This window comes from Furipterus horrens, unplaced genomic scaffold (genome assembly GCF_987537825.1).
Source record: "Furipterus horrens unplaced genomic scaffold, mFurHor1.1.pri manual_scaffold_4, whole genome shotgun sequence".
In the NCBI taxonomy this organism is placed as follows: domain Eukaryota; kingdom Metazoa; phylum Chordata; class Mammalia; order Chiroptera; family Furipteridae; genus Furipterus; species Furipterus horrens.
The window spans coordinates 50,450,263-50,581,119 of NW_028327174.1; the positions used below are offsets into that span (position 1 = coordinate 50,450,263).

The window sequence follows — 130,857 nt, forward strand, 5'->3', positions numbered from 1 at the left end:
AGCAGGAGCTTTTACCTAATTTCTCCATCAATAGGTCCATCAAATTGGTGGTCCAGACGCTCTTGCCCCCTATTCCTTCTCCTATAACTTCAATTCAGAAAATTACAGGGTTTTAGGGATTTTGAAGCTCATCAACTGTCTCTCTTCTTAGCTACGTATGTTTTGTTTTTCTATCTTCTCTTCACCAAACAGATCTTTCTCCATCTTTTACTTTTCCTTGGTTTCAACGGATGGGTGTTTTAAAAATCAAAACCTAACAGACATCAGCAGCACTATCCCACAGCACTTACAGTGTAGTCATCCAATTGCAGACTGCATTGTATGCATGCTTCTCACACGTATTCCTACCCCCATACTGGTGTGTGTCCCCCACCTCCATACTGATGTGCTTTGGTAGAGGATGCTGCTGAATAAGTCTATAATTAACTTATTCACTGGCTTATTTCCTGTTCTAAGCTTGGGTGAAGTTTTTTCTGGAACTGAAACCTTCCTGAATAGAGTGGGTAAAAGCAGAAGTTTCGTATCTACCCCAGATTCACAGGACACTCTCAACCATACAAGTCACTTTTATTAAATATAATTATATAGATTATATACAGTCCCACTTCATTTCATTTATACTAGTTGGATTTTTGGTTCATAATTAAAATATTTTATTTATTGAATTTACTGGGGTGACATTGGTTAATAAAAATTATATAGGTTTCAGGTGTACAATTCTATAATACATCACCTATATAGTGTATTGTTGTGTTTATCACCCAAAGTCAAGTTTCCTTCCATCACCATTTATCCCCCCCCACCTCCTTTACCTCTTCTACCTCACCCCATAATTGAAATCTTTTAAATGTCAGCCAATGCATATTGCCTATCTGTAACTGCTGTGCTGAGCCTGGTCATGTTGGAGACTTGACCTGCTTTGGAAAAATAAGATATTTTTCCTACTAACCCTCTCCTTTAGCCAGGCCAGTGACTTTTTTCACATTGTATAGTGAGGTTTTGCCCCAAGGCCATGATGAGTAAGTCCTGAAGAAGTCAGATCAGATTCAAGGGAACCAGGGAAATTATACATTCTAAGGCTAGCCTGGTCTTTATAAATAACCACCAAAAGCAGCTCCTTTCCTATCCCAGAAACAGGATCACTTTCTCTAGGCCATCTCTATCCAGATAGCCCAGCTCATTGCTCTACAGATGCATTCTCCTCCAGGATCATCTCAAATAATGGGGAAGAGATACTGGTTTTTCAATTGCATTTTGGAAATTTTGCCAAAAGCTTCTGCTAGGTTCTGAAGCAGCCTAACTGTTAAGGAGTTAAGGAGAGTGAACTTAATTCTCAGAATAAAACCCTTTCAGTATCTCTTTCCTGGTCTTCTTCCTTCTCATCTCACTACCTGCAGAATCTTAATCTGTTCCTTTCTTTCCCTTCTAGCAGTGATTCAGGGATCAGAGGAGCCTCTGTGGTTTGCCCTGAAGAGCAGAAGGCTTCGGTCCCAGCTGGTGTTGCCAAAGCTGCATACTAATTCCATGCCGTGGTCCTGGGTCAAGATCTGTACAATCTGACTGGCCATATCACCTCGGATGGCAAGCGAGTGGAAGTGGTCAAAATCATGAAGGCCCAGTTTTCGAAGACGCCTTGCAGCTGCCCGGTAACATTTCCAGGGCTGTGGCTCCACAAGGAGGTAGCGGCAGAGGGAGGAAAGGTGAGCCAGGAACTCCCACAGGCCATGGTCCCCATGGTTCAGATGAATCCACATGGTTATCGACATGCAGAAGCCAATGTCAAAAACTGGGCGTCCAAACTGGCTTAAGAAAGAGCTCAAAAGAATTTTCCGGCTCCTTTGATTCATGAAGTCCAGGGTAATAAAAGTCAAGGCATCAGGAAAAGGGCACTCTTTTTCAGCTCGTTCCACCAGGGCTGGATCTATGTCACAGCAGAGGAGACGGAATTCTCTTGAGGCATCTGAGTAGGTCTCCCCATCACGTAGGGAAAGGAAGTGTTTGTACAGAGCCACACTTAGGTCCTAGAGGAATCCAAAAGAGCTTTGTCATTGCAGCTTTCAACCAGTGAACAGAAGAGAAACCTCTCTCTTATCCTCTTATCTTTCATTGAGACTGCCACCTACTCCTGGCTTTAGAGGGTGTGAGGCTACTAAATTATAGCCTAAAGAGGTTGCCTGGAAAGTTTTCCACAAAGCAGGCCTCAGTGCCCTCCAGGGGTGACAGGCTATAATGAATCATCTCTACGTTTTCCTGACTGATGGCAAACTGGGTAGTATGGTTGAAAGTTACAGCCCAACAGATGCAGGAAAGAAACTAAAGCATTATTTTTCAGCTATTATGATATGCTGGTAAATATCTTAAAAAAATTTTTTTTTAAATCTCAGACTCCAGGAAGGAGGAAAGGGTTCCAGGGGCATAACAGGTGTTCCTTTACCAGGAAGGTGAGGAACAGAGCAACCACCATCTTATAAAACCTGTTTCTCAGACCCATGATTGGGAAAGTGGATTTCTCATTCAGCCTTCATTCTATAGCTTCAATTTTACTACCTGTCCTATGCCTCACCACCTCCTCTGAGACTTATTCTGCTTCTGCATCCATCACTCCCAAAAGTCACTGCTGACCTCTTTCTTCAATGATTTGATTTTCACCATCTTAGCACTTTTTTGACTCTTAAATGAGTGACCATTTCCTTTCTCTAACTTTGACTTCTATTAACCATTATTACTAACGCAAATGTATGTTGTTCTATACATTTTTAAAGGCATTTTCCTATTCACTACCTCATTTGCTCTATGTAACAATCCTGTGAGGAAAATATTTATGTCTTTGGTGCAAGTGAAGAAAGTATGGCTGGAAACAATCCAGATGACCTATAATAGTAGCATGGATAAATAAATGTGATGGAGTCATTAAGAAGGAATACTAAATAGTAGTTAAAAATGAAGGAATTCAGCTAAGTGCAGCAATATGAATTGACTCATAAATATATATAATGCTGAGTAAAAGAGCAAAACATAAAACAAAATACATGATAAACTTCCATTTATAGGAAGTTCAAAAATGTATCATATTAGCCCTGGCTAAGTAACTCAGTTGGTTAGAGCATCGTCCTGATATGCCAAGGTTGCAGGTTCAATCCCTGGTCAGGGCACATACAAGAATCCACCAATGAATGCATAAATAAGTGGGGGAAAAAAAGAATTGGAAAAAAAAGGATAAAATTCAATTTCATTGTTTAGGAATATAAAAGTAGTAAGGTATAAGAAAAAACAATAATAAAAGTCAGACTAGCCCTGACTGGTGTGGCTCAGTGGATTGAGCACCAGCCTGTGAACCAAAGGGTCACTGATTGATTACAAGTCAGGACACATGCCGGGGTTGCGGGCCAGGTCCCCAGTTGGGGGCCTGAGAGACAACCAAACCACATATTGATGTTTCTCTCCCTCTCTTCCTCCCTCCCTTCCCTCTCTCTAAAAATAAATAAATAAATATATTTCAATCAGACTAGTTCTTACCTTTGTTTGTGTGGAGAGGGGGGGTTTATGAACAGGAAGAGGTACATGGGGGACTTGTGGGCTACTGAAAATGTTTTATTCTTGATCTGGACAGTAGTCATAAAGGTATCTGTTTTATAATATTTCAGAAGTGTACATTTGTTTTATGCACTCTTCTCTGTGTGTGGTATAGTTCACCAAAAACAAAACAAAATAAAACAAAAAACCACTGTATTTTAAAAATTAGGGTTCAGAGGCTAGTGACTTCACTCGTCCAATGTCACATGGTTAGTATACAACAACAGTTAGGCTACATCAGATTCTTCTCCACCAGACTTCTCACTCTTCAATGGGCATACACATCACCCAGGGATCTTGTTAAAATAAAGGCTGATTTAGCAAATCTGGGTTGGGGGCTGTGATTTTGTATTTCTAACAAGCTTCCAAGTTATGCTGAAGCTGTAGTTTAAGAACCACACCTTGAGTAGGAAGGTTCTATACTATGCTGCTTAATTTCTTCCACATCTATTTACTTCTTTGCTGTCTCCCTCCTCCTATCTGATCTTGGGTGTGCTCCATGTTTGACCAGTCATTTTGTCTTATCAGTCCCTTCTCCACCACAGTTCTTCACCCTCTCCATCCTTTATTCCCCAAATCTAGAGTCCCCTGGAAGCTTAAAAAAGAAAATGCAGACTCAAGGGTTTAATATCCCAAGATCCAAATTCAGTAGGTCTAGAGTGAGGCTGGGAGTTTTAAAAATTTAAGCAAAGCACCCATAAGTCATGGCATATCTGTACAATAAAATATTATGCAGCTGCTGAAAAAGAATGCAGTGACATGAGTAACCTTCAAATTATTAAATGAAAAGCAAGGTGCAATACAATATACAGATGATGTATTATAGAATTGTACACCTGAGTCCTATATAATGTTATTAATCAGAGTTACCCCAATAAATTCAATAAAAAAGAAAAGGGTGCAAAATAGTGGGCTACCATTTGTAAAACTAAAAGAGGGCAGGTATTTATACATACATAAATGCTTGTATATATATAAGATGCATACCCAAGAAATTATAAATAGTATTTGCTACTGTGCAGGAGAAAAAAAAGATTTATGGTCAGTAGAGACTTACTCCCTAAATGTACAACCAGGTTTGGGAACCACTGCCCTCACTAACTGCAACTATGTTCTTGCCTCTAATGTGTATATATACACCCCTGTCAACTTAAAAAACTCCTGTGGGTTTCCTAATGCCCTTCGTAAAATCCCAAGCCTTAAACCCAGGTTCTCTTTTCTATTGCTTTCCCCCCCTGACTTCCTATATCATCATAGTGGAGAAATGTTTGCAGGGGACACCCAGATACCCACCTATGTGCTCATTTCAGCTCTGAGTCCATCCAAATATCCCTCTTCCCTTTATCATCTGTGTCTCTATAGCCTTCATTCAATCCTTCACCAAAATCTCTTCTGTGGACGATCAGCAACACAACATTCTCCCTACCCTCTCCTGCTCCTGGAGATGGAGTGAGGGCATTAACTTTGGAAGCATTTGGTGTCACAGAGACATTTCCCTATTTTGCACGTGATTTAACTATAACCATTCTACGCCTAAGAATACTTTTCGGTAAGACAACGTGGAAACGCCTTCCTCCAGTAGAATGCTGTATTTTTCCTTTTCGACCCTCTCTACACTGTACTCCGTAACCCCATTGCTTTTTAAATAAGTATCAACTTCATTCCAGGCTATCCTGCACCAAATGGCACATGAATTTTAATTCTAGCCACAATTCAGTCACCTCTGGCTCATTTCTTTCAGTAAACCAATCCCAACCTTATGCTCCCAAACGTCGGTCTCTGGAAGCCTCCCTCTCCCCAGCAACGGGCTTCTGGCCCACGAGCGTCTGGGCAGGAGGCAAGCGCCAGAGGTGGATACGGTGGATATTCCCACCTGGGGTTTAGTCCCGAGGTGGTGAACGCGGAGGCGGGGATGCAGGAATTTCGAATATAGCTGAGAAACATTCCGCCACAAGATTCTGCAGCTAGTAGCAACACGGAGTCGACCAACGCTATACCTTTAAACTCAATTCGGGAAAGGTGTGATGCCACCACGCCCAGGCCAGAACCCTAGTAGACATGCAGGCAGCCAACCGCTGGGCTCCCCGACCTCCGATCCCTCCTCTGTCACTCACCCCGGAGTTACAACCCACATCTAGCCCCAGAATCGGCTTCGTCTCAGGACCCTGAGGGAAGAGCCGGCTAAGCAGCTCCGGAGGCAGGAGGCGGAGTCGTTGCTCTGGAGAGTGGAAGCGGGAATAATGAGGGAAATTTCCAAACGGGGCAGCCCCGGGTTCCAGGACTCGCGGTTTCTCTTCCACCGCGGCCTCCTCTACACCTCCGATATTCTGTTTCGTGGACGCCGCCATTAGCTTTGGTCTGGCCTCCGTTCCTGCGGAACCGGAAGTCGGGAACCTGCGGCTGCAGCGCCAGTGCGCCTGCGCTAAGTGGCAAAGGCCATTGGACGTGAAGACTACATTCACTGAGCGAACGCTGACACCCGGTGTTGGCTTTCTGTTCGAGTCCTCGCCTAAAGTGGGAAGTAATTAGTAATACCCATTTTATAGGTGAAGAAACAAGACCAGAGAGGTTAAATGACTTCCTCAAGCTGACATAGATTCAACTTAGATTATCCAGAACGAGAAGTTTGTTGGGATCTTGGATATCAATTTTGGTCCAACTTCCTTCCTTTATACATGTATAAAGTGAGAGCCAGAGAGTAGAAGTTACTTGTCCAGGGTCACACAGCGAAACTGTGACATAGGAATCTGCACTCGGTTTACCCCATGATTCCAGGAAAGGATAACCAGGAGCTGTGTCACTTGAGGAACCAAAAGACCCAAACGGCCATGCCTGCCAGGTGGGACAGGTAGACAGGTCAGGTGTACACTGTGAGCTTCTTGAGAAGTAGGGACTATGCCTTAGGAGCCAGTGCTTAAGAGCGCTTAGCAGGTATCAGGCACTTTTCTAAGCCCTTTACATGCATTAACTCATCCTTACACCAATTCTATGAGGAAAGAACCATAAATATGATCACTTTTATGTAGATAAGGACATTGGAGCACAAGGAAGTTAGTAACTTGCCCAAGGTCACACAGTTAGAAATGGTTGTACCAGAATTTGATCCCAGGCTGTTTGGCTCCAGAGGGCATGCATGCAACCATTATGTTATTCACAGCCTTGAATCCCCTATGCTAACCATAAGGCTTGGGTCAAAGATCTCAATAAATATTTGTTCAATGAAAACTAAATATCAACAAATGCTGCTGGGAAAAACTGGCTATTCATATGCAAAAGGATGAAAGTAGACCCTTACCTGATACAAAAATTAACTCAAAATGGATTAACAACTGAAACATACGACCTGAAACTTTATTACTGCTAGAAAAAAGAAATAGGGAAAGGTTTCATGACATTGATCTTGGCAATGATTTCATATATATGACAACAAAAGCAAAAATAGATACGTGGGACTACATCAACCTAAAAAGTTTATGCACAGCAAAGGAAATCATTGAGAGTAAAAAGGCAACCTACAGAACAGAGAACATATTTGCAAACCATATATCCTGATAAGGGATTAATTCCCTAAATATATAAGGAACTCCTACAATTCGGTAGCAAAAAAAACAACAACTAATAACCTGATTTTAAAATGGTCAAAGAACTTGAATTGACATTTCTCCAAAGGAAGACATACAAATGGACAACAAGTACATGAAAAGATGCTTAATGTTGCTAATCACCAGGGAAATGCAAATCAAAACCACAATAGAATATCACCTCACATCTGTTAGAATGGCTATTATAAAAACAATGAAAGACAAGTGTTGGTAGGATGTGAGAAATTGGAACCCTTGTATGCTGTTAGTGGGAATGTAAAATGGAGAAGCCTTTATAGAAAATAGTAAAAAGGTTCCTCAAAAAATTAAAAATAGAACAACTATATGATCCAACAATCTCACTCTTGGATATTTGTCCAAAAGAATTTAAATCAGGATCACAAAAAGATATTAGCACTCCCTTGTTTATTGCAACATTATTCACAATTAGCCAATATGTGGAAACAACTTAAATGTCCACCAACAGATGGATAGATTGTTTTAAACGTGGTATATACATATAATGAAATATTACTCATTTCATAAAAGGAGGAAATCCTGACATATATGAAAACATGAATGAACCTTGAGAATATTATCCTGAGTAAAATAATTCAGTCATGGAAGGACAAATACTGCATGATTCTACTTATATAAATGTATTTAATATAGTCAAACTCACAGAATCAAAGAATATAATGGTAGTTTCCAGGTGCTGGAGGAGAGGGAAAGGGGGAGTTGCTAATCAATAGATACAAATTTCAGTTGTGCTAGATGAATAAGTTTTAGAAATCTGTACAACATTATGCCTGTAGAAAACAATACTGTATTGTATACTAAAAAATCTGTTACGAGGGCTATCTTATGTTAAGTGCTCTTACCACACTGAAATGAAATGTAAAAAAATTCAAAAGAGAATGCAAGGGATTAACTTCCTTGGTGACTAAAGCCAGATCTGTTTTGCAAAAACAAAAATGGAAGGGAGAAAGGAACCAAACTAAAACAGACATGGTGGAACCATGCTAGGCAGAATGTGGGCTGAGCCAGAGATAGGAAAAAACAGAGCTGGTAAGGAGCAAAACTCAAGGATCAGCCTAGGTAGCAGGTTAAAGTAAGAAGCCAGGATAACCCAGAATCTCCAACAGGTTCAGCCAAGATCAGCAGAGTTGTGCTGACCTCTCCCTACCTGGCCAGCCACCATAAAGAGGCTTTCTGATTTTTGAGGCCAGTGATTTGCTGAACTTTTAAGGGACTGAAGCACGAACTTTGCAGACAGTGCCATCAGGGTAAAAGTAGACCCTGTCTCTTTTCCTCCCAGTTTTTACTTCATACTGTGATCTCTGCCTGATCTGTTTGGGGACATAAGTTAATGACCAAAAGTCAGAGTTGAATTGAATAAACTACAGTACTCTGTACAACTTCCAGAAAAGGGATGGGGGTGGGCAAACAGCCACACTAGTACCATTTCTGATCCTAGTGTTTGACAGATTGTGATGAGCTGAGTTTACGCCTTTTTGTCACTAGATGATGCCAGCACACACACTTCACAATACTTAATTTTCAAGGAGCTAGAATCATCTTGCTTTAGTAAACACTGTTTTTGTTTACTTGTTTAAACACAATGTATATATATAATTTGCCAATAAAGAGTTTAATTTCATTAAGGATTAAGGACATGGGTATGTTTATGAGTTCTCAAGACACTATTCATCAGGGGGAAAAAAAGGCATCAGGCCTACATGATAAAGAGCAGGCTCCTCTTAATCCTGGGATCCTTGAGAAGCAAAGATAGGGGTGGACCTGGTAATGTTACTGGAGACCTGAAATGCCTCTGAGATTAGCCCATGAAGGAACATTTTGGTTTGACTCACTCTGATGACTTTTTGAACCTGTACCCATTTCTCAGAGCCTGATCAGTCCAGACAACCTGACAATACTCAGCTCCTGGGCCTGGGGCCTGAGTTATCAGTCCCAGCACTTCAAATAGCTGTAGCACCACCTAAGAGCATTCTCTGCAGTGTAGTTGGCCAGGTTTTGTGGAGCCCAATGCTTATACAATTGTGGGGGTGAGGGTATTTTAAAGAAAAAAATTACAAATATAAAAATAGATGTAAAAGTGAATAGTATTTATTTACAATAAGAATATAAATCACAACAAATCACACATTTTTATTTATTGAATTTAGAGAAAGAGGAAGAGGGGATAGTGGGAGAGAGAGAGAGAGAGAGAGAGAGAGAGAGAGAGAGAGAGAGAGAGAGAGAGAGAGAGAGAGAGATGTTCCACTCATTTATGCATTCATTGGTTGATTCTTGTATGTGCCCTAACAAGGATTCAGCCTGCAACCTTGGAGTATCTATTGGGACAATGCTCTAATGAACTGAGCTACCTGGCCAGGGGAACAAATCACACATTTTGAAAAGCTGATGAATACTACAATATCACAAAAAATTCCCATACTTGAATATTACTTTTTTCTTACATTTGTGGCTGTTTACTCTTTGACTGCTTCTTAATATGACAATATTTTGATAGTAGTGCTCCTTTATAGAGAGGACTACAAAGATAATTCAGTCTTTTCTTAGCATGGTGGGTCAGATTTATTTTATTTATTTATTTTTAAATATGCTTTATTGATTATGCTGTTACAGTTGTCCCAATTTCCTTTCCCTTTGTTCCCCTCCACCCAGTGAATCCCTCCCTCCAGTTGTCTCCCCCCTCTTAGTCCATGCGTATTGGTTGTGCATATAGTTCCTCTCAACATCTTCCTATCTACTCCACTCCTTCCTACTGTGCTTCCTAATTCCTGCACCATCTCCCTCCCTTTCCCCCTCCCCCTTCCTGCTGATCTCTCCCCATAATGTTCCCCATACCTATAATTCTTTTCACACTCTCGTTGCCTACTTAGTTTGCATTTCTTTTAGTTCCCTAGCTTCTGTTGTTGGTTGTTGTGATACAGCTTTCACTTTAATGTTCATAGTTTTGATCCTTTCTCCTAAACAAGTCCCTTTAACATCTCATATAACAGTGGCTTGGATCTGATGAACTCCTTCAGTTTTACTTTGTCATGGAAGCACTTTCTCTGCCCTTCTATTCTGAATGACAGCTTCACTGGATAGAGTAATTGTGGCTATAGGATTTTGCTTTTCATTACTTTGAATATTTCTTGCCAGTCCCTTCTTGCCTGCAGAGTCTCCTTTGAGAAATCAGCTGATAGTCTAATTGGGACCCCTTTGTACATAATTCTCTTCTCTCTTGCTGCTTTTAAAATTCTCTCTTTATCTTTAATTTTTGACATTTTGATTATAATGTGTCTTGGTGTGGTTCTCCCTGGGTCCAGTTTATTTGGAACTCTCTGTGCTTCCTGGACCTGTAAGTCTATTTCCTTCCCCAAGTTAGGGAAGTTCTGCTTCATTGTTTTTTCACATAATGTTTCCATTTCTAGTTCTTCTTCTTCACCTTCTGGCAACCCTATGATTCGGATGTTGGCCCACTTATAGCTGTTCGATAAGTTTCTGAGCCTCTCCTCATTTTCCTCACTTCTCATTTCCTCTTTCTGCACTGGTTGACTGTTCCTTCCTTATGTTCCAATTTGTTGATTTGATCCCTGTTTTTTTTTTCCCTCACCACTAGTTTCATATGTGTTTTTGTTCATTTCAGCAGGACTAGCCTTCATTTCTTCTTTGTCTTGTTTAAGATCTGCTGTTAGGTCTGTAAATGCTTTTATAAGCAAAGCTCTGAACTGTGCCTCAGAAAGATTTTCTGTCTGCTGCTTCATTAGATTAGAAATCTGCTGTCTGGTCAGCTGCATCACTGGGATCTCTATCATGATCTGTGCCATCCTGAACAGTTTTGTGTTTACCTTTGCTTCCTAGGCAGGGCTCTCACATCTCCTACGTATGGGGGGTGGGGGGGTGGGGAAGCCTTGTGCACGCGTCACGCCGGGCGTTTTCTGTGCGGGTGGGGGGTCCAAGATGAATTCCTGCTGTTCAATCTGCACTGAGAGACTGGGAGCCTCCTCCTCTGTCCCCACCCCCACCGGGCCTCACAGTTCAAGGCAATGGGGATCTGCCTTCCCCGGCTTTGGAATCGCAAGCTGACGGGTCTGGTCTACAGCTGGGGGTGCTCCCCAGGTGCTTCTCGCCTCCCCTTAAATACGGGTGTCTGTGCTTACCGCTCTCCTGCCTCTGTCGCTGCTGCTTCCGCGGACAGCACAGCTTGACCTCTCCTCCCCGGCTTCGCCCCTCCTACCTGTCCGGATGAGCACCACTTTTTAATAACTTCATACATTGGACTTCCATTTATTTTCTGAAACTTCTGGTTATTGCTGGTTTTGCGGTAGTTGTATTCCTTCTTAGTTGTGGAGGGAGATGGGGTGTGTCAGTCTAGGCCTCCATCTTGGCCGGAAGTCTCCTGTGTGTGTTTGCTTTTGTGTCCCAGGAAGAGCTGTCACTCCTACTACATTGTAAGGGGCGGAGCCTTAGGGATTCCTCAGTAACGGGTGACCTGTCTCACCACGTTGTGGCGCTGTATGCAGGGGAGGGGTCTGAGAAGGAACAGCACCACTTGCCCAGCACTCGCCCCTTTTCCAGGCACTTCTCCCACTTCCACACTGGACTGGTGCCCCTCTAGCTGCTGCCCTGGCCATCGTTCCCAGAGTGGGTGGGTCTGTGGACGTTCTAGGTCCGTGGGGGCCCTTTAAACAAGCGGGCTCTGCTGAGACCTGCAGTTTCTGCCTCCATCTCAAACCCCACTGGTTTGCACATTCGGACGCAATGAGGCTTGATTTTCCCTGGAGCTGGGACAGTGAGCTGCTTTGGTGAGGAGCTGGGAATGCTCCCTAGTTGTCCCTCCTGACTTTTTAAAATTGTAACTGCACTTTCTGCTGGCCTGCTGCTGTCGCCACTGCTGCCACCACCACGCTGTGTCCTCTCCATCTGGGTTCCGCCCCTCCTACCTGCCTGGATGAATATCTCTTCTTTATATCCTTGTTTGCTGGACTTCCATGCACTTTGATTTTCTGGAACTTCTGGTTGTTTCTAGTTTTGAGGTAGTTGTACCCCTTCTTAGTTGTGGAGGGAGCTGCAGCATGTCTGTCTACACCTCCATCTTGGCCAGAAGTCTTTCTTTTATTTTTTGATTGTTTAGGAAAGTTTCTTTCAGGTTCACGATCTGTTATTGGCAATATCATGTAAACATTTAGGTTTGTTACCAAACTGGGGAAAAAACTTGTTCAAATTTTCTTTCATCTATGAGCTATAAGATTTCAGAATATTTCAAAATTTCTTGTGCAGAGACTAATCTTAGATGTACTCTTTTTTAAAAAATGTATTTATTTACAAAAGATAGGCTATGTTTATTTAGAGTCACAAGCAGTTGACTCTTCAGTGTGACTCAAACCACGAGAAGCCATTTCCACGTCACTCCCTTCTCAGTTCTGGAGCTGGGCTAGAGTGGAAGGAGAGCTACTGGGGCCCATTCACAGGTTTGTTTACAAATTTCTCACTGAGGGTGGTCTGGGACTGTGTGAGACTGGCCTGGAGGTCACCAGCAGCAGGTCGTTAATGTTGCTGTTGAGCGTGGTCTCGAAGTCATCAGAAACTATCTTGGGAACTTGGTTAACCAGACTCATCAAGAAGCAGCCCAGAGTATTGTCAGCCGACTCCTTTCCAGACCATATGTCTTCCACATACTGCAAGCCCGTGCTGAGGGCGTCCTGGATGCGACCCTGCTACTTGCTGCAAATCACTGGAAAGTCCAATCATCAGGTTGGGGCTAAAACAAGTCTTCATGATCAGGTCAACTCCAATGCATTCAACGTTGTAATATGCATATTTCACCATCAGAGGCATGAACATCGCCCCCATGGTCCTCCCAGGGACACCCATTAAAGTGCTGACATAGCCTTCATTTCCCTGCGACCATTCTGGAGGCTCCTGTACACAGTGAATGGAGTCAGGGCCTTCCAAGCTGTAGTACTCATGGGTCAGCACGGAGTGCTCTGTGACATCATGGCCTGTAGTGTACCAGCCGAGGATGAGCTCATTTGGAGAGACTTTCTTATTCAATTCATACTCCTTCTTAGCAAATTCCACGTCAACAGCCACCTCGTCTTCTGACTCATTGTGTGGCACTGAAAAGCCATTTGGTGACATCCGCTGAGTGCTTGTCAATTGTTCCCAGTAGAGTCCCAATAATTCGAGCAGCACCCCGGTTGCGTCGCTCGTACCTGTCCACATAGAGGCCAAAGTGACTGGGTGTGGCCGGACCACACGGCTGCCAGGGAAGGGACCTGGTAGAGGGTGACCAGCTAGCAACTTCACTGGGGTCTGCGCTGGGGTTGGTGCTTAGGCTGGGTCTGGCCAGGAGCCAATGTATCGCCCCTGCTGCTCTGCCACTGGGACTGGGGATAAGGCTGACACTGGTGTTGGAGCTGGAACTGGAGCCACCGCTGGACCTGACACTGGGCCCAGGTCTGGAGCTGAGGCTGGGGGCATAGCAGGGGCTGGAGTGGCTGGAGAAACGTTCACTGGTACTGCTGGTGTGACCATCTTGTCGAGAGAGTTAGACATACTCTGAATTGACTACATTTACTAGCCAATTTGTCTGTGAAAACCTCATAAGTGATGTAGTATTATGAGTTTTTAATCATCTGTGTAGATAGTAATTTAAGTCAAGACATCAAAAATTGTAAAAAGACTGGAATTCTGATACATTGTATTTTGAACAATTCTCATCAAAAAAGAAAAGAATGAATGATACCTTTATAATGGTATACACTGTTATTGAGTATATTGCCAACAGGACAAAACTTCTTTGTATTGGATGTCAATAAGGACAGAAACCTTTGCTTGTATTTTTGCACAGTTGATGATTGGAAGAATTTTCTTCAAATTGCTTCTGGCTTTATACAGTTTCAAAACTTTATTTTCCTTCAGTCCCTTACACTTCAGGTTCTGTAGGAAATGCCTAAAACTTGACTTGAGCTTTGGCCTTGTAATTACAAGACACAATTCCAGTTGAGTTAGCAAAGTAGGCAGATAAGAGATTCCTGGAGCTATCTCTTCATCAGGGCTGTGGGTCATAGGACAGCTATGCTTGGAAGTAATTGTAAACCATGTGAATAGGTAACAAATGCAATGTATCCCAATAAAATTCCTGTTAGCTGGATTCCAAAAATGCCTGTGGCCATTCCAGTGCCATCTAACACAAAGGGAGATGTGCAGGAGGGGAGGTTGCAGTGGAAATAGACAGCAGTCTTAACCAACTAGTTAAAATATCTTACTTTTTCAAATTTTATAAAAACATTTTGAACATAATTCTAGGGCCTTGGAAGCGGGACCCTGAAGCTTGAGCTTTATTAGTTCCATGGTAAATCCATCTCTGTCTTGCACTAAACATGTACCCAAGCCCTGTTAAAATTAAGAAGTGGAGTTGGAAATATCCAAGATAGGAATGATTCACATGTATGACAGCTCCTATGGCCTCCCAAGGAAGCTCGTGCAATTGACAGCCTGGCCCATGGTCCATCCTATCCTCCCCGCCCCTCCTGTCCCTCTCTAATCATGCTTCAGAGCCTCTGCTCGGTTCCTGACCTCCTGCCTCACTTACTGCCTACAGTTGGGGCTCAGGGGACCTCAAAACTGAGGAGTAAGCACCAATCTGTGCATACTTTAAAATAGTAAATCTAGTTTTTGATAGAAGCAGTGTTCCAACAAGGGACTCAGATCTTGACTTTTGGAACACAACCTATCTATAAATGGAGAATTTACTCTTTATTATAATTGAAAAATTCTGCAATTAGTCCTTGTAGAGTTTAAAACCATTTGGAATAATAACCATACAATTTATAAATGGAGTGTTATAGCTGAAAGACAACCAAGAGAGTACCTATTCTAAACCCGTCATTTTCACTTGAGGAAACTGAGGCCTAGGAGGTATAGGCAGTTTCTTCAAAGATGGAGTCAAATTAGTTAGGGTAAGCTAAGTGCTATAACAGACCACTTCCAAACCTCACTAAAGGTTTATTTCTCCCTTATGTCACAGTCCAATGTGGGTCAGTGGGAAAGGAAGGAAGGACCCTCTGCTTCTCAGAGACTTCATAACTCATCTAGATATTCTGCTTTTCCCAGAGGCCCTGGGGTCCTCAAGTGAATCCTCTTTATCTGGCTGCAGATGAGAGGAGAGAGCCTGGAGAATCTCAAGTGATGATTTGGGGACCAAGTCCAGAAGAGGCATTCCTTATTTTACCACATATTCCATTGGCCAGGACTCAGTCCTGTGGCCCGCCTGGGTAAAAGAGGGGTAAGGAATATAGCTTAACAATATGTCCAGGAAGGAAAAAACATGGATTTTGGAGAAAACTAACTAGTCTCTGGCCAGGAAGAGTGGGAGAGGAGAAAGAGAGTGAATATTTGCAGAATACTGGCCAGAAGATTGGAACTGGACTTTTGTACATTAATTCACTAAATATGATATAGACTTCAGATTCTACTTGTTCAATATTGGTTGTTCTTTTTTTTTTTTTTTTGTCCTTAATCCCAAATGGAAGATAAAATGGAAACAAGGATATTTCTCATTCTCTGTCTCTCTCGCAAGATACATTTTAGAGTCCAAAGGATGCATAAAGCCAACAATGTACCTTCATTAATTACTGATGAGATAAAGAATGTATATGAAGACCTTTTGGAAGACTTTCTCTAGCCTCCCCTCCACAACCTAAACCATTTTCTTGTCCCTTCTGAAATCCCATAGGATCTGCAGATTATTAACAGCTAATTCCTTCACTTATTTTCATAATCTCCTGTTTTCCTCTCTGAAATAAATTGTTTTTATTATATCAGTCAGGGTTCTTGGTTGACAAGACTCCGGTAGACAAACAGAAGCAGAGCAAAAAAGGCAGAGATGGAAAATAGAAGACAAAAATAGAGTCCAACCTAGGAGATCTGATATCCATATAATAGGACTTCCAGAAAGAGAAAGCATGGGGAATTATCAAACTATTTATCAAAGAAGTACCAAAGAAATAATTCATGGAAATTTCACAGAACTGAAAGGCCTATCAGGTGTCAGGTATAATGGATAAAAATAGTTTCACAACAAGACATGGCATGGTAAATTTTCAGCACATTGAGGACAAAGAGAAAGTCTGACATGTTTCCAGATTCAAAACAAAATATTAAATACACAGGATCAAGAGTCATATTAGTACTGAATCACAATAGCCACGCTGGCATCTAGAAGGTGATGAAACAATGCCTTGAAAATTATGAAGGAAAGTTATTTCTGATCTTCCATTCTATACACAAATGATTAAGCGTAAAGACAGAATGATGACATTTTCAGACATGCAAGAAGCTAAAAATATTCTCTTCCATAAACTCTTTCTGGAAAACATTTTCCACCAAAATGAGGCAGAAAATCAAAAAAATAAAGTTCATGGAATCCAGAATTCAGGTTTACATCAGAGGAGAGGGGTGAGAGAATCCCAGGATGGAAATAAAAGAAGATTCCTGGACAATAGCCACCAGCAGACCTTCAGAGTAAACAACACAGGTTAGAGAAGTCAAGAGATTCTGGGAAGATGGCATCAACATGATGAAATTAATAGAGCATCTAATGTGTTTAAATATAGACAACAGTATGGTGATTGCTGAGGGGAGTGGGGTATAAGGCGACTAAATGGTAATGGAAAAAATACAATAAAGATTAAACTTAAAAATATTAATTAATAGGGGGATTAATGGTGATGGAAGGAAACTGGACTTGGGGTGGTGAACACACATACAATATACAGATGATATATTATAGAATTGTACACCTGAAACTTATATAATTCTACCTAATAAATTTAATAAAATAAATAAATAAATAAATATATTGAGAGGATAAATACCCACTTAGAACAGGACTAAGAAAAAGTTATTAGTAAAAACAGAAAATTAAGCAAATGAACAAATGACTAACAATAATGATTAACCTCCAGAAAAGCAAAACATTGTGCAAGAAAAGAAAGACAATCATTGTGTATTACATAGCTTAGTGATCAACAGAGTTTATAGTCTGAATAATGTAAATGTTGGATATTGATCATTCCACAGTTATGGGTTAATTAAATGAGAAAGACCAGGGGTTGGTGGGGAAGAGAAGAATGTCCACATGTGTCGGCATACACTTAATTTCCATCTCCCGATTTTTTAAAAAGATTATATTTAGAGAGAAGGGAAGAGAGGAAGAAGGAAAGGAAGAGAAATTTCAATCCATTGCCTCTTGGACTCTCCCTGACCAGGGACCAAGCTGCAACCCAGGAATGTGCCCTGATCAGAATCAAACCCAGCGACCTTTGTCCTTGCAGGACAACGCCCAGCTAACTGAACCACACTGGTTAGGGCTCTCCCGTTTTGTTTTTAATCCTTTCTGATTTTTTTCTCTGACTGCCCTTTTATTTCCTTCTTCAAACTAATATATTTTTCCAAACTTTCAGTAATGCACATGTATTAGTTTTATGGTAAAAAAAATCCCAATACAGGTTATTACAGAGAAAGGGTTAAGAACCATGTCTGCAAGCATCTTCAGGTTCCCTTCTTAGTTTGCTGTGGATTTAGCAACTGTGAATTTTTCTAAATGTTATTTGTGCTGACTTATGTTTTCAGCATGTACCACAATGATGAGTTCCACAATATCACCTTGCTGCAGTTTTCTTTCATAGAATCATAGAATCTTACATTTTCATTTATCATCTTTCAAAGCCGGGGGACTTCCTGAATTCAAGAATTTTGTGAAGTGTGTTCAGGACACTGTGGCTGAGGCAAGGTCTATTAAGGGAAGCAGTGGGCTGAGCACTGGAGTGCTTTGGGAGGCAGAGTTGCTGCTAATGAAACTGGGAAGGAGTGGACTGGAAAAAAGAGATGAAGAAGTATCTCTTTCTAAGGATGCCAAAGAAGGACGAATCTGTGTCAGGCTCCCTCAAGCCTACAAAATTAAGTCCAAAGTATTTAAATCAGGGCTTCTTAAATGCAAATGAATAATCCAAACCTCTTCTTAAAATGCAGATTCTGATTCAGGAGGTCTGGGATGAGTCAGCATTTCTGGCAAGCGCTCATGTGATGCCAAGGCTTCCTTGGCTCATGGAGCATGCCTTAAGCTCCTAAGGTGACCCACGAGTTTCCTTAAAACTGACCGTTTGTCTGTTTCTTCAGTTTCACTTCCTCTGCCCACTCCCCATCCCATTCCAACATCTCTTTTCCAGCCATGCTGAGCCACTCATAGTCCCCTGAATATGCTGGGGTTGGGGGAGCTCCGTATCCTTGCACATGCCCTTTCCTGTGCCTGGAATCTACCTTCCCTCCCCTCACCCACAACTACTCTCCTGAAACCCAGCTCATGTGTGTCCTCTTTTGTGAAGACATTACCCACTGTCCTTCAAAAAGAGTGAATATTTTTCTCTCTCTACCTAGATGTGCATCTATTACTCCCTTTATCATACAATATTTCCCCCTGGCTGGTTTGGCTCAGTGGATTGAGCGTCGGCCGGCGAGCTAAGTGTCGCTGGTTCGATCTTCCAGTCAGGGCACATCAGAGAAGGAAAACTCTGACTCCAAAAAACCTCCGCTGCCTTGCGGCATACCTCTTCAGGGGAAAGGCTAAGTGAGTAAACCCCGACAGAAAATCCGGAGCCGGAGTCCCTAAGGCGGTTCGACGTTGTAGTCAACACCAGCAACTCCTGCGGCGCACCTGAAGCCAAGCTGTATTGACTCCGTCTTTCCCTTGGACCCTTCAGCTGCGAAGAGAGGGGGGGGTCTGCTGCATGGGCAACAGCAGACCCTCCATATCACCCTGCCCAGGCTCTGTAGCTTCAGCTCCACTGGAGAGGACACTCCAGCGTCATCGCAAGATGTCGATTCAACACGGGAGGAGACAGATACCGTGTCACTCCCGAGTCGGACTGCACAGCCATTCTCGGCAGTGCAGATAGACTCTTAAGAAGCTACACCATCGTCTCTCGAGACGGACGGCTGCCAACGACGACATACAATATTGCAGTTTTTGACTTACTATGAACCTGTCGAAGGACATGACCATGTCTCCTTGTATCACCAGCATCTGGCACGGTGCTGGAAGCTAAATAAATGCCTCCTAAATGAATGAATGCTTGTTTTATAAAGGAATGGGTTCTCAACAATGCATAGTTTTACACAGGGGACAAAGAAATTAAACTAAGATCCAGGAAAGGATACTTGATGTGCTAGGTAGGTGATACTTTCTATTCTCCTTCTCTTTCTCTTTCCTTACTTTTTTCTCTACTTGTTTATTTTTTGAAATTTCATTTACAGTGTATTTTGTTACCCAGGCTATGTATTTTATTCAGTATAGAAAAATTAGTAAATCTAGATATACCACAAGAAAAGACCTAAAATCTTACTCACCACCTGGAGATACCATAATTAACAATTTGAATATCCACATAGATTTTTTCCTATTTATATGTATACATAAAATGCATGTGTGCCCTGGCTGGTGTGGCTCAGTGGTTTAAGCACCAGCCTGCAAACCAAAGGGTTGCAGGCTAGGTCCCCAGCTGGGGGCGTGTGAGAGGCAACCACACATTTGTATTTCTCTCCTTCTTTTTCATTTCCCATCCCCTCTAAAAATAAAATTAAAAAATCTTTTAAAAAATACATATGTGTATATATATATTTAATTATCATTAAACTAGTTAATGTTTTAAATAATATTTATGGAAACCCAACTGTTGGTATAGCCTACATTGGTGATAGTTCCAAAGGCCTACATTTAAGAATATTTTTGAGGAATATGGTCCAGTTAATTTGTAGAATAACCTTCAATTTGCTTTTATCAATTTTTCCTCATGGCAAGACTCAGACTTTGCATTTTTTGGTAGAAATTATATAAGTAGAGTGTGTCCTCAGTACATACCATCAGATTCATATAGTGTCAATTATTTGTGATGTGAACTGATTCGTGATTAAGGTAAAATCTACCAGGTTTCTCTGCTATAAAGTTATATTTCCCTTTGTAATTAAAAAGTTATTGGTGAAAAATTTGTGCATATGAAAAGATACTAAATATTATTAATCATTAGGGAATATAAATCACAACCACATGAGCTACTACTTCACACCCACGAAGACGGCTAAAACACATAAGATAGACAATAACAAGTATTGGTGCCAATGTCGAGAAATTGGATACCTCATACATTGTTGGTGGAACTGTAAAGTGGTGCAGCTCCTTCAGAAAACAGTTCTTTAAAAGATTCACCATGGGTACATATGACCCAGCAATTCTACCTCTAGGTATATATTCAAGAGAAATGAAATCATATGTCCACACAGACCTTGTACACAAATGTTTATAGCCGTGTTACCCATATAACCAAAAGTGAAGACAATCCAAATGCCCATCAGTTGATAAATAGATAAATAAATTGTGGGGTAGTATTCAGCCATAAAAAAGAAGTGAAGTAGTGATACATATTTGTATTATTCTGGTTATATAAAATATCCAGAATAGGCAGTTTTCTAGAGATAGAAAGTAGATTAATCGCTGTCAAGTGGTATGGGAAAGGAAGGAATGAGGACTGACTGCTATTGGAAGGAAGGGAGAAAAATGTTCTATAAACATGGTAGTGGTTGTACAACCTTTTGAATGTAATTAAAAAACACTGAATTGTGTATTTGATGTGGGTAAATTAGATCTTAGTAAAAGTGCTTAAAAGAAAAGAAAGAAGTGCCCTGACTGGTGTGGCTCAGTTTGTTGGGCATCATCCTGCAAAGCAAAACGTCACTGATTCGATTCCGGGTCAGGACACATACCTGGGTTATGGGTTTGGTTCCCAGTCAGAGGTGTGTATGACAGGCAATCAACTGGAGTTTGTCTCTCACATCCATGTTTCTCTCCCTCTCTTTGTCCCTCCCTTCCCCTCTCTCTAAAATATATAAATAAAATCTTTAAAAAAATAAAAATGAAAAGAAAAAAGTACTGTAATGTATATGGTGATAAGGTGGAACTACCTCAATATTCTGTCCTCCTCAAACTTCCACCTAAAAGTTTGGCATCCATTGATTCTTGCCTAAATCAGTTACTACTTTGATTATTGCAAAGTTTTAATTTTCTAATTCTATTATCATTTTTTTACTTATTAGTTGACATTTTACTTAAGGAAGAGTCATAAAATACTTAAAAAATTTCAAAATGTGATCATACTCTACATAATACTTTGTAATTTGTTTTTTGGCTTAATATTATGCAATATTGTGACTCTATGTAAATATTTACTCATATCATAATTTTCAATGACTGCTTAGTATTTCATAGTATAAGCATTATTACAATTTGTTAAACAGTCCCTTACTGTTTAATATTTGTTTATGTTTATAAATATTAATACTTATGTTTCCAAAATTTTACTCCTATGAACAATACTCCAATGAATATCTTTGTATTCTTTTGGCATTTGCCCAATTATTTACTTAGGATAAGTATCTAGTATCTATTCTGGGCCACAGGGTGTCTGCTTCTAAAAGTCACTTGATACTATTGCCAAATTATCTTCCACAGTTGTTTCGCAAACACAGATTTAATCTTGTCGCTCCTCTACTTAATCATCTTCAGTGTTCTCACTGCCTACAGAATCTAGTTCCATCTCCCTGTGCTCCAGCTACACCAGACAACTTGCCATCCCTTAACATATTATAACATCCCATGCCACCAGGCCTTTGTTCAAAATGTTCCCTTTGTCTGAAAGGTCCTCTTCTCCCTTGTCTGTGTGACTAAAATGTGCTTGTCCTTTAAGACCCAGTTCAAAGGCCTCTGAGAAGCCTTTTCTAACTCCCCATCTAACTATACTAGCATGGCACTTATCACATTATAGTTACTTCCCTGTCATCTTCATACCACTATGCTGAGTTCCTTGAGGACAGGATCTCTGTCTTATGGTGGTAGACATGTGTTGTTTTTGCCTGCTTGACATTCAACTTTCTTCTGGGAACCAAACTCTGATTTTCCTCATTCTCTTCAGTGAAGGTGGCTCCAGGGTGAATATATGACCTAGGTCCAGTCAGTCAATGCATCTCACCCCAGTACCAGAGTGACTGGTCCAAAAGAGAGCTTCTGAACAAGAAAGACTCAATCAGGCTCAACCAGGAATTCTGCTGAATTGCTGGGCCAGAGAACTCTTGGAACTCACACAGCAGCACTTTCCTCACAGTCCATTGATCAAAGAACTTGTGGCCATTGTTTTAAACTACTTCATTCTACACACTGGCCACATGCAAAATCTACTCAACCCCTCCCCAAGACCCCCAAAAGTCTCATCCCATTACAACCGCAGGCTCAGGCTTGAGGTCCAAGTCTGTGCATTTAAAGCTCTTAAGGTTTGGTTCCTTGGCTATTCTAAATCTAAAGACTTCAGAGCTAGAAAGAAACTAGGGAGTTATTGACTTCCACCCCCGACACACACACACATGCATGTGGCACACAATGGTGGGACAGGCATAGGATAACAATAGAGGTCTGGTTCAAAAGGGAGGAAATGAGAGGCTCACAGCAGACACTGGGCAGAGCAATTTTGAACTCTTAGGGAAACCTTCCAGGTACAGCAAGGCTTTCCTTCTAAAGAAACAAATTTTGGGTCAAAATAATAATCTTCTAAGGAACTGGGCACAAAGGAGCAGGTTCCCCTGGAAGATACCTGACAAGAGAAGCCTCTAGTAAGGCTGTGACAGATGCCAGCTTTATGGGATTCCTTCCAACTCTGGGATTCCCAGAGCCTCTACAAAGGAGGACCAGTGTCCCTTTTCCACATAAATGTGGAGTTAATTCACACTTAACTACACTGGGAGAAGCATCTCTGGTGTGAATCTTTCACCCTGAATCCAGTTAAACCTCACGCACAGACCCCCTGAGCCATCTGAGGTGACAAGCAAAAGGCAGGCAAAGGAAACAGCTCGGGTGCCATAATTACTTTTATTCTTGTTTCCCCTCAGTCCCAGGCAGGGAAGGTGAGGCCCGGGAAGGAAAACACTTGTGTCTGAGGATGGGTCTCTGTCCTCGGACACTGGGAGGAAGCTCCAGGGTGGGGTGGCACGCAGGTGGTTTATAGCACACAGGTAAACAGGGTCCGAGAGATGCGACAATGGTTGGACTAAAGGGGAAGCTGGAAGTTGATGAGAGGTCTGGGGAGCTCGGCGAAGAGCCAGTAATGGAAGCCTGCCCACAGCCCCTGCCATAGAGCCCGGTGCTTCTCCGCGGCAGCACCAGGCCCTGCTCTTCCTCAGGCAGCCACCAAGAGGCAGCAAAGCGCTGGTGTGAAAACTCAGCTCAGCAGGAGAACTGACGGCCTGGGACTCTTTCCAGGTGGGTCCGGGAGGGAGAGGCGGAGCCTTTCGGAGTAAGGGTATTAGACGGATCCTGACTCCCCTGGGAGGGACAGTAGGCAGACAATGGAAGAACCAAGATTCCTGGGGCTTCCCCAGGCGATACGGAAGGAGGCCAGCAGCAGTTGAGGGACTTGCATGCACCTCTTTGGTCCCCAACCTGCAATCTCCAGGAGAGGATCTCTTGGTCTGTCTTCTTTTCTTCCGGAGCCACCTCACATCACAGACGGTCGGGTTCCTGGCTGCCTCTAGCTTTATGAAATCCAACCTCCCTCTTCCTGGGCCCCGTCCCACCCCTGCCAAAAATGTATGGGGCCAGCAGGTCCCCTCCTCCTCTGCAGCTTGTGACACCTGCCCATTTTAGGTTTCTCAGGTTTCTCATAATCTTGCATTCCTGTTCCCCTGCCCTTCCTCCTTCCAAGACCCATCCAGGTGTTCCTGGGACTCCTCAGGACTTGGGTGCAGGTGGAATGCTGGGGCCTCAGTCCAGGCTCTGTTGCCAGGTCAGCGTGCCCGGGATCCCTCTCAGGACCCAGAGTAGGAGACTCCACAGTGTACTCTGCTTTTTAATGGCCTGGAGTTGCCCCTTCATGCTGTTTATTGCCAAGGGCTTGCCTCCTCCTCCCTGCAATCCCCCACCCCCAAGATTTTGGGTCTCAGCCTCAGATACTCCTCTTAAGTCCCAGTTTCTGCATAAACTCTTCTAAGAAAAGGAGGACTCGAGGGAGTGATTCTGAGAAGCAAGACCAAGGCCTAGGCTGAGAGTGGCAGGGCAAAGCAGGGAAGTTCTGACCCAAAAGATTAGGAGAGGAGCCGAAGGGGCAACTGGATAAGGGAGTTAGTGGAAATAAGTGTCCCGGTGCCGCTCCTGTGTCACCCTGGCCAGGGCCTTCCTTTTTACTGATAGCAAAAGTGAATCACAGATAGCAAGAAACATTCACCTCATACCATGAGGCAGTGAGGCTGGGAATCAGACACCAGAGCCCAGCCTCCCAGCCTGTGTTCAGAAGAGGGAAACCACAGAGTACAAAACTGGTAGTGGGAGGGGAGATGGAAGGGGCCAGCATTGGCACCAAGGACAACAAACCCCTAGTGACGCCAGGGCTTGACCACCATGCAGCCTCATTCCAGCCCCACCCAGACTGTTAGCTATGCTACCTTGGGCTCATTACCAAGCCCCCGGTTATCTCTGCCATGGGGATGTGAGAGCACCACCTTCGTAGGATTGTTGAAATGGACTAAGCTAGGACAACGTACAGCATCTCATGCATGCTTACAACTGCCTTTATTCACACACAAATACTACTATCACTTTTTGGCTCATCTCTTCAAATACCCAAGATGAAACAGAACTTTAAATCCCTCAGTAATATTATTTTATTTCTTAAAATATTTTATTTATTTTTAGAGAAAGAGGAAGGGAGGGAGAAAGAGAGGGAGAGAAACACCAATGTGTGAGAGAAACATCAATTGGCTGGCTCTTACACACCCCCAACTGGGGACCTGGCCTGCAACCCAGGCATGTGCCTTGACCAGGAATCGAACTGGTGACCTTTCAGTTTGTAGGCTGGCACTCAATCCACTGAGCCACACAGCCAGGCCTATTTCTTTCTTTATTTTATTTTATTTATTTGAGCGAGAGAAGAAGGGGGTTGGGGAGAGAGAGAGGCATCGATTTATTGTTCCACTTATGTATGCATTCACTGGGTGATTCTTGTATGTGCCCTGCCTGGGGATCAAATCTGCAATCTTGGCATATCGTGACAACACTAACTCACTGAACTACCAGGCCAGAGCATGTGCAATATTTCTTGAAAGTTGAAAATAGGAAGGTTAGGGAGGGAGGGGTTGGGAACAGACAGCATACCTAGTCACTATCCCCCAGTGTAAACAGGCCCCCCAACATAAGGGTAAGAGAGGTATCTGGACAGAGAGGAATCTACTCTGAACCCCCCTGACCCCACCCAGTAGGTTTCCACTGGCCAGGAGTTGGCTGCTAGCACGTGCTGGCTGCACGCTGCACACTGCCCCCAGGCGTGGCCCCCTGCCTGAGATCTCAGCCGCCTAGAGGCTGATAAGGAGATCTGGCCTCATCACGTGGGGCCAGCTGAAGGTACTAGCTCTGGCTGGATAACTTCCAAATTAGTGAGATGAGGAGATAAGGAATGGAGGGGGCTTAGGGACTCTGTGCTTAGTGGCCAGAGAAGCAGGGAAAGGGACAGAGGCACAGGAACTGAGGCCTTGGGAGAACTGGCTAGGGATAAACTGACAAACAGCATTAGATGGGGGAGAGTTTAAAAAATCAAATGTGCAGGAAGGCCCTGGGGAAGGGTCTGGGCGGGTAGGGTTCCCCTAGGTGGGGCTGGCTCAGTTAGAATAACCCTCGCTCAGTCCCTCAGAACACCCAGTCCTCCAGGGCACAAGCACTCAGCCTCAGGCCTGTGGGAGCATCCCACAGGGCCAGAGGAGAGGGTGAGAGGAATAGGCTCAGCCCTGCCAACCCCACTGACCTTCTGGGTGGATGCAGGTTGGGATGAATTGGTGGTACGGCAGAGCCCAGACCTCCCAGTTGGCTGCCCCATGCTTACTTCCTTGGAGCGCTAGGACAGGCCCCCACATAGGAGCAGGGCCTCCTGCTCCTGTCTCCCTCCTCAACAGTGCCCTGTCATGACCCAGGAGGGTAGCTGGCACTGCCTTTCTGTGTCTCTCTGGGTGCTTTTGGCCCCAGGGCTCCAGCCTCCTAGAACAAGCCATTTGTCCCAGAGCTGAGAGATGGGCAACCTGGGACAGCCACCCTACAGAGCACCCTCACCTCTTCTTTCATCCATCCATCTCCCACCCTCTTCCTTAAAAAGCCTGACCTGGAAGGAAGGAGAGGAGGGTGGACTGGTCACAGAACAGTGTGCCCCAGGGTCACACAACTGTGGCAGCCTCAGGAGGAACCTTGATGGGTGTGCAGGCCTCAGCCAGGCTTCCTGGGGTCTCTTTCCATATCTGAAGTCCCGCTGATATCCTTCCACTTGTCCTGTGGGTCCTCAAGTCCAGAGGAACCTCCAGCAGCCTTGACTGCCCCAGTCTGGGAGATGTAACTGGGGGGAAAGGGTGGTGCAGGGCATGGTGTGACCTCAGTTCTGCAGGGCCCCTGGTAGTACAGATGCAAGCTACAGAGGTAGAGGATGAGGGACAGACCGAGGGAGTGAGCAGGCTGGTCCACAGGCTGGACTGGCAGCTAGTTTATATCTGGGTTTACAGGAGCAAGGGAGGGTCAGAGGGCCAGTAAGGGAGCATTCTGTGAAGGAAGGAGTGGTGGGAAGGACTCCTCATTCCCGGTTGGTGCCAAAAAGCTGCAGGAAGAAGGTGAAGATGTAGATGATGTCTAGGTAAATGCTGAGGGCTCCAAAAATATGCTCCTCGGGGCTCAGCGAGTGGCGTCGGTTTCCCATCAGCAATTGAGTGTCAAATGCCAGGAACTGAGGGAAGGGGAAGAGATGGGAGAAGTCACAAGGTTGAGTCATGGTGACACTGATCAAGGGAGCCCAGTGTCCCCACCCAGGCCCACCACCGATTTTGTTACCATCACCTGCTGCCTGACTGCTCAGTGACCCTTCTGCGACAGCCTGGAATCTGGAACTTTCCCAGCACCTTCTGTCCCTAATTTGACACCTATTAACTGAGCACCTTCTATGTGCAAGACACAGGCATACAGCAAAGAACAAAACAGATAAGATCCCTTACCTCACAGAGCTTCAAGTCTAGTGGGAAGTAATTGTTAGTATGAGTGTAACCAAAGCACAGGGTTCTGATCACAAGAAACCTGACCCCGTGTGAATGTGGCAGGGAGTTAGGGAAGGCTTCCTGGAGGAGGGGACCTTAAGGGATCATCAAGCTGAGTTCTAGTCTTCTCGTCATTCTCTCAGGACCTGCTCCTAGTTAGAAGATAAACAAATGCTTCAAGTAATAGCAATCAGGGAATGGATACTTATTAGATGCTTTACAGACATTAGCCTGCTTAGTCCTAATAATATCCCTACTGAGTAGGGATTCTATTATTCCCAAAGAAGACCACAGCCCAGAGATGTTAAGTATGTACCTAAGGTTACATAACTAGGAAATGGCAAAGCCAGGATTTGAACCAGGGCCTGCTTCAGAGCCCCCCCGCCCCAATCCCCGTTTAACCATCCTGTTCTGCTGCTTACCGACAGCACCTGGGGGTTGCACCTCCTGCCAGGAAACAGGCTCTCCCCAGGGCACCTTCTTGGTTTACTGGTTTATGAACAGGTAGTCCCTTAGAGACAGCTCCTCTCTGCCACCCTGCTACTCCCTACCAGGCCTTCCCACTGTCTACAGTGACTCCTCCACAGAGGTGTACTCTAGGGTCCCAGCATACAGAGCAGAACCCCCCAAGAAGTAGCATATGAAACTTGACAGGCATGGCGTACTTTCCTGGGAGAAAGAAGCCAAAAAGTTCCACCAGTGTCTCAAAGGTTATGAACCACTGATCCACATGGGATTGGAATTCTTTAAATCGATTCACATTCTTGTTAACTGGGCTGTGCCCAGCTCTTCCGTCACTTGTGCATGGACCTGTATTCCCTGGGCCTTCTGAAACGTTCTTCATATGATAAATATGCACGGGGCAAGGGCTGGGCCAGCAACTTGCTGAGAGCTGCAGAAACAATGGTGAACAACAAATGTCTGTCTTTGGGGGCTCCTCGCTTAGTGGGGACTCTGAGAAGATTATAATAAAACCTAGTAAATGCCATAATTAGGGCTGATTGGGTAGGAAGGAGGTGTCCCAGGAGAGGTGACACTAACCTGGGCTTTGAAGGATGAGTAGGAGTTGGTGAGTCTGAGAAGGCATGGTGTGATGAGTGAGGAATTCAGTGTTCCAGAAGCAGTGGGGTGGAGGGAAGGACCTGAAGCCTGTCCATGAAGCTTGCACTTCACCCTGAAAGCTGCTAGGGCCCAGGTCCCTTTCCTTCACCCTGGACACTGACTCCCTGACTCTAGGACCCGGGTTCCTTGGAGTTGCTTTAGGTGTAGCCCCATGGAAGCCTGTGAGGATCCCTGCCTTGTGCCAAAGGCCCCTGTGCACAGGGGGCAGAGACTCCAACAGGGAGTGGCTCCAGCAAGTGGGACACCAAGGCACGTCACCCTCAAAGGTGGGGAGCTGGGGGCTGATTATGAATGCAGGCTTGAAAGTCAGACTGACTGGATTCCGGTTCTAGCTCTGCTACTCACTGGCGATGGGACCCTGGGCAAGGCATCCAGTCTCCGAGCTTGTGAGTCTCCATCGGTACAGGGAGATGAGGGCTTTCCTCCTGAGGTTGTTGTGACAGGGAGATAATGCATGCAAAGTGCCTGGCACAGTGCCTGACACATGGTAAACACTCAATGAATGGTAGCTAGCAATGTGGTTTTACTGTTATTATCTGCAGGAGGAGAGGTGCCCTCTTGAGTACAGGTGTATGCTGCTGCTGCGCCTCCCTCCGCGGCCCATCGAGGAGGCAGAACCATTACTAGGGGAAGCTGTGTGGCCTCAATTGAAGGAAAATGGGGAGCCACAGCCAGGGCTGAGGGGGCCCTGTGCAGGGTATGTCAGCCTCTCTGAGCTCAGTGGCACTGAGAAAGGGCTGGGGCTGGAATCCCCAGGTTTGAGTGCTGGTTGCATCCCTCAGTAGCCATCGCCCACTTGACCTCAGTGTCCTCATCTACAAAATGGGATAGTAGTAATGATCACACCACGGTGTCATTTTGAGGGTGAAAAAATACAGGTGTATGTGGCATCAGCGATTATTATTCTTTAGTATCATGTCACTCCAGTCTATGCTCCTTCTGAAGTTCATTTGGAGTCCCAAATAAATTCTTCTCTGTAGAGAGAACAAGCAAGGGGAGGGGGCAGCTCCAATGCTACAGGCTGCTGAGCAGCCACAGCTGCCAGCAGAAGTTAATAAATTGCTGATCTGGCTTATCAATCAGTAGCTTGCTTGGTTGATCGCTCAGAGCCTGGTCACCCCCAGGTGAGCTAATGAAAATAAATCTCTCAACTTAGAAGGCTGGGACCTGACCAAGTTTGGGGGTGGCCCCTCCAAGGAGCACTCACCCCAGAGACCTCTTAGAGCAGCCAGCTGGCTCTTCTCTTGGAGCAAAGAGAAATGAAATGATTGCTCCTGCCCTTGGCCGATGGCCATGGATGCTTATCTATGTGGTGCTCTCTGGGATAGCCTGCCCCAAATTCAGTCCCACTGCCTGGTACCACGGATCACTGCAGCCTCATGCCTGTGAGTCAGCTGAAGGCCTTTCATTCATTTATTCCCAGCAATACTTATTGAGCATCTACTATGTTCTAGGGAACTTGCCTTCAGAGAACTAACAGCCTAATGAGAACAAAAGACATCATCAGAGATTACATTATGAACAAGCATTCATTATAGGGGAAAGTTACTTACTAATAATCCTCCTGGGTGAGGGTCAGCATTGCTAACTAATGACTTGGTTGAGAGCAGATATCTTGGTTACAGTTAATGTCTTAGTTGCCAGCTAAGATCTCAGCTGACAGCTAAAACTGGGTTAACCACTAACACCTAAAAAGACAGCAGGTACTTGAGTTGGTGGCCAGCTAGAGAGGAGACCCTGCAGGAGGAGGAGCAGGTGGGATAGGGACAGAGGCAGGAGTGGGACTAGGGTGCTATTAACTGATGTCTGAAAAGTCCTTGTAAACACTGTTCTTTTATCTCATCTCACTCACCCAATTTGCCCTTGGGGGGAAGATGTTATTGTCACTATTTTATTTGAGGAAAGGAGTCTCAGAGCAGGTGACTCCCTTGCTGACAGTCTGATGGAGATGGGGTAGAGCGGGCTTGCAGGGAGGCAGAAGAGCCAAAGCAAACTTTCCTGGTTCACCCTACTGGCTTGTGTTGGACCCGGCCAGGGCCCCCTGCCACACACTTGGGCTGACCTTGCTGTGTCTGGGACTTAGGCTTAGGTCTGTTGTTCTCCCAGCAGTCACGCTGGGAGGGGGCCATGCCAGGGAAAGGCCAGCTCAGAGCTGCCAACAAACAGGCACTGAATACAAAAAGCTGGGCTTGCAATGCATTGAATCAGCATAAAAAAATAACACGTGGACCATGTCCATCCTACAGAAACACCAGCAGGAGTGCGCAGAGCGGCATGCCCAAGGCTGTCCACTGCAGCACCGGGTCTAACAGTGGAACACTGAACACAGCCCCAGCTGCTGCCAGTGAGGGCCAGGTGACATAAACTGTGGGTAGCAGTTCTGAGGCAGAAATATCTCTGACATGCTACATGCTATTATAAGAAAAAAGCAAGTTGCAGAAAAATCCCTATCAGATGATCCCCTTTTATGTTAACAGGCAAATCTCATAGGAGCTGATATAACAAGTAACTATAAAACGCATATAGAAGAGTCTGGAAGGATATTGACCACAGGGGGTACCACTGGGGAAGGTAGTGAGGGACATGGTTAAAACAATGTTTCCTTTACCAATATTATTTAAGATTAAAAAAATGAAATATATGAACAAATGTATTCATATATTCTGTAATTAGAAGATTTTTTAAAAAGGTTAGCCCTGGCCAGTGTGACTCAGTTGGAGCATCCTCCTGTAAACCGAAGGGCTGGGGGTTCGATTGCCAGTCAGGGCATATGGCTAGGTTATGGTTCAGTCCCCAGTTGGGGTGCACATGAGAGGCAACCAATCAATGTTCCTTTCTCACATTGATGTTTCTCTCTCTCTCTCTCCCGCCCCCTCTCTCTAAAATCAATAAGCATGTCTTCAGGTGAGAAGTTAAAAAAAAAGAAAGGTTAAAGTTACACAGGAGAGTTTGTGAACTCTCACCACAAGCCTCTGTGACAGGTGTTGCATTATCAGGCCAGTCAGGTAGCTGAGGAGCCTGAGGCACAGCGACTAGATCTGGTTTGCCCACTTCACACAGCCAAGAGGACAGCTTGAGTCTTCTGACCCCACAGCCCACTCTCTTTCCACCATGTGACTCTGCTTCAGGGCACAGAGCATGTGTACGTGGGAGCGTGGGTGTGTGCAAGGATAGAAGAGGTGGGAAGAGATGTGTACAGGGCTCATGGCCAAGAGCACTGCAGGCTTCCTGGGGGATGCAGGCGGCTTGGCCCACCTGACCCTGCCTCCACTTTCTGAGCTAGAGAGTGAGCCTAGGTTTGTGGGATTCTTTAGAAAGAAACAGCCAGGCTTAAGCCTGGTCAGGGTGAGGGAGGAGAGGTGTTAAGTGGAGACCTGGAGTCCATTAGTTGCCTGGGGCCAATGGAACATATTTTTCTTGTCTTCACTGAGCTGGGTGTCAAAAGTTTAAATAACACAAACAACTGCACGTAGGCCTGGGTCCTGGTATGCATCTCCAGATGGGCCAGTGAGGGAATGGGGTATGACAGGCATATGAGCCAGAAAGCCTGGCCCAAGATAAAAGGGGAGCAGTGTACAAAATATATGGGAGAGCTTGTGGGGGGTCCTATGAGGAAGGGCACGAGTATACACAGTGCTCAAGAATACAGAGCGGGGAGTCACACAGACCTGGGTTCAAATCTTGCTTCTGACCTTAGGTAACTGACTACTACTAACAGGTAAGACTTATTCATCACTGATGATGTGCCAGGCACTTTCTAAGTGCTTTGCATATATTAATTCACTTAAAATTTACAACAACCTATGAAGTGGTTACTATTATTATCTGCATTTTATAGATTAAAAAAAAGAAAAGAAAAAACGAAGCACAGAGAGGCTGCATGATTCGATCAGTCCACATAGCTAAAATGTGGCTGAGAGTGGATCTGAGCCCAGGTACCCTGGCTCCAAAATCCGGTGCTGAATTATAAAGTTAACATTTACAGTAAGGGTACAAGCTACCACAGCAACTGAGAAACTACCATGTTCGAGTGCTAGGCTTTCTCCTTTTTTCTTTTTGCTTATTATCTTATGTAATCATTACCACAGCATTGTGAGGGAGTTAGTATCAGGCCCGTTTTAAAGATGAGACAACTGAGGCACAAAGAGGTCAAGTAACTCATCCAAGATCATAGTGGTAAGAAGATGAGGTAGGTCTTGAATGTGGTTTTGGTGGGATGTACACGGCCACCTAGAGAGCTTTCTCCTGCTCTAGGGGTTCCCCTGACCCTTCTAATAGTGCCTTCTCCTGCCTCTGCTCTGGAGAACCCCCACCCCGAATATAGAGCAGTGACTCCTCCCCTCCTTGTCCTGCCCCTGCCAGGGTAGATACTCTGCTCCGTGCTCCCACAGGGCCTCAGAATCCCCTTCTCCCTCAGTCCCCCAGAGAGGGGCTCTGGGTCTGGGTGCTGTAAGGTTGGGGGAGAGGGGGGCTCTGGGTCGGGGTGCTGTAACGTTTGGGCAGCATGTTGATTCCAGAGAATTAGCACTTCAGGAAGTGAGCCTGAGGTGAGGCCTGGGAGGAGGGTGCCTTTGAGCATGCTGTCCCCAAAGGAGCAATTCCCAGTCTAACTGCCCTCCCTGCTGCCCTGGAGGCATCTACTCAACTTCAGAGGGTTGGGCGAGGGGTTAGGGCTGTTTCAGTAACAAGAGGGCAGGTGAGAAAACAGAGAAGGTTCTCACTGGACCTTTTTTAGGCTCACGTAAACCACTGAGGCAAAAGGGCTTCTAAACTCTGAATGAAACAGGCAAGTCTAAAACAAAATCACACCTCTGCCTTGGGTTTGTGTAGCTGTTTTTACTTTTCAAAGTGTTTCTCTAACTTGAAGAAGGTAGGGCCCATATCACAGCCACTACAAGAAAAGCAGGGCAAGGTGCGGGGTGGAATAGGGGTAGGCTGAAGTCTCCTTCCCAAGTCCCTCAAATGCTGTCATGTCTGGGGGACACCGAGTCCCTGTTGGGGCTGCATGGAAGTAACTGCTAAAAGCCTAGCCCTGGGGTGACAGAGGTTGAGAAGGCCTCCCCGAGTCCTCCTGCTGTGGGGACAGTTGATCTGGATGACCCCTCAGGGGCCCTGTTATCCCATCTGTGAAATGGACACAAGGTAAGAGTGGGAAGAATGCTGCACTGAGAGTCAGAACAATGGCGCTTGCATTTGTGTGTGTGTGTGGGGGGGGGTTGTGCGTCTGGGTGGGCTCTCTCTGGGCCTCAGTGCAGGGAGATCCCTGCCAGCTGGGAGGACTCACGATCTTGGCCCTCTTTTTCTTCCAGGGACCGAGGACAGGTGGCTTTGCACATTCCCTAATGATCAGAGTCAATGCCCAGCGTTGGAGGCCCAGCACCTCTACAGACAGATAATTTTCCTGTCCAAGCCTCACTCATCCAAACACCTTCAGGCTCTAAAGCATTTCATACTGACCACACACGTTCTCCCTGCCACACTGTGTCTGACTTTATTTTTAAAAGATTTTATTTGTATTTATTTTTAGAGATAGGGAAGAGAGGAAGAAAGAGAGGGGGAGAAACAGCAATTGATTGCCTCTTGCGCGCCCCCAACCGGGGACCTGGCCTGCAACCCAGGCATGTGCCCTGACTGGGAATTGAACCGGCGACACTTTGATTTGCAGGCCAGTGCTCAATCCACTGAGCCGCACCAACCAAGGCCTGTCCCTGACCTTAGGGCACTGCAGTGGCATCCTAGCTGGTCTCCCCAGCTCTGGTCTATCCATATAACTTCTTATTACTCTTCCTTAAAGCACAGAAGCTGTGGTGTTTCCCAAAGTCCTCAAACTGGCCGACCTGAGCAGGTGGAGAGGGTTGTAGTCCCATCGGGTCCATTATCTAATTTCTCAAGTCCCATGCCTAGTTTTTTCCTTAAGCCTCCAGGCTTGGCTTCCTGACTTAGGTGGCTGGAGCCCTAAAGAGCTTTTGGGAGTCCCCAGAGAACTAACCCTGAGGTAGAACAACCCGTCCAAGGTCACATGGGTGTGGAAGCTCAGCCACAGTGGGAAGCCAAGTGGCCAGACCCTCAGCCCCACCCATTCTCCCTCCCCACCACAGCCCTCCTGCTCTGTCTTAGCCCCTCCACCTCGCCCTGTCATCCTAACACAGTCAGACCCTCAAGATCCCCTGCCTGACTCTCTGTGAGCTTCTACAAAAATGCACTCGAAAGGGCACGGAGGGAGAGGAGGATGGGGCCCCCCTGAGGCCAGTACCTCTTGGCTGACTTGCCCACTTCTACTGGAATCTGGATCTGGCACCGGGTGGGTATGGGGTGGGGTGAGGCAGAGAACCCAAGGCCTCTTGAGAATGCACCAAAGCTAGACAGGGTGAGGCCTAGGAGGGGCCTGTTCCTCAAGGCTGGACCACAACCCTAAAAAGCCTGCGCTCCCCACCCCCAGTCTCAGCCTAGGCCAGCAGGATGGCCCTGCCCTCAGAAATGGCAGCATCTTTCAGAGGAGGCACTTCAATCTCTAGGAGAGGAAATAATTTGATTCTCAAAGCCCTTCCAAGGGTCAGGCTGGTGGGGGTGGGAGGCTGGTTCGCACGGGGGTCTGGACCTCCTCTGACACTTCTCTTCACCCCTTTCTCCCTGAGACAGACAGCAAGGGGGGCAGGCACGTGCTATGTGCTATCCTGCAATTTTTCTGGCTGCAGTGCAGGGAGGGCCCCTCATGGTGCTAGACTTCCCCACGCTAGGGTAGGGGAAGCCAGGATGGGCAGCTGGAGAGAGAAGGGGTGCTGGGGGCTGGTTCTGGGGACAGGCTGGAGCTAGGCAACCACGGACTCCATGGGACAGAACTGAGGCTAGACAGAAGGTCAGACTGAGGTCAAGGACCTTCTGAGTTGGGGGTTCATGGAAAGACCAAGGGACCTTAGATCTTGTGGGGCTGGGCCTCTGAGGGCCCCTGTCCACCTGAAATTGAGAGGAGGGAGGGGAATGAGTCCAGCAACTCTCCACTACCCCGTGGGACCTGCTGTATGTCTTCCCTCCTTTGACCCAAGTAAACTGAGGGCAGGGGGGAGTCACATCAACTGTTCCGGACCATTGTTTACATAACCCGAAAAATGAGCCCAGCCAGGGCCTTTTGGTGTGTCCACGTCCTAAAGAGACATGAATGAGTAATCGGTGCTGTGGTCCTGCCTCCCCCGTGACTCAGGGCAGACGGATGCAGCACTCAAGTCAGCCTCATGGCAGGCCGCTTTCCCTACCCTGCTCTGACCGCACCTCAGCCATGCCCCTCAGCACCCCTCCTGTCCATAGCATCAAGGGTGCCTACAGTGTGCATGCCGGGCACTGTTCTAGGCATTGGGGATGCAGCGATACACAAGCCAGACAAAACTCCCTGCCATCAAGGAACTTAAATGCTGCTGGAAGGAGACAAACAAGGAACAAACGAGTCAGAAAAACGTCTAGTATGTCAGAGAGTAAGAAGTGCTACAAAGAGAAATAAAGCAGGGTGAGGAGTAGGGAGCAGTGTGTGCGTGTGTGTGCATGTGTGAGAGAGTGAGTGAGCCTGTTTTTATGTTGATGGGAATAATCCAGCAGAGAGGACAGGGCTAATGAGGCAAGTGGTGGGGGGCGGTTACTGGAGAGCCCTCCTAGCCTCCCCCAACTCCAAGACAACAGGAGTTGCCTTTTTTGAGGGGGACCATGGGGCACTGGAAACGGCACCTGGGTTCTGGCCTAAGTGTGTCCTGACCGGAAGTGGGAGTCTGTGCCAGCCCTTTACCATCCAGGGCTTTGGATGTGGAAACCAAGTCTTAAAACATCAGCATGGCCTCTCTCCCTGGCTTGAGGTGAAAATCCAGTGAGGTAATAGGTGTGAAAGTACTTTGTTCAAAGGTAAAGGGTGGAACAAATGGTTGAGATTATTTTTATTATTCTAATAACACAAGGGATTATTAAACAAATATAATGGATTACTGTTCATCCAACCCTACTTGTACAGACAGCCTCCCCGTCACTGACACACTCGTGACCTGATCCGCATGGAGCCAAGTGAACTCCCCGACCCGCCATTTGTCATGCTCGCCCCCCTCCCAGTCTGCCCTGCACGGACCCTTCTCCTTCCACTTGTCCCTGGCAAACCCTGGCTACCCTCTGAGCCCCAGCAGGCTCACTTCTTCCAGTGGGACACCCCCCCCCCTTCTTTTCCTCCTTGCAGATTCCCCACCTCATCCTCCCAGTCTAAACTTGTCTTTATCATGTACCGCCTGAAGGGTGCTGGTCCAGGAGCTAAGAGAAGTTAGCGTCAGAGGGTGACCAACCGTTCCGGTTTGCCCAAGATGTATGAGGTCCCCCAAGAAGTCAGAGCTTCAGCACTAAAACTGGGAAAGTTCTGAGTAAACTGGGATTAGTTAGTCGCCCTAGTCTTGACCAAGGCCACCCTTTTTGATATGCCATCATCTTGCCAGGAAACCTGGGACAAATCACTTAACTTCTTTAGGGTTTGTTTTTTCTCATCTGTAAAAGGAGGGGCTTGGAGTGTCACTAGATCCCTTTTGAGTTCCTTCCAACCCTCAGTTCTGAGGCTGGAGGTCATTTGCTCACTCCACAAATATTTACAGAGTGCTGCTTTGTGGCATCCTGGGCACACAGCACAGCACAGCATACATAGTAGGTGCTCAATAAAGACCTTTGGGAATGAATGAATGAATTGACCCATTCCTGGCTTGATCTCAATCCAAAACCTCTTCTCATAGATCTGACCCCCTACTTCCGCCCATTTCTGCTTCCCTGATCGATCACCCACAGCCTCTGGAACCTGTGACTAAACTCAGAACTCTGGCTGGACTGAGTTGAGCTAAACATTCTAAAGAGGATGAGGACAGCCTCGTGGCTGCTCCTGCTGGCAGTGGATGTTTTCCTTGGATGTCCCCCCATCCCCTGAGGTGTCACCAACATGAGTTTGTCTCCCCAGGTGGACCCTGGAGCACCATCACATTCATGCTTGGAGCCCGTCTGAGCAAAGGGTCTGTGTTGGGTTGCTCCAGGTGGATGTCTGCCTCTGGTCAGATTCTGTCCCTTGGGCATCTGCTTCCAGCCACCCACTCCCCTCCCCACCTAGCCAATGGGGCTCTGGGGCCAGACCATCTAGTTCCCAATCTGGCCCTACCACTGCCTTGAATGCTAGATGACCTTGGACAAGTTATTTAACATCTCTGAGTTTCAGGTTCCTCATCTTATTTTTTTTTTTCTTTAATTTTTTTAATCCTCATCTGAGGACATTTTTAAAAATTGCCCTTAGAGAGAGAGGAAGGGAGAGAAAGAAGAGAGAGAGAGAAACCCCAATGTGAGAGAGAATCATCAACTGGTTGCTTTCTTGTACACACCTCGACCGGATATTGAACCTGCTACCATTTGGTTTACAGGACGATGTTCCAACCAACTGACCCACACCAGCCAGGGCCAGGTTCCTCATCTTAATTTGATAACAATAGAACCCATTTTACAGAGTTACAGTGAGAATGAAGTTTGGAGAGCTCTTAGAGGAGGAGAAAACAAGTGCTCAATAAAAATATTAGCTGTTATTGTTATTAGAACCACAATCATCACCATCAACACACTCAGTTTGGTGGGAATAGCCAAGAACAAGCTCAGTCTAAGTGAATCTCTCTCACAGAGTACTTAGGAATATCCTTTGCTCCAAGAAGCCTTCCCAGATTATCCCTAGGAGAGCAACTGCTTAGTCCATGTAGTCGGACACCTTCACTCTCCCATGCCCAGCTCTTCCCAGGAGTGAGAGGTACCTCTTCCCAGCTCTGTCTCAAGTTTCAGTCCTGTTACAACCTTCCTTCCCCCTCTGCCCAGACCAGCTGGTCTGTCTTAGAGACCAGAGAGACCTCCTTGACCTTAGCACTGAGCCCTGCCCTGCCCCACATGCTTCATGAGGGTCCAGGAAGGCAGAGGAAAGCAGAGGTGGTGGAGGGCCTGGGGAGGTGATCAGAGGCTGAGAGGGCCAGGCCCCCAGGGAGCTGCACTTACCAATGTAAACACGCCTGCTCCCAGCACTGCGTACACTGCATCGAGCCAGGGTACCTGTGGGGCACACGACAATGGGCTTAGGGACAGCCGAGGGCAGGGAGAACAGCTCAGTCCAGATAATGGGGGATGTGGGACAGATCTTCCCAGTGGGACCCTCTCTCACCACCCCAACCCTCCTCAGCAGTCCCTAAGAAACTCCAGGACCCCAACAGGGATCCTTGATTCTCTGTGTGCTCAGGGCCGGTGGTGGTGGTGGAGGGGGGGGAAACCCCAGGATAAGAGTGAAGTGGGAGGCCTTGCAGGGGAGCACTTGTTCCCTCCACACACAGCCTCAGGCTCAGGTGGCACAGAGTGGCGCTTCCTGCTGGGGCACTGTCATTCTCCCAGCCTGGATTTGGCCTGAGGCTGCTCCTTCTTCCCTGTCCATAGCGTCTGCCTGTCCCTCTGCTGGGAGTTCCTAGGCTCCACCTGTGCCAGTAAGGGGCTCAGGGGGAAGGGGACAAAGACTTGAACTCGGGGTGGGGGTGTGGGATCTGGACTTCCTGCCAGCGGTGTGTGATGAGGTTGCCTGCAGAGGCTGGAACAGCGCTCCTTCCCAATCTCAGCCGCCCCCAGGCCGCAGGGGCACCTGCTGTGTGTGGAAACCCTATAAGAGGCACCACTCCAGCTGTGCCCTCTGTAGGACCTTTCCCCACAAGATTCCTGGAAACACAGGCATCCCAGCAGACTGACCTAAGTCAATAAAGGGTTCTTTGAAGCTCTGGGGCCCCTCCCCATCCCCTGATCCTAGATACACAGAGGGCCACAGGCCAGCTCCTGCCGCTCCCTTCGTCAACCGGATCCTGGGAAGAGCCAAGGAAATGCCAGAACCAACCCAGCTGTCCCGGGCTGGGAGCAATGCCCTGGGGGCTGGGGCTCAGCAGGGTGGGGTGGGGAATGGAGGATGAGGAATGCTGATCCCAACCTGGTAGAAAAGGGGTTGGGGGACCAAGTACCACGAGGATCAGGGCAGGTATAGGCATATAGGCACTGAGCCTCCAGCAGGGGTCCAATAATTTTTAGCATCATCTCGGGTTCCCAGCATTGGCACCTGAAACCCCTCTTGTGATGCCCTCAATCTGCCCCATTTCCACCTGCAGCAGCCTTAGTACTTAAAATGGGTCACTGACCCCTGGGAAGTCCTAGTTGGATTTCCCAGGGCAAGCTGGACACTTGTGGAAGAGCTGAGGTGTGGCTGGCCCATGGGTGCTCCCGTCGGGTGGGGATAGGTAGGCTCTGGCTGCACTGCCCCAACCCCCACCTGCTGGTTGCCCAGACTCTGCCCCTCTGGACTTGGCTGATCCACCAAGGGCCCCAGGAGGCCCTTCATCAGGGCCCCTCTGGGTCTGGTAGCCCCATGGAACTTCAGAGCTCCCTCGCCTGCAGGCGTTTAAATGCTCCAAGGCACATTTACCTCCAGCCTCACCTCCCCCCTTAGAAGGAGGATGGGAGAGGTGAAGCCGGATGTGGCTTGTGGAGCAGGCAGGTGCCCAGGCCTGCTGAGAAAGGCCTCCTTGTTGCTTTGCTTACACTGCCAACAAGCCCAGGGCAGGTGCCAGGAGGGGCCGGACAGGATGGCAGGCTGTGAGCCTTTGGCTCTGGGCCTTCCCTGGGCCCAGAGGGTGTGGGAGGAAACAGGGCCCTCTGGTTGGTAGACCCCCCTCCCTCCCCATGGGGCCCACTGGGACCCCCCAAGACTCACATATTGAAAGGGCAGGAGGATGGCCAGGATGAGTCCACTGAAGAAGAGAGTCATGAGCAGTACAAAGAGCACACCCTGGCAGGAGGTGAAGTCATACTGCAAGGATGGGGTAGGTGTCAGCTGCTGGCTGAGCCCTCACAGCGGGCCACTGCTAGTGCTCCCCCCAGGACCCAGCATTCCTTCCCTACACCTTCCCCAGGTAGACTCCCCAGATCCAGTTCAACCCTTTACCTCTCTCACCAGCTGGGGAGCTAAGCTTGGAGCCCCCACCCCATTTCCCAGTCCACAGGCCCCAGAGCTGACCTTGGTCTGGAAGCTGAAGACAGTGACAGAGAGGCAGACGAGAGCCGTGATGCCCAGGCACAGCAGCACCGAGGTGGTGTTGTAGTAACTGCAGGACCACAGGCCGGGATCAGTTTCCAGCAGGGCTTCCAGACCTGATCCTGTGACCTCTTGCCCTCACCCTCCCCTCCCCTTTCCCAGGATCCTCCCTCTCCCTGCCTCCCTGGCCTTTCTCCTGGGGCCTGCCCTCTCCAACACCTTAGACTCGAAATCCTCTTAGAAGGATCTTGGAGAGGTGGGGGTAGGGAGGGGTTTGTGCCATTGCCCTGAGGTGGGAACTTCTGTGATCACAAGTCTGAGGTCTTTTAAGGTACAGCCCGACAGGAGTCACCTTGGTCTCCTCCATTTCACTCCCCGCCCTGACCTAGCCAGGTGCTAGGGGCAGGGTCCAGAGAGGGCTGGAGGCCAAAGTTTCCTGCCTGCCTAAATCCGTTCCCACATTCAAATGCTCCCGGGAGGATGGAGTTTGGGGGCAGTGCCCCCCAGCATGTGGCAAGTCCCTGTCTCTAAGCCTGGCCTATCCCCTTTACCTGGACAACATCCCAGTGAGGTAGGCCATGGACAGCGTCTGAAAGGAAATGCAGAGACGCTCTAGGACTCAGACTTTGGGGCCCGGACACCTTCCAGGTCCAGCCTGGGTCTCCACCCGTGCACAAAACCCTCAACTATGAGTCTGCTTCACTCTCACACATTTACTTTTAGGGGTTGGGCCTGGCGAAGCAGGGTCCTGACTGGCCTCATGCCAGCTGCGCCTTTCTTCCATCTGCAGCCCTGCTCTGCTCCCCTTCCCAAGACCTCCCACTCATCATTCTCCAAAGCTCTAGGATCCCCCATGCAAACCTCTTAAAAACAAAATCACAATGAAGAGACAGTGGATGGGTGGAGTGGCAGGGAGGCTAAGCCCATTTAGAAGGAGGGTGGAATGTCTTTGTGGAAGAAGCAGGGTCAAAATACCCCTTTCCCCCAGTGACTTCACATTAGACATCCCCAACCCAGACTTCCTGGCCCTTAGAGCCCACCTTCCTCCCCTCTCCCCTCCTCCCTCTACCCCTACTCAACCACTCCAGATCACTTACAAAGATGGTCAGGAGAATCAGGTTCCAGGGGAAACGCCTCCTGAAAGGCAAGCCACTGAGTTCAGAGGAGGTAGGGGTGTGTGCCAGCAGCTGCAGGCTGGGTTACCCCTGCAGGGAGGATGGGGGTCTCTGCCAAACCCTATCCCCACTTCCTGGAGGCTCTTTCTTCAGCTACATCTTCATGGGGTCCCATCTGTCTGTCCACCCTCCTCCTACCTCAGAGGTATTAAATAAGGGAAGAAGGGGCAGGCCTACATGATGGAGCCCAGAGAGGGATGAGGTCCTCTTAGGGATACACAGCACAGTGGTGGTAGGTAGGACTGGGGCCAGGATGTCCAAGTTCTGGTTCATGTTCCCACAGGTTGCTCCTCAAGCCATCATCATACCTGGGTCCAGAACAGCAGGCCAGAGTCAGGTAGGTTGCAAAGAATACAGCGCTGTAAAAGACAGATGAATGGTGAGCAGGCCAGTCCCCTGCTCATCCCACTCTCAACCCTCACAGGGCACCTGGCAGGGTGGTGGGGACTGGAGTAAGGCTACAGTCATCCTAGAACTTAACAATGGGCAGGGTGGTGGTCCAACTCTAAAAGAGAAGAAGGGGAAAAGGATGAACCTGTTTCTAGACATATGTGGGTGCCATGGGCCAGCTGACTACCCACCCAATCAATCCAAAGTGGCCTCTCTGGACAATGTCTTATTATTTCAAAGGAAAAGCTCATATATACTGTTTTCTATGTGCAAAGCAGAGGGCTAAGCGCTTTATGAATATTAACTACTGTAATCCTCATATCTTCTCTATGAAGCATGCATAGTGAGGTATAGTGAGGTCAGGTGACTTGTCCAATGTCCTGCAGCTACCATGCAGCAAAGGCAGGATTAGAACCCAGGTACTCTGGCTCCAGAGTCCCAGCCCCACACTGCCTCCTTCAGGCCCTTCCCAGCCCTGGCACTGCCTGTAATGCTCTTGTTAGTTACTTCAAAGTTGGTCTACTCTACTAACAGAAGCAAGGGCAGGGGCAGGGCCCTTGGCTGTCCTGCTAGTGTCTGGCACAAACAGGAAGTACCTGTGGCATGGATTTCTGCAACAGGTGGCTATGTTCAGTGGCAGACTGGCGGGGAGCTCAGGCACAACCCAGAGACACGGATTGAGGATTGAGAATTTTCTGGAGACCAGTGGAGGTGGAGGCCAGTCCAGGAGGAAGGAGATGAGGGCTGAGGACCCAAAGGCAGGGCATGCTCACTCCTACTGAGATTGTTGCCACTTCCCACGCATGGTCTCCAGCACCAAGAAGGCTCTCAACGTGGCGTCTGCCATCCTTCCCCATCTCCCAGCTCAGTTCCCTCACTCATCCCCCACAGCAGCAATTCCAATCATCCTTCCCCACCCTTTAATCTCCCAGATTCCCTCACTCTCCTGCATGGTCTGGCCTGATGTGTCCCAGAAAGATGTGAGGTGAGGGAGGGCCCCCCTGGCTCCCTGCCTGCCCCCTATAGCCATCATGCCATACATCTAGGTGCCCTTCCTCCTGCCCCTCCCCCCATCCTAGTGCAATCCTCCAGACCTGGCTCTGGGTTCCCCACCCTCCACTGCCCAGCCCCACCCACAGCTTTTACATTTTCCCACTGCAGGGAGGCCCTCTGTTCCCACTGCCATGGCTCAGAGGGAGCAATCAGACAATAAGGCAGGAGCTCACTGAGGGAGATGACTTGGGCCTCAAGAAAGCTGTGGCTGGGGTGGGGCAGGCAGGAGGCTGCTAGGAGGCTGCCATCCCAGGGGGCAGAAAAATGAGTCATAGCAGAAGAGAGGGAAAGACCGGCTTGTGTGTCGGGCCCAGGGCCCCAGGGCCTGGACTGGAGCCACTGTCTGTTTACAGAGTGTCAGGACAGAGGAGTGAGGCTCAGGTGGGGCCAGCGTCTAAAACCTCCCCTCCCGTGTCCTGCTCTGGGACCAGCCCAGAGGCACAGGAGTGGCAGCAGAGCACTGAGGGGAGGTACATGAGCTTTGCAATCAGAAAAACGTAGTTACACTGCTTCAGAAGCAGTAACTCTTCTCTGAACCTCAATGTCCTTGCGGAAAATAGTACTTTCTGCCTTGGTAGGGTTGGTATAAGGACCAAATGAAGACTAGCACAGCACCTCATACATTAAAAAAAAGAGCTGTTTTACTCTTACTGCTATTAAGGGCTTAATATGTTGGAGGAGGTAAAATTGCTAGGCCTCAGACCGGGCGGCAGATTCAGGGCACAGGGTGAATGGTGTTGAGGAGTGGGGAGGGGGCAGGGCAGGGCAGAGCCACAGGCTCCTTTTCTGGAGAAAAGGGTGGTGGAATTTGTGAGCATCTTGAAGGTTTTGTGACGCTCCATGAAGAGCACATGGTCCATGCCCACTTCCTATTTCTCTCCACTCCTCCCACCCCTGAGCCAGAGACAGCATCTCTGTTTTCTGCCTTGAGGTGCTAAGAAGGAGCATTGATAAAGCTCACCGTTCAGAGGCCAGATTCTGAAGCCCAACCTCAGTGGGGTGGGCTCTGCCACAACTTCTGGGCCTGCTTATGTCTGGGCTGATCCCCTGATGCCATCTGCTCAGGGCACAGTGTCTTGCAGACCCTCCCATAGAAGGTCTGGCAAAAGACCTTGGGAAAGGTCTCCATTCCCAAGTTCTCAGGACACCTGAGGCTGCCGGGCTGTGCTGACGTGCTGGGAGCCATGCCGACCTGCTTCGTGCGCTGGCTGGGTGGCGGTCCCTTGGGCCTCATTAGCTTTACCACACAGGGCCTCCCAGTTCCCCAAGACGCATGCCTCCTGCCTGGTCTGCAGACAGGCCCTCTCTCCTGTGCACTATGAAAGGCTCTGGGTGTGAATGCCTCCTCCTCGGGGACCTTCAACTTGACCGAGACTTCCCTTCACTCCTCCATTCTTCTGAGGCGTCCCAGAGGCCAAGAAGGAGTGTCCCTCCCAAGAGCCTTTGGCCAGCTTGTATAAACTCTGGATTCAGGGTGGCCCGGCAGGCTTTGCGCTGAGCCCACATCCCCACCTGATCTCTTCCCGGGAACAGGCCTGGAAGAGCCCTGCTGTGCAAGCTTCTTGGCCAGGCATTCAGGGCCTCTGCCCATAAGCCCCTACTGTTCCCTAAGAGCATTCTGGCCCTTCGACAGTCTAGTCCCTAAATCACTAAAGCAGTCCCACAGCCTCGCAGTTGCTTAAGCCACTCCAGTCTCCATCCTTTGAGGTGCACCCCTGATGTGGACTGACAACTCGGTGTACCAGGCTCACACCTTCCCTCATCCCCTCCTCTGAGTGCCCCTTTCTCACAGGCTGCCTTGTGCTGCCCGCTACCTTCCCCTGCAGACAACTCCTCCCCAGCAGCCCCAGCACAGAGCTGGGCTCAGTAGGGAGGGGCTGAAGGAGAGTTTGCTGAGAGCAGAACTGTCCAGGATGACCCCTTCATTGCCCAGACAGGAGGGCCAGAATCACCTACACTGTCAAACTTCCTCTTTCAAGTTACCTGCCACATTCCTTAAAGAGTATAGAACAATCAGGAGCTGAGTGGCTCAAGAGGAAGGGTGTCTTCCAGACAGAGGGATTAAGAGCACAAGTCTCAACCTGAATTCTGGGTTTGAATCCCAGCTTCACCACTAACTAGCTGTGTGACCTTTGGCAAATAACTCAACCTTTTTGGGCCTTAGCTTTCTGAGGTCATCATACCCCATAGATTTGAGGAATGAATTCAATACCATATATCAAGCACACAGAACAATGCCCAGCCCTTATTAGGCACTCTATAAGTGGTAGCAATTATAATTAATAATTCTGTTAGTAAGCATTAATAACAACAATGTTAATAAGAGGAGCAACATTATTATTTGTGTGGGCCAAGGTGTCCCTTCCCCCTTCCATTCAGGGCCAAGTTCTGAGCCTCCCTGGCCATGGCCCCAGCCCTACCCTTCCCTCCTTGTGCAGGTACTAGAACCTACGCCCACGTCCTCCCCTCCCCCAAAGGCCTAAACACCCCAGAAGGGCCCTTATGGCCTCGTGCTTGTGAGAACAGTTCCTATGGGAGTGGGGAGAGGCCATGGGCTTGCATTCCACCAACAGAGATCTACCACCACGTGCTTCTGGGAAGGTTTTCTGGAAAGAGGCCTGGGGGCCTGGGGTATACTCACTAGGATGCCCAGTACCAGCCTGGGTTAGCCTGCACATAGTCCTTAACCGGGTCACTGCAGAGAAGGGAGGGAGAAAGAACAAGCATTTATTCTCTGTCTCTATTTCTAGTTCAAATCTGTGCCTGTACCCACCCCCAGCTCACAAGGCTTTAGAGAAAGGAGGCATGCACCCTTGGTAGCCCACTCAGCCACAGTACAAGGCTGGGACACAGAAGTGCCTGATGTGGAGCAAGAGAATCTGAGAGAGACCCAGAAGGCACCAGGACCACCCCATACTGTGTGTGCACTCTAAGGTTCTCCCCTAGCACAAGGTGCTCCAGTGCCCACACCAACCCCTTTAGGCAAACATTCCAAGAGAGGTCTGGCTCTTGGTACCCTGCCCCAGGCCTGGCCACAGCAAAACACGCCCCCTCCAAAGTGCTGGTCTACAATGCCAACTCACCAGAAGGTAAAGAGAGCCACGATACCCAAGGTCACCAGCAGCTGGATCAGCAGGATAGTGTAGACCTAGGGGTGGGAAGGGGCTCTGCTTAGCCTGGGGAACCTTGTTGGAAGCCAAGGAGGATCAAGTCCCCAAAGAAGCTCCAAGAGGCCCCAGCTTTCCTTGTGACTCAGTCTGCTCTCCAGACCTGCATCCTGTGCCCTCCACCCTTGTTCCTGAGGGTCATTGGAAGGGATCCAGGACAAAATTAGAGAGTAAAAATGTTCCAGGGGCCCTCCAGTATCTGGAGGGAAGAGACCATGTGTTTGGGAGTAGCAGGGGCAGTGGGGTGAAACCTCAGGAAGTATGTCCCAACAGGTGCTGTCAACTGGCATCATAAGAGAAGGGGAGACCATGGCCCCTGAGCTAGGGGCAGGGCCATGGGTTTTTCAAAGGGTTCCCCGCACCCAGCCTCCAAGTTCTGGAGAGTTGGGAGAGACAGTTACCTTTCTGATGAAGATTTGGCGAACTTTCTCGTCATCCCAGCTGAAGGTGGTGAAGAGCTCATGGTCTCCAGTGGGGAAACCGCTATCATAGCTGGAGCTGCTGCCTGGGTGGGGGGCGGGAGGGCCATGAGGGTGCCAACACACAGAAATACTGCCCCCAGTGGCCACCTGCTCAGAGCTGCCTTTTGTCAAACTGGATCTCTGCACCAGCCACAGCCTCCCCTCCAGCCCCATTCTCAAACCTCCCACTTCGTCTCCAGATTGCTCTCCCCAGCTGCTATCTCATCTGTCCTGCTCTGAGTCTGGTGAACGAACTTCATTTTCTTTCCCTTTCCCTCAACCCTGGCTGGGGCTCCCTGGGGACTAAACTCTGCCATGCAAATGTGACCCTTCCCTCTAGCGTCCCCACTAAGTTTCGCATCAGCTAACGAGTGCACACGCTGCACGCCAGCTCACAGGGAGCCAGCCCCAGTTAAGGCTGTGGCTTGCTGCACCACCATTCTGCCCCTTCCTGCTAGACGAGCACCTGGTTCCTCTCCCTGCACTTGTCCCCCCTGCGCTAGCATGGCGAACTGAAAAAATCCCCTTATCCCCATCTAAGAGCGCTGACAGCAGACATTGTACATCACCCTGTTTACGGAGTTCTCCTTGACCCACCCTCAGAACAGTCCTCTGAATCCCAAGCTCTGACAATGGAGCCTCATACCGCAGCCATGCAGTGCATCTATTTCTGGGCAGTTTCCTCCTGGCTCATCATTCCCCTTGAGGCTCCAGCCTCCAGGATCCAAGAGACTTACTAGGGTCCACATAGGCCCAGCTGGGGTGGAGAGGTACAGCTGCAGGGGCAGGGGGGAAGGCCCCCGTCTTCAGCCCCTCCCCAGAGGTGGCCTCTTCATAGGAGGGCGGGGCCGAGGGCACTGCTGGAGCCTCCTTAGGCTCACCATTGGCCTGTTGCTGCCCCTCGGTGCTGGGGGCCTTGTTAGCCACGGAGAGCTGTGGAGTAGAGGCAGGGAGACACAGTTAACAGGGAAACGGTGCCTTCCAAGCTCTCTTCACCAAGCTTTCCCTTCAATTTTGGAAGTTTATGGGTACTTTGTGACCTGTACTAGGAAGGGTGGGTGTACAGACAAGAATCTCCCTATTTTTGTGGTATATGTATACAATGAAATATTATTCAGCCCTAAAGCAAGAAGGAAATCCTTCCATATGTGACAACATGGATGGAGCTGGAGAACATTACGCTAAGTGAGATAAGCCAGGCACAGAGTCAAATTCATAGAAGCACAGAGTAGAAAAGTGGTTGCCAGGGATTGAGAGATGCGGGAAATGGGGAGATGTTGGTCAAAGGGTACAAAATTTCAATTGTGCAAGATGAAAAAGTTCTGGGGATCTAATGTGCAGCACGGTGACTATAGTTAACAAATACCGTATCGTGTCCTTAAAATCTGCTGAGAGGGTAGATCTAAGTGTTCTTGCCACCAAAAAGGAGGAAGCTATGTGAAGAGATGGATATGTTAAACAGCTTGATTGTGGTGACCATTTCACAATGGATGTGTATAACAAAACATTGAATTGCCTGCTTTAAATGTATATAATTTCTATTTTTCTCTTGTACCCCAACAAAGTTGGGGGGAATCTCCCTATTTTATAGCTGGGAGAACTGAGCTTCAGGGGAGTCAGGGCTGGCCAGGCACACACTAGAGCTGGGATAAAAACTGAGAAAGGAGAGCATTCTTAGGAGAGGCCCCCATTGTTGGTCACTGTTCCCGGAGCTGGGATTGGGTTGTACAGGTCCACAGCTTCTCTGGGGTCCCGGGGGGGAGGGGGGGCTGGCACATAGTAAGCCCTCAAAAGTGTTATTGAATGAAATGTTCTCTCGTTTAATCTCCCTGCTTGCTACCTTGTGAATTGTATTTTCACCTGTTTTAAAATGAGGGTCCTGAGGATTAGATAGAAGAATGACTCATCCAAGGTCACAAAGCCACGCGGCCTGGTGGGCTCTGCAGCCTATCCTAGGCAGCACATCCCCTGGGACCGGCCTCCTCTGCTGGGACAACCAAGGAGAGTGGGGATGAGAGAGCAGGGCAATAGAAGGCCGGTGTGGAGGTGGGGTGGGGAGGGAGAAAAGAAGAAGAGGAATGGGGACTGCAGGGTGGAGGAAGGACCAGAGGCCCTGACTGAGGGTCCTGTTCTGGCCTTGTTCTATTGGAATCTCAGTCTTTTCCCCTAAATCGGAACAGAATCACAGAATATCACTGCTGGAAGGGATCTCACAAAGCATCTAATTCAGCCCCTTCTTTCACTTTACAGATGAGGAAACTGAGGCCCAGAGGGAACTGTGCCCATGGCAGGTTGAAAATTCAAGTCCATTTACATTGAGAAGTGTCCCCTGCCCCACAATGTACACATGTAGCTTTGGAGAGATGATATGAGCTGTGAGGGCCTGAATGGCGTCACCAGAGAAGGGCAGATTAGGGTAGACGGCTGGTATGAAACGGAAACAGCAACCAAAGGACTGAACCTCAGAAAGTGGGATTTAGCTCTGCCTCCAAGAAGAATGTACTAAACCTGATGGGCTACTGAGAAAGGCTGCAGAGTCCCCTCTTGGCAGAGTGTGCCTAGCTGAGGCAGCCCAGAGTTGGGCAAGCACCGGATCTCTGCTCTCATTCAGCCCTGAGGACCACTGAACTGAAAGGGTCTGTTCCATCATTAGAAAGCCTGTAAGTAAGCTGGGGTGAGTGACAGAAGAGGCAAGGGTAATGCACTCAGCCCAGGACAGGAAGCAGAGTCACCAAAGTGCCTGGTGGATGCGGGAGTGGACAGTGGAGGGGGAGGATCAGGAGAGGGGGGAGCTTTCATTTCCACCACAGTGTATACCCCTCAGGCCTCCTTGGGGAAGGGCCTCCAAGCCTAGGCCCATGGGAATGGAGCCCTGGCTCATTTGCTTTCCTCCCACTCCCCAACCTCCATTATTACCCAGACCAGAAGGAAAATCCATTTCCGCTCCCTAGAACCAAAGTCCTCTGAGCCCAGACCCAGGGCTCATGCCTGGGAAAAGGATGATCACCTCTGACTTCAGCGAAGCTGGTCCTCTTCACCAGCCCCAACCCTAGCACTCCGTCACCTAGAGCCCCCTGGGCCTTGCCCCCCATACACACACACATCCAGCATTCCCAAGTGAGGGCTGCCCAATGGCAGGAGGTGGCATCACCCACTGACATCATTTTGAGGCCTGATGAGCTTATGAACAGGGAGAGGAGGGTCTGAGGGCCCAGGGAAGGTTGCCATTGGCTCTGAGGCTCACCTCAGAAAAGAGAGGGGGAGTGTAAGGGAGGTCCCCGTCTGTTTTCTCAGCTCAGTCTTTAGCACCCCCAAACAGAAGGCCAGAGAACCCTCCTCCCTTGCCTCGGGCCCTGGTTGTATAATTCCACAGGCTGTTGAGTTACATAACCCCACTAGGCCAGCCAAGTCTTTGCCCATGCCCTTCCCCTACATTTTAGGCCTAGAACTGGAAAAAGAGAGAGAGAGAGAGAGAGAGAGAGAGAGAGAGAGAGAGAGAGAGAGAGAGAGAGAGAGAGAGAAGAGAGAGAGATAGAAGCCGTTTTATCTGGTCCCATCTAGTCCCATGTCCTGTCAAGACCAAAACAAAAATTAGAGCATCCTTATGCAAGGTTGTCATAGGAACTTCCGAACCACAGGGGATGTATCCAGATGTGGAATAATGACAGGGAGTTGGGTGGGGGGTGTTTCTGTGGAGGACATGGAAGATGAGCTAATGTCTGGGTTGGGATTGGACCAGAAGGGGATGCTGGATAGGGACTGCCACTCAGGGCTCACCCTGGTGAACCCACACACAGGTACACACACATACACACAAGGACACCCAGGCTGAGTCCTCAAGGAGGGCTGGGTGTCTGTGCAGGGTTCTGTGATGTCAAAGCAGGGGGTGAAAGGGAGACAGGAGAGGAGAGGTGAGCCTGGCGGGCAGGAAGAGGCCCTGACCCATTCCTTGAAATGGGCCTTTTGGTCCTCTGACTTCAGCAAGGACCACAGAGGACCTTTCCATAAGAGCCATGGGGGATGCTTATAGTGGTCCAGAGAGCTTGCTTAGGATGACAGGGAGCCAGGAAGCCCAAGGATGGAGGATGGTGCAGGCGGGGGAGATGCCGGTACCTTTCCCTGGGTCATGGTGCAGTCTCTCGGGGAAGGGGTCTCTGAGGCAGGAGCTGACGCTTGGGTCACCGCAGCCTGCCTGCGTCTCTTCCTTCCTCCGCGTGGGTTCTAGCAACATCCACTGCAGCCGGGCCAGGCGGACCGGAACGTACCATCCGGGCGCGGGGAGAGGAAGGGAGGGGGCGGGGGGCGGACCGGGAGGCCGCAGGGGAGACTTCTGCAGATTCGCGAGCAGAGCCGAGGGGAGGAGGCAGTGCACCGCCCCCTCCTCCAGCCCCCTCTTCCCTCTGCCCTCACCCTGCGGGGGCTGGGGGAGCGCGCCGGAGAGCAGCCCCAGTGGATGGGTCCGCTCAGGGCGGGAGGAGGCGCGGGGACTCCGTGACACCACGTTCCGCTGCTGCTGCCTGCCCCGTAACTGGAGCTGAGTGTCAGGGCCTCACCTCTCCACCGTCTCTGCCACTGACAGGCTCTGTCCGTGCCTCTGCTTCTTTCCCCCACTTCTTTGGATGCAGCCCTGACTTCTGCGTCCGTCTCCATTGCCCCTCTCATCATCCCTATTTCATCACCCACATAGATTGGAAAAGTCTCTGATGACATCTCCTCTACCTTACCTGGCTTCTTTGGGCACCTCTCCTTGCCTCTGTTTTCTCACCTGTGAAATGAGAACAAGAGGCCCCTCACTGCCTTGTCACAGAGACATTGTGTGGGAAGATGTAGCTTCTGTTTTTTATACCCTTGTTGGGACATTTTAACCAGATCTTTCTGGGGACACCTCTAGTCCTGTCTCAAGCCCCTCCAAGCCCCCGCATCCCAGAGCCTGCCCCATCCCCTTTCGCAGGCTTGTCCTTGGGCCTCGGCCATCAACAGGCCCTGTCCTCCACAGCTGCCGCAGTGTTACTATGGGGCTTGCAATCTCAAGAGCTGGGCTGAAGTCCCATTCTAGTCACTCACTGGCCGTGTGACTTTGGCTGAGCTGCAGCATCTCCAACGGAAAGCAGGATGACAGCGGAGCTCTGTCCATCCTAGACTGACTATAGAACACCCTGATTATGCCTCCTACCAGAGTGTTCTGGGCTGCCTCAGCCTGAAGACTTGGAGAGCTGCCTGAAAGAACACAAGCCTCACAGGATGGGCTGAGAAACCAGGACCTGGTGCAGGTGGGGATGGCCCCATACTTTCTGCTTCCCTGTCAGCAACCAACTAGACCACCCATAATTACCGGTGAGAAAGCAGGGCCCTGGGCAGGAGGTAAATTACTGAAGGCTTTATTCCACTTCTAGTCACCCTATGTCCCCTACCCCAAACCACCAGCTTCTCCCACACACACACACTTAAGCCTGGGCCTCCCTGTCCAGAAGCTTTCTTGGCCCCCTGTAAACCTGTCCCCCTCCCAGTCCCCTCTCTCCTCTCACCCCTGCTCCTAGAGCTCTTCATCCCACAAGCTGCCCGTGTTCCCCCCACCCCTGTGCACGGCTACTTGAGCTCTGCCTGGCCATCCCAGGTTCTGGCCTGCCCTTCCCTCTCCCTCTCCACACTTGTGTTTTGGAGGGTTTTCCTTCTCTCATTTCACAGATCAAGTGCCATCTCCTCCCGGAAGCTTCCTTGGACCCTAGTCTGGGTTAGATGCTTCTTTTCTGTAGTTTCATCCTGACACAGCACTGTGGGGTTTCTTTACCTGTCTCCCCATTAGACTCTAAGGAAGCCTGTCTGTAGCAGGGTTTGTGCCAGCAGTACTGAGTACCAGGCATGTGGGACACCCTCAGTAAATTCTAGCTATTACTCTTACCCAGATGTGTGGTATTACACAGAGCCTGACTTTATGGAGCCCTCCGCATTTTCCTGTGTTTGTGTTTCTCACCTGCTCCTGCTCTCCCTATTCATTCTGCTCCTGCCACACAGACCTCTTGGCTGTTCCTTGACTGGGCCAAGCATGCTCTTAGTTCAGGGCCTTTGCTCTGGCTGTTTCCTCTCCCTGGAATATCTTTAGATGGTTGCATGGCTCATTCCCTCACTTACTTCATATCACCTTATTGGGAAGGTTTCCTGATCCTATATAAGTAGTAATGCCTCAACATACCCCCACCAGCTCATTGGACAGTCCTTTTCCCCTAACTCAGCTTAATTTGTTTCTATGGAAATTGTCACCTCTGACATATACTTTTTGTTTAGTTTCCCCCTTCTCTCTCCCCCAACCTCTCTCTCATTAGCCACATGAGAAGAGAAGTCTTGGGGCAGGGGTTTGTCATGGCTCTGTACCCATGTTTTAAAATGGTAATAGGTGTTTGGTAAATATTGGAATGACTAAAGTACATTATACAAAATCCTTCTATTCCTCATTTTGACATTGTCAGTGCTATGATGTTTCTCAGATGTTCGACTCTCTTACCTTGATATAACTGATATGTCCCCATTATGTGGTCTTTCGGCATTACCCAAATATTGGAACGTTTCTCTAACACTCCTCTGACTGCTGGAGGCAGTAAGGTGTGGTCCAAAGCACATTTTGGAGTCAGGCAGCCTTGGTTCTGATCCGAGCCTCTCCACTTTAAAGCTTGATGACTCTGAACAAGTTAGTTCCTCTCTCAGAGCCTGAGTTTCTCGGGTATAAAATGAGAACTATTTACAGAATTGACTTCATAAGACTGTAGAGTGGAATACAAGTAAATGATAATGTATGTAAAGTGTCTCACATAGTGCCCATTGTTAGCTCTTAGTATTGGCTGTAAGAGTTCCTCACATGCTGTTCGGTGAAGTAATTCACTTTCACCCTCATCAGCAGCTCAGCTTCACTATATTCATTCATCATGTGTGTTGTGCCCACCTCTGTGTGACTCACTGTGGCAGACACTCTGGTGTTTCAAAGAGGAATCTGACATTGTAGCCTTTCTTTGAGGAGGAAAGGGCCATTCAGAGCTCACTTTGTGCTGTGCTGGGGTGGGGGTAGATGAGGCAGGATGGCTAGAGGAAGGGGTGCCTGAGAGGAACAGTAAGGGGTTCCCAGGGAAGCTTGTTGGGGTCACACCCTTGAATTCCTACCTTGGGGATGGGCTTTATTCTGTTTGCACAAGGTGGGGCAGTAGGGGGAATCTCAAGGTTTTTTGAGCAAGGAGTAACATGTTCAAAGTCATACTTCAGAAAGATCAAACTACTGTGGTAATTTCTGCCCTCAACGTGTCTTCTTAAACAAGAAGGGAAGAAGGTCCAGCCTGTGAGCAATGCATGGCCACAATTGAAGGTGCAGGGATGAGCATGGGCATTTTGTGATAGTTCTTGTGATGGAGGCTTATAGCCCAGACTTTAGAGCAGGCTGCCTGGCTCCAATCCTGGCCGTGGGACAGATGCTTCATTCTCTGTGCCTCAGTTTCCTTATTTGTAACATGAAGGCTGTGAGTTCATACTGGTAAAGCCCTTAGATGGAGCCAGGCATAACAAGTGTCCTGTACGTGTTTAATAGTTTAAAAATAAGACAGATGATCCAGGGGGCAGACAAGATGGAGAGAGGCAGACAGCTGGGGCAGGACTGATGGGACTTAGGAAGAGGCTGGACATGGGATAAAGGGAGAAGAGGAGTGAGGAGGGACAGAGATTTGGGGGCTGCGTTTCTGAGAGAATGGGGCCGTTATTAAAAGGGAGGAAAGGGCTGACATGCTCGTCAGCTCAATGAGTTCAGGGTGCCTTTGGAGATGTCCTGTAGGCAATCAGTGAGAGGCTCCTGATGTCCAGGAGATGGGTCCCAGCAGGGCCTTCTACAGCTTTGGGGCACCATGCACTGTGTTTTGGGGGAATTCACTTCACACCCCACCCTGCAGCCCAACCCTGTACCTCAAAGCAGTGCACAGTGTGGCTGCGGGGGACTGGACTGGATTTGGGGGTTTGGGACTTCTTGGTCAGTAGTGTGTGAACAGTAGCTGAACCACAAGTAAGTGGGGGACATCCCTGGAGAGTGAGGCCAAGGAGAGGAGCAGGGAAAGTGGACCCAAGGCAGCACCTGGGGGTTGGGGAGACAGAAGAAAGCTCTCTCCTCCCTCCCAGAGTTTTCCTTCAATACCTCCACCAGGCTGTGGTGAGAGTGGAGGGATTCAGTGACTATAAGTCAGTGTTTTGAGGGCTTCATCTAGGGTGTGGGGGAGGCTGTGGCCACAGCGTTTCCTCTCTCCTCCTTTCAGGCCCATACCGTGGCGGCCCATCCCGCTCCGCTGTTCTGCTCTGGTTACCAGCCAGCTCCATGTGGGGCAAGCGCCAGGGAGAGGAGGGGGCCGAAGGCGTGGACAGAGGCAACGCTTCTCATTTTACAGCCACAGAAGCAAAGAGCCAAAGATGATGACTTACCCAAAGTTGCATGACATTTTGGGGGCCAAGCCAAGGTGAGAAGCATGGATGTGACCCCAGCTCGGGGTCCATGAGTGTGTCAGTGACACTTAGAGCATGGGGGAGGGGTGGGGAGGTTCTCAGGTGCCCTAAGAGGGCAGAATCAGAGCTATCTAGGCACCTCTCCCCACGTCCTCACCCATACTCCCTCAGCCACGGACCTGTACACCCAGCCTGCACAGCCTCTGCTCCCTACCCAACCCCGCCCTCAGAGGCAGATTTAATGGCGGGTGCACCAGGAGTGCACCCTGGGCCCTGACTTCTGAAGGGCCCCGCAAAACCCCAACTTTACACTTTTTTCTAATGACACCAAGTTTGGTTTCATTACTACACTGCATAAAATATGTTTAATACATATTTTTATTTTCCCTGTCTCTCTCTCTTTTTTAAGGGGTCCAATATTTTCTTCTGCTCCCGGGGCCTCAACTGACCTTAATCCGCCTCTGCCCACCCCCTGCCTCCCCCCAGGTGAAGGGAAAATCTGTGCATTTGAGGCCAGTTGGGGTAGGGGCAGAGGCAGGCACTAGAGCCCAGGTGGCTCACAGTAGGCAGGTTTCTGCAAGAGGTGGTGGCCCAGATGAGTTCAGGCACCCCGACACACCATGCAGAGTATATCTGTGCCTCAGCCATTGCTGCCTCCACAAATTTCAAAGCCTGTCATTGCTCTGCAGGTCCCTGGCCCCCTGTGACTCTCGCTGCTCTCCATACAGGCTTTTGCTACCTCCCCTTCTCCCCCAGCAGCCCTACAGCAAAGAACCCGACATCCTGTACTGGTCAGCAATGGCCTGGTTGCACAACCTGTCTATCAGGGGTTTCTATTCCTGCTTCCCCACCCCCCTCACGTTATGACACGCTGCCTGCCCAGATAGAGTCTCCAAAGCACAGAGACATGAAGTGTTTGGCAAGCATCAACACCCTTCTTCCCAGCGGCACAATTTCATAAGGTGTGGAACCACATTCCTGTTTCTACCCTTCCCCCACCTCCAGCCCACCATTCCTGGACTCTTGCTAGGAGCTGGGGCAGGGAAGCAAATTTCAGAGCTGATTCCCAGGATCCTTGTGCCCAGCCTCACCTGCTCTGCTGCCCTCCGAGGTATCTTGGCCCTTGGGAAGTCATTTCCTTCCCCTGGGTCCTGGTGGTAGGGTCTACCCTCCCTGATTCCTGAAACAGTCATAGCTTCTGTTACAATCACACAATGTGCTATGTGTATGTGCACTTCTGCTTCTCCACCAGATGGAAAGCTCTATAAAGGTTCGACTGTATGCCTTGATCCTTCCAGCCCCCACCCCATCTCTTCCACCTGGTAGAGTTCAGTGGCGAAGATCACAGGTTTTGGAATCAGGTACACCTGGGGGCAAAGAGGTGAGTTTACCACTTACTAGATGATGACCTCTCTGAGCTTAGTTTCTTATCTGTAAAATGGATATTCATTAATTCACTCATTCAACCAATATTTAGTGAGAGCCTACTACATCTCAAGCTTTGATGTATATACAGCAGCAAACACAGAAGATGCAAATCCCTGCCCTGTGGGGCTTACTTTTCAGTGGCTGTCTCAGAGGGTGATTGTGAGAATCACCAAGCTCAGACACGGTGCCTGGCATGGTAGGCCTGACAATAAGAGCTATTGTTGTGAACACCCAATCAGAACCACTTCTTGAGAACTTACTATGTGCTAGCACTGTGCTAAGTGGTAGATGAAAAAGATGCAGAACACCCATTTGCAGTTTCAAGGAAATAATGGTTTAATGCACCCACTGTGTGTTGAATGGACACCGTCTTCGTTATTGTTCAGAAGCTTGTAACCAGCACCGGTTTGTATTGCAGGCTACAAAGAACCATAAAATTCTAGAATGTCAGGTATAGCAGAGCTATAGCTCTTTGTCCCCCAATACCTCTCAGACAAAGCCATATATGATGTATGGCTTTTGGGAAGTTCAATAAAAGGAGTGGTCCTATTTGGTTGGGAGACCAGAAAGGATTGAACTGCATCTGGAAGAAAAGACTAGGATTCAACAGGGACAGTGTGACAGACAGAGGAAGAGAAGCTCTTCAAGTAACCAGAATGGCCCGCAAATAAGGGCATGGAGAAAGGAAAACACAAGGCATCAGTTTCGTACTTATTCCAAGATGGCGTAACCAGAGAGAGGGTGGAGGCTGATCCCGGCAAGGCAGCTGTATTCACAGGCACAGGAGACTACCCGAGAACTGGGGTTTGAGGGACTCCATTTCCAGCCCTCTACCTTTGGCCAACACCACGCCAGGCTCAGGATTTCACCATTAGAAATTTATGTCCTTGGGTAAAGCAATTAGCCTCCAGAATGTCGTTGGCAGAGGGCAAGCCATCCCCAGAGAAATAACATGGAAGGGTAGTTCTTGACCAAGGAAGGAGGGGTGGGGAAAGAGACCTGGGAACAGTGGAGAACAGGTGAGGTGACTGGGCAATAATAGTAAAAGCTAACATTTACTGAGCACATATATGCTAGGTACTGAGTTAAGTGTGCTGCACGGATTGTTTCATTTAGTCCTGATAGCAGATCTTCATTATACAGATGAAGAAACTGAGACTTAGAGAGGTCTTGTCTGATATCTCCCACAGCTGGCAGTCCACAGCCTGGCCCCAGAGCCCAGCTCTCAGCCACCACGCAGTCCTGCCCCAAACACTCAGTTTTCGAACCAGTGAGATGGGGTTCGTGTTGGCTCCTTTGCTGAGCAGTGAGGCTTCAATGATGAAAGTAAAACTCCCTGAGTGGGGTGATACGTTGTAGGTACTTCACGTGTGCCATGCCCCTTTCCTTTCTCCTGAGTGGAAAGCTCTGTTTCATGAGCCAGGAAACTCGTAAATATTTCAGTGGTGTCTGTGTGGCTGAGGCTGTGAAGTCTGTTCTCTGCAGCACTTGTGTCAGTGAGGTCTATGGGACGTCTCAGGCCTGTTGCAAGTGTTTGATCAGCCTCATTTTTTTAAAAAAGAATCTTTTCCTGAAACAGTTGATAGTCACGGGCATGAGATAGATCTGTAGATTTTTTCTGGACGGAGTCCAGATCATGAGTGTCCCAGGGTCCCATTTCCCAAACAAGTCCACGACCAAGGCCCAGCAATCAACCATGGGCTCTGATACCCCACATATTCACACCCAACCTGCAGAATGTGCCAAGGACTCTGTCACACTGGAGGTCCCTGAAGGGCTGGAGGGAGCCCAGAAAAGAAAACAAGAGAAACCAGCTGCACCTCTGCATCAGGGATTGAAGCTAGAATTGAGAGCAAGTTTACCTGGGTCAGTGCCTTTGGGGAACTTTAAATTCTTAAAAAAAAAAAAGTTTTGTTGTGGTAAGAACATTTAACATAAGACCTACTATCTTAAATATTTAAGTGCACAAGACAGTATTGTTAACTATAGGCACAGTGTTGCACATCAGATCTCTAGAACTTATTCATCTTGCATAAATGAAGCTTTGTACCCATTAAATAACAACTCTTCATTTCCCCTCCCCCCAGCTCCTGGCAACCACCATTTAACACTCTGCTTCTCTGAGTTTGATTGTTTTAGATACCTCACAACAGTGGAATTATGCAGGATTTCTCCTTCTGTGACTGGCTATTTCACTTAACATGATGTCCTCAACATCTATCCAGGTTGTCACATATGGCAGGATTTCTTCTTTTTTAAGGTTGAATAATATTTCACTGTGTGTATACACTGCATTTTCTTTATCCAGTCATCCATCGATAGACATTTAGTCTGTTTCCACATCTTGGCTGCTGTGAATAATGCTTCAATGAACATGGATGTCGAAATATTTCTTTGAGATCCTGACTTCAATTATTTTGCAGCCACTCTTCATCCTGGCAAAGTATCTCAAAGAGAGGGAGCCTCTTTCCTGGGTAATGGAGCTGAGTTTCAGGCTCCAAAATTAAGTAAAGCAGACTAAATCTCAAGATTGGTCATCTAGATGTGTGCTGTCCTCTATGGCAGCCACACGTGGCTGCTGAGCTCTTAGTAATGTGGGTAGTCCACTGAGAGGCACTGGAAGTGTAAAACACACACCAGAGTTTGCAGAAAGTTTGAAAAGTGAATGTAACATATCTTTTTTCATAATTTTTTATATTGATTACATTTGAAGTGATAATATTTTGGGTATACTGGGTTAAATAAAATATATATTTAAAATTATTTCTACTTGTTCTTTTTGCTGTTTTCCCCCTTTCCTTTTACTTTAGTTTTTAGTATATTTTATTGATTATGCTCTTACAGTCATTCCAATTTCTTTCTTTAAAAAAATTTTTAAGTATGTTTTATTGATTATGATGTTACAGTAGTTCCAATTGTTTTTCCCCTTTGCTCCCCTCTGCCCATTACCCCACTTACCTCCAGCAATCCCACCCCCCTTAGTTCATGTCCATGGATCGTCCATATAAGTTCTTTGGCTTCACCCTATCCTGTATTATCCTTAACTCCCCCTGGTCTATTTTGTACCAAACAGTTATGCTTCTTAATCCCTGCACCATTTCCCCATTTCTCCCTTTTCCCCCTCCCAGCTGATAACCCTCCAAACGATCTTCACATCTATGATTCTGTTTCTATTCTGGTTTGCTTAGTTGGATTTTATTTTTTAGATTCAGTTGTTGATAGTTGTGAGTTTGTTGTCATTTTAGTGTTCATAGTTTTCATCTTCTTTTTCCTAAGTAAGTCCCTGTGACATTTCATATAATAATGGCTTGGTGATGATGAACTCTTTTAGCTTTACCTTGTCTGGGAGACACTTCATCTGCCCATCCATTCTAAAAAATAGCTTTGTGGATAGAGTAATCTTGGTTGTAGGTCCTTGCTTTTCATCACATTGAATACTGCTTGCCATTCCCATCTTGCCTGCAAAGTGTCTTTTGAGAAATCAGCTGATAGTCTTATAGGCACCCCTTTGTAGGCAACTCTCCTCTTCTCTCTGCTTTTAGGATTCTCTTTATCTTTCACCTTTGGCATTTTAATCATGATGTGACTTGGTGTGGTCCCCTCTGGGTCCAGCTCACCCAGGACTCTCTGTGCTTCCTGGACTTGTATGTCTATTTCCTTCACCTAATTTGGGAAGTTTTTTTCCCATTATTTTTTCACATAAGCTTTCAATTTCTTGCTCTTCCTCTTCTCCTTCTGGCACCCCTATGATGTGGATGTTGGCATGTTTAAAGTTGTCCCAGAGGTTTCTAAGCCTCTCCTCATTTTTCTCAATTCTTGTTTCCTCATTCTGTACTGGTTGACTGTTTTTTTCTTCCTTATGTTCCAAATCATTGATTTGAACTCCAGTTTCCTTCCCTTCACCATTGGTTTTGTGTGTATTTTCTTTTGTTTCATTTTGCATAGCCTTCACTTCTTCCCTTATGCATTTGCCATACTCAAGCATATCTGTCAAGCTGGTGAGCATCTTTATCACCAGTGTTTTGAACTCTATATGTTAGATTGGCTATCTTCTTATTGCTTAGTTCTCCTACTGGAACCTTGATCTGTTCCCCCTTTTGGGCCATACTTCTCTGTCTCCTCATCTTGACAGGCTCCTATGTTTGCCTCTGTGTCTTAGGTAGAGCTGTCACACCTGTTACATTGTAAGGGGCGGAGCCTTAAGGATTCATCAGTGCTGGCAACCCATTTCACTATGTTGTGGCACTGTGTGGTGGGAAGGGGTCTGAGAGGGAACAATGCCACTTGCGCAGCACTCGCTCCTTTTCCAGGTACTTATCCTGCTTCCTGTATGGGGCTGACACTTCTCTAGCTGTTGCCCTGGTTGTGGTTCCCAGGGTCAGTGGCTTTGCAGACAGTCTAGGACCTTGGGGGTCCTCTAAACAAACACAGTCTGATGAGAGACCAGCAGTTTGTTCCTCTGTCCCAATCCCCACTGGTTTTCACAGTCAGAAGCAATGAGGCTTTATTTTCCCTGGTGCTGGAACCATGACCTCTGTGGTCTGGTCTGGTGCTGGGAGCACTCCCCAGGTGTCCCTCCCTACTTTTTAAAAAATGTGTGACTATGCTTTCTGCCAGCTGGCCACAGCAGCTGCCACCACCACACCACGTCCTCTCTGCCCCAGCTCCACCCCTCCTACCTGTCAGGATGAGTATTTCTTCTTTATATCTGTGTTTGTTGGACTTTCATGCAGCTCAGTTTTCTGGAACTTCTGGTTGTCTCCAGTTTTCAGGTAGTTGTATTCCTTCTTAGTTGTGGGGGGAGATGCAGGGTGTCTACCTATGCCTCCATCTTTGCTGGAAGTCTCTTTTTGCTTTTTTCTTGTGGTTATTACAACAATTCAAATTACACATTCTGTGATTTGTGTCTCACATATTTCCTTCTATTGAACCATGCTGAAGTGGACTGAGCCATTTTCTTCTCCCATCTCTTCTGATGGAAAACCCACAAGCAGACACTATGGCAGAGATTCAGATGGAGGAGGATCTAGACTAAGCAGGAGATGGATGCTTGACAAAGGGCCTGGAAGGAGGGGAATGAGGAACAGGCATTTTCTCTTTCATCTTCTACTTCTCTGTTCTTGTCTGCCTCCCTGGCAGACTGTAAGCTCCCTGAAATAAATAAGACCCTGTTTTATTCATCTGTATATCCTTGGGGCCAAGCACAGTGCCTGCCATAGAGTAAGTGCTTGGAAACATGCACTGAATTAATGAATCAAGTGAGGGGTAGGATGGGGAGAGAGTCTAGGCAGCAGAGAACTGTGCTGAAATGATGTCAGGCCTGCCTGGGGGGCAACAGCACTCAGAATATTTGGAGATTTTAATCTTAAATCCTGTATATTATAACCTCCAGAGAGCAAGGAGGACAAACTCATATATACTTCTTGGTAGCCTTGGGAACAGGCACTGAGGACACCCTCAGGTCACTGTAACCAGCCTCCTGCCTCTTTGAAGGAGCAGATTCTTCCCACTCCAGCAGGCAGCCTGCTAGTGCCAGCCTGCTCCTTCCTCAGATGCACACACATACCTGGGCAAAGGCTCAGCAGGTCTCACTGCACTCAGGCCAGGAGGATAAAGGCAAAGCTAGCACAGCCCGGGAGGGAGGAAACATTTAGCTACATCTGCCTGGCACAGCTGTGCCCCTACTTCAAGTTAGGGCCCCACCCTTGCCTAATTCATGGGTCAGTGACTCTCAAGAGCACCCTTCTCACACACCTCAACTTTCAAGGTGGGGTCCCACTGGCAGGTTCCCACAGTCCGCACCCTCAGCAAGCCTCTTCGCCCAGCAGCAGGCAAGGCAGGGATGCAGCAGGATTCAGGGGGTGGGGGAGGGCTGTGAATACAGAAAGGACCCCAGAGGAGCTCAGATGGATGGAAGGTTAGTGCTGCACATTGAGAAGCAGCCTTTGTAGAACTTAAGCCCCAGGAGGGCTCTGGGGCTGGATCTTGGACAAGTTACTAACCTCTTTAGACTTTAATTTCCTCACTTCTCAAATGCACACAAGACAGGTTCCCTGACCATAAAGTGGTTCACAGATTCAATGGCTGAAAGCAAACCTGTGGTAAATACTCAATGTTAGAAGTAGTCTAGCTCCATCACTTACTGCTGGAGATACATGTTACAAAGACAAAATGATTTCATGTCATTTAGTTTCTCTTTGTAGTGTTTATTATGGAAAATTTCAAATGTGCACAAATGAGAGAATAATGTAATGAACTCCCATGTCCTCATTACCCCACTTCAATGACTATAAATGCATGTCCCACTGAATGTCATCTATGGCACTGCCATACCCTGGGTTCTTTTGAAGCAAATCTAAGATATCATATCATTTCATCTGTAACTATTTCAGTATGTATCTCTAAGAGAAAAGGACTTTAAAAAATAGCCCCACTACCATTAGTGCACCTAAAAAATGAACAATAATATGTTAATATCATCAAATATCCAATCATTGTTTAAATTCTCTGGTTGTCTCATTTCTAAAATATTTTTTTTAATTAGGGTTCAAATAAAGTCTAAGTATTGCAAATTATTGATGTCTGTCTCCCCAAAATTTTTTAAAACTGTAAGTATTCTCTTTTCTCAGCAGCCCCCCTCCCAATATATTTGTTGGGGAAAAAAAGGTCATTTGTCCTGTAGAGTTTCCCACAATCCAAAGTTTGGTTGTGTCCTTATATCCAGAGACTTGATGCAATTTAGCTTCAACATTTGGGAAGATTACTCCCAGAAGCTCATGTGTTCTCCCATCAGGAAACACACAATAAAAGCAGCTATGAATGATCAACCTCTGGGTGCATTATTTCATTAGGGATTGCAAAATAGTGACATTCTATCATTTCCTTCTGCACTTCATAGCTGAAATACTTTTAACTATGTATGGGGTCAGGTGGGTACTAGAATTATTGAGAGGATCACTTTGTAAATTATGTAATTTCTAACCACTATGCTGCACACCAGAAACTAATATAAAATAACATTGACTGTCAACTGTAATTGAAAAATTTAAAAATAGCTGAAATACTTCTACTAAGAGAAACTTTCCTCCCTCAACTATTTGGCTAACCTGAGTTAATTTTTATAAACTATACATTTTTAAAAAGCAATCAGTACTTAATCCTTTCCCCTTTATTTACAGTTTTCAAAATAATGAATTACTTCCTTAGCATCTCCGGAAGCAATCAATGATTCTTTTAAAAATCATGAACTCATGGATCTAAATATATTTGAAGTTTCACAACCCACTGTTATTATAGTTAGGATATTATTTAAAATTGTGTTTCTGGTTTAAATTTAGGAAATGAGGCAACATGGAAAAGCCGAGAGATCTCTGACTTTGGAATCAAACAGCCCAAGGGTGGAATCCTGGTTCCACCAACTTATAAGCTCCATGACCTTGGTCAAGTTATTTAACTTCTCCTTCCTTGTATTTCCTCAGCCCCCAAATAGGGAGATAGTTAGTAATAACTAACATTTATTGAGTGTTTACCATCTTCCAAGCATTGTGCTAAGTGCTTTAAGGACATGATGACATGTAGTCTCATATCAACTCGATGAGGTGGAAGCTATTATTGTCATCCCCACTCTAGAGATGAGGAGGAAAGTGAAGCATAAAGTTCTTGAGCAATTTGTCAAGGTTACACACCTAGAAAGTGGTGAGCAGAGAATTGAACCCCGGACAGTCTGGTGCCAAAGCTCGCTGCCATCTAGTGGTTATTGTGAAGAGTTGATAATGGTGGTGATGGATCATTGTATGCCTACTGTATACCAGGCATCATGCCAGGCACTTGACCTGACTCCAGCTTCCACGCTCTTAGCCAGTACCCTATTTTCACAGAGCTGGCCTATAGTTGGTGCATTGGTGAGAACCATCAGTGGTTGTAGAAGTAGCCACTGTGGGAGCCTTGAATGGAGCACAAAGCTAACCAGGAAAAGGGCAAGCCCTAACAGATGAGAAGATCAGGGCAGGGTCCAGAGGGTGAGCAATGCTGTTCTTAGCTCTTGGCACTTCCCCTCTGACGTGGAGCATAATCATGTCTCGCACATGGTGAGTGGGGCAGGGAAACTCCAGTTGCAGCTGAGGTCTCTTCCTCCCCAGGGACCCCTCCCTCCTGAGATGCAGACTTCTTGCTTAAGAATGCAGCTGTTCCTGGTGGTTTCTCTTCCCACTGCCATCATGGTTCTCATCCTACTTACTTCTTCAGTCAGTAAGGACAGGAGATTCTCTCTGTTTCCCAAAGTCAGCTGGCCTGGGTGGCCCTTAGAGAACAGAGCAGGACCTGCCTGGCTGAGAGGGAGGGCAGAGATCCTGGGTACAGCTCAGAGGAGAAAGTAGGGACAAGAACGCCAAAAGCAGCAACGATAGCTGTCATCTCCTGAGCATCTGCCATGAGCCAGGCAGGGGCCAGGCGCTGTGTTGCCTCAGTTCATCCCAGCAGTGCCCCAAAGAGTTGGATCTTGTTATCTCTCCGTTTTGCATTTGAGCAAACTGAGGCTAAGGGTGGTTAAGCAACTTTGCCTGAGGTCACTCAGCCAGTAGGTGGCAGAGCCAGAGTCTAACCCAGCTGCCCGACTCCACATTGGGTACAGGAAGACCAGGAAGCAGAGTACTGCGGAGATGTGTGATGCTGGAATTCTCCAGGTAGCGAAGGGAGGGGGGCATTTCCAGCAGAAGGAACAGTTTGTACAAAGGTGCAGAGGAGTAAAAGGGTATGTCCTGTTCAGGGTGGCGACTAACTCTATGGCCAGGGTGAAGGGTGTGTAGGGAGGAGCAGCAGCTGATTAAGTGGGGGAAGGTGGTGCTGGGCCCCAGGCACTGGAACTATGTTTTTGGGTGGGTGGGTGGGGTTGTTGAGTGACCCCAGGAGGTGTTAAGCAAGGGGGTTGAGGACAGTGATAAACCTGGGTTTGCATGGTGATTTGTGGTTTACCTGGAGCTCCCAGAGGCAAGGGGAAGTCTCCTGTCGATCCTGGGAGCCAGCTCATTTTACAGATTAGCTAACAAACTCAGAATGGTTATAAGATGTGCTCAGGCCACAAAACAATTAACAATTGGTCCCAGACCCAGGCTCTAGCCCCTATAGGACATTGCTCCAAAACTCAGGACATATGAAATAAAGAGGAAGGCAGAGGCCTGCTTTAGCCCCTGGCTTCTCCAGCCTTGCCCCTGCTCAGCCTTATTGGAATGTGTGAGATAAAGATCAACTGGACCTACTTACTGTATATGATGTGGGCTGAGTACTAGACTTACGGGGTGATCAGTTCTTTAGGTATATAAGTGTCTAATCACTGTGTTGTGTACCTGAAATTAATATAATATTGTATGTCAACTATAAACAGAAAAAAAAAAAAAAAAAAAAAAAAGATCATCTAGGCCAAGGTCCCAGGTATCTCTGCTTACCAAAAATATGATAATAAGTAATAAAACAAACATTCATTAACTCCAACTATGTGTTAGGTTAATTGGGTTAGGAGAAAAGTAGACAGAGAACAATAGCACCAGGCCCTCTGTCTGATAATTGATATTCTGAACTGAGGGTCCCCTATGCTGCCCTGGGAGGTGCCCCAGATCTTCCTGAAGAGCTAGAAAGGGCCCCAGAGGCAGAGAACTACGGGATTGCTGGCTCAGGTGCCCTCACCATGCCCTGACCTCAAGCAAGGCAGACCCTTCGGGGGGCCTTGGTCAACCCTGCTAGGGTAGGGGCTGCACTAGCAAAGGGGTTTTATATATCAGGAACCTTGGGGAGCTTCTCAAGCTAACTCAGGGGATCCAGGGAGGGGGCTCTGGCCAGGGTATGCAGGGAACTTGGACAGCATACCTGGCTAGAAACAACTAGATGATCAAGTTTTCTTTCACATCCAGTTCAACAAGTTCTCTACAACACATGTTCACTGACAGCCCAGTATGCCAGGCACTGTTCTGCAGGTTTGGGATCTTGAACAAAACAAGATAAATATGTAAAAAAAAAAAAAAAAGATAAATATGTAAACTTCTTAGGAAAGAGGAAAGTAGCATCAGACAAGGGCAGTGAGGGGTGCCAGTTCAGGGAGAAATGAGAGCGTTCAATAGTGTGGACAAAGGCCAGCCTCCCTGAGAAGGAGACGTGAAGGAGGTGAGGAAGTAGCTGAGTGGCGTTCCAAACAGTCACCAGCTAGAGCAAAGGCCCTGACATGGAAGTGTACATGTGAGGCGGCCAGTGTGACTTGAGCTGAGTGTGCAAGAGTTGGGGGCAGGGTGGTGGTGGGGGACAGCCACAGATTGCTGCTTCAACATGCTAAGGAATATTTAACACTGTCTAAGGTCCTTGGTCCTGAACTCATCCCTGCCCGGATTCCTCCCCTGCTAAACTTTAATTTTAAGGACCCCCTTCATCATCATAAATGCCAGAACGGCAACTGCCAAAACTGTATTATTTGCATAGCTGTGCATTTTGTGTTTTACCTCCTTAATCCTAAGTGTCTTCAATCTTCCTAGTTTCACGCAGGTATTGGCCCTTCCTTTTTTGCTCCTTCAAGGGACCCCAGGTCTTGGCGGCCTGGAGGAAGGGAAGCAGAGCAGCTAGAGAGCAGGTGGCCAGGGAAGCAGTGGCTTAGAGTACAGCACCCAGGAAAGAGGACCCTCAAGAAGAACTGTCCCTGGAATTCACATTATTGAGCTTCTTGACTAGGACTCCTGAAGTGAGTGAGACTGTCCCTGCTCTCTGGTGACCCCAGCCAGGGATGAAGTGTGAGGAGTGGAGTTGGATAGAGAAGGAGACAAACACATACACAGAAAATTCTAACACATGCTCAACGTTTTGTTTGGGAGTCTCCAGCAGCTGGCATTGTGAGAGGGAAGAGAGGCATGTGACCCTCAGGGATGCAGAGTTCAGCTGGCCACTAGCCACCAGCTGGGGACTCTGTGCAAATCAGTTAATTTGCCCTTTCTGTCTTTGAAAACTGCTGGGATAAATACATATTTTTTAATGAATGCACTTCAGCTTCCTTGCATGTTAAGTGGGAGTAATAATAATATTGTTGACTGAGGGTTCCCAGAAGCCAGCCTCCACCCACTGCTAAGCTCACTCTCCTGTCCTCAGCCACTGACCCCTACCCCCAGCAGCACGTGCACATGCCCCCAGTGCGGTGTCAAGCGTGCCATCAAGTTATGTCTTGAAAGGAGGATTATACCAGCTGGCGGATGTGTCCTTGTCTGCAAAAGACAGCAATAGCTGATGTAATGGTCATTACAGTGTTATACAAATGTGAGTTGTTACTATTATTATGATGGCTGATCAATGGCTAGGGTTGCCAACTTTAGCAAATAAAAATCCAGGACACCCAGTTAAATTTGAATTTCAGATAAACAAAACATTTTTTTTTTTTTTTTTTTTTTTTTGTCTAAGTACATCCTATACAGTATTTGGGACTATAGGGGAGGCAAATTTTTATCCCTCTCCTCTTAGGGCTTTTGGTTGGGCCTGATAATTAAACTGACATAAAACAAATTAACCAGAGAAAAACAGACACATTTACATAAGTTTTATGAGAAACTTGGAAGGGAAATTAATTATAAAGAGACTTATAAGGAAATGAAAACCCAAAGAAATGCCAAAATCTACATGCTTTTATATTGAGTTGAACAAAGAGAGACAATTGTGGAAAAGTAACCAAACTACATGGGGAGGCTAAAGGAAGGTAGGAGTTATTTTAACAAGGTCCATGTACAGAAGTCTCTTGGCTTTAACTAACCTTGGAAGGATGTTTCTTTTTTCCCAGCACAGGGAAAATCATCTTTCACCTGGGAGTTTTTGTCTCCTGTTTTCAGGAAGAAAGTGGGGAGATTAGACTGCCCTTCTTGCACCCGCTGGTTTTCAAGTGCCTTTAGCTCTACAGTGGCATGTTTTTGGGGTAACATATTCTGCCACCCTTCAGGACATACTTGTAAAAATATTATTTGTTGTTTATCTAAAATTCCAAATTTAACTGTGTGTCCTGGATTTATCTGGAAACCTTACTGATGATTTTATTGACTAGCTGGGATGACAGGGATGTGGGACCAGGAAATGGCTCTGCAAAGGCTGTCTAGAACTGATTTGAGTGTGAGGCTGCGTCAAGACTCCTACTGGGGCAGTGGGATTGTTGCTGCACCATTATCTTAGGCCTTTATTTGTTAGTGAATCTTGGGCCTTCTTAGGGTTTCCGTTCTCTCTTTCCTCCCGGTCTGGACAGGACCAGTCTGGGTACCACCCTCAGTGAGCTCCTGGGCTCATTGAGTATGTAGTGAGTGATAATATTAATACCACATTGTGTACCTACTGGGGACTGTGTGCCATGCTGGATGTTCTAGGGATGTGAGCTAACAAAGCCACAAGACTGGTCAGACTCCAAAGCCCAGCTCTCTTCCCATTGTACCATGGAATGACCTGTTCCAAGGATAAAGCATCTGGGATGGTGAGGGAGGGAGCAGCAGTGGGGGTGGGATATCATGAAATGGCTTTTCACCATCTCCTAGGCACTATGCTAAATTCATTGAGGTGTCACAAAAATCTTGTGAAGTTCATTCTCTAGGAGATGCTGAAAGCTGTTTCTTCTTCTTTTCTTTCTTTCTCTTATTTATTGTTTTTTTTTAAGGTTATTTCTTGCCCAAACTTATATCAATTAAGTAGTGGAGCAGTGACTTGACCCCAGGTCTGTCTCGTCTCAAGCCTAAGTAATTTTGCCTCCTTTATGTGTACATATTGTGGGATGACATGTGTGTGTGGGTCTGTATGCGAGCTCACAGTTGCTTCCTAGCTTCAAAGTAGGGCTCCCCAGTTCTCTACAAGTCTTTCTCTCTCAGGGTGGGTCTAGGCCCTTGGAGATGGTCACGCTCTATTGGTGCTGGCTCTGGGCCAACGTTCTCAGCAGCCTATGCTGTCTGCCCCTGACCCTCAATCAGCAGCTTCTCTTGGGCGTTGCCTTCCATAGCCAGAGCCAGAGTCACCAGAGAGGGCAGGCAGATGATCCCCAGGCTTTTGGGCCTTAGGCAGGGGAGGTGGGGGCGTGAACAGTGAGGGCGCAGAATACTGGCACTGAAGGGACTGACAAGCACCATGGAGGCCTTGATCTCCAGTTCTGGCTCACTTGCTCATGTGCAAGCTCACTTTGGAATCTCTGGAATCAAACAGTATTAAAGCTGGAAGGGACCTTAGAAACCCTCTAGTTTTATCTCCTCATTTTACAGAGAGGAACAGAGGCCCAGAAAGCAGAAATGACTTATGAAGATCGCTCATCAAGCTAATGGTACAGAGGTTTAGAATCCAGGTCTCCCATGTCCAGGTTCAGGGCTCTCCATACTCACATCCATGCCATCTCTTGCAGTGTGCTGGCATCCGTCCCGACATATTGGGACCAAAAAGAGCCTTAGGTTAAGGAAAGGGCTGGGAACTCCCATGAAAAGCTCAAGCATTTCCACTGAAATCAACAGGGAAAAGAATGCTCAATGAATGGTGCTGGGGTGACTGCACTATTGCTGGGGGGGATAATAAAGATGGGCCAAAACTACTTCTATTTGGATCGAAGATTTTTTAAAATTGAGGCCTTTTATTATGGGCTATACATAGCACTATTACTGTTTTGTTTTGTTTTTTAATAGTGTGTATTTATTCTTGCATGTTTAAGCTTCAGTCACCTTCAAAATACTTTTTTTTAAAACATATTTTATTTATTTATATTTAGAGAGAGGAGAAGGGAGGGAGAAAGAGAGGGAGAGAAACATCAATGTGTGGTTGTCTCTCACACGCCCCCAACTGGGAACCCGGCCAGCAACCCATGCATGTGCCCTGACTGGGAATCAAACCAGCGACTCTTTGGTTCCCAAGCCCGTGTTCAACCCACTGAGCCACACCAGCCAGGGCACACTATTACTGTTTTTAAGACACTTATAAGTCATGACACTCTTTATTGAAGCTGTACAGTTCTCTACTGTAATCAAGACATTTACACAGAGTGACACTTTGGGATTTGTTTGGCTCTTTAAGCTAGATATCACTGAAGACTGGCATTCACATCATTAGTAAGCATACCGACAACTTCACCCAGTGTTAGGGTCTTCGTTTATTGCCAGACGTCTGTCACATTTTACTTTAGTACCATATTATGGGTGTCAGAGGACTTGTATTTGCCAAGGAATAATCTCCTGAGGTGCAATGTCATGAAATAGAATGTAGTCTAATTCAATGAAGTCATCATCTCTTTGCACTTGCTTGACAGTTTGAATTTTTACCATTTTATACCAGTGTTCTCAGTAGAATTGTGCCATATTATATAACCACATGCAACTCAGGCTAAATGTCAAGCTGGTTTCATTGCTGGAGTTACACTTCCAAAACGTCTGGAATATTTTGTGTTTCATGGACTTGTGTCTTTGGCACAATGTATTATCTTCTTCATATGAGTTCTTTGCAATTTCTCCTTCAAACATGAAGTCAATTTCTGGTGCGATATCTTGCTCGTTGGAAAGTAAGGTACTTCAGCTGTGAAGTTCACTGTCACTTGTTTTTGGATAATTTCTTCCACAGAAAACTTAAGGTGATACTATGTCCTCCTCCTGGAATATCCTTCATGGTGGCTTGTACAACTGTCTACACCAGAAGAAAACATATGGCAAAGGGATATTTCCTTAATTTACAAAGGAACTCATACAAATGAATTTAAAAAGCAGTCTGATCATCAAAATAGTTAATAGTTAATGATCATTTACTATGTGATAGACTTTTTTTTCCAGTTTTCTAAAATTTATTTATTTATTTATAAAAATATGGAACGCTTCACAAATTTGCATGTCATCTGTGCTCAGAACCCATGTTAATCTTCTGTGTATCATTCCAATTTTAGTGTGTGTGCTGCCAAAGTGAGCACTAAACTTTACTTTAAGTACATGTGTTATTTCATTTAAATATCACAGTAAGTATCCCCATGAGATAGGTGATATAATTATCATAGCTGAGGACAAGGAAGCAGTTTGAGAAATAGTCAAGAAATATGAACAAGTAGCCTACAGAAAAATAAATATCAGTAAACCAATAAACATACAGACACATTTATTTAAAATAAATAAAGCTAATAAACATATAGAAAGATGCTTGATAGAGCTCACAATTGAAGAACTACAAAATAAAACTGGAATGCAGACATCCTTCCTCACCTCTCTGCTTGGCCAATACCGAATATGATGGTGTGGGGAAATAACCTGCCTGAAACTGACCCTCTACAGGTTCTGAGTTCTATCTTGGTATCAGTTCATGTCACCAGAACAAGAGACATTTGAATCACATTAGCTTAGCTGCCCTGTGCAAAAGTGCCTTCAGGCCAGTTCCACTTCAAGTTACACTTGACATCTGTTGATGTTTGGCAGAAGAAATGACCACATGAAAACACTACTTTTTCTTTTCTCCTGGAAAAAACTACCACTAAAGGTATTATCTACTATGGTAATCCATGTTACTTATATAAGAAAGGACCCACACAGCAAATTCTCAGTCCATAGTACCAGGCCCACCCTTAACTTTTGTAGGACCCAGGCAAGGTTCTTATACCAAGTGTCTAAATATTAAAATGTTATCAATCAAGCTAACAGAGTGTCAAAGTGTTAAATAAAATGTGTTCTATCAGCTCTTGCTGGTGTGGCTTAGTGGATTGAGTGCTGGCCTACAAACCAAAGGGTTGATTCCTAGTTAGAGCACATGCCTGGGCTGTGAGCCAGGTCTCCAGTTGGGGGCATCACACATTGATGTTTCTCTCTTTCTCCCTCCCTTCCATTCTCTCTAAAAGTAAATCTTTAAAATATATATATGCTCTAGGACTTCTGGCCAAGATGGAGGCCTAGACAGACACGCTGCATCTCCCTCCACAACTAAGAAGGAATACAACTACCTCAGAACTAGAGACAACCAGAAGTTCCAGAAAATCAAGCTGCATGGAAGTCCAACAAACAAAGATATAAAGAAGAAATACTCATCCTGACAGGGTGGGAGGACACAGTGTGGTGGCAGCAGCAGCAGTAGCTGCAGGGGTGGAAAGTGCAATCATATCTTTTAAAAAGTAGAGAGGGACACCTGGGGACCACTCCCAGCACCAGACCAGACCATACAGCACACAGTTCCAGCACTGAGGACAATAAAGCCTCATTGCTTCTGACTGTGCAAACCAATTGGGGGTTGGGGTGGAGGCAGAAACTCCCAGTCTCTCAGCAGAGTCTGCTTGTTTATAGGGCCCCTGTGGCCCTAGAACATCCACAGACCCACCCACTCTATGAACAATGGGCAGGGCAACTGATGGAGGGGCTCTGGTCCCGTATGGAAGAGGGAGAAGTGCCTGGAAAAGGGGTGAGTGCTGAGCAAGCGGCATTGTTCCCTCTCAGACCTCTCCCCCACACAGAACCACGAAGTGGTGAAATGGGTCGCCCTGTACTGATGAATCCCTAAGGCTCCGCCCCTTACAATGTAATAGGTTGCAACAGCTCTACCTAAGACACAGAGGCAAACAAACACAGGAGCCTGTCAAGATGAGGAGACAGAGATGTATGGCCCAAAAGAGGGAATGGATCAAGGTTCCAGTGCGAGAACTAAGCGACAAGGAGATAGCCAACCTAACAAATGAAAAGAGAGCCAATTTCACAGATATAGAGTTCAAAACACTGGTGATGAAGATGCTCACAGACTTGACAGATATCCTCAAGTATGGCAAACACATAAGAGAAGAAGTGAAGGCTATGCTAAATGAAATGAAGGAAAATCTGCATAAAACCAATGGTGAAGAAAAGGAAATCAGGGTTCAAATCAATGATTTGGAATATAAGGGAGAAAGAAAACAGTCAACCTGTACAAAATGAGGAAACAAGAATTGAAAAAAAATGGGGAGATGCTTAGAAACCTCTGGGACAACTTTAAACATGCCAACATCCAAATCATAAGGGTGCCAGAAGGAGAAGAGGAAGAGCAAGAAATTGAAAACTTATGTGAAAAAATAATGAAGGAAAACTCCCCAAATTTGGCAAAGGAAATAGATGTACAAGTCCAGGAAGCACAGAGAGTCCCAAACAAGCTACACCCAAAGAGGACCATACCAAGACACATCATAATTAAAATGCCAAAAGTTCAAGATAAAGAGAGAATCTTAAAAGGAGCAAGAAAAAAGCAGAGAGTTACCTACAAGGAGTGCCTGTAAGACTATCAGCTGATTTCTCAAAAGAAACTTTGCAGGCAAGAAGGGACTGTCAAGAAGTATTCAATGTGATAAAAAGCAAAGACCTACAACCAAGACTACTCTATCCAGCAAAGTTATCATTTAGAATGGAAGGGCAGATAAAGTGCTTCCCAGACAAGATAAAACTAAAGGAGTTCATTATGTTAAAGGGACTTATTTAAGAAAAAGAGGATCAACACTATGAACATTAAAATGACAACAAACTCACAACTATCAACAACTGAATCTAAAAAAAAAAAAAACCCAGAAAACAGAAAAAAAAAAAAAAAAATCTAAGCAAACAACCAGGACAGGAACAGAATCATAGGTTTGGGGATGATTTGCAGGGTTATCACCTGGGAAGGCAAAGGGGAAAAAATGGGGAAATGGTGCAGGGACTAAGAAGCATAATTGGTTGGTACAAAATAGACAAGGGGAAGTTAAGAATAATATAGGAAAGGATGAAGCCAAAGAACTTATATGCATGACCCATAGACATGAACTAAGGGGGGTGGGGTTGCTGGAGGGAAGAGGGATATTGAGAAGAGGGGGACAAAGGGAAAAAAAATTGGGACTACTGTAACAACATAATCAATAAAATATACTTTAAAAAAGAGAAAATATATATGTGCTCTGTCAGCCTACATTGACAATATGCTGTCTTAACAACAAAAAATTTTAATGTGTAAAGCTATGGTTATTATATAGCTGAAAGTTACAAAACATCAAAAGACTAAATTTCATTACTATTGCTCTTGTATGGGTGTACTGTTGATGGACTGTCAATGTTTGGTTGAGTAGTAAATACATACATAATTCATAAATGATTACATGTTTATCCAGTAAAACTTTTTTTCTGCCTTTGTCAAAAGATTCATGATTATAATCAAGATTTTCACATAATTTGTCTTCTGTTGACAATCATGCCAAATTAGATAAGCTTGCTTCAGTCATTGTAGTTCTTTGTTTTTTATTAACTTTAATTTGGAGAAACTTTACTGAGGCTGGAAATTATCAATATAATTCTCAAAGCAATACTTGGATTCAAAATTAAACCACAAATTTCCCGTATCATGTACAAACAAAATAATTAGGTGGCATATGATACATGATTGCTGTCACAAAAAATTACAAAATGTTAATTCATCATATAAACTTACCTCTCATACTGTGAAAATTTCTTAAAGCAATATGTGGATCTATAGAATAGCAGTTCGCAAACGCTTTTATGTCAGAACTCCTTTACACTCTTAAAAATCATTGAAAACCCTAATGACTTTTTGTTTATGTAAATTATAACTACTGATATTTCTCATATTAGAAATTAAAATGGATAACTTTTAAAACAACACACAAACATATATTCCATTAGCCGTCAGAGCAATGTTGACATCACACATCAAGCAGCCTCTGGAAAACTCTAGACACTCATGAGGAAATTAGTGTGAAAAGGGCAAATGACGTTCGAGTGTTATTATGAAAATGGCTTTGACTTCATGGACCCTCTGAAAGGGCTTAGAGATCCTCAGGAATCCTCAGACTACACTTTGAGAACCAGTGCTGTAGATGAATGTAAAGGATTGGCATCGTGTTTCCTACACGTTACGTCTAGACCTATAAATATACAAATATAAGCATTAAAAGAATTAGTCTTACAAACCATTCCTCAATGGCCACATGCAACTTTCTGACTGCTGCGCTAATTTGTAAGTACATCTAGAGTCATGAACTAGAATATGAAGAGAAGCAAGAAAAGGGGCACTTGGCATTTCTGGGAAGTGAGACCTTGTTAGGTAGGAGTGTACTACATCCCTGCTATCGGAGAGGAAGGACTGGATGAGCTCATTAGTCTTTTGTAAGCACTTTTGCTCTCCAATCCTGCCGGCGCTCTTCTGCAAAATCAGTGTCGGTCTCCCGCGTGGGGCACACAACCCATACACCTTCCCAGCATGTGATTCAGCAGGTTTTGCTTCAAGAACACAGTGAGGGATGTGGAGAAGCACTTTCCTAGGGCCTGAAGGGTGCCACTCCCTGGAGTGGATGCTTAGGTTCCAGGCCATGCTCTATCCTCAGTGTAAGAGGAGCCCAAGTGGCCCTTAATAAATTTATTTTGTGTGTATATGCGATATGCTGAGACCTCTCAAGCACTGAGCCAGAGCAGGACCCCTCTCGCCCCTCTTGGGTCTAAGTGCAGGTCTGCTGCATAGACCTTAGGATATAGAATCACACAGTCTTAGTCTCAGAAGAGACCTCAGTGGCCGGCCAGCCCAGCCCACACTCAGGTAGCATATCTTCCACATGTGATCACAGAGGTGAATTTGCCATGGAGCTTCAGGGTCCCTCACTTGCATGAGCCCTTCTACGACCTTGGAAGTGACCCTAGCAATATGTTCACATGGCCATATGTTTCTGTAAATTTTATTCTTTTCCTCAAAGAGCTCCTCCCAAATTGTATTAGCCTCATATCACACGACCTGGATTCCCCTCTAATGTGATGCCCTTCTCTGCTCAGGCACTTCCCTTGAAGGAACTGGATTTTGGACCAGGAGACCCAGATTTGAGCCCCTAGCCTTACTGCAGACTAGCTGTGCAACCTTAGAAATAATCACAGCAGCTAAGGGTACTGAGTTTTGCACTGTTCTATGCCCTTCCCGTGCTTTGTCGCTTGTAAAACTCAAAAATGCCTCTCACCTTCTCAGAGCTTCAGATTTCTCTTTTGTGGAGTGAGGCTTACATCCATCTATATGTCCCACCTCAGTTCTGTATATTGCTTGAGGGTAGGCCCTGCCTTAGTCACCACTGTGTCCCCAGCACCCAATGCAGCGCCTGGCCCAAAGTCAGAGCTCACTGAGTGTCGTGGAGGTAAGCACAGTTCTCCTGGCTGTGCTGACCAAGGCTGCTACATGAACCGTGTGGGCTCACAGGGCTCTTGTCTGGGGGTGGAAGTTTCACCACTTCCACACTGAGAAACCTAGGTAAGGACTCAGTTTCTTCATCTATGAAAAGGAGCCATAACGCTGGCTGGTACCTCACTGGGTTATTGAGAGAAGTAAGTGGGATAATTTGTGTAAAGCACTTAATACATGAATGCTAACTCTTTACTAGGCAGGCAATTTCATAATGGACCAGACAGCTTTATCAGTGGCTCGATGCTGAGAGCAAGGACTGTGTCTCACAAGCAAGTGAGCTCTAGAACCAAGCTCCATGCCTAACACATAGCAGGTGCTCACCAAACAGGTAGCTGAATAACGAATGAACACGTAAGAATGGATAAAAGAAAGGTCTTCCTTATGGCAAGTTAAAGTGTTACATCTTCCTCACACTGGCAGTAGGGAACTACCAGCTTCATTGGGGACTAAGTAATGAGAACTGCATTCTTGTCTTTGTCCTCTGAGCTCCTGTCTCTGCCCTGTTGCTGAAAGTAAAAAAGCAAATCACTTTTGAACTATTAGTTGGCCCACTGACATTGCCTTCTGCCAACCCTGGATTCACTGGATTCTCCCACAAATAATCAGAAAACTGGCAGGATTGTCTCTGCAACATTTAACCTAAATTAACGTTTATATTTATTTTTTAATTGTGCAAGTAATAGACATTCATCATAGAAAACTATTTTAGATAGAAAACACAAAACAAAGAAAATCAAACTAACTCCATGAGCAGAGAACCAGGGGTAAGATGTTAACATACGTTTCCACTTGTCTATAAAGATGGGGAGCCCTGGCTGGGTGGTTCAGTAGTTGGAGCATTGTCCCATGCCCCAAAAGGTTACGGGTGTGATTCTCAGTCAGTCAGGGCACATGCCTGGGTTGTGGGTTAGATCCCCTGTGAGGGCACATATGGGAGGCAATTGATCTATGTTTTACTCTCATCAATGTGTGCATCTCTCTTCTTTCCTCTCTCTCTTAAAAAAAAAAATCAATAAAAAACATGTCCTCAGATATTAAAAAAAAAGGATAGGGGTTATGGATTATTTATTTATTTATTTGTTTGTTTGTTTTTATAAAATCAAGTTCTTTTGTCAATGCTTTTTTTTTTCACTTAATGTATCTTGAACATCTTTCCATGTGATGTTCTCTCCCTATTGTCCAACAATAGAGACCTTATCATCAATACTTGTGTGTTTCCATTTCCTCTCTATTGTAAATGATGCTGCTTTCCCCACTCATTTGCTCTTCATGCACAAGGTGAGCATGTGCCAGTTTACAATAAATCAATAGAGCACATTTTCAGTATTCAGTGGGATGGTGCTAATTATGGGAGCCTACTTTTTGCCAACATTCTTACTTGACCCCCTCACTGGGGCCAACCAGTCACCCAGACAGTGGCTACACTCCCACTCCTCCCACTCCCATCTTCTCTGCTGGTGGTCCTCCCACCCAGGACATCCTCCAGGTGAGAGTGTGGCAGTGCTTTTTATTCTTCTTTAAACATTTGTTTTCAAACTTACTCCAAAAGCATGAATTGTCTTTCTTATTAAGATATTCATATAACAAACTATACAACTCAGTGGACTTTAGTACACTCACAAGGTTGTGCCACCATCACCACTATCAAATTCTAGAACATGGTCATCAACCCCCAAAGAAACCCCATACCTATGAGCAGTCGCTCCCTATTCTGCCTCTGCTTGGCCCCTGGCAACCACTAATCTACTTACTATTTCTGTGGGTTTGGCTCTCAGGATATTTCATATTGATGGAATCATAAAATGTGTGGACTTATCTCACTAAGCAGCATGTCTTCAAGGTTCATCCATATTGTAGCATGTGTCTGAATTTCCATCCTTTTTAAAACTGAATAATAAATATTTCATTGTATAGATGAACCACACTATATCTACCTATTTGTCTACTGATGGATACTTGGATTGTTTCTACCTTTTGGCTATATGAATAATGTTGCTATGAACATTAGCATACAATTATCTGTTTTAGTCCCCATTTTCAATTCTTTTGGGTATGAGATAGAATAGGAGTGGAATTGCTGGATCATATGATAATTCTATGTTTACTTTTTCGAGGAACCACCACACTGTTTTCTACAGCGTGCTGTGGCTGCACCATTTTACATTGCCACGTATGAGAGTTACATTGCCACGTATGAGAGTTACATTGCCACATATGAGGGTTTCAATTTCTTCACTTCCTTGTCGACACTTGTTATTGTTTGTTTTTGATTACAGCCAACCAACCTGGTGGCTAAGAAGTGGTATCCCATTTTGGTTTCGACCTGCATTTTTCGAATGACTAATGATTTTGAACATCTGAGACATGTTTTCTTCTGAGAGTTTTATAGTTTTACACTGCATGTTTAGGTCTTTGATAATTTTGACTTAATTTTAGTATAGAGGGTCAAATTCATTCTGCTGCGTGTAGATGTTCAGTTGTCCCAGCATCACTTATTGAAAAGATTATTATTTCCTCAATGATTTGTCTGGCACCTTTACTGAAAATCAATTACCCATAAATATATGGGTTTATTTCTGGACTCTGAAGTCTATTCCATTGATCTATTATATCCACCCTATGTCAACACCACACAGTCTTGCTACCTGAGACAGAGTGCACTGCAGCTTTGCAGTAAGTGTATCAGGAAGTGTGACTCTTCCAACTTTGTTCTTTTTCAAGATTTGTTTTGGCCATTCTGAAGCATGAATTACTTTTATGGAAGGAAAAAATATATCTTACTATGAACAAAATTCTACATATTCAAATCATTACAACCCAAATGCTACCTCTTCTAGGGGCCTTTCTCAGACTTTCCATTCAGGATCTGCCTTCTTCTTACCGTCTTGTCAATACTTCTCTTATAGCCTCTTGTATCCCCATGGGATTGCTGGGATCACTAAACTCATTGGAAGACAAGCTCTTTGAGGGCAGGGATCCTGTCTTATTCACTTGAAAGTATTTTCTAGAGCTCCTGGAATTGAACTTAGGGCTGAGTATATGCTGAATGAATAAATTAATGAGTAAATGAGTGAGTGGATCAATAAATGAATGCTATTGAATTTATATTCTGATCAGAACCTGGGCAAACATCCACACAAAAAAAAGGGGGCTTAGGAAATGCATTCATGAAATATATGGCTATATCACTATTGACAAGTATAGTCATGTGTTGTTTTACCTGAATTCTCCTTTGTTTATTATAGTCATTATAATGCTTGTCAATAAGGAAAAATTGTGCCTGAATTACTGGAGGAATTATGTGTGAATTGCATACTCAGACATTCCAAGCCAGGGCCCAGCCTCAATCAATACTGTAACACAATAACAGACAGGTCTTATCAAAGCATCAGTGCTTGCTTAAGCAAAAAAGATTAGCCTTTGAATTAACACTCCAAACAGGACTCTTAATTAATCTGCTAATGATTTTCATTGTTTAGAGGGATTAACCCTAATCCTAGAGTTCCATGCACTTATTTGTCCCTTAAACAATCAGGGAGAGCTGAGGTTTGAGTTCCTGCCCTCAGTCCAGGCATGGAGACAGCACATACACCACTCTTCTAAGTCCGGGGCCAAGTGCAAGTTCACACAGTGGGCCCAGAACAGGAAGGCAGAAATAATTCTGCCTGGGAGACAAGGAAGTATCAGGCCACATGAGACTTTTCAACTGAACCTGGAAGCCTGCCTAGGATGTTGCCAGGTAGAGACAAGGACTGGAGGGTTTCAGGTAGGATGGGCAAGATATTCCAGGCAGACGTACCACCAAGAGAAAATGAATATTCCCAGGCACACACTTGTGCCAATACACACTCACACACAGAGATAAATCCTTCTCCCACAAGGGCTAGTCAGAAACTGTCTGAAAGGGAATGTCATTGTGTCTGCCTGAATCAGCCGGCAGCTCAAAGTCCCTCCAGGATCTGGGTTCTAGCTGTCCCTTTCTCAAAAGGGCATTTTATGTCTGCCATTCTTTGTCTTTCTTCCCATCCATACAGGCTCTATCTTTGCCACCAGGTTGAGCATTCCCTTCCTGGTCCTTACTCACTGCAAATTGTGGCACTAATCCCAGGAGGCTGGGTGTGAACTGGACCAGAGGTTATTGATCCTAAAGAAGCTACTACCCCTGCTGGGGCCTTTTACTGACCAGCCAAGTGGTGGGGGCAGGGAGAGCCTCCACAGCACTGCAGACCACTGAGTGGGGTATAGCCTTGTCCAATATTTAAAGCATTTCTTACAAGCAGTTCCAATGTGCTTTCTTTCATCAAGTATTTATTGATCACTTACCTTTAAAATCTTTTAATCGGATATTACAAACATATATTAAGATGCATATGTCATTAGTTATATACAGACTGAGACATTTTCACCAACTGAACACACCTGTGTAGCCCGAACACCGATCAAGAGACAGAATGTGACCAGCACCCTAAAGCTCTTCTCATTTGCTTCCCAGTCACCAGCTCCCTCAAGGATAACTGCTGTCCTAGGTTGTGACAGCATAGATCAATTTTATTTGGTTTTGTACATTATAAAAGTAGAATCATATGTTATGGACTCTCTTGGCATTTACCCTTGAACAAATAGATTGGTCAAAGACTCAAGAGGAAAGAGAGAGGGTGTCTGGCTATCATGAGAAACAGGGACCCACAAATGTAAAATGGAGTAACTCGTGTATATGAGGGGTCTCCGCGGTCCCTGGGAAGGTGAGGAGGACAGGTGGCCTGGTGGAAAGTGCTATGGTCTAGGAGTTGGACACTTATGTTCAAATTTGGTGTCCATTCACAGTATGCTGTGCAACCTAGGAAAATCTCTTTGCCTCCCTGGACCTCAGTTGCATCCTCTGCAGGGTTGGAGTGGTTAATTGTTTCCTACCTTTTCACCAGCAAAGACACCCTCTCTTATCTATTCCCACCCCCACCACCGCCATGGAGGTCATGCTTTGAAAAATGTTGCCGACCGAGCAGACTGCATGTAAGTAATGATTAATTTGTTTCCACACTTCTTGCTAACGGAAGATGAATGAAGCTGACTACGATCTGCGGCAGATAGGGAGCAGTGCCACCCTGAGTTGATAGAATTCCAAGAAAAAGCAGAGGCTCTTTATGGCTGAGTTACTCGATTGCAGCCTCACATGAGGGAAATGTGCAGAGCCTGGGGCACCGGATGAAACAAAACGAATAGCTTGAGAACCCCCATTCCAGACTTCACACAGCCCATAGCCCAGGAACCACTACCAGAGAGGCAATCACTAACTTTCCTTCCAGTTCTGATAAGCCAAGGGTCTGGGGTTTGTCCAGTTCCCCCTGGAATATGGGCCCCCTCCCCTGTCAGCCTGGCCTCAGCCCCCAGCTCCACTCTGTGCCCTTTACCCTGAGGGAAGGGACTCCTGCCTGGCCCACTGTTGGACAAGACCTGGAGGCCCAGGGTTTTCTCCTGTTGCTCCATGAGACTATGTGGAAACTGCCGATGGTACTTGAATTCCTGGAGTCCCCACCATTCTGGAGAGAACGCCAGTGTTCTCTTCAGGAACGGGGCCCACCTCCTCCAGGACTGGCTGCTCAGAACTCAGATCTTGTTCCTCACTTCCATCTTTGCACCCCATGAGCTCTCTCCTTTCAGCCCTGTTCCCATTTCTGTCTATGACCCAGGCAAGGAAGGGATAAGGTCTTCTTGAGGACAGGAATTGTGCTTGCTGGTGGGGAGAGAGCGGGGAAGCTTGGGGATAGGGGGGATGGATTTGGTTAAAGAGAGCTTCTTGGCAAAGGGGACTCATGCATGGATGTGGGAGTGTATGCAGAGCTCTGTAGAACGAGGTGTTTGAGGGGCAGGGGTGCTGCATCTGGGACAGTCTCACGCAGGGCACCCATTCTAGAGGAATGAAGTAACTGGAAATCTCTAGGTGGTGAGTAGAGGAGCGAAGAGGGATGCAACTAGGAGAGGGGTGGGTGCCATGTGCAATGAGCTGAGTCTGCTGAGAACTTGGACCTTGATATTTAGAAGCCGTGGTTGGGCATCTGAACACTGCTGGGGCAGATACCTGGATTGCCAGTGCAGAGCAGCCCATCAGTTCTGCAGACGGCCCATTCCCACTGTCTCCAAGGCAAGCACCCAGGCATTTGGACAGTGAGGTACAGAGGGAATTCAGAGGTAAGGCCTGAGGTGTCATCTTGGGGTAAAAAAAAAATGTTTGTCTGCTAGTTCACCTGGGTAGGCTTCTTGAAAGAGAATTAATTTCTGAAACACCATAATAGATGAGACAGATGGGCTGGTTAGAGGAAACACCATCCAAGCGTGTGCTATGGCTGGTGCAGCTCTAGAAAATAAAGGTGAATTGTGACCCCTGTCCTCAGAGAGCTGACAGTGTAGTGGAGAAGGCAGATCATGGAAAACCATAAAGATATAGAGCTTGAGAAAGGCTGTGATGAAGGGATGGGCAAGTGTCGACAGTCAGGTGTGTCTAAACTGCATTTTGACATATGAAGAGTTCTCCAAGGGATGAAGCAGGCACATACACAGAGGCACAAAGAACCTGTGAGAATCTGAGGAAAGTTATGGGCCCTCTCAGAAACACGCACATGCGCATGTTTCTAAGGTACGCCAATAATCAAGGGCATTGAATTCTGGGGCAAAGATGAATTTCAAGGACAAGGGCCCCAGCCAGGGTACAGCCTGTCCATGGAGAGTGGTTGCAAAAGCGTGACCCTCGTAACACGATTAGACGCTGGTGGGAGGGAGGTGGGTTTCAGCAGGAGCTACTCCCCAAGACCACGCTGTGCTGAGGGTGTGGCTGAGGTGGCTGTGGCATGAGGGACCTGGTGAGGAGGTGATGGTGGTGAACACCAGAGACAGTAGTTAGTGGTGGTTTGGATCATGAAGTTAGGAGTGGCAGCAGTGGTCGTGGTGACAGCAGCACTGTGTGGAGGTCAAATGCGCTGGTTTCAAAGTCTAGCAGACTGGTTTGCGCTCCAGGGTTGGTTGTTATCACCTCAAAGACAGCTTAGAACTCAGCCTTCAACAGTGGCTTCTGAGGGGCTGGGGGCAGGGGAGGGTCAGCACTGCCCAGCAAAGTTTCTCAAAATGAATGTGTCACCCCCTTCCCCACCTCGCCCTGCCTAACTCAGACAATATGGCCTCTGGGGCAGTGGGCAATTGCATTATGAAATTGTCCAGGTAACTCTGATCCATCCTGGGCACTTTGTCTTTCTCTTCCAGGACAACTGCCCAGAAAGGTCATTAAAAAAGGAACAAGGCACTCTTCCTCTGAACTAATTAGACCACCAGCAGCTCGACCCAGCCCAATTCTCCCAATTAGCTCAATTACTCAACACATTTTTAGGGGGCTTCCACATTGAGCCAGGCCCTGGGCCAGGTGTTAGAGACCCCAAACCCAGGTCTTATGCCACCCATGGCAGGGAAGGGAGGCCAGAGCAGAGACGTGACAATGCTGTGTCACCTCTGTGACAAGGAAAGCCCTGAGTACTCTAGGGACACCCAGGAAGGGCAGCCTTGGGTCATCAGGGAAGGCTTCCCAGAGGAAGAGTAGGTCAGGGCCAGGAGCCAGCCAGGAGGGTGGAGAGGCCTTTCAGGAAGAAGAAGCCACCTGTGCACAGCCTGGAAGCACAAGAGAACAGAGATAGTTCAGGAAAGTGCCAGTAACCCCAAGTGTGGCCCATGTGGCAAGAGAGGTGGCTGGAGAGACTAGGGGGTCAGAGTTCATTCTATGGGTGAGAGTGAGGGGGTACCTGAGTCTGAGGGAGTTTTCTGGTGAGCTGCGGTTACTCTGGGGACTAGATGGGAGAGGGGTCCCTGGGGTCAGGGAGTGGGTCAACTGGCTTCTCTGGGGATCTCAGCAAGAGATGCTGAAGTCTGAATGAAGAGAGTGTCCATGGGACTGGATTCCTCAGAAAGACACCCTCAGTATGGCCAATCCCCCATCCCCCAAGACCCCTGCAGGGGGGGATTCTTTGGGAAGCCTTGTGTCCTGCCTTCACCCTCTGAGCTGAGTTCATGTGGCCATCCAGCTCTTCCCCACTTTTCATCCTGTTTCCTCTTCCTTCTTTCCTTCTCCAGTCTTTTCAGTGCCTTCTGACAAGCTTTCTATTTCTTCAGCATCATCCTTAAACCTCCTCTCCTCTTCCTCACTGCCCTGGAAACCCAGCTCTCCTCTTGGGTGGTGACAGTCCACCTCTGTTCATTCATTAACGTTCTCAATTCCAAAGGCCTTGTGTCTCCATTTTAGCCTCCCTCCCACAGCCATGCCCTGGAGCTTTCTCTCCTAAAATACCTGCTCTTCTCGAAGCTTAAACATTCTGCTTAATGGTCATATCCCTCTGTGCTTCTGATCCCTCATCCCCACCTGCTTGCCCCAGGGTGTCACTCACCTAGACCTCCAGTCCCCCTCTCCCCACACCCTCTGGTCTTCACAGCCTTCTTTCCCTGTTTGCCACCCCCTGCCTGCCACCCCCTGCCCAGTTGCCCCTTGTATGTCCCTGCACTGATGGAACTGGCTGCCTTCCTGGTTTCCATCCCTGGGCTGCTGCACCCCGAAGACAGCAGCAAACCACTGTACATCCTGGCCTCTTCCCTCAACAGGCTCTTTCCACCGCTCCCACTGACCCCCTTTCTGTGACCCCTTGCAGCTCTTTCAAATCCTCTCCAGTACCCTCAGCCTCCACTGCTCCCAGTCTCTCTGAGCAGATGATCTTGCTCCTTATTCGCAAAGAAAACAGGAGGCATAAGGTGGAAATTCCCTCAAGTTCCTGCTACTCACCTTCACATTGCCACCTCATCCATACCCCACCTTTCTTCCTTCTGAAACAGGGCTCCCTTCTGAAACCTGACTGGGACCAGCCTGGGGTCTGGACCCAGCTCCCACTTCGTCCTTGGCCATGGAGCACCATCTGTTCTCCCCCCTCCAGGCCCTGTCTCCAACATCCTTTGCCAGCTCCTCCTGTCCTCACCACCCACCCACCGTCTCTGGCTTCTGCAACTCCCCAGAATCTGCTCTTACCCAGCCAGAAGCACATCAACATCAGAACATCAGAAGTCATCTCATCTTTCCCCCGCAACTGCTCCTCCTCCAGTGCTCCCATCTTGGGAAAAAACAGTGGGCCCCAACTAGACACCAGAGTCATTCTGTACACCCCCTACCTCCATTTCCACACCCCACCACCCACCACATCCCCGCAAGGCTTCTCTTTAATATCCCTAGAATCCATCATGATGCTTGTTACGTGCTAGGCACTTACCCTGCACATTCTTGGAATGTTATTCTTTCAGGTACTTGTTTAACAAGCATTCATTGGAAAGTTCATCCTGTGCAACATTGACCTGACTCATGTTCACAATCCTGACTCAGGTTGTTGCCCCACTTGGCATGTGACTTTTCCTATCCCTATCCTAACACCAATAATTGACCTGAACTTCACCCTCATTGTCCAACTCTGTCTCGCCACCTAAGCTGCCTGGGAGTTTGGCTGTTGCTCCTCATGGCCATCTCTGGCTTCCATTGGCTTCATACTGACCTTTTAGTGGCAATTATGATGAGGAGTCACGGCAGCTACAAAGGCTTGATGGTGGCAGTGACAGTGATGGGAAAACTATCTGAGATGGGGCTGGTGGGGGTAGTAAATCTATTAGAATTCCCTTAGGGACATTTATTAATGTATGCACTCAATAACTATTTATTGAGGACCTATGTCAGGCACTGAGGTAGACTTCAGGGATAGACCAGGGAACAAAAAATATACAGGTTCCCCTTTCTCTCCAGGAGCTTATAGTTTAGAAGGAGAGACAGTCATCATATAAATGTTGTATTTATGACCAAGACAAGTGCTCCACTGGAATGGCACATGGTACTTGAGCATGTAATAGGGAGGCTTGGTCCTCTCTGAGAAAGTGATGGTTAAGCTGAGATCCAAAGACTAAAGATGTGTTGGGTAAGAGAAGAGACGAGCATCCCAGCTAGAAGGCCCAGCATGTGCAAAGGCCCAGCATGTGCAGGGCACGGGAAGCAGAGGAAACATATGGGGCAGGAAGTCTACTGTGGGTAGGAACTGTAGTGTGCATCATTTCAACTGTCTCAAAGCATTTTAGTTCAGTCACATTTAGTAAAGTCACAATGCTGTGCAACCACTACCACTACCTAGTTCCAGAACATTTCATCATCCCAAAAGAAAACCCTGTGCCCATTAAGTAGTCACTCCCCATTCCTCTCTTTCTCTAGCCCCTGGGAACCACTCACCTACTTCCTGTCTCTATGGATTTGCTTATTCTACATATTTCATATAAATATGAATCACACAACTTGTGGCTTTTGTGACTGGCTTCTTTTCACTCAACATGTTTTTGAGATGCATCCGTGTGATAGCATATACAAGCACTTCACCCCCTTTTTGATGGCTGAATCATATTCCATTGTATGGACACACTGCATTTTGTTCGCCCAGTTGTTGAGCACTTGGGCTGTCTCCACCTTTTGCCTATTGTGAATAGTGCTGCTATGAACATGTGTATACAAGTTTTTGTTTGAACACCTTATTTCAATTCTTTGGATATACACTTAGGAGTATAACCGCAGAGTCATGTGGTAATTCCATGTTTAACTTTTTGAGGGACAACACACACTTTTCATTGCATTCACTTGATATAACTTTATTTCAAGCTGTGGTGAGAAGATGGGGGTGAAGATGACATCTATGAGGAAACACTATTTTCTAAAATTTACAATTTCTGTCATATCTTTTCATTCAGGTTGTTTAGAGTGAAGGAGAACAGGCTGAGAAGGGGCACCTTATAAACTGCTCCACACTGTCAACCCACCAGGCCAGGGATCTTTATCCAAAGGCCTAGAACAATACTTGGCACACAGCTGGTGCTCAATAACTATTTGTTGCATGAATAAAAAATAGACAATGAACTGCTTCAAGTGCCCTAAAATCCCAAGAAAACAGACATTCAACAGGTAAAAGCAGAGAGAATGGGCCACTATTGCAGCCAGAACGTGGGTGGTAAAATAAGGGAAGGACTTCCCAGAACCACGGGCCCTCCACCTTTGGGGAAGCCTGGACTCATATACATATATATATTTTTGAACTTTCATAAACCTTTTTTAAAGTATATTTTATTGATTATGTTGTTACAGTAGTTCCAATTTTTTCCCCCTTTGCTCCCCTCTGCCCAGCACCCACCTTTCTTCCAGCGATCTTGCCCCCCTTAGTTCATGTCCATGAGCTGTGCATATAAATTCTTGGGCTTCACACTTTCCTATATTATTCTTAACTTCCCTCTGTCTATATTGTACCAACCAATTATGCTTCTTATTCCCCACACCATTTCCCCATTTCTCCCCCTCCCTCCTTCCAGCTGATAACCCTCCAAATGATCCCCATACCTATGATTCTGTTCCTATTCTAGTTTGCTTAGTTGGATTTGTTTTTATTTTTTAGATTCAGTTGTTGATTGTTGTGAGTTTGTTGTCATTTTAGTGTTCATAGTTTTGACCTTCTTTTTCTTAAGTAAGTTCCTTTGACGTTTTATATAATAATAGCTTGGTGATGATGAACTCCTTTAGCTTCACCTTGTCTAGGAAGCACTTCATCTGCCCTTCGATTCCAAATGATCGCGCTGCTGGATAGAGTAATCTTGGTTGTGGGTCCTTGCTTTTCATCACATTGAATACTTCTTGCCAGTCCCTTCTTGCTTGCAAAATTTATTTTGAGAAATCAGCTGAGAATCTTATAGGCACCCCTTTGTCGGTAACTCTCTGCTTTTCTCTTGCTGCTTTTAAGATTCTCTGTTTATCTTGAACTTTGGCGTTTTAATTATGATGTGTCTTGGTGTGGTCCTCTTTGGGTCTAGCATGTTTGGGACCCTATGTGCTTTCTGGACTTCTATGTCTATTTTCTTCACCAAATTTGGGGAGTTTTCCTTCATTATTTTTTCACATAAGTTTTCAATTTCTTGCTCTTCCCCTTCGCCTTCTTGCACCCCTATGGTTCAGATGTTGGCATGTTTAAAGTTGTCCCAGAGGTTTCTAATCCTCTCATTTTTTTCAATTCTTGTTTCCTCATTCTATACCAGTTGACTGTTTTTTTCTTCCTTATATTCAAAATCATTGATTTGAACCCCAGTTTCCTTCCTTTCACCATTGGTTTTGTGTGGATTTTCCTTCTTTTCATTTAGCATAGCCTTCACTTCTTCCCTTATGCATCTGCCATACTTAAGCATATCTGTCAAGCCTGTGAGTATATTTATCACCAGTGTTTTGAATTCTGCATCTATTAGGTTGGCTATCTCCTTGTTTATTAGATTGGCTATCTCCTCATTGCTTAGTTCTCCCATGGGAACCTTGATCCATTCTCTCTTTGGGGCCATACTTCCCTGTCTCCTCATCTTGACAGGCTCCTGTATTTGTTTGCCTCTGTGTCTTGGGTAGAGCTATCACACCTGTCTGGATGAGTATTTCTTCTTTATATCTTTGTTTGTTTGACTTCCATGCAGCTCGATTTTCTGGAACTTATGGTTGTCTCTAGTTTTGAGATAATTGTATTCCTTCTTAGTTGTGGAGGGAGACACAGCATGTCTGTGTACGTCTCCATCTTGGCCGGAAGTCCAAAACTCTGTTTTTTAAAACATCCTGGGCTCAAGCAGAGGGAAGGCAGAGAGGACTGGAGACACTTGGGGAGAGCTTGGCGTGGTGGCTTTGAGGGGAGAACTGGTGGAGCAGCCAACCAGGTCCCAGTGCTGACTCATCCCCAGTACTGCAGGCAGACCATTCCCCTCCAAGTCTGGACTCATATTTTTGAACACTTGCCATGTGCAGGTCCTTTTACATTTGCTCACCCGGAAGCTTGGGGAGCTTGAATGGCTTTGGATTCCATAGCCAGGCAGCCTAACAGATGGCATCAAGATCTTCCCCCAGGCATCTGGACATCTAGGTCTTACTCCCTTGGTGGGCACAGAAGTCCTCCATACAAACACCTGGGTATAAAGTCAGCATGAGGGATTCCCAGGGGCCCTCAGAAGTGCTGTGGAGAGGACTCTGTTTTCCCTTCCCCCAGCATAGGCCGAAGGGAGGGACGGATGGCAGCAGAGCGTGCAAATTGGAGGCTGATATTGAATTGCAGCAAAATGAGCAGAGAGGATCAGGTGCCCCACCTGGACCCACCCCAGAGAATACCAAGGCCTGGGCCGGCTTTCATGAGAAGCTGGTAGGCCCAGCCCCAGACAGAATCATGGTCAGAGCGCAGGGGTCATTAGGCAGGTGGCTGGGCCCAGGGGCAGGAAGACAATGTTGGTTGAACAGAGGCCTTTGCTTCCTGGGCCCTCCGTCCCTGGCTTGGGCATCTCACATGCCACAGAGCTCCTCCTGGGTTCTGGAGACAGAGCTGGTAGGTTTGGAGGGATCAGAACCAGGCTAAGACACTGTCCCAGGACCTGCTTTCAGGGAGAGGTGGGGATAAGAACGCATCCAAACATACAAGATTCTGAGTAAAACAGAGAAAGTTTTTTGAAGGAGGGTGAAGGATGTGGGGCTGGGTTGAGATCCAGGAAGATCTGAGTTTGAATTATGGCTGTTGGAACTTAACAGTTCATTCTACAAACATTTTTTAAAGCATTTACTCCACACCAATCACATGTTAAGTTCTGGGACTACGAAATTGAATTCCATACTGTTCTTGTCCTCAGAACTTAAGCAAATCATCCAGGACAGCATGATCTGTGCTGTCATGGAGGTGAGGCAGGGTGCTGTGGCATAAGGGGCAGAGGAGGTGGTAGCTAGCATCATGTCCTTTAGCCTCCCTTACCCTAATCCGTAGAGTGGGGTTTTGTACCCACTTGACCACAGAGTTGAGATGACTGGAGGAGAAACGGAGCGGGAGCCTGGCTCAGTGCCTCACACAACAGATGTGCAGGGAGAGGCATGAGGCCGACAGGGGCTGAGGGCTGGGAGAAGGGGAGGGGGCTCCAGGGCAAGAGGAAGGTGAGCATGGTTGCATGGGGGGAAGAGAGGGACCCTGCACAGAGTCTGAAAAGAGATCTGCAGACCTCCTGCTGGAGCCCACAGATGCTGCAGGCAGGCACTGGGGAGCCAGGACAGTTCAGCTGCAGCTGTTCTGAGTAGGGAGTCAAACAGGTTTGAGTGACCTTTGCAAGCAAGGTGGTGGGGCGCTGCCCACAGCCCTTCCAGCTTGTTACCACCCCTTCCCTGGTGTGACCCCAGGTTGGCCTGTCCCTGGCATTAACAGCTCTTCTCTCTCCCTATAGGGTGGAGATACCAGCTCTCCTGGGCCAGCTGGCAAATCCTTTCCTCTCGACCCTCCAGCTCTGCTTTTAGGGTAGGTGGAAGCCCAGGAGGCCATGGGGCCACCAAGTCACCCTCAGCTGTTGGGGGCCTCCAGCCTAGTCAACCTCCCCTAGATGTGGTGGGGGAGGAAGCAGGGACTGGGAGGAGCTCAGTTAAGAAAGGAACAGTATGCCCTCCTGCAGCTGGTCTCTCCTGCTAGATTCCACAATGGCTCCCAGTTGCCCTCCTGTAAAGAGGCTTTCTTCATCTGCAGCCTGAGTTTCTCCATGTAGCAGAGCAACATGGGCCCCAATCAGTCAGCATGCCCCACCCGCTCCCTTGTGCCCAAACTCCCTCCACACCACCTCCGGTGTTTGCACAGCCTTTCTGAATTCCTCCAAGCAACTGGGAACTCACTATTCACAAGGCAGGGTTATGAGAAAGGTGTCCTTGCCCACACCCCCTTCTCACACCTAATCCTTTTCAAATGAGGACAGACTTCTTCTTGACCCCTCCTCATTCACCAGTGCACAAATGCAAAGTCCCTCTCTCTGCCCAAGCTCTGAGAATCAACTTCTCTCCTGAATCAGGTCCCTGAGGAATGCTGACATGTGGCTGCAACCTGGAGATTGCAGGTCAGCATGCAGGTAGGCTTGGGGGGGCCCGAGCTACTGGTTTTGCTCATTTATTCACTTGAAAACATTTGTTGAGCACCTATAATGCGCCAGACCCTATGCTAGGCACAGAGTGGGGGGCGGGGGTGCAGTGGTGCGCAAACCCAGATATGATCCCTGCCCTCTGTTCACAGTCTAGAAGAGAGGCAAGACACTGAAGAGATAATTAGCAGACTCCGAGTGATACGAAGGGCAAGGCGCACCATAGTTGATGTTCCTGGCAGGGCATGGTATTTAGGCTACAGGAAGCCCTCGCCAATGAGAAAGCAATTTTTAACCCAGGATTGAAAGTGGCCTTTTTCAAACTCTGAGTGGCAGCCCATTAATGGGTCATGAAATCAATTTAGTCGTCATGACCTGAATAACGTTTTTAGTGAAACAGAATAGAGGAATTTAAAACATCACATTTAGGAAATATGGATTTGAGAAATGTTAGTTTTAGTTATATCTCTGTCTCTGTCTTTCTAACCAGATACTGTTTGTGGATTAAGATATTAAATGTATTTCCTCCTGCAGGTCTTGATCAAAAAGGTTTGAAAGCCACTGGCCTGGAGTTTGAGGAAGAATTAGTCATGAGAAAATGGCAGTGACGCATCTACCAAGCTGAGGGAACAACGCATATCATGGTCTGAAGATGAAGGGGTGGACAGAGGACACGCCAGGTCCAGAGCCTGCCTCATCCTGTGGGCAGTGGGAGCTCTGGGAGGTGAGGTGAGCTCCCATCTTCTTCATCCCCAGGCCCCATCGCAAGGGTAAGAGGGAGACCGCAAGAAGCCATCTTTGTGCCACCCAGGAGCCTGGACCTTCAACCTTCCCTGCCTCCACCTGGGCCTCAATGGTCAGAACTGCCTGTCCTTGAGCTGGGGTTTAGAGGATGAGGTCAGCCAGTCACTGGGAGGACATTTCTGGGTCAGACAGACCTGTATTCATAGCCTATCTCTGCTACTTACCAGCCCTGAGGTGTTGGGACACCCTTATAACCTCTCTGTGCCTCAGTTTCCTCCTGTATAAAGTGGGACTAAGACAACTCCTCCCCGAAAGTCCTTGTGAGGATTTTGTTTGAAACCCTGGTGTTCAGGCCTTCAGTCCCCTGGGTTCCCCCTTTGCTTTCATATAGAATAAGGTTGCCAGATTTAGCAAATAAAAATACAGGACACCCAATTAAACTTCAATTTCAAATAACAAATAATTTTTTGAGTATAAATATGTCCCACATGTTGCTTGGAATTACTTATGCTGAAATTTTTATTTTTTATCTGAAATCCCAATTTACCTGGGCATCCTGTATTTTATCTGGCCACCCTACATAGAAATCCAATGGCTTGCATGCTGTCCCAGAACTGCATGGATCCAACACCTTGAGATGCTTCTCAGGCTTCTGGAGGGGCCTAAGCCCCAGCCTCCTACCTCTCCCCACAGCTGCTGCCTGGGTCTGCTCTCTTCACTCTGTCCCACTTCACCTGACTGTGGATCTGCTCTGTCCCTTCTCCCTCATTCCCCAGTGTTCCAGCCTCCAGGCTGCGGTGTGTGACCCACTTTTACAGACCTTGTGGGGAGAATGAAGAGCATCTGCCGCTCAGCTCAGAGCCAGAAACACACCTCACGTCTGCTGTCAGACAGCACGGGTCTTGAATTCTGTCACTGTGCTCCCACGTTTGGCTTCTTCCCTGGCCCAGCTTCTCTGCCTGCCTCCACTTTCCCAGGGGTTCAGCCCCTCCTGCCAGCCACCAGCAAACATCCCCCAATTCCTTATTTTTTCATTATTACTATTCAGAGTCCTTTAGCATTCTTTCTCACTTCTTTCCCATCTTGATTATTTCAGGAGGTAATATAGGGATCCATTGTCACGGCCCAAAAGTCCTCTCAAAGCCAGACTCCTGGTGTTCTAATTCTGTTTGGAAAGAAACTCTGGAGATGACAGTGGGCAGCGTCATAAGAAATGGTGTCTAACTACACTCCTGGTGACTCAGAGGGTGGGACTGTGTAGGAGAACACTGGGGACTCTGAGTCAAAACAGGACTTCGGGGAGCTGGACTCTGAATGTGAAGAAATTTGAGGACTGCATGAGGATTTAACAACACAAGGATCAGGGGCGCCCACCTCTGTGCAGTCAAAAACCCACACATAACATTTCACTCCCCCAGACTTAGCTACAAATAGGCTAATATTGACCAGATGCCTTACTAATAACATAAACAGTCAATTAACACACATTTTGTATGTCATCTGTATTATATACTGTGTTCTTACAATAAAGTAAACTAAAGAAAATGTTATTCAGAAAATCATAAGAAAGAGAAAATACACTTACAGCATTCATTGAAAAATATCCACACATAAGTGGACCTGCACTGTTCAAACCCCTGTTGTTCAAGGATCAACTGTACTTTAGCCAATTTATTTTGCCCATAATTTCCTTTTTTATGCATGCACAAGAGAAATTTTGACTTAAAAATTAATATCTAAGTAAATCAAAAAGACTTCTTTGAATGAAAACAAAATAAAAGTTGGTTTAAAAAAAGCATTTTCAGGTCATTTTCCTTTACTCCCTTTTTAAAATTATTTTTATCTGTTATAAAGTACCATCCTAACCATTTTCAAGTGCACAGTTCAATGGTATTAAGTACATTCACATTGTTGTGCAAATATCACTACCATCCATCTCTAAAAAAGGACTTTTGTCATACTCTTAATTATTAGCATCATACAATTGATGGTACCTTGGACCTCATAAAGACACCACATAGTGGTCACTGGAGACAAAATGCATTAGAGCATCATCCTTATATGCCAAGGTTGTAGGTTCCGTCATTGGTCAGGGCACATATAAGAATCAACCAAGTGAATACATTAATAAATAGGACAACAGATGGATGGTTCTCTCTCTCTCTCTCTCTCTCTCTCTGTAAAATCAATAAATTAAAATAAATAAATAAATAACATTGCCCTCCCCTTGGGGCACTCCACTACCAGCCAGGAAGCAGGGCTTGAACCCTATGACTTTGACAAGAACACCTTCCTTCTCCCTTGGCTCAAAGGCAAAGGGTTAAGGACTGGATCATGGTGCCCTTCCCTCCTCCCAGACTTGGGCCCAAGAGGCAGGGGTAGAGGGAGGGGTATCTTCATTCAGGATATAGTTGAGCATATTTACCTGTGTGTCAAGCACTTTTTGAGGCACTGGAAACACACCAGAGAACAAACCCCCCAAGAATTCCTGATTTTTTTGAGCCTCCGTCTTGTTTGGGTCATTTTCCTCTTTCTTCCTTACCGTCTTCCTTCTCTTCCTCCGCCTCCTCATTAACAGGATTCACTAGTCCCAGTGTTCTTACAATTTGGATGATGCATTCTCTTCATCCAAATTGCAAAATATTTCCCATTTATTATCTTGCTCCATCCTCAAAACAACTTTGTGGGGTGGGCATAATTACTCCCATTTTCCAAACAAGGAAACCGAGGTTCAGCATGTGACCTGGCAGTGTCGGGTGTGGCAGTGCTCTACAGATCAGGTTCCAGGCCCGGCTCAGCCACTAACTTGCTGGACCACCTTAGACAAGTCACTCGCCACACCCTGGCCTCAATGTGCCCCTGCGACACAACACAAGGGGCCCTACTCTACGGTCTGCAAACCGCCCAGGTTTCTCTTCTTGGGACCGTGACTTGCCTGGGGTCCTGCTGGTCAGGAGGTAGAGCAGGGCCCAAAAGCTAGTCCTCCTGACTGCACTCTGAGCCTGACCCTGTCTTAGCAACCCCAGGAAAGGGAGCAGGCCTGGAGGGATTAGGAAGAGTGGGGTGTCGGGCCTGTGACTCCCAGACCCTGGGCTGGAGCAGCATTAATGGCAGGAGGGGGCGTTGCACAGTGCTGGGCTGAGTGGGCGCCAAGGCTGGAGAGTCGCTTATCGAGCCCTGCAGCCTCCATGAGCCTGCACAGCTCACTGCCTCACAGAAATGTCCTCCCCCAGAGTCCTGTGTGGCTCTGAGCTCCAGGGGGTGCCTAGAATCTCTCACAGCTTCTGGAACCCTAACATGTGAGTTTGGGAATCTTAGCCTTCTTCTCAGAGTATAAATAATACTATTAATAATAGCTGATTCTAACTGAGGACTTACTGTGGGCCAGACACTACTTTAAGTACCTTATGTACATTATTTTATTTAATACAAACCCCAACCCAATAAGGTACATTTATTACCCCCTTTTTACAGAGACACAAGAAGGGGTTCACAAAGATAATGAGGGTGATGCGGAAATAGAAACTCAGAGCTGCCTCATGCAACCCCAGCTTGACCCCATCATACAGGCCAGGGTCTCAAATGCCACTGAAACCACCCCCTGCCTCTAGGCTATGGCAGCTGCTATTTGACTGGGGTTCTAGGGAGGTGGTGAAGCTTAAGGACTTATGGGTGATTGACTGCAAGAAAGCAAGCACAGGAGACACAAAACCTTTATGCCATGGAAGATTCACGTCAGAAACCAACCAGTTGTTTTCCATACCTTTTGAGAAAAAAATGAGTGGCGGTCAGACAGCAGGAAAACTTCTCAGTCACTAGAAGAGTAGCATTGACATCCTCACTCCTGGTCAGTTTTGGATGCAGTGTTGCTTCTGCCTTGGACGACAGTTGAGTCAGAGAGAGGGGCTTTGGCACAATCTCCTACAGAATCCCCATTCACAGAGCCTATGGGGGCTGGAGGAGGCCCTGGGGCAATAGCCCTGGGGTAACCGAGGGAACAAACACGGAAAACCAGGGGACGTCAGTCCTTATCAGGAGCTCATTAATGGGGAACATTAGTCAGCTGTGAAGGCCAAGATGGGGTGATAGGCATGTGGTGGGCAGGTGTGGGGAGTGGGGGCAGGGGGAAGCCACAGGGGAGAGGAGGTATTTGTCTAAACTCCACCTCCGCCCCACGTGTCCAAATGTAGGGTGGAAGGGCACTGTAAATGCCCAGGGCCAAGCTTCCCAGAAACCCAGAGAGAGGGAGAGGGAGAGGGAGAGAGGGAGACCGCGGCAAGCCTCTTGCCCCTGAGACAGCTGGGCCAGCGCACGAAAGGCCCCACAGCATGTGGGAACTCCGGTCCATAGCCTTCTCCAGGGCAGTGTTTGCAGAGTTCCTGGCCACCCTTCTCTTCGTCTTCTTTGGCCTCGGCTCGGCCCTCAACTGGCCACAGGCCCTGCCCTCTGTGCTGCAGATAGCTTTGGCCTTCGGCCTGGCCATCGGCACCCTGGTACAGGCTCTGGGTCACGTCAGCGGGGCCCACATCAACCCTGCCGTGACTGTGGCCTGCCTGGTGGGCTGCCACGTCTCCTTCCTCCGAGCTGCCTTCTACGTGGCTGCCCAGCTGCTGGGGGCCGTGGCAGGAGCTGCTCTGCTCCATGAGATCACACCAGCAGACATCCGAGGGGACCTGGCTATCAACGCAGTGAGTAGCCAGAGCTTTGTCTCTTCCATGGGGCAGATCCTGGGGAATCCCTTGTAAAGAATGAGATGGGAAGGAACAGATTTGGGTGAAGTTCTGCATGGGGAGAGAGAGACAGGGAGGAAGGCTACAGGGTTGGGGCAGGGGGCGAGAGGAAGTAGAGGTATCGGAACTAGGAACACAGCTGCCATAGGAGAAGCAGGGTGAAAGGAACAATAGTGCCAGAGCTGAAGTAGGCACGCATGGATCTGTGGGTACCTTCTGCCCTGAGTCTGGTGGAGGATGACCAGCATCAGGGTTTTTGTCGGACTTAGTGCCTGCATTACAGTGAGGACTGAACTAGAACTCAGCAGACAACAGGGTCCCAAAGTACACCTGCTTTCTGAGCTGAGGGGGAACCTCAGAGTGTGAGTCCTGAGGGTCTCCTAGAGAGAAGAACCCAACTTATCTTCAGCATCCACTGTGTGCAGGCCTCATGGTAAGGTCCTTCAAGAGCCTCGCATTGACATCCCACCACAGCTCTGCAAGGAAGGGGTGGGTATAACCTTCATTAAGAATATGGAAACTGAGGCTCAGAAAGGGGAGGTGCCAGAGCCAGATTTCAAACCCAAGCTTGACTGCAAAACCCACAAGCTTTCGACCTGAGCTGTCATCTAAGCTTCCTTTGCAAACAAGGAAACTGAAGCTCAGAGAAGGGAAGTACAGCCCATAAGTTCTACAATGTATCAATACCAGAGGAAGTACCAGAACTCAGGGGAAAGCAGAAGGGGCAGATGTCTCTCCAGACGCTAGAGTCCGTGAGCTTACTGCTGATTTCATGAACAGCGGCTAACGGGGCGCCTTGGGCGCTGTGCACCCACCTCGTCACTACATATCCCCCACCCTCCCCTCCCTTGGGTCTGTGTGAGGCCTGGTCATATAAGGGCGTAGGTGGGGAGGGATGGTCTGTGTCCCCTCAACAGAACCCTCACTCCAACCCCCATCCTAAGCCCAGATAGCAAGTGCCTCTTTCATGCCTGTTCCCTGTATTTCTCGGCCTGCTCTGTTCCTGGGTCATTAGGTAAGAGCTCTGATGTCTCTGAAGAGTCCTGCATGGTCTCTGCGGCCATCTCCTTCTCTGCATGGGTGGCCCTTTCTTACATGAGGGGCAGAGGTATCCCAACTGAAGAATTTCTCTCTTCTTCCAAATGGAAAATGTGATGAGGCTGGGGACTCAGGGCTGAGAAAAGGCTAGAAAGACCATGACAGGGGTCAGACTAAAGAGTGTGACCATTTCATTGAGAACAAAAATTAGTCCAGTTGGCAGCAAGGAAAGGTTTAGTTAGACTGAAAGAGGAACTTCCTGAGAGCATGGTCAAGAAAGTCTCAGAATGTGCCCTGGCTGGTGTGGCTCAGTGGGTTAATCACCAGCCTGCGAACCAAAGGGTCACTGGTTCGATTCCCAGTCAGGGCACATGCCTGGGTTGCAGGCCAGGTCCCCGGTTGGGGGCGTGCAAGAGGCAATCAACCGCACGTAGATGTTTCTCTACCTCTCTTTCTCCCTCCCTTCCCCTCTCTAAAAATGAATAAATCTTTAAAAAAGAAAGAAAGAAAAGAAAATTTCAGAACATGACTGGGGAATCTCCTCTAATAGCAGGGCCATGGGATTGCTAAGGGGACATCGGGACACTCAGTCCTGCTCTTCCTTCATTTCACAGTTGACTGGAGCCCTTAGAATGGAAGGGTCCCCAAGTTATTGTTCAACACTTGTTATCTTGAGTAACTGAGGAGAACCCTGCCTGGCTAGAAGGGGGCAGCAGCAGGGCTGAATTATCCTGAGGCTAGAGGGAGCCAGGTGACTTTAAAGTTGCCCAGGTGTTCTCTGAGGTCCCTAGGAAGGCCAGCCTGGCCGCTGAAAGTTACTATTGATGTGTACCTGCTCTGTGCCAGATATCATCTCATTCTTGGTATAACGCTATAAGGTCAAGTCTGTGGTCGCTGCACCATGAATGGTAAATTGAGGCTCAGCATTCAGCTGATTCAAATCACAGAACTAATCAGTGTCAGCACCTGGAAATGGACCCAGGGTTCTCTGATCCCAAGCCCATGTCCACACTGTCTCCCTTAGAGCTGCCATTTACCAGTGGTAATGGGGCTGGGGCTCCGCCCTAGTCATTTCCAGGCCTTACACAGTCCTCCAGAATTTTTTTATCCTCATTTCACAGAAGAACAAACTGAGGTTGAAGTAAATAGAGGCCCATGACCAGTCAGAGGCCTCCAATGTGTCTGCCTTCAAAGCTCTTTTCACTGTCCCCCATAGAGGCTCTGACATTGGATCACAGGGCATTGAGGTTAGACCCTCGGGAGACCCAAGGGTGACAGCCCACTGGCTGGGACCCAGGGGTGAGGGTTCAGGGCTTAAAAAGGAGTGTGAGAGGTGAGAGCTGTCACAGCTCCACCCGGTTCAGTGCCCAGCCCCACAGGGCAGGGTGTAGAGTACAGAATGACAAAACCCAAAGAGAAACCCAGTGCTGGGTGCGGTCTAGTTATGAAATTACCTCTTTGCTTAGCCGCAAGTTCTCTCATTACTTAAAGCAGGGTCTGCTGGGACCACGGGCACCCAACATGGGTATGGGGGCATCGCAATGTAGGGGTTCAGCACCCCAGCAACCCCACCTCAACCTCCATGGGATGTGCAAAGAGCAAATCCACAGGGCAAAATTGAGGCCTGAAACACAGTGGGTAGCAAGCAAAGATTAGAGGAAAGAGCCATATGCTGACTTATGGGGGAAGGGGACACCTAGGAGCATCCCCAACCCAAGTCCCTAGACCCTGTCCCTGGGAGCCCTTTGACCACAAGAAGAAAGACAATAGGCCCCTTGTTACACCAGTACCTTATGGCCTAGGGAGAGAGGAAGGTCTTCCTATTACCTGGCCTAAAGCTTCCTGTGTATTCAAAACTTCTTCCCTCTTGCCCCTCAGGAAACAGAAATTCTGGACTCAGCATACTTTTTTGCTCACATTGTAGGTACACAACCCTAGCCCCCAAATCTAATGGGCTATGGAGTCAGTTTTTCTATCTCTGGCTGGGGAACGACAGGTAGTCTTGGGGTCCATCCCTCTGCCTTTGGGCCACGGACACAGGAAGAAGCCATCAGTAGTTTGGACTAAGGTGGCTGGTGAGCCCAGGTGTTCTGGCTTCGAGCCAGCCCAGGAGCCCCTCTGGAGTCTTGACTGCAAGTGGGCAGGAAGATGGAGCCAGTGTAGGGAGCATGTTCACTGTTTTCCCACCCAACCCCCTCTCTGTCCCCAGCTTCACAACAATGCAACAGCTGGCCAGGCCGTGACTGTGGAGCTTTTCCTGACCCTGCAGCTGGTGCTCTGCATCTTTGCCTCTACAGATGAGCGTCGTGGAGACAACCTGGGCACACCTGCCCTATCCATTGGCCTCTCTGTGGCCCTGGGCCACCTCCTTGGGGTAAGTCATGGCTACTGGTTCCAGCCTCCCTGGACACACAGACTTTCCGCCAAAGAATCAGACTTATAGACCACTCTAGAGACAGATACATAGTATCCCCCAAAATGGCAGACACAAAGACCCCTAGAAGGATAGATACAGAGGGACAGACACATTCCAGAGGGTTTGACTGTCAGATACCCCAGAGGGACAGATAGCACACCAGCCTTAAAGGAATACAGAGCCTGTAAATAGAACATGAACTTAATTGTCAGAGGCGCAGACTCCCTTTAGGTTGGGGTGAAGCACTGGAGAGGATCGCAGGACTCCCGGCCTGGTCCTCACCCCCCTTCTCTCCCTGACCCCGACTCCCACTGTAGATCTACTACACTGGCTGCTCCATGAATCCTGCACGCTCCCTGGCTCCAGCTGTTGTCACTGGCAAATTTGATGATCACTGGGTAAGACTGAAGCCTCCCTGCTTGTCCCCACCCCCCTTCCCCTGAAACCCATCTCAGCTAGGGCTGAAATAGAGTGGGGTGCAGCCTCAGCAAACCCTCCACACTCTTCCTCCTGGGTCCCTGAGGAGCCTTGGGTTCCGCCCTACAGGTCTGATGCTGAAAGACTCAGTCTCCACGTCTGTAAGTGAGGACAATGGCAGTTCTGGTATCACTGGGCTTCTGGGAAGGATTGAGATTACTGGTGTAAAACAGATCTTTCAGTGCTTTAGCACACGAGAAACGGTCATATTTACACTAGCTAACACATATTTTTATTTAGCACTTACCTAGTGCTTAGTATGTGCCAGGCCTTATTCTAAGTGCTTTGCAAACATTAACTTATTTAGTCGTCACAACAACCCCAGGCGGTCAGTATTATTGTAATGAAAGGAGACAGGCAGAGAGGATAAGTAATTTGTCTGAGTTCCATCCAGGCCGTAGGCTTGAAAATTCGCACTCTTAACCCGGAACTCACTTGCCTTCCCCAACAGCCTGTGTTGTCGTTTCTAGTTACATGATAGGCATTTCACAAGAGTGTGAGGTCCTGTCCCCACACGAGATGGGCGAGATCCCAGGGCCCGAAGCGCGCAGGGCGCGTGGCACCGCCCACGCTGTCCTCCGGCCGGTTACCCCACCGCCCCCGCCGGTCTGGCCCCGCGCGCCCTGCCATCTGCCCTCCCGCTCCCCGCAGGTCTTCTGGATCGGACCCCTGGTCGGCGCCATCCTGGGCTCCCTTCTCTACAACTACGTCCTGTTCCCTTCCTCCAAGAGCCTGTCGGAGCGCCTGGCCGTGCTGAAGGGGTTGGAGCCGGACACCGACTGGGAGGAGCGGGAGGTGCGGCGGAGGCAGTCGGTGGAGCTGCACTCGCCGCAGAGCCTCCCTCGGGGCAGCAAGGCCTAAACGCCCCCAGCCCAGCCCGACGGCCGGGCCTCAGGTTCAGGGGACCTCGGAGAGGCCCCTGAGGGCCCAGGTCGTGCCCGAGCTCCGGAGGCACCCGACACCCCCTGCCGGCCTCGCTCAGCCTGAGGCATAAGGGCTCGCCCTCCCCTCCTCTCCCGGGTCTGAAGTTGGCCCCCAGTGCAGAGTAGCAGCTTCCAGGATGTCCACGGCCTGGCCAGGGTTCAGGGGCTAGTGGTGAGTCTGGCAGACCCTCGTCCAGGGGCTGCAGGCTGGAGAGTAGTCACCCTCTGGCCTCTTGCTGGGAGCTGGGGAAGGACGGTTGAGCAGCAGAGGAAGATTCTGAAGAGCCTGACCCCAGTAGTGGGTGGAGTTGGGGGTGGGGGCAGTATACAGACTCTGCCTTGGGGGTCCGGGAATGGGTTTTTACAACAGTGAAAATGTGTGTTCATTCCCGAGTGCCTTTCTGTCCCCAAGTGCAGGGTTGTGCATGCTCCTGAGTGTGAACAGGTGCACTTGTGGTGGTGCAAGTGTGCACTGACTGGTGACCTCTCTCTTTCCCCTTGAGCCCTTCCTCCCCTATTGCAATAAATTCACTTCCTCTGCTGCGGAGGAGTCCTTGCCAGCGATCATCCTCAGGAGCTCTAAGACTGTGAGAATGGAAGGGCTTGGAGGCCACTCTGAAAAGGCTGAAGGCAAGGGCCAGATTTCTCTACTCCGCCCCTCCTGGAAAATTCCCCCAAACTGCAGCACTGGGCCAGGCCAACAGACTTGTCAGGACTCAGTGCTAGAGGCAGAGAAGTAGCAACGGTGACGGGCTGCCCCAGAAGTGGCCCTGAGGGAGGAGGATCTCTCCAAAGGAGGAAGCGCGCGCGCTTGTGTGTGTGTGTGTGTGTGTGTGTGTGTGTGTGTGTGTGTGCGCGCGCGCGCGCGCACGCGCCAACTGCTGTGCAGGTGATCCCCATCTCCAGGGGGAGTCCAGACTTAGAGATTAGCCTCCCACTGTGACAGAGAAAACAAAAGCCCTTTGTGAGCCCCCAGCTTTTGTCTTGGAAGAGGGGGAGATTTGCAACTAGACACTTCTTTGAAAGAAGACACTCCATTTCGCAAGTGAGCCCTCTCACCCAACACACACCTATGGCTGGCTGGGCAAGGCACTTAGGCACGCAGCCACAGGCACCAGGCAACACCCCGCCATCACGCATCCCACTGCAGGCCCCCTCCCCAGGCAGCAGCTCTTCCACTCCAGGAGTCTCTCCTTCCCTGCCTCCCTCCCTCCCTCCTCCACAGCCTCAGTGCTCCCCCGCTCCCTGCCCCCACCACAGGACCGTTATTGTGGTGAAAGCCCCTGAGCACTCTCAGGACCAGAGAAGGAAATGACTTGTCCAGGCAGAGGCAGGTCTGTGTCTAGAGCCTGGGCTTCTAAATTTCCAGGCCAGTGCCTTGGTTCTCAAATGAGATTAACTGGGATTAAGTGAGATGATGCATGTAAAGATGCAGTGTGAACTGTAATTCCTCATACTATTATCACTCATGGTTGAAATCATTTCATTATTTCTGCTTCCTGGGGCTAGAATGACGAAGGGGTCTGACCCTCTGCCTCATTTACCTCCTTTAGTTGATAGAGCAAAGGAGAGCCCTGGGAACCCCAAAGTGCAGGCAGAAGTACATGGGCTTAGGGCTAGACCCTTCCTGGCCTCTCCTGGCCTGCGTGCACCCTGGCTGATCTCTCCTTTCTTTCTTCCCAGCACCCAGAACATCCATCCTCTCCTCCATCTCCAGCCCACTGCATAGCTAACCTAGGAATCACACCTTGAGCCCCCTCTGCATGCTCTCTGCTGCCTTCATGCCTTTCAGCTGTATCTGTCCCACACTGCACCAAGCACCCCCTGTGTACTGCATCGACAGCCCCTTCCTGCCCTCCTCTCCCTTCACAGATGGACTGCATATGAGGAACTTTTCTGTATTGTGTCTGCCTCTACAACTGTCTTTTTTGTTTCCCTTTGGGGTCAGGAAAAAAGGCTGTCTTGGGTCTTACGTGCTATGGAGATGATTCTCCCAACCTCACCCCCTTCCTCTCCCCTCCCCCCACCAGGAAAGCTGGTGACAGCCACCTGGCCTCACTACTGGGACCAGGTTAAGCCAGAGACCAGAGCAACCTCCAAGACAGTACTCCTGGTAGCTGAGTGTCCTTGCTCTGGAAGTTCAAAGACAGCAGGGCACTGAGCTGTGAGCCGAGCCTGAATGGGTCTTAGGCACCTCACCCCCACCGCACTGCACCTCAGCAGATCCCTTTAGAAGTTGCTGAGACTTTCTATGTCTGTTCCACTTCCTGGATTTCATCACCCCCAGAACTAAATGTGAGATCCCCATGTTTAGCCCTGATTGCCCAGATTGGGGTCACTAAGATCAGAGGTCAAAGCAGGATTCAAAATGATGGGGGCACCTGTCAAGCATCTCCTGTGTCCCAGCCTCTGTGCGGGGTGCTTTACATGCATTAGTTCGCTTAGTCCTCCTAAAACTTCAGGCAGGTCAAGGAAAGATGACGGCCCCCTTATCCCACCCCTGTGAGGCAGGCAGAGCAAATACAGTCATGTGCCGCATAATTACATTTAGGTTAACAACTCACCACATGTACAATGGCAGTCCCATAATATTATAATAGAGCTGAGAATTCCTATCATCTAGTGACGATCGTAGCCGTTGTAACATCGTAACATCATAACGCCACAGCACAACGCATTACTCACATGTCTGTGGTGATGCTGGTGTAAGCAAACCTACTGTGCTGCCAGTCGTATAAAAGTATTTCACATACAATTACTGGGTTTATACCATCTGGGTTTGTGTCAGTTCACTCTGTGATGTTCACACACAGGCAAAATTGCCTGATGACGCATTTCTCAGAATGTATCCCCATTGCGAGGTGGCACATGACTGTACTGCTCTTCCCCTTTTATAAATGAAAACACTGAAGCTAAGACACTGGTCTGAAGTCACACAGCTCTATGTAGTGTAGACAAGACTTGAACAGAGACCCTTTTATGATCTTTCCACTCAGAAGTCAGAGGAGACCAGGTCTGGTCTGAGGCAAGTTGTAAGCCCCTCTAGGAAGCCCTTGGCAGAAACCACAGCACACAGCTGGGCCTCTTCAGCCCAGTCCCCTGACTCGTGGTGGACACGGCCTTGGGGGTGGCTGTGGCAGGGCAGGAAAAAAATGACAAGGAACAGTGGGATGGTTTCTGCCCTTGGAGAGCATTCAGTCTGGAGAAGGATGGAAGTCAGATACACCCAAACCAGACAGAAGCCAGGCAGCATAGAGGCAAGTGGATAGGTCCCCAAGCTGGGGACAGACAAGGCTCTGAGCTGAGAGGAGGAGGTAGCTGACCATTGGGTCCTAGCGCCATCCACTCCCATAGTCCCACTTTGTGTCAAATAAAGACTTTGCAACTATAAATGTTGTTTGATGTTGTTTTGCATCTTTTAAGCTGTGATTCTGTATATATGCAGTGCCTCCCAGCTAGACTGTAAGCCCTTTGGGGTCAGGGCTTTTTCCAGTTCTTGGATGGCATTCTCCTGTCTATTTTCCCTTACCTGTCTTGTCTACCACTGTGCTCTGCATGTAGAAGCTCAATAAATGGTCATTTACCAATTAAGTGCTGTTTCTTCTGCAATTTAGAAATGGTCAGTACAGTCCAAAGTGCCAGCAGACAGACTGGCATGTCCTGAGTTCCCCACAGCTGTGGTGCAGAGGGGATTTCAACGCTCAGCTAACTGATGGCAAGTTCCCACTGCCATTGGCCAGATGGGCTTCCTGTGCTTTGTGACCCAGGTGGTACCATGGAGAGGGCACCAAGACAGGGGTAGGCTGTGTGGCCTGCAGACAGGGCAAAGAACAGACTCTCTTGATCCCCTCGTGCTGGCTGTAGCACTGTGTTGGGAAATCAGGGCAGGGATCTCCAGGATCTGGAACAACACCTAACACTCAATATGTCCAACTGACAGCCTACTCTTCTCTCCAAACCCGCCCTTCCTGCAGTCCTTTCATCTCAACTGATAACAACTCCGTTTTCCCAGCTGCTCAGGCCAAAAATCTCATTATCCTTGACTCCTTGTTCTCATGTGCCATGTGAGCTCCATCAGAGAATCCTGTCACAGGGGATCCAGAATCCAATCACCCTCCCGTCAGGTCCAGGCCACCATCATCTACCTTTCCCTGAATAGGGTCCTATCAGTGTCCCCACTTCCATTCCTGCCCCTCCAGTCTCTTCTCAACACCACAGCGGAGGGGTCGTGTTAAAAACCTTGTCAGACCATGCCAGTCCTAGGTTCAGTGACTTCTTTGATCTCTCAAGTGAAGCCTGCAGTCCTTTTGGTGGCCCAGGTCTGCCCACCTCCATCTCCTCTGTCCTCATCTCCTCAAGCTCTCCCTTGCTTCCTCTGCTCCAGCAACACTGGCAGTTCCCTCTGCCTGGAATGTTCTTCCCCTAGATATATGCATCGTTCTCTCTCTCTTCTCTTTACTCAGATGTCACCCTCTCAGTAAGACCTACAGTGACACCCTTTGAAAATTTCAAAGGAACTCCACTCCTATCCCAGCACATATCCTATTTTTCCATAGCACTTCCCTGATTCTATTGTACTATATAATCTACATATGTCCATTATTTGTTGTCTGTCTCGTTTTATTAGAATATTAGCTCCACAAGGCAAAGATGTTGTCTGCTAGCTCATAGCTATATCGCCAGTGCCTAGAACAGTGCCTGGCACGTAATAAGTGTTCAATAACTCTTTGTGGAATGAGTGAATGACTATTCCCCAACAGTGGGAATATGTGGAGCCCCGGGGCATCACCTCCTGCCAATTACCCTACCATTTCTACCCCCAGCCCTCCCAGGGACTAAAGGGGTCCCTATGTCAGGAAAGGAGGGAAAGACCCCTCCCTGAAAGATTCTAACTTCCTGCCACCAATGGGGAAATCCTTCTCCTAGCCTGGAAAGGTCCCAGGGAAGCCTTACTCTGGAGCTGGCAGGGCAGGGCCCAAGTGCTCAGAGAACATAGGACATAGGAGCTCTTGTAGTTTCTTGTGATAACCTGGGGACAGAATGACCGTGGTAGAGAGTTGGAAGAGATGAGAGGATTTCAAGCACAGGCTTAAGAAATGTAACCAACTGCCCTGAGTAATCTTGATAAACCAGGTCTCCTTCAGCCACACCAGGCCCATTCTTGGTGACCTGTAGGTCTCATTTCACATCACTGTGTGATCCTGGACCTCTGAGTCTGGGTTCTTCACAGGTAGCTCAGAATCAAATCACACAGTGGAAGCCAAAGGCCTTGGTTCGATGTAAAGAATTAGAGCCAAATCCTCAAGTAGGAGCTTCCCCTGGTGGCCCCGCCTCCTGTGAGCATTGCAGAGTCCTTCCCACTCCAAGACGATGGAGTTTGAGACCTGTGGATTCATGAAGACAGTGCCCAGAGAAAAAAGATAAGAAAGAAGGTGGAAGGATGCAGACTAGAGACAAGTTCAAAAGCCAATGGGCCTGGCCCTCACGGTCTGTGGGATCATCAGGGTCGTTGTTCTAATCTGGGCCAGGACAAGAAGTTCTGAGCCCCAAACCAATGAAAATCCTGTATACAGCTGATGTGCTCTGCCAGGAGCAGGGCCCCAGGACCCGGCAGAAAGGACAGGCAGACCTCCTGCCTTAAGAGGAGAGATGTGGGGGAGGAGCTGCTCCAGCAGGAAACACTGAACAGAGAAAGAACAATAGCAGGGTTTCTTTGGTCCTTGTTTTCTTTGGCCTCTTCCCAGCTCTGGAGCCCAGAGCCCACTCCTCCAGGTCCTTGGCTTTCCTCCGGCCCCACCCCCTTGCCCCTGACAGACTGATAGAGGAGCACCTCTTCGTTCCAACTGCCGCACCCTCCACCTTAGCTCCACACAGAGCCTTCAGGGTTTTTTTTTTTTTAATTATAATTACAACATGAGGAAACTTTACTAAGCCTTACTCTGTGCTAAGTGCTTCCCAAGGACACACAGTGGTGGGGTGGGGGTGGAGGATCTTGAGTGCAGCTCCTCTCCTGAGATCCTGAGAGTGATTCCCTGCCCCTCCTCCAAGCCCTGGAGGGCCCTCCAGCCTCATTCTCCACATGCCTAACCTGGAACTAGGAAGAGGGAGGGGTGGGAGGAATGGTGGACCGCAGCTGGAAGCTCAGAGAGAAGGGGCAAGGGCAAGAGGAGGGGCGGTGGGGAACAGAAAGAAAGTGTCACCCAACCCAGGGACAGGAGGACCTGACTGGGGGCACTGAAAAGTGCCACACGTGAGAGAGATGGACACGGAAATGAGGTAGAGACAGACAGGAACAAAAACCAAAAATCACATAAATTAAGAGGCAGAGGAAGGTGAAATAGAGAGAAAAGAGACTGAGACAAGAGAGACTAAGATGAAGACTGTAAAAGGAAGGAAAAAAATGGCGGAAGGGAGTAGGAGAGCCTAAGGGAGAGGGGGAGAGAGAGAGAGGCTGAAGAGAGACAAAAAAAATATGAAAAAGAGACAGGGCCTGGAGAAACAAACCGAAGGAGAAAGCTGGAGAAGAGGCAGAGATACTGCAAGAGGGAGAGAAATCAAGACTGAGAGTTGGAAGGACAGGGAGACCAAAGAGGCTGAGAGAAGAGGGTGAGAGCAGAAGGTGGAGAAGGAAAACCTGAGATTTAGAAGGGGGGGAAGGGGCTTCGGAAAGGAAGGTGGGAGAGGCCAAGACCAGGTGTGGGAGGCCAGTGGTGCCCTGCTCCCTCCCCACACCCCACTCGGGCCCCCAGTCCCCCAGCGTCTTCCCTGACCTAAACAAAACAGAACATGGCCATGCCCTCTCCTGTGCCAAGCACAAAGTGAACTCCCGGCCCCCACCTCCTTTGGGGACGCGCTGAGGTCCCTAAGGGGACCGTGCTGGAGGGGCTGGGACGGTTGCCTAGCAGAGGACGCCTCCTGGGATCCACCGCCTCCTCCCAGGGCTGTACGGCCGCCGCTGGGGGTCCAGGGTGATCGGGCGCAGGGCAGGCTGGCACGGTGCCCGCTTTCCCCCAAACGGCCCCATTCCAACCCCAGAGACCAGCCTGGCCCGAGCCCGGGAGAGGCCTAGGACGGCCGGACCACCCAGCCCAGCCGCCCGCCCCAGCCGCCGGGCGGCAGGGAGCTCAGTGGCGCTGTCCTCAGGGAATCTCCTCACTCCAATCCCGCCGCTGGTGAGGCTGGATAAGGATGCCCAGGTCGCGGGAGGAAAAGGAGGAGCTGGACCCAGGGCCCGAAGAGGAGGCAAGAGGGCCACGGACGGAGATAAAAGCCCGGCGGAGGCAGCCAGCAGGAAGTCGGTAGGACTGGAGACCCCGGCCCGGCCCGGCCCGGCCCAGACAAAGTCTCCCCGGGAGCCTGGGCCAAACCGCAAGAAGTTGAGCGTGGAAGCCTCCTGGAGCGCGGCATGCACAAGTCCCCAGCCGCGGGGCCGGTCTACACCGCCGCCTGGGTCATGTGGCCCGGACAGGTCGCACGCTGCCCCTGGGGGAGAACTCGCGGGGCCCGGGGCAGTGTGCAGCCCCGGACGGCTGCAAAGTTCCCTCCCTGCGCGAAGTGCTGGCTCCTGAGTGCGGGAGCCGCCCACTGCCCGCCCCCCGCGCTGGCCCCGCTTAGGGGCGCCCGCCCTTTATATAGCGCACCCCTGCAGGGCCGGTGCCAGGCCGCTAGCCACGCTGAGGTCCCCGGAGAGCGCGCTGCCCCAGGGAGCCAGCACCCCCCCCCCGCCCCCAGCCGCGCTGCCGCCGCAGCCCCGACAGGCACCCCCCACTGCTGTCCGGCCCCCATGGTCACCATGAAGAAGGAGGTGTGCTCCGTGGCCTTCGTCAAGGCCGTGTTCACCGAGTTCCTGGCCACCCTCATCTTCGTCTTCTTCGGCCTCGGCTCGGCCCTCCAGTGGCCGTCGGCACTGCCCACCGTCCTTCAGATCTCGCTGGCCTTTGGCCTGGCCATAGGCACCCTGGCCCAGGCCCTGGGGCCCGTGAGCGGCGGCCACATCAACCCTGCCATCACACTGGCCCTCTTACTGGGCAACCAGATCTCCCTGCTCCGGGCTGTCTTCTACGTGGTGGCCCAGCTGGTGGGCGCCATTGCTGGGGCAGGCATCCTCTATGGGCTGGCACCAATCAATGCCCGGGGCAATCTGGCAGTCAACGCGGTGAGTGCCCAGGGGGCTCGGGATGCAACAGGGACCCCGGTGTGGGCTCGGGAGCAGGGCCCCACATGCCGTCTCAAAAATAGGTGCCACTGAGTGGGCCACTACACACCCGTGCAGGGAAGGCGACAGCCTCCCAAGGCCAGGAAGATGAATCCCCAGGCCGCTGTGTGTCCCTGCTCAGCCTCCCTGGTTCATGCCCACCTCCTCTGCCTGCTCCCCTCCTGTTGCCCCTTTCTGGCCTCTCTCCTGGTGACTACTGCCCCTCCTTTCTTGCCGGAAACCTCTGCCTTTTCTCCTGTCTCACTCCTGAGTTCTGCCTTCCTCTTGGGGCCCTCATGGCTCCTGTCTGTCCCTCACTGTAGGTCATGGAACCATTAGAGAGAGATGGGTTGTAATCTTTGCTTCTGCTGACCCTGGCCTCTCTGGGTCTCCTGGGTCTCAGCCATTACATGGGGATAGCCGTCACTTACTACAGCAGGTGTCAAAGGGTCCCATTGAGAGACCATGCATGTGAACTCCTGATTTTGTTCCTGCTCCTGGCCTCCTGCTGCCTCCCCCTCCCACAGCCCCAGATTTGGCCCCCATGTCCCATGCAAACTGGGTTCATTAATCAAACACAGAGGAGGATTTTTCTCGGCCATTGTCAGGCCGTGAGTCAGCTGCACCAGAGAGACGGGTTTGAGGTTGGCAGTGACAGCGGGTTGGGCACAGGCGGGAGGTGGGCTAGGGGTGCAGTAGACAAACTGGGCAGCTGCCCGCATGAAGGAGGGTAAATGCCAGCTTGTGGGGGTTGGGGACTGGGCAGAACCCTTGACAGGACTGTGTCCAGGAAAAACTCCCCTCACACCACCCTTTGGCTACAGGCCTGCGCTCCAGGCTTTGCACACACTGTGAATTATGTAGTGTCTTTGGCAGATGACCTCCCTGACTGACCTGCACTGGGCTGTAGGTGTCCGTGGAGGCCCTAAACCCATCTCCCCAAGTCCCTGGCCAATAGAGCCAGAGGAAGGCAGGGACCCAAGCCACTCTCCTCTTGCAGCTCAGCAACAACACGACGCCGGGCCAGGCCGTGGTGGTGGAGATGATTCTGACTTTCCAGCTGGCGCTCTGCATCTTCTCCTCTACCGACCCCCGCCGCACCAGCCCTGTGGGCTCCCCGGCCCTGTCCATCGGCCTGTCCGTCACACTGGGCCACCTTGTGGGGGTGAGCAGAGCTGCCATGTGGCTGGGGCTGTGGAGAGCTCCTCAGGGCAATTAACAGGGGCCTAGAGCAGTACCTTTCTGGACCTGGAATGGGGCTGCTGTACTCTGTCCCAGACTTGAGAGCCCCACCCCACCCCCGCCAAAGCCTTCTCTAGCATGAAGAAAGATGGGAATAAGTGGGAGTTAGGGTAGGAGCAGGAAATCAAGTTCAAGCTCAGGACAGAGGAGCAGAAGGGTGCATAGGATCCTGTGGACGTGGGAGACTTGAGCTGGAGATTGGACTGAAATCCCTGAACTGGTGTGTGACCCTGGGAGAGTTAGATGCCTTGTGGGAGCAGGCATGCATTTTGCCTTCCTCACTGCCTCTCTCTCTCTGTCCAGATCTATTTCACCGGCTGCTCCATGAACCCAGCCCGCTCTTTCGGCCCTGCAGTGGTCATGAAGCGGTTCAGCCCTGCGCACTGGGTGAGTCTGGGCCTCCCTTGGATCCCTAGCAATGAGAACTTGGACACTCAGCTTGGGGGTGGTCCCAGGGAGCAGTGGCTGGGGACACAGTAGGGAATAGGATGCAGGCAGAACACTGCCCTGAGCCCTGGGGACAAGGAGTCCCTGGTTGGTGTGTGGGAGGGCGTGGTATTGGGGAACTATGTGTGTCTGTTCCTCTAGGTAAGGAAGGGGATCTCTACCTCTGGGCTGATCTCCTCTGAGGATTTTTTTCTGTCCCTCTGAGAGTCTATGTGTCTGTCTTCCCTGATGTTTTATTTACCTGCCTCTGTGGAAGGGTTGGGACAGTTTTCCTTCCTGTGGGTCTGTCCCTCTGGACAATCTGAAACTTCCTTTGAGAGTTCATGGTCTCCCTCCAGAGTTTGTCTCTATCCCCATGCTGGAAGGGAGAGGAGTTCTGTTCATCTCTCTGAAGATCTTTATGTCTGTTCCCTCTGAAGGTCTATTTGTCTCACTTTAAGGTGGGGTTGGAGGGGCCCTGGCCCTCTGGGGATCTGTCTGTCTCCTTTAAGGATGTGGGTGTCTGCGGTCCCTGTCCCTGTCATTGGGGAGTGTGGTGTCAGTATATCTGTCCCTGAGGTGTGGAGATCTAGAAGTCGGTGTGTCTGTCTCCTCTGAGAGTCCATGAATCTGTCCTCTTGGTGGTGGTGGTGGTGGGGATCTGTTGGTCTCTGAGGCCTGGGGTTCATCCCCCTGATGCTTTCCTGTCTCCACCAGGTATTCTGGGTGGGGCCCATCGTGGGGGCTGCTGTGGCTGCCATCCTCTACTTCTACCTGCTCTTCCCCAACTGCCTGAGCCTGAGTGAGCGTGTGGCGGTCGTCAAGGGCACATATGAGCCTGAGGAGGACTGGGAGGAGCAGCGGGAGGAGCGGAAGAAGACCATAGAGCTGACTGCCCACTGACCAGCATCAGATAGGGACCAGTCCCTCAGCCCCTGAACTACAGGGGAACAAAACCCATGACAGCAAAGCTTCCTTTCCCCACAGCTGGGTCCTCTGGGCTAGGGAGGAGGTTCTGGTTCCCCAGGCTGCAGTTAGAAATAGAAAGAGGAACTGTGATGGGACTCTTGGGGTGGGGGCCAGGTCTGATGGGGTGTGGGGGGAGCTCTGGGACAGGGCAGGCTGCTCTCATGAGGTCAGACCTCAGAGATTGTGAATGCAGCACCAAGCTCACAGGCTGCCCCAGGGGCAGGCCAGGAAGGGGTGGTCTGCATTCTTCATACCCCTACCCTCCGCAGCCCCTCCTCAAGAGCCAGAGGGGGTCTCAGCCCCTAGGATGGCAGAGGTTGACCCTCCCCTGAGCTCCTTAGGAGGGAGACAGACTGGTTCATTAAATGCTGCCTTATTTATTTCTGCTTAAATATGCATGGGCTAGGGCTGCTGGTGTTTGGAATGGGGGCTTCCCAATAAACCAGTGATATTCATGTTGAGCCTCATCTCTCCCCAGAAGCCTCTCCTTGGGACACTCTGGCTCATCACCTCTTTTCTTTGTCACCCCACACCCTGCCCCATGGGCTCCTCAGTCCTCTGTGGAAAGACAGGGAAGTGGAGGCCAGGGGAGGCCTAGAGTCAGATATGGGGGTGAGAAGAGCAAGTAGGGGGTGGGGAGAGAGAGAGAGGAGACCAAATATAGAAACAGAGCTTACAGGTTGGGAGGCAGTGGGAGCAGTGAAGGAGGCATCCTCTTCACTTCGTCTCCCGCCTGCACTCTCCCCTCAGCTATGCCAAGTCCCGGCCACTTGAGGAGGGTGTGCCAGGCAGCCTGGAGAAGTGAACCAGCCTGCAGCCCCTTGAGATGCCAAGGGGGTGACAGTGAGGTCTGTTATCAGAAGGAGGCACAGCCCTGGAATCCCCTCTCTACACATCAGTGTTCCAGAAAGTAGCCGTGTTGGGAGCTTGTGCTCAGCAACACCAGCAGCCCCCCCCCCCCCCAATAAGCTGCACCTTGCCAGCTCTTTTCTGGTCTCCCCTTCCCTGCCTTGCAGGCCAGCATCCCCACTGTCTGCCCCTCTGGGCCTGCAGCTATGCCTTCACTGCCTCTTGTCATCTGGCCACTGACACTCCTTAGGAAACCTCAACTCACCAAACCTCCCTCTCCTAAGCTGTGAGATGAGGGTGCAACCTGCTTCCCTCATAGGGCTGTTGTGGGGATCAGATGAGGAAGTGAGATTCAAAGGACCCATCTGCTCTCTTTGGGGAATAGGGTGGAATGCAGATGAGCAGCTCAGTACCCAGCCCTGCATCATAGTTAAGAAGTCCAGCTTGAGGTCCAAGTCTTCATGTGCAACTTTGGGTAACATAAGCTCTCTGAGTTTTAATTGCCTCACCTGTAAAATGGGGCTACTTGTATTCATGGCCTCCTGTGAGGATAAAATGAGACACTGGATGGAAAGAAAACCCTTGTGCAAACAGGGCCAGGCACTTCAGAGTGAGTGCTCAATAAACAAATGTGAAAAGAAATCAGCTCCCTGGCTGATGTAGCTCAGTGGATTGAGCACCGACCTGTGAACTGGAAGGTCACTGGTTGGATTCCGGGTCATGGCACATGCCTGGGTTGTGGGCCAGGTCCCCAACTGGGGGCGTGCAAGAGGCAACCACACACTGATATTTCTCTCCCTCTCTTTCTCCCTCCCTTCCCCTCTCCCTGAAAATAAATAAATAAAATATTTAAAAGACTTAAAGAGAAAGAAAGAAAGAAAGAAAGAAAGAAAGAAAGAAAGAAAGAAAGAAAGAAAGAAAGAAACCAGCATGTGCACATCTGGAACCCTGGCCACACCCTACTTCTGGGCCTCTGTTCTACTGAGAGCTCTTGGACCTGAGTCTCAGCTTTTCTCTTGTGTCAGAACCTCGCCCCGAAGTGTTAAGAAGAGGAGGGGTAAGGTTTGGGGAGGAGGCGGCAGGAGATGGATGGAAAAGAGGTGGGAATGTCTATACACCCTTCCTGCAAGGAACAGTCCCAGGGGCTGGTGGCCAAGTCCCCAGCCCTCCTCCACACTTGAGCCTAGTATATGTGAGTGGGAGTTGCAACTGTTCTGCCCTGCCCTTCCCTGCCCCTCCATCAGCGTGCAGTTTAACACCAAAAGGCAATATGCGTGTGAGAACCTCGGGAAAGGAGCTGTCCCCCACCTGCCCGCTCCGGCCCCCGCCCCAGCCGGGCCGCAAGTGCCAGCTCCGACCAGCAGGGGGAGACCTCGTCCACCGAATGCACAACTGCGGCGTTTCTCCGCAGGAATCCTGGGTCTGGGCTCCAGCCCGATGGGGCCTGGAGGGTGGTCGACAAGGAGTCTCTCAGGCCTGTGTCCTCTGGGCCACCAGGAAGCAGCTACTCGCAATTCACCCTCACCCCACTATCCGAGACAAGGTGCTGAAGAGAGGGGATCCCTCTCCCACTCAGTCTCCACAAGACTCAGGTGCAGGCACAGCAACGACTGGGAGGCTGGCCTCTCTCCTCAGCCAAGCAACTTGCGTTCCCTTTTATGACAGGTGGACCTGTGGAGGGCAGACCCTCAGGGGTGCGAGGGCACCCAGTCCGAGGGAGTTACTGGCCTGGCGACAGGGAGAGTGTCCAAGTAGGGCTTTGGACGGACCAGTTGTGGCGGTCCGGCGTGCGGCCACCAGAGGGCGCTGTGCCCCGTGGTGGCTGACCCTCCAGGCGAGGCTACGTCCGGGCTCACGAAGACCTGAGCACCAGGAGCAAGCACATCAGCCATGCATGTCCACACTGACCTTCATTGCCGCGAGGGGCTGTCATCTCGGCAGGGGCTGCTCACTCCGCGCACGTGACAGCCACGTCAGCCCGCCCCCATTCTCTCTCACAGGGCTGCGCGGGACTGTGTTCCTTGTGTTTTCCGAGAGGCACACGTGTGTGTCTCATCCAAGCACGCTTGCTCAGTCACCCCTCTGACCCTCTGCTCCCCCTGAAGACGGGACCCAGGAGGACCCTCGATTCTCCTCTAGCAGGCTCCTCCTCCCCTCACTGCCCCTCTGCCCCAGGGCTCCAGTTTTCACCAGGTAAGAAGGTGGACACCATGACATGATAGATGGGGGAGGACTGGCGGTGAAGAGAAAGAATGGACAGAAGGTTGGCTGTAGACAGATGGCCAGGAGGGACCGCTGAAGGGTCAGCTCCCTCAGCCCCTCCGTGAGTCTCAGTTGCCTCCCCTATTGGGTTCGGATGAGGTGATCAGACTCCCTACCTGTCATATTTTGTGGGGGTTGGCGAGATAATGAGAGGGAAGCTACCTTGAATTCTTCCCTCCCTGTCATGTGTTTAATGTCCCTCCTCTTCTCTCCCCATACCTTTCTCCTTGCCCCCCCACCCACCTCCCCTAAGCCTTCTGGTCCTCAGGCAGAGCTCACTTTGTGCCTTGTGCACTCAAGCGAGTACATGGGCAGGTGCGTGCACACACACACACCTGGAGGTGTCCACCCCGGCAGTGTGGGGAGCCCAGAGACAGGCCTCTGGGAGGTTAAGAGCACATAGCCACCAGACAGGCCACTGTAGGCAGCCAGGTGTAGGGCCTTGGCAAAAGGCCTGTGAACATGAGTGACCTCAAAGCATAGCACACGAGCCCAAAACTGGCTGGGCCTGGCAAGGTGCAGGCGGGAACTGGAGCAAGCCCTGGCCAATGCCTGGCTGGCCTGGGGGGAGGTGGCTGTGGGTGCGAGTGAGGGTGAAGAACCTTGTCCCAGGCCAGACAGGGCCCCAGGAGTCCCTATTCTAGGCCAATTGGAAACAAGAGCTGTCACTGCACTTAGTGCTCTCAGCCTCCAGGGTCCAGAGCAGGGGCCCCAGGTGCTACTTGTCCTGGAGCTGCCACAGCAACCAGGACTAATAACCAACATTTTCTAACTCAGACACTCTCCTAGGTATTAGCACCTTTACCCCTAATGACACATGGAAAAGTGGGGATTTTAATCTCCATTTTATACGGGGGTGGAGGGTGGGGCGGGGGGACTTAAGTCACAGAAGTTAAGCACTGGTCAGGGGTACAGTGTACGGGTACAGTGTACATGGCAATGTTCAAAAGCTTTAACTTGTACTGTCTTATCAAAGGTCTCAACAGATAGGCTTCCCTGTTGTCCGGGACCTGGTATGCAGGTAGAGAAATGGAGGCTAGGTAAGATGCAGGGGCTGGTAAGAGCCTGTCTGTAATTCCTCTATGGCCCTGTCCAAGGGGAGGGAAGAAGAGAGATGCCCTTGAGGTTCCTTGGAACAGCACCTTGGCAGGGAACCCAGCGCGGCAGGAGGAATGTCGCCCATGCTGGCCATTCCTTCATTCCTTGAGTATTTATTGAAAGAATCTTCTAAGGCAGGAAAGCACAGGAGCCTGCACTGGAACAGTGGAGGCATGAGGAGGCTAAAGCCAGAAGTAGCCACTGGCTTTGCTCAAACCCAACCTCTTCATGCAGCTTTGCCCTGATTCTGTGGAAAAGGAAAATCAGGGCAGGCTTCATTGGAGGAGCTGGACTTGAACAAAGTCTTTAAAAAGAGACAAAGACAAAACGCATTCCAAATTCACGGTCTCTCCAGTATTCTGAGATTATCAGGCATGTTATAAGGAAGCCAGGGGAGGGAGAGGTGCAAACCACAGATGAGACCGGGGATGGCCAAGAGCACCAGGAGGGGCCCCTGACTCAACACAGGAGAAGGGCTGCCTCTTCTTCAGGAGCACAGGGAAGCTGGTGAGGGCTTGGGGTGCCACCAGTGAGTTTGGGGCTGGGGAGGAAGGGTGAGGGCTTCCTGGGTGGGATAGGAGGCAAGTTGATCTGCTGGAAGAGCCCGAGAATAGGGTACTTGAAGAGAGTGGGGAGGGTTTGAAGCAGGCCCCAGAGGAATGGGGAGAGAGCCCCTAGGGATAGGGTGAGGATTGCTGGATAGAGCTGCGACCCTGCTGAGGCAAGAGACCATGTGCTGGTCACGGCTGGCCAGTCTCTAGAAGTGCTCAGCAGCGCAGATGGTGGGCAGAGGGGTGTGAGGAGAATGAAAATGGAGAGGTGCAGGTGGAGTGACTAGTTAGAGAGAAAAGGGAGCTAGGACAGTGGAGCACTGAGGTGAGATGCCAGGGCATGGAGAAGGAAGGGTGAAGCCAGGGTGGCTGGGAGAACAGAAAGGGGGTAGAGGAGGGATTTTACTGTGACTGAGGTGGGGGAGGCTGGGTGGGCAAAGCACGTGATCAGAGCTGGGATGTTCCACTAGAAAATTTCAGAGGGCCCAGTCCCAGGTGAGGTTGGGTAGTATAAGGTCCTAAGAATAGCCAGCTGAAAGGAAGCAGATGTGAAAGTCACCTGCCCCCAGAAGCTCAAGAAACTTTTATTCACTCATTCATTTGTTTGACATTTATTGAGTACCTACTATGGCCAATCCCTGTGCAAAACATTACATGTAGAGATAAGCAAAACTTGTCTCCTGCCCCCTCGGGGGCCCACTGCCCCCCTGGGGAGACACATTAGCACCATGGCAATGCCCCATGATGACTGTAGGGCACGAAAATGCCCAGGTGCGGTGGGAGCACCCATAAGACCTGACCCAGGAAAGGAGATGACATCGGAGCTGAGACTTACGGGTGGGTTAGTTATCAGGGCAAAGGAAGTGGGAAGGGCTCTACAAGGAGAAGAGAGCATCCTCCAAGGACAGACCTGCTTGGAGTGTTCCAGAACAACTGGCCACTTGGTGAGGCCAGAGGGTAAAGAGCAAAGCAAGGAGTGGGGAGAGGTGAGGCAGGAGGAGCAGGATCCCAGAGGGCCTTGGAGGCCACGCACAGAGCTCACAGAGGGGACAGAGGCTTTGAAGGGATTTTAGGAGAGAAGCAGCAGGATCAGATTTGCATTTTAGAAAGATCACTTGGGCTGCAGCATGGATAATTGATTGGAACAGAGCAAGGGAGCAGAGAGAGAATGGTTAAAGGCTGCAGGGCAGCAGGGGTGGCAAGAAGAGAGCACAGTCAAGAAATATTTATGACTCAAAATCAGCAGGAATTGATGCCTTTAATGGATGGGGCAGGAGGGGGAAAAGGTCCCAAGGTGCCTCCAACTGAGCTGGAGGAAACAGGAGCGTGTTTGGGGGATGGGAGTGGAAGATCTCATTTTGAGACACTTTGCATTTGCGGGGCCTGAAGACAACCAGGGGACATCCACTGGGCAGGTAGCTATGGCCAGGGAGAGTCCTAGCACCCAGATGTGGTTAAGAGGTGAAAGCTGTATTATTTTAACAGCTCAGCAGATTCTTCTTAGGAGAGATAATGCCTTTGTTTGGGTAAGTACTTTGACAGGCTGCTGGGGGTAAAAGGGCAGAGCCTAGGGCAGGCAGCAAAGCTACAAAAACGGCTCAGCTGCCCTGTGTGAGACTTATGAGGAATTGTTTTGGCCTCTGAGAAGGAGAGCAGAAAACGTAGGGGAAAAGCGCTGAGGCCATGGAGAGGAGTGAGGGAAGCAGAAAGAGACAGAAAAGTGGGTGCGCAGCAGAGCCACCGCCGTGTGTCCTTTGATTAGCTGTGGAATAAACCCGCCTTCCATCTGCCCCGTCTGCACCCCTACAGGCCCACATCCTTAGTAAAGTTAACGTCACATCTGCTTTCTGTGGGAGTGGTTTTAGGTGGGAATGGAGAAGAGCTTCCTTTCACATCTGGGCTCATGGGGCAGAAGATAGAGTGAGGCCATCTGAGGCAGAGCCTACAGTCAGAGGGGCCAAGAGAACAGGACAACCCCTTTGTTTCCCCACCTTGCTTCACCAGAATGCACAAGACCCTATGAGGCTGGTCTTGAACTTGGATATCTGAGTGATCTTGCTCCATCTAAGTGACGTCGGGGATGTGAGCACCCTGGGATCCCATGCCCGCCACTCTCCCTGCACCCGAGCCCACAAGCTGGGCTCACAGCACAGTTAGGCCCGCCCAGCTTGGAAATCTCCTGGGAGGTTCCAGATCAGCGCCCTGAGACTGCCCCCCTCTCCTAGCTGTCAGGTGAGCTCAGGGTGGAGCAGGCATGTGAGCGCCACCCTTCATGCCACACCTCTTCCCCCTCCCCCACTTTCCACTCACCCAGACACACATAACCCCGCCAGCTCGATCCCTGACAGTCTAACCAGCACAGTCCTGGGGCAGCAGTGCAGTGGAGGAGCTACAGTTGGGGGCCAGCAAAGCCTCTAAACAGTGAGACAGCCAGAGCAGGCTGGGGACAAGAGACCAGAGGCAAAGGAAACAGAGAAGCCTTGGGAGCGGAGGAGGCAGCGGCCAAGACACCAGGACCCAGACGCAAAGGAGCCGGGAGGGCACAGCCGGGCCAGGATGCCGGGGTGCCAGCTCTGGATGGCCATCAACAAGGCGCTGTTTGCCGAGTTCCTGGCCACAGGGCTGTATGTGTTCTTTGGTGTGAGTTCCACTTTGCGCTGGTCCCTGGCACTTCCCTCTGTGCTGCAGATTGCCATCACCTTCAACATGGCCATGGCCACGGTTGTGCAGGTCGCCTGGAAGTCCAGCGGGGCCCACCTCAACCCCGCGGTGACATTGGCTTTCCTCGTGGGCTCCCAAATCTCTTTGCCCCACGCCATGGCCTATGTGGCTGTCCAGCTGGCAGGGGCCATTGTAGGGGCTGCTCTGCTTTATAGGGTCACACCAGAGGACATCCGAGAGACTCTTGGGGTCAATGAGGTAGGTGCAGGGAAGGGTACCTGGCAGGGCCAGGAGGGAGGGGTCTAAACAGGTTGGTAAGGATAGCGGGCCTGACTGCAGGAGAGGGGCAGAGAGGCACATGGTTCACACCTTCTCTGTGCTGGGCCCTGGGGCCCAGGGGAATCAGACTGTGTGTAGCTTTAGTGCAGGCAGAGGACTGGGATTGTGGTTCAAAGAACAGATGGGATAAGCCACACTAAGGGGCTGGAGTTGGAGAAGGACCAGGCATTTAAGGGTAGGGGTAGCAAGGGAGGTCTGAGGCTGTGGGTAGTGGTAGGGACCCTGCATGCTCTTCATCTTCCTCTCCCAGGCCCCCCATGTTCCCTGCTCCTCTGCTTTCCCATGTTCCTCCCTCCCCAGAACCCTAAGGCCTGCTTTACTCCCCCCCCCCGCCCCCATTCCCCTAATCATCTAATTTTCACCTACTTCTTCACCTTTCTTCCTTCCACTCCCACCTAGGTCTTCCCCCAGGCAGCTTGCACACATACACCCAGCCTCTCTGCGTCTCCCCTTTCCCACCAGTCCTGAGCCCCTGCCACCCCGTAAGTCACTGGCTTCAGCCAGATTTTGGGGAGGGAAGGGTGACAGTACTTCTGCCAGGAGCAAGTGTCCGGGGCTGACCCTAACCCTGCTGCACATCCTCCTTCAGTTCTGAATTGGCAGTGGTGAGGTATCCCCCCCTTACAGTGAGGAAATGAGGCCAGGCGTCACCACCCCCTGGCAGAAACCCTGTGGACCCCAGTGTAACCCTCTCACTCAGATCCCGAGCAGCATCTCAACTGGCCAGGCGGTGACAGTGGAGCTGATTCTGACCCTGCAGCTGGTGCTCTGTGTCTTTGCTTCCACCGACAGCCGTCTGACGTCTGGCTCCCCGGCCCCCATGATTGGGATGTCTGTGGCACTGGGTCACATCATTGGGGTAAGGGGCAAAGGGGACACCATGCATCGCACACACTGCTCCCTTCTTGGAGGGGCTGCAGGGGCCCTGAGGGTGAGGAAATGTCCCTCCCTGAGGCCCTCATGCCTTGGGGCCGAGGCTACGCCCCACACTGCAGGTCCAGGATATGGTGCTGCAGAGGCCAAGGCTGGAAGTGGCTCTCTGAACCAAGACAGAGGAGACTGGCTCCTCGCAGGCCAGCCTTAAGCCTCTTTACACCCTGAACCCGCGATCACTCCCCAGATCTACTTCACTGGCTGTTCCATGAACCCAGCCCGCTCCTTCGGTCCTGCCGTCATCCTTGGGAAGTTCGAAGTCCACTGGGTGAGACCCTCTGAGGGCAGCCATGGGAGGGGAGCAGCCCAAGCAGGGGCAGTAGGGACTATGGTTTTCACCAGTGGCAGGCAGACAAGTCTCCCTGCCACAGACCATCCTGACCCCCGATAGAAGTTTTCCTAAGCTCAGAAGGACCAGGGCAAGTGTCCTGGTCCCAGTGGCAAGAAATGGGCCACGGTGGGAGCCACAGCCCCAGGCCTCAAGGCTTGGCTGTTTCCTTATTCCCTTCCTCTAGCTGGACCAATTTCTAAACTTGGATAAAGAAAAGGACAAACACACACACATACACACTCACACCAGCAAAGATAGCAACAGCATTAGCCAGGGCTGCTGGCTGGTACAAGGGAGGTAAGAGGAGTGAGGAAGGTGGTGAGGAGACAGGGCCTCCATGTGGGAGGCAAGATCCCCTCGCCTGCAGGGGCTTCAGGGGGGCAGGGGGGTGGGGGTGGCAGGACTCGTGCTTCTCAAATTCACCACCTTTTAGACAGCTCAGGGGTTCCTGGGAGACCAAATCAGCACTGGGGAAGCAGGCAGGGGGTCCCAAAGCCACCCTATGAGCCTGATAGCTCACAGGCTGGGGCCCCACTTTTCTCTGCTTCCTCAGGTCTTCTGGGTGGGACCCTTGACAGGGGCAGTCCTGGCTTCGCTGATCTACAACTTCATCCTGTTCCCTGACAACAAGACCCTGGCCCAGCGACTAGCCATCCTCACAGGCACCGCAGAGATGGAGAAAGCGGTGGGGGTGGAGCCCCAGAAAAAGGAATTCCAGCTGAGGGAACACCCAGGAGGAGAGTGTGTCTCAAATAGCAGAGGGCTTGGCCCCTGCCCTCAGGCTTCTGAGAGGAGCCCTGGAAGGGAGCAGCTTGATGACAAGATGGTGTTTCAGGTTTCCTGAAGGGAAGGGGAGGTGGCTAAGTGTGTGTAGGGAGGCTTGGCCTCTTGTCCCAACAGGGTGGGCAGGGGATGCAGATCCCTCTCCCCCGCATCACATTTCCAGATAGAATGTACGGAGATCTGTCCAGTTTCCTCCTTCTCCATCTCTTAATGGGACAGAGCAAAGGATGGGGAATTCATGACTGCCCTCCCCTTCACTCATCCATTGGGACTCCAGATCCCCAAGTCTTGGGGAAAAAAAGGAATTAGAGCCCCGCCAGTCTGCTTAGAGACTGAGAGCTAAAGGGGTCTCAGGGAACCCCAACTTCTCACCCTACCCTTGGGGAGGAGGGGCCTGACTTCCCAAGACTTGGAGTTCCTCGGAAGGATGTCTCCGCTCTTGGGTGTGGTTTGGGGGACTATGGCTTCCCCCTCAGACTGGGGGCTTCCTGAGGACACAGATTACCCTCCCAATAGATCTTCATTCCTCACTCCCCCAAATACTCAGGAGGGGACCCCACCCTTGGGAAGAGCTGACACAGAGAAGCAGCTTTTCTTGGGTTAGCAGAGGGGTAGGGTAGGCTATAGGCAAGGAAGGTTCAAGCCAGATGAGCCTTCTCCAGGGCAAGATCTTCTGGGTATTTGCCTAACACCCCACAGTCCCTTTCACAGGAACAATTCTGAGGGGATGGCCCCAGCCCAGCTTTGGTCCATGGCCTAGGCCACAGAAGCTGTCTCTAGCCTCATTCTCAGTTCTGCAGGAACCCCACCCTCCACCCCTCAGAAAAGCTGATGAATAAGTCCCAAGGATGGTAGGAATGACCCAGGAAATCAGGATCTTCAGTTCAGTGCCTCTGGTGGACTACCGGAGTCTCAAGTAGTCTGTTAGTATTTACAAGCTGCAATTAATCAACTCTGCCCCTGACTTGGGGTCCTATCTGGATCTCAGCTTCCCCAGCTATTAAATGGGCACAAGCCTCCCCCAGAGACCGCTGTGAAAAACAAGAAATTGGAAATGTTTTTGGAAGTTAAAATGTTAGAAAAACAAAGGCAATAAATGATTATTGTTGCTATTACTGTAATTATTGCGTTTGAATACAATTGCTGTTGGTAATGGGAGGGAAGAAGGGAGAGGGAAATGATTGAGAAGGAGGAAAAGAGGTTTTTCTCATCTCATCTGTTCCAATTATGGGGGCCCCTGCCTCCTTCTCTGCTGGGTGTACTGACCTGGGAGTTTCGTGTGTGTGGGATGAGTGTGTGTGGAGCTTTGTAAGGAATGGGGGGCGGTATTGGGGGAGGGACCCTGGAATGAAGAGGTAAGCCAATAAAAGTCAGTTCTTCTCATCTCTATGGCGCCCATCACCATGGTATTCTGAGATGCAGCAACCAAATTCATAAAATAGATAGATCCTCTTCCATGATGTCTCCGAGGGGCTGGGGGTGGGGGAGGGGCTGCCAAGGGCTGGGTGGCAGGGCCCAGCCCATGACTAGGGCAGTAACTGAGTCCTGGGTACGCATGGCCACAGCAGCTGTGCTCAGTGTTCTGTAATACTGTCAGTGTAGAGTACTGTTCACATCTCTCCAAGCTGGGCCGCACTCATCCATCTTCACAATCTCTCAGAGCCCAAGGCTTCTCATGCCCTTTTGTGAGCAGGGATAGCTGGGCTTGGATGCGTGCATGTGTGTGTATGGAGAACGTGACTGATTTGCTAAAGGTCAACCAGCTCAGTTCCACAGTCCCCTAAGGACTCCCCAGCTCTCAGCTTAGAATTTTCCAAAATAGTGCTCCAGGGGGGCTTATACAAGCCATAGCCAGGGGATGGAAGGAAGCAGGCACTAGAAGGTTGAAGAGGGCAGGGGGTGGGGCTCCTGCAGTAGGCCCTTAAGCTCCTAGACAAATTACCTCTGCATCCCCAGAGCCAAACACACACTGGGTGCCCGATAAAAGTCTGATGAATGAATGACTGAGGCTGGGTGGCTGGGGGGAGGGGAAGTAGTCATTGATCAAGAGGAGAATTCAGGGGTTACAGCTCCAAATGAGCCGAGATGACAGCCACTACGGAGCCTGTGCCTGCCGGCAGGGGTGGCTGCAAAGGGGGTACACATTCACACTGGGGTCCCCACCTAATCCAGAGCCAACTGTGTAACCTCTGTCCCAGGACCTGCGGGCCAGAAGGGTAAGAGTGATTGTCTGAAGAGAAAGCTGGGGGCTACTTTCACAAATAGTTCTTTGAAGCTGTGCTGTCAGAATAGACCAGAGCAAGGAAACAAGCTTTATGAGAAGCGATGAATTAGGTTAGAATCTGAAGAGCATCCAAAGTTAGACAGGAATGAGTAACCAAAGGTGAACTTCTCCTTCTCTGCAGCCCTTTAGGACAGCCGGCCATCTGTTTGGATGAGGGAAAGGCTGGCCGTCAGGGAGCCCAGTCTCCGTGGTTCCAGCCAGGGGCAGCGGGCTTCACAGTCACAGCCCCTGGGCTGGGGTGGGAGGTGAGGAGCACAGGGTGGGGCAGAGATCCAACCAGGCAGACCCCTGGTGTGCACTCCCTTCCTCCCATTTATCAGGGGAAGTTTTTAATTAATGATGTGTAATCTGATCTGGCCCTTCTCCCTGCTGAGCCCTGCCTTCAATCAGCAGAGCCATCTGCAATTGCAATTCATAATTCTCCCCAAAGGGAGGGGGACTCCTGACGGGTGCCTTGGTGATTAATACAATTAGCCTTTTATGTTGATTGTCTTAGCAGGAGCAGATGATGCCAGCGCAGAGCCTAGGCTGTCGCTTCCCCATTGGTTGGCAGGAAGCCCCTCTCCACTTCCCACCCCCACTGCTACCTCGGGTGTAAAGAGGACAGGTCTAATTTGGGACCACACTGTGGAAAGGGCCAGATTCTGGGACACTGTTGTGTTCCTCGGACTGAGGGGAGAGGAAGAGCAAGACAATAATCCAGGGACTTATTCTCCAAAGAAAATCATTTTGATCTAAAGGATTCTGTACACAAAGGTTAAAAGAAAGAGACCACATAAAGGTAGACAAGGGGCTGAAAGGGTTCGAAGAGTTTAAATGCAGGCTCAGGTACTTATAGCTGTGTGCACTTGAACAAGTTACTTAAGGATCCTGGAAAACAGGGTCTATTCCTAGAGGGCTAGAAAACTACGTGGGGTGTATGTGTCCCACACCATGCCTGGCACCGAGTCAGATCGCAGTCAGTGGTAGCGGGTTCTACCGCCATGGCAGCGGACTGCCATTCCCTCTGCCAAGGAATGCGGCTGTCTCCCCTGTGGTTTCTAATGCAGCCCAGCTATTAGTGAAAAAGGGATCACTTCCTCCCCATACCCCAGACTTAGCTTGCACAAAGGAGAGCGAGTGTGTGGGTATGAGTGTGTTGGAAGAGGGGGATCCAGAGGAAAGAGGTCAAGAATCAAATCCCAAAGAGAAGTAAGGACCTCAACAGAGAATTGGAGCACTAGAGTGATGGGATCTGGGAGCTGGTTTGGGGGAGACTCAGGGAATGAAGGTAAGGAGGCTGGGTGGGTATAAAGGGGTGAAGAGAAGCAGGGCTTTGAACATCTGGGATTTCATATAACAGTTAAATAAACAAAAAACGAGCAGTCATTCGTGCTGAGGGTTTAAGAGGCAGCACAGATCAAAATATGTGATCTCTGAATCTATAACGAGGTCAAGTGATCTGGAACAAGATGACTGGGGTTTTGATAGAAGACTCAACTGGGTCAGGAGAGGGGATCACCTCAGTCCCTCTGGGCCCCTAGCGCTGTTCTCAGATGTCTGGAGCCGCATGAGAAGAGCGCCCCTTTATCCCAAGAGATGTTCACCTGCAGCCAGTGCCAGGCCCGGCAATGTCAGGGGGAAGAGAGACGGAGGGAAGGTGGAGGGCTAATCAAGAGGAAGCATCAGGCCAGGCTGCGGCCAGTTAGGCAGCTGGGGCAGGGGGTCCACACAGCCAAGATGTAGTTGTGTCTCGGGGAGGGGCAGTGACACTAAGTAGTACTGTAGTCACATATTTAGCAAAAACTGCGAGGGGGGGGCATAGTTTGTGAAGGGTGATTATGAGGGTGGGGAGTCCAACATTACTAATTAATAGGCAGCAGTTAACGGGCAGAAAAGGAACAAATGAGAAACTGTTTCAGAGCTCTAAGTCAGAGACAGAGGCGGGGACCAACAAGCCCACCCCACCCCAGTCAGATAAAACAAGGCCCAGCCAGCCCTGTCAGGGGAGATGCCAGGACAGAGGCGGGGTGTCGGTTATGGCGCACCAGGCTGGAGGTGCTTCCTTAGCCTGGCTATGCTCCCGGGCCCTCTCTAGCCGCCCTGTTCATCCTGAGATCCAGCTTTCATGTCCCACCTTCCAGGCTCTCTTAAACCTCCAGCTCCCTCCCTCCTCTGCGCTCCCACCGCACTCAGCACCCACCTCCAGAGTTATTTCAACACCGGTTTCTACCCAACAGAAAGACCTTCTTAAACAAAATTTTATTTTTAGTCTACTTCTCATCTCAGGACAATAGTTTCCTTAACTTCTGTCCTTTTCTTGTCGATCCCCAAACTATGGCCTTCCAGTTTCAAGGGAGAAACAAACCCTCCTGTTACTGGGGCTTTGGTAAGCAAATTGCAATAAACACTCCCAATTCCCTGCCCAGAGTATCCAACACTTTTAACTTCTTTTATGTTAAAGCACCCTGAATGTTTCAGTCCTACACTGTGATTTCAGAACTCCACCAGGATGTACGGTATTTTGGCCCTTGCCCCCATTGTCTGACTCAGGGGTCACACATAATGGCTCTGGGGATCATGACTGGGACAGATGCTGATCCTCTCCTACACAGGCTCCATGCCAGATGTCCTGGAGCTGAGCCTTGCTTTTTCTGTACTTCAGCTTCCCTCAGATCTAAGGGAACTCCCTGTTTTCATCTCTCCACAGCTAAGATGCAGGTTCCCTGGCCTCCACATCTGATCTAGCCAATAGCCTATCTCCTGCAAACAGCTGACACTTCCAACCCAAACAACTTTGATAATAAGATGCACTACCATTTTATGAGCCACCAAGGAAAAAAAAAATCACTGCATTTTATTTGTAAGATGTCAGTTCTCATATATTAAAATATGTATTTTAAGTGCATCTTATGATCAAGGAAATGATCATTTCTCAAATCTTGGCTCTTTAAGTCAGATTTTAACGAAAAGGGGAATGGAAGGCCAAAGGGGGACCACACTGGAGGGTCTTCTCCTCCTCTAAGGGGATGGATACCATTGCCCTTGTATGCTCTCAACACATTTGCACATCTGTTGCTCGTCCAGCTTTTGAAGACCCAGGCCTTCCCTCACTATGAATATCTCCCTCCCTCAGTGCCAGGGAATCCATAAAGAGCGCTCCAAAACAAAGCACAAGCCATGCGAAGCCAGGACCACCACGTTTGAGGAGTTTATCACCTAGCACTCCAACACCATTTATCCAACCACTTCCCACCCTACCAGGTTATCTGCCCCAGAGCCTCCAGGATGGTGCCAAGAGAAGATGCAGAGATTAGTCATTTCCTCCTAACGGGGCTAAGACAGCTCCTTTAAGCTGCCGACTGCAGGCAGTTCCCGTTAAAGCAAAGCAGCTGGAAAAGGCTTTGCCCTTTAATGCCAGCAGCTGTATCTCCGCAGTGTGGCTGCTCTGCTGAGGGGCTGGACTCTGTCCAGAAGCATCAGGCATTTAGCCTCAGTCAATGTATATTAACCTAGGAGGAGAGAGCAGCCAGCTCGCTGGGAGGAGGGGAGATGGTTCATTTAAGCACCTCCGCCCCGAGGCTTTGCTTTCCAACAAGGGAAGAAAAATCCCAGCCCCTTTATCTCCCTTTCTACTAACAACTGGACAGACTATCATCTCACAGGCAGAAAGAGCTTTCTCTGTGGCAAGAGCAACTCCACTTCAAAAACTCACCTAAGGACAGATTCACTTGTTAGTGTTGGCCATTCATCAGCCAGACTCATTCTCCTTTTTTTTTTTTTCCCTCTGAGGTCTTAAGTATTCTGATCTCAGGTATGCAGACGTGTAGACACACTAACTGCCTGCCTCTCCTCGGGCAGCCCTCAGGGACAAAGCCCTCAGAAAGCCCTGGCGCAGAGCAGGCTGCTGGAGAGATCACTCAAAGACTTCTTACTTGAAGCCAGATGGTGAACATGAGATGGGGTGAGAGCTAATGCCACTCAGGGGGAAAGCCAATAAGCTAATCCGCTGACACGTTTCTAGAAGCAGGCTGATGGCTTTGGTTCAGAGACTTGCCTGTTCTTGGCTCCAAGCTCCACAGCACACGAGATGCACATGGGTGGCCTGAGAACAGACTCCCACCAGGCACAGCCTCAAGCACCCACACCAGCTCTCCCTCCCCCTCCCACACAGAAAGCAGCCCCGGATCACCAAGCACAGGTCTTCCATTCCATCAGACAATACCCCTGACCACTAAAGACTCTCCTGTCCCAAATGCTTTTCCCAGAGGTCTGGGCCTCCCTGCTCTTTGAGTCATCTGACGAGAGCACATAAGCAGATCCACACACAGCCCTGAATGGGATCATATACATACCTAATAATACATTAGCCCACGATGTTTAAGAAATCTGAAATAGCAAGCACCACGGCTGACCTCCAGAGTTGGGTTGCAATCTCCAGATTCTAATCCCAGCTAACTATAATTAGTTTACAGGAATTTAAGCCAAATCATCTCTCTGAATTTGTCAATTGGGACGACGTCACCAATCCTGCCCACCGAAAGTGGGTGTGGTAAAATCAAGATGATAAATGAAAGCTCTCTGTATATGTAAATCACTACATTACTCTTCCTAGAGGCTTTGTGGGGAATCGGTTCCTAAGTCCATCTTCACTGATAACCAGAGAAGATATGAACAGGCAAGTGCTTCATTAGAAGTGTTAACTATCCATTTACATGTGTCTGAGCCTAGCACACAGATGGTATCCAACTGTGTTAGATGTAAGAGTAATGCTATATAAAAACAATGAAACTAAATGAAGCCTGGCAAGAGTTACAGAGAAGGTAGACAAAAGGAAAAGAATTCCTTTTCCAAGCCTGAGTCCCCAAAAAGTGGCCTCCTTTCTCATCCCACACGACTGCAGAGGAGAAGGCTCCCACCCACTGCAGGTTATTCCTGGTGATGTCAAGCTGTCTTCCACCTGACTTCACGAATAGAAACAATCAACAAATACAAACTCTGAGAACCAGAATCTAATAAATTATACAAGCTAAGGACCTCCTGAACTACAGCCTTCACTTATTTACAAAATAAACCAGCTATATGGAGCAGCTTTTTAAAATTTATTAAGATCATAGGTTGAGTGGCCATTCCCCAAACCCTGTTTATACAAAAGCACAATGACTAACATACCCGACCCTGCACACTTAAAAAGCTTTTTGCATCAGTGGCTTCAACCTGAGTCATGACTAAGACTATCATCAAAGCACACAGATCAGGAACCTATTGTGTGGGCTGTGACAACCTGAACACTGAACTCGGCCGCCCCTGCTTCTCAGGCCTGGACTACACACCACCTCTTTTTCCCTGCTCACGCTGAGGCTAAGAAAAGGTGATGCGTAATTAAACAAACCACTTGGTGTACAAGGCATAGAAGTGGGTCTCCCGGACGCTCTTCGAAAAGGACATATAACATACGTACATGCATATGGACGTGCCTACCTATCTGAAGCCTGAGGTGGGGGGGAGGCCCCACTGTAACACCACCACAAAACCCAGCAAGCCTGGTACCTTTGCTGCTCGCACTCACGCTGCACAACTAGCCGCGTTGTGCTATCCGGTAATTTAATATGAATATAACACTTCAAGACCCATTTCAAAGCCACAAGTTCAGTTCATTGTAAAAAAAAACAAAAAACAAAAAAATTACTTTTACCACAGTAAGTCAATTGGGCACCCTACAGTCCTCCAATCAAAACTTAGATGCCTTCTCGCCTTCTGTTTCTACAATGAATTCACCTTCTTAACGAAGGAGAAATCATTAAATATCCAGGAATAAATGC

General features: G+C 48.7%; 5 protein-coding genes, 1 non-coding gene and 2 pseudogenes across 6 annotated transcripts; 3 read left to right on the forward strand and 5 right to left on the reverse strand.

Annotated features, from left to right (window-relative positions):
* Positions 1-658: 658 nt before the first annotated feature.
* BCDIN3D (BCDIN3 domain containing RNA methyltransferase) lies at positions 659-5,941 on the reverse strand. The gene is given in 3 exon segments (XM_090275545.1): positions 659-1,466; positions 1,468-2,021; positions 5,688-5,941. Coding segments are annotated over 3 exon segments (867 nt in total). The 5' UTR covers positions 5,922-5,941; the 3' UTR covers positions 659-1,387.
* Positions 5,942-12,617: 6,676 nt separating this feature from the next.
* On the reverse strand, positions 12,618-13,703 carry LOC150011721 (eukaryotic translation initiation factor 3 subunit F pseudogene; annotated as a pseudogene).
* An 11,215-nt stretch (positions 13,704-24,918) lies between these two features.
* Positions 24,919-51,046, reverse strand: FAIM2 (Fas apoptotic inhibitory molecule 2). Its single transcript, XM_090275546.1, has 12 exons — positions 50,893-51,046; positions 47,517-47,712; positions 46,720-46,823; positions 46,235-46,299; positions 45,793-45,846; positions 42,017-42,067; positions 41,631-41,670; positions 41,085-41,122; positions 40,516-40,603; positions 40,213-40,308; positions 38,472-38,525; positions 24,919-27,019 (listed from the first exon to the last, which is right to left on the reverse strand). The coding sequence occupies exons 1-12, from the start codon at positions 50,905-50,907 to the stop codon at positions 26,870-26,872; spliced, it is 951 nt and encodes a 316-aa protein (XP_090131672.1). The 5' UTR covers positions 50,908-51,046; the 3' UTR covers positions 24,919-26,869.
* Positions 51,047-70,763: 19,717 nt separating this feature from the next.
* Positions 70,764-77,264, reverse strand: LOC150011723 (latexin pseudogene; annotated as a pseudogene).
* LOC150011724 (U6 spliceosomal RNA) lies at positions 71,484-71,590 on the reverse strand. Its single transcript, XR_016510918.1, has one exon. It is a non-coding gene; the product is annotated as a U6 spliceosomal RNA (small nuclear RNA).
* Positions 77,265-96,742: 19,478 nt separating the features above from the next.
* Positions 96,743-102,678, forward strand: LOC150011725 (aquaporin-2). The gene is made up of 4 exons (XM_090273133.1): positions 96,743-97,238; positions 100,528-100,692; positions 101,052-101,132; positions 101,863-102,678. Exons 1-4 carry the CDS (start codon positions 96,759-96,761, stop codon positions 102,070-102,072), a joined length of 936 nt encoding a protein of 311 aa, XP_090129259.1. The 5' UTR covers positions 96,743-96,758; the 3' UTR covers positions 102,073-102,678.
* Positions 102,679-109,473: 6,795 nt separating this feature from the next.
* Positions 109,474-113,420, forward strand: LOC150011726 (aquaporin-5). The gene is made up of 4 exons (XM_090273134.1): positions 109,474-110,289; positions 111,329-111,493; positions 111,874-111,957; positions 112,714-113,420. The coding sequence occupies exons 1-4, from the start codon at positions 109,540-109,542 to the stop codon at positions 112,897-112,899; spliced, it is 1,185 nt and encodes a 394-aa protein (XP_090129260.1). The 5' UTR covers positions 109,474-109,539; the 3' UTR covers positions 112,900-113,420.
* A 6,704-nt stretch (positions 113,421-120,124) lies between these two features.
* AQP6 (aquaporin 6) lies at positions 120,125-123,545 on the forward strand. Its single transcript, XM_090273135.1, has 4 exons — positions 120,125-120,644; positions 121,426-121,584; positions 121,846-121,926; positions 122,543-123,545. Exons 1-4 carry the CDS (start codon positions 120,282-120,284, stop codon positions 122,831-122,833), a joined length of 894 nt encoding a protein of 297 aa, XP_090129261.1. The 5' UTR covers positions 120,125-120,281; the 3' UTR covers positions 122,834-123,545.
* The last annotated feature ends 7,312 nt before the right edge of the window (positions 123,546-130,857 follow it).

What these genes read in the sequence shown, in the direction of transcription:
- FAIM2 (XM_090275546.1), bottom strand. An exon ending in TGATTCTCCTGACCATCTTT is followed by an intron (nt 41,123 to 41,630) that starts GTAAGTGATCTG and finishes ATTTCCTTTCAG; the next exon opens with ACGCTGTCCATGGCCTACCT. An exon ending in TCTTCAGCTTCCAGACCAAG is followed by an intron (nt 40,309 to 40,515) that starts GTCAGCTCTGGG and finishes CCATCCTTGCAG; the next exon opens with TATGACTTCACCTCCTGCCA.
- LOC150011726 (XM_090273134.1), top strand. Translation starts at nt 109,540, where the DNA reads ATGCACAAGTCCCCAGCCGCGGGGCCGGTCTACACCGCCGCCTGGGTC. An exon ending in GCAATCTGGCAGTCAACGCG is followed by an intron (nt 110,290 to 111,328) that starts GTGAGTGCCCAG and finishes CTCCTCTTGCAG; the next exon opens with CTCAGCAACAACACGACGCC. An exon ending in CACTGGGCCACCTTGTGGGG is followed by an intron (nt 111,494 to 111,873) that starts GTGAGCAGAGCT and finishes CTCTCTGTCCAG; the next exon opens with ATCTATTTCACCGGCTGCTC.
- AQP6 (XM_090273135.1), top strand. Translation starts at nt 120,282, where the DNA reads ATGCCGGGGTGCCAGCTCTGGATGGCCATCAACAAGGCGCTGTTTGCC. An exon ending in CACTGGGTCACATCATTGGG is followed by an intron (nt 121,585 to 121,845) that starts GTAAGGGGCAAA and finishes ATCACTCCCCAG; the next exon opens with ATCTACTTCACTGGCTGTTC. An exon ending in GGAAGTTCGAAGTCCACTGG is followed by an intron (nt 121,927 to 122,542) that starts GTGAGACCCTCT and finishes CTGCTTCCTCAG; the next exon opens with GTCTTCTGGGTGGGACCCTT.
- LOC150011725 (XM_090273133.1), top strand. Translation starts at nt 96,759, where the DNA reads ATGCCCAGGGCCAAGCTTCCCAGAAACCCAGAGAGAGGGAGAGGGAGA. An exon ending in GGGACCTGGCTATCAACGCA is followed by an intron (nt 97,239 to 100,527) that starts GTGAGTAGCCAG and finishes CTCTGTCCCCAG; the next exon opens with CTTCACAACAATGCAACAGC. An exon ending in CCCTGGGCCACCTCCTTGGG is followed by an intron (nt 100,693 to 101,051) that starts GTAAGTCATGGC and finishes CTCCCACTGTAG; the next exon opens with ATCTACTACACTGGCTGCTC.